This window comes from Pristiophorus japonicus, chromosome 11 (genome assembly GCF_044704955.1).
Source record: "Pristiophorus japonicus isolate sPriJap1 chromosome 11, sPriJap1.hap1, whole genome shotgun sequence".
Lineage (NCBI taxonomy): Eukaryota > Metazoa > Chordata > Chondrichthyes > Pristiophoridae > Pristiophorus > Pristiophorus japonicus.
In genome coordinates this window covers 191,523,376-191,667,554 of record NC_091987.1, presented here as the reverse complement: position 1 = coordinate 191,667,554, position 144,179 = coordinate 191,523,376, and the positions used below count along the sequence as shown (strand labels likewise).

The window sequence follows — 144,179 nt, the reverse complement described above, 5'->3', positions numbered from 1 at the left end:
AGTTTCAAGCATTTTCCCCACTACAGATGTTAAATTAATCGGCCTATAGTTACCTGCCTTTTGCCTGCCCCCTTTTTTAAACAGAGGCGTTACATTAGCTGCTTTCCAATCCGCTGGTACCTCCCCAGAGTCCAGAGAATTTTGGTAGATTATAACGAATGCATCTGCTATAACTTCCGCCATCTCTTTTAATACCCTGGGATGCATTTCATCAGGACCAGGGGACTTGTCGACCTTCAGTCCCATTAGCCTGTCCAGCACTACCCCCCTAGTGATAGTGATTGTCTCAAGGTCCTCCCTTCCCACATTCCTGCGGCAAACCTGTCCCACCCTCCCTCACCCTCAACGACTGTCTGCCCCACCTGTGGCAGGGACTGTGGCTCTTGTATTGGACTGTTCAGCCACCTAAGGACTCATTCTAAAAGTGGAAGCAAGTCTTCCTCGATTCAGAGGGACTGCCTATGATGATGATGACGAGAGCCACAGTCCCTGTCACAGGTGGGACAGATAGTCATTGAGGGTAAGGGTGGGTGGGACAGGTTTGCCGCACGCGCTTTCTGCTGCCTGTGCTTGATTTCTGCATGCTCTCGGCAATGAGACTCGAGGTGCTCAGCGCCCTCCCGGATGCACTTCTTCCACTTAGGGCAGTCTTTGCCCAGGGACTCCCAGGTGTCGGTGGGGATGTTGCACTTTATCAGGAAGGCTTTGAGGGTGTCCATGTAATGTTTCCTCTGTCCACCTTTGGCTCGTTTGCCGTGAAGGAGTTCCGAGTAGAGCGTTTGTTTTGGGAGTCTCGTGTCTGTCCACATGCCAACTTGGCCTGCCCAGCGGAGCTGATCAAGTGTGGTCAGTGTTTCAATGCTGGGGATGTTGGCCTAGTCGAGGACGCTAATGTTGGTGCATCTGTCCTCCCAGGGGACAACTTCTTTGCGGAAACGCAGCCTTCTGACACAGTCTGCATCACTCAGGTGCAGGTATGAACATCTGCCTCTTATTATATTCTACGTGCTCTGAGGTTCCTCATGCAATGACATCGAATCATTTGTCTCAGCCGCAGCACCATCATGCAGAAAGCTTGCACGAGCTATGGCATTGTCAGTATTGCCCCCGTGATTAAATTGTACCTCTCCAAGAAGCTCAAAACGGCAGGGACTGTGGCTCTTGTATTGGACTGTTCAGCCACCTAAGTACTCATTCTAAGAGTGGAAGCAAGTCTTCCTCGATTCCGAGGGACTGCCTATGATGATGATGATGAGAGCCACAGTCCCTGTCACAGGTGGGACAGATAGTCATTGAGGGTAAGGGTGGGTGGGACAGATTTGCCGCACACGCTTTCTGCTGCCTGTGCTTGATTTCTGCATGCTCTCGGCATGCTCTAAAGCATCATTAAACCAGAAAGACACCTCGGAGCTGAAATTCAAGGTCCAGATAAGGCCCGTTAACGCCATTTTGTGGCGGTCATGCGGCGGAATCGAGTGGTCGCCATGTTGCAGTTCACGGGCCGCCACGATCCAAATTCAGCTCAGGAATTTTTCGGGCGGTCCCCACTTCTGCCCCGCTGATGCCAACTTCTTTGTTGTCAGTGAGGTTTTTTTATGGGACAGAACCATACCAGGACTCCCAGATAATTCTGGTATGCTGCAGGCAGCTATGAGCTCTGATGCGATTATTCAACAGGGCACTATTTTATCAGTGTGTGTTGGAACTATCATTCATCCACAGAATAAGTAGACAACAATAGAAATGTGGGAATGATTGGCATAATATAACTGAAGGTTTCAAGTATCATGCGAGCACTGAGATTTATAACAGGTTGATAACCGTCATCTGAAGGTTGAGATTAGATTACTGCTTTGTTGCAGAGCACTCTAAGATATTTGTTATTTTTTCCACTCTACAAGCAGTGTTCGATATTTCCCACAGACCAATGGAAACTTGTATATCTGATTATTATTATCTGATTATAGGGTGGCAGCCTTGGCTTAGTGTTAACACTCTTGCCTCTGAGTCAGAAGTTCGTGCCCCAGTCCAGAGACTTGAGCACAGAATCTCGGCTGATACTTGAGTGCAGTCCTAAGGGAATACTGCACTATCAGAGGTGCCATCATCTGGATGAAATGTTAGATTGAGACCCTGCCTGCCCTCTTGGGTGGATCTAAAAGATCCCATGGCACTATTTGAAGACAACCAGGGAAGTTCTCCTGGTGTCTTGGCCAATATTTATCCCTCAACTAACAAAACATTATCCAGTCATGTATCTCATTGCTGCTTCTTCCATTTTATACAGTTTACCGAGTGAGAGCTACTACAAATACATCTACAACAAGCTGCAGATTTGAGTGCTAATTTGGAACATGCAAATGCAAGAACTTCCCTCGGATTGTTCCCTCAATTATATCATTAGTACTTAATGTACGAAAAAAAATAAGGGTAAACTTTTGCTGAAAGCGTTTCATAATGCACTTTGTTTTAAAAGTAGTGCTCCTGCTGATCATCCACAGTGGTGGTCTAATAGTCTAATAAAGTCTAATAACTCAATTGAAATGTGGGCAATCAACCTGTAAATTACTCAACTCTGCAGGTATTCTTAAAGTGCCCTGAGTTGGCAAGACTGGTTTTGCCACTAAAGACTCACCCGAGCAGTTTTCTCTACGTTGGCATTACAAATCCGCTATTTTCCTTTCTGCGTGTACAGCAGAGCTACCACAGAAGCTGAAAAAAATAGCAGAAAAAAGTATTTGATAGGGAAACATTTGCCATTTACAGGGCGGGAAAGATGAGAACACTATTTTCAATAAGTATTGAAGTTTCCTGCACTTTTTCTGCATCAAATGTAGATGTGGGAATGTGATTTAACTGAAATGCACTTTCAGTAGTTTTATTTAAACAGTCAACAGCATCAGGCGATGTCCTGAAATAGCAGTGACAGATTCCAGATATATGAGCTCTACATAGTGTATTACAAACTATGCAGAGGCTCCACTTTTAGCACAGCTGCATTTTGTAGCAGATAGTTGGCAAATGCTGGTGTTAAACTTTATATTAAGGACATCACTTTCAAGTTGCTGTTTTATTTCCGCTTCACATGTTGTTTGCTGTTGTGCCCAGGACTTTATTTAAAGGCACCATCAACATAAGGGACATTTAGGATATTTGAAAGCAGACAGACTGATATGATAGGTGGCACAGCAATGATGCAGAGTCACTGGTCACGAGTGCACTAAACAACATTTATTCAAAAGAAATTCATGTCAATCATTTATAGTTCACAGCTATATAAGGCCAGCTCACTGAGGGCCCAGATAATGATTGGATGATTGTCTTTGGTTTAATCTCTTTTTTTCCCCTTTCTTAATCAGAGAGTGCAGCAGTGTGAAGCCTAGTCAACTGGGACAGTTTGGGGAAGAAAATAATCAAAACAATTGATATGAAAATGGTATCACACCCATGCAGAGGTAATATGCCAGATATTAAGGGAAAGAGATAGGGTAAATAGAGAGAAACTATTTCTGCTAGTTGGCATTGAGCCAGGATTAAAATAAGGAAACATTTCTACACACAAAGGGTGGCCGAGCGCTCTTCCGCAAACGGCAATTGACGCGAGATCAATTGTTAATTTTAAATCAGTGATTGATAGATTTTGTTTAACCAAAGATATTCAGGGATATGGGGCAAAGGCATAAGGTATGTGGAGTTATGTCACAGATCAGCCCATCACCATCATAGGCAGTCCCTTGAAGCGAGGATGACTTGCTTCCACGCCAAAAAGGGATGAGTTCACAGGTGTTTCAATGAAGGACCTAATATTCCAGATATCGAACTACATCGTGAAGGGTGAAAGATACCTGTGCATGGATTTTTTTTAACGTGGGGTGGCCATTACACACCAGCCCACACGGGCTTGACTGAGCTCGGTCTTGGTCCAGCGGCAAGGATTAATCACTGAATGGCGGAACAGGCTCGAGGGGCTGAATGGCCTACTCCTATTCCTGTTTCTATGTTCCGAACAGCATTGTACAGACTGGAATATTCTGCCCGTGGATCAGAATTATGCTTGGATTGAGCACACCTTTATCTGTGGTAGACTCTATACAATCTTCAGTATAAAGAGGCTTTTGCTTACCTTATTTTCTTCTTTCACAGAAGCCCCAAATACAGCCACAGGGCACTCACCTCAAAGCATTTAGTTACAACCCAAGGACATCCAAGTACCTCAGAAGGAGTAGAGGAGAGGAAATCAGGAGGAAATTGAACTCCCACCAACAACAAGAACAAACCCCAGCAGCAGTTGCCCCCTCCGATCACACGGGGAGCTGACGAGGATGATCCTGGTCAACCAAGGGTTAAGGCACTGGTGGTAATATGGGTTCAGGGACCAGTAAAATGGATCACCGCCAGATCCTTTATCGGAATCCTGTTGATCGAAATCTTCATTGACGGGAAAATGCCCCACCCCCTTGATCCACGAGATTCAGTCTCAACTTTAGAGGGAACGGGTGATGACCATGTTCTCTCCAGTCCATGCAAGCCGCGAGTTGCCTTGTCCAGGCAAACGTCCCAGGGACGAGTCAAAGCAACGAGTGAGTCACAAATGGTCTGTGGGCCACGTTTCCCCAACATGTCATCCAGAGTGAGAGTGACTGTCCTCCAAGCAGCACAACGGCCAAGAGAATGATTTCCCTCCTTGTGCAAGCTTTACACCCACGGGAAGAGGCTGCTCTTGTAGACACTTAGAGACTTTGTCAGATTGACATGCAAGTCTAAAAGGGCAGAAAAAAGAAATGACAAACATTTTACACAGAGAAAAGGTTTTATTGTTCCCCATTCCCCCAAATCACACTCTTACCAGTTTGTAACAAAACAAATGCTTTTTTTTTTTATAAACCTAGAGATGAATGCTGAGCAATTCTTCTTTCTGGAAAATGAATCAATTTTCAATCCAGTATTGCTTTGGAGATCTGACATTAAATGAAAGGAATTTTGTGAAATGGTGATTTCAATTTGGATATTTGGACTTTTCATACTTGCAAGTAAGCAGGTGGACTGCAGTATAAATATAATACATTTGGGTTTAGCCTCCAGTTCCTTCAGTTTTTGAAGCCCGAAGGAATCACAGGACCATTGTGCCTGTGCCAGCTCTTTCAAAGAGTTATCCAATTAGTCAGACTGCCCTGCGATTTCCCCATAGTTCTGAAAATATTTCTGTAAAGCCCTGTCCCCTCAGTACAGATTCACATGAGGCATGTAGTGAAGTCAAGGTCACTCTGGACCTGCACCTTTATTTCACAGCTCTGGAATGCCGCACTTGCCTGAGACCTGCCCTTATATACCTGTCTCTTGCAAGTGCACTCCTGGTGGTAAGGTATGCTGGTGGTTACAGGTCATATCTTATTATAGTCATGTATAGCATGTTAGGATACAATTATATATAATAATGTAAGATACATGACATCACCCTCCCCCAAGGTCTTATTGTCTTTAGAGGTTCAGTCTCTCAGGTGGTCAACACTCTCGCGTGGAGCGTCTGAGTTGTGGTTCAGTTGTTTGCCTTGGTGTCTGTTTTTCTTTGGGTGTGGTTGCTGGTATCTCTCCTGGGCTGTCTGTTTCGATTGGTGTGATTGTTGTTGACTCGCCTGGGCTGTCTGTTGGGATTGCCCTTTCCTCAGGTTGTTCCCTCTGTCTGTCCACCAGGTGTGGTGCGAGTTCCACATTGTAGTCTGCCTCTGGTTCCGCAGTGTTGTTGGTAAATCTGCTTTTGACTTGGTCTACATGCCTCCGGCAGGTTTTGCCATTGTCCATTTGTACTACCAGTAGCCTGTTTCCTTCCTTGCCCGTTACTATCCCTGCAAGCCATTTTGGACCTTTGCCATAGTTTAGTACAAGCACTTTGTCCCCTATCTCATTCCATCTCCCCCTCGAATTTCTGTCATGGTACTCAGTCAGCTTACGGCGCTTTGCCTCAACGATTTCGTGCATGTCTGGGAGGATTAACGAGAGCCTTGTTTTTAAAGTCCTTTTCATCAACAGTTGCGCGGGGGGGGATCCCAATCAATGAGTGCGGACGAGATCTGTATGCCAGCAGCAGTAGCGACAGGCGACCCTGCAGCGTGGGACCTTGGATTTTAAGCATTCCTTGTTTAATGATTTGCATTGCTCTCTCCGCCTGGCCGTTGGAGGCCGGCTTGAACGGTGCCGTCTTGACGTGATTTATGCCGTGGTTAATTATAAAGTCTTGGAATTCTGCGCTGGTGAAGCACGGACCATTGTCACTGACCAATATGTCAGGGATTCCGTGCGTTGCAAACGTGGTTGCGAGGCTCTCCACAGTGGTGAGGTTGTGCTCGAGTTTAAAATGGTGCATTCGATCCACTTTGAAAATGCACCTACAACTCCGAGGAACATTTTGCCCATGAATGGGCCCGCATAGTCTACGTGCACCCGCGACCACGGTTTGGTAGGCCAGAGCCAGGGGCTCAGTGGAGCCTCCCTGGGGGCATTGAGTTGGGCACAAATGGTGCACCTTCGGACGCAGAGCTCCAGGTCCGCGTCAATACCAGGCCACCAGACGTGGGATCTGGCTATGGCCTTCATGAGAACGATCCCCGAGTGCTCGAGGTGGAGCTCCCGGACAAATGCCTCTTTGCCTCGCAGAGGCATGACTACTCGGCTGCCCCACATCAGGCAGTCTGCTTGTAGTGATAGCTCATGCATGCGCCTGTGAAAGGGTTTTAATTCCTCGGGGCGGGCATTGCGAGCCTCTGTCCAGTCACCGGTTAGGACACATTTTACTAAGGATAACGTGGGGTCGCTGGCCGTCCAGGCTCTGATTTGGCGAGCCGTCATGGGCGAACCTGTGGACTCAAAGACATTGATTGCCATGACTATCTCACAGTCCTGTTCGTCAGACCCTTCCGTGGTCGCCAGGGGTAGCCTGCTGAGCGCGTCGGCACAGTTGTCTGTGCCTTATGGTATAGTTGTAGGACGCCAGCATGAGTGCCCACCGTTGAATTCGTGCCCAGGCTTTGGCGTTTATTGCCTTGCTCTCGGATAGGAGGGATGTGAGGGGCTTGTGGTTGGTTTCTAACACGAACTTGGCCCCGAAAAGGTATTGGTGCATTTTTTTGACACCGTACACGCACGCGAGCGCCTTCTTCTCTACCATTCCGTACCCGCACTCTGCCCGCGAAAGTGACCTGGAGGCATAAGCTATGGGTTGTAATTTGCCCGCACTATTGACATGTTGCAAAACGCACCCGACCCCATACGCTGACGCATTGCATGTGAGAACTAGCTTTTTACCTGGGTCAAAGAAAGTCAAAACATTATTGGAACACAGAAGATTGCGTGCCTTATTGAAGGCGCGATCCTGGGCGTCCCCCCAAAACCAATCGCACCCCTTCCTGAGTAGCACGTGGAGAGGCTCCAGCAGCGTGCTTAAGTTCTGCATAAAGTTCCCAAAGTAATTGAGTAGCCCGAGAATGGCGCAGTTCTGAGACATTCGGGGGCCTGGGTGCCAGGCGAATTGCTTCTGTTTTGGACTCTGTTGGGCGGATTCCATCAGCGGCAATCCTTCTGCCCAAAAATTCAACCTCGGGTGCGAGAAACAGGCACTTGGATTTCTTGACTCGTAGGCCTACCCAATCCAACCGCTTTAGTACTTCCTCCAAATTACGGAGATGGGAGTCCCTGCCCGTGATAAGTATGTCGTCTTGAAATACAACAGTCCCCGGGATGGACTTGAGCAGACTCTCCATGTTGCGCTGGAGTATGGCAGCTGCCGACCTGATGCTGAACGGGCATCAATTGTACATGAAAAGACCCCGATGTGTGTTGATGGTGGTGAGTAGCTTGGATTCCTCGGTCAATTCTTGCGTCACATACGCAGATGTGAGGTCTAGTTTTGAGAAAAGTTTACCTCCAGCCAATGTGGCAAATAAGTCCTCTGCTCTGGGCAGTGGGTACTGGTCCTGTAGGGAGACTCTGTTTATGGTAGATTTGTAGTCCCCACAGATTCGTATGGATGCATCAGGCTTCATGACTGGGACGATGGGACTTGCCCAGTCGCTAAATTCCACAGGTGATATAATGCCTTCCCGCAGAAGCCTGCCTAGTTCATGTTCAATCTTTTCCCTCATCACATAGGGTACAGCTCTGGCCTTGTGATGGACCGGTCTAGCATCCTGTGTGATGTATATTTTGACTTTTGCCCCTTTGAAAGTGCCCACACCTGGCTGAAAGAGATGTTCAAATCGCTTTATAACTGTTGAGCAGGAGGTCCGTTCCTCTAATGACATGGCATGGACATCATCCCATTTCCAGTTTAGTTTTACCAGCCAGCTTCTCCCCAGCAGTGCTGGGGGGTCTCCGGGGACAATCCACAGGGGAAGTCGGTTCACTGTTCCTTTGTGTGTGACAGAGAGCATGGTGCTGCCGAGGACTGGTACGATTTCTTTGGTATTGGTCCTTAGTGTGGTGTCGACCCTTGTGAGTTTTGGTCTGTCTCTTTTATGCAGCCACAGTTGTTCAAATTGTTGAGCGCCCATGAGCGATTGACTCGCTCCCGTATCCAGCTCCATGTTGACAGATATCCCGTTGAGTAGGACCCTCATCATTATAGGAGGCGTCCTGTTGTAGGAGCAGCGGCCATTGATCGTGTTGACCCGCTGTACACCGGTGTCCCGGGTACTGTCCCCACCATCTTCTGGTCCGCTTTCCGACCCATCCGATTCGTATTCCAGCCGAGCTGCCGTTTTTTTGCACATGCGGGCCAAATGCCCTGTATATTCACAATTTCTGCAAACAGCCTGCTGAAATCGACATCCCCTTGCCGAGTGCCCACCCCCACACCTCCAGCACAGACCTGTTCCATTGTTCAAAGAGTTTCCAAAGAATGAGCTGCGTCTGGCTGATCTCTTTTGAGCTTCTCTCAGTTTGTAGTTGATTGCTCGCATTGTGGGTTGATGAGGTGTGAACGGCCATTCCTGTTGCCCTTGATGGCTTCTGCCTGCTGTCGAGAACCTGTTCTTCCGGTTTTGTCTGTGTGTGGGCGTAGCAGCTTGTTTAGTGCTGTGAACTTCTTGTTCCGATATTTCGTTAGTTGTCGTACCTGCATTGTAAATCAACCTCGTTTCTTCTTCCCCTACCAAGAATGTCTGTGCAACCAGTGCTGCTGCCTCTAAGATCAGGTTCTTGGTCTCTATGAGCTTTCGGAATATGCCTGCATGGCCTATTCCTTCAATGAAAAAGTCTCAGCATTTCTCTCCTCAGTTCATTGGAGAACTCACATAAACTAGCCAACCTCTGAAGTTTCGCCACGAAGTCGGGTATGCTCTGGCCCACACAGCGTCTGTAGTTGTAGAACCTGTGTCTGGCCATGTGTAGGCTGCTCGCTGGCTTCAGGTGGTCTCTTACCAGTGTGCTCAATTCTTCAAACGACTTGCTTGCTGGTTTCTCGGGTGCCAACAGATCCTTCATTAAAGCGTATGTTTTCGAGCCACAGCTGGTCAAGAGATGGGCTCTTCTCGTGTCTGCCTTATCGTCGCCTAACCAGTCTTTGGTTACAAAGCTTTGCTGGAGCCTTTCTATAAAGTCCTCCCAATTATCTCCCGCATTGTACTTTTCATCTGATCTGTTGTTCGCCATTCTGTGGATTCTGTAATCCCGTAACCCATCGCCACTGTAAAGTCCTGTCCCCTCAGTACAGATTCACACGAGGCCTGTAGTGAAGTCAAGGTCACTCTAGACCTGCACCTTTATTTCACAGCTCTGGAATGCCGCACTTGCCTGAGACCTGTCCTTATATACCTGTCTCTTGCAAGTGCACCCCTGGTGGTAAGGTATGCTGGTGGTTACAGGTCATATCTTATTACAGTCATGTATTGCATGTTAGGATACAGTTATATATAATAATGTAAGATACATGACAATTTCCTTTTCAAGTGTATCCAATTGTTTTTGAAAGTTCCCATTGGAACTTTCAGGCACTGCATTCCAGACGCCACTGGATTATGCTTACTTTGGCATTTATTTCGAATAACATTGTTTAGTTGTTGCTAAATGTGGTTCGCGGCCACGTGTTGAACCAGGAATGAGATTGGCATCTTTATAATGTGTGACTGATGTGAAGGAGAACTTTTCACATTGCGACAGGTCTCTGAAAGCTGCGTGCATCCTGCCTGACCTTTTATTTGTCACTGTAAGTCATTTTCCAAACCCGACCAGGAGTGTGCAGGAAATATGTACCACAATTTACTGACCATTTCATTCAATAAAAGGGAAAATATATCTGAATGAATTCAGTCGCTTTTTTTTAACCGAAAAGAGTGATTAATTCTGTTTGACTGAACATTTGGATTTCAGTTGACCACATAGCTGAAAAGTGTTGCGAGATAGGAATGTATTGATTTGCTACAAATAGGACTCAAGACTCGTAGAAAGTTGGCAAGTAGGTACAGCAGGCGGTGAAGAAAGCAAATGGCATGTTGGCTTTCATAGCTGGAGGATTTGAGTATAGGAGCAGGGAGGTCTTACTGTAGTTGTACAGGGCCTTGGTGAGGCCACATCTGGAATATTGTGTTCAGTTTTGTTCTCCTAATCTGAGGAAGGACGTTCTTGCTATTGAGAGAGTGCAGTGAAGGTTCACCAGACTGATGCCCGGGATGGCAGCACTGACATATGAGGCGAGACTGGATCGACTCGGCTTATATTGACTGGAGTTTAGAAGAATGAGAGAGGATCTCATAGAAACATTAAAAATCTGACGGGATTGGACAGGTTAGAGGCAGGAAGAATGTTCCCGATGCTAGGGAAGTCCAGAACCAGGGATCACAGTCTAAGGATAAGGGATAAGCCATTTAGGACCGAGATGAGGAGAAACTTCTTCACTCAGAGAGTTGTTAACCTGTGGAATTCTTTACCACAGAAAGTTGTTGAGGCCAGTTCATTAGATATATGCAAAAGGGAGTTAGATATGGCCCTTACTGCTAAAGGGATCAAGGGGTATGGAGAGAAAACAGGAAAGGGATACTGAGGTTGAATGATCAGCCATGATCTTATTGAATGGTGGTGCAGGCTCAAAGGGCCGAATGGCCTACTCCTGCACCTAATTTCTATGTTTCTATGTTTCTATGAAATGAAAATTGAATAAAAAAAGAGGAAGATTGACAATCTTTGATGCAAAGGTGTCCAGTGTTGGGAGTGGAAAGGTAGCCTATTCTAGAAAATTGTGGTTTCAATCTCTTTAAATTCAGATTCTTAGCTAGAATTAGCCTAGAATTAGCTCAGACATACAGCACCATTGTTTTTCAAGGTTTACCAGACTGATTCCCAGGATGGCAGGACTGACCTATGAGGAGAGACTGGATCGACTGGGCTTGTATTCACTGGAGTTTACAAACATTAAACACTTCACTTTTATAAATAAAGAGCCATCATCAATAATAAATGATAAATAAATCAACCAATAACTGAGTCTTTAGTATCTCACCTGCCTTTTTTATCCCGAGAAAATTGGTAGCAACAGAAAAGTTTAGAATAGAAAGATTTTCAAGAAGAAAAAATATTGTATTTCTTCAAAGTAAAATAAAAATCTATTAAACGTTTATTAATTTTGATAAAGGATAGTAATTCTTGCATCCTTAAAATAATGTTCTCACTAGAATTGGTAGTACTATTATAATTATCCAGGAAAAAGGAACACTGGATCCAAAAATCAGTTTACTTAGCCATGTATTTGTGTCTTTGTGACAGCGACGTGTACTTGTAAGAGGATGTGGCCTCAGTCAGAACAGACTCTCTGGTTCTATTCATTGCTAGTATCCTGACCGTCTGTAAAACAATCTGAAGTTTACAGATCTATATGGGAAAAACAATTCAGATTTCTTTATGATTTTTTTAGGAAGCCTGGGCTTAATTACAACGTTAGTATCATAGTGGTCAAGTTTCGGCCTGAGTTGCTCCTATTTTTTTGGAGCAACTAGTTTAGAATGGAGTATCTTAGAAATTGCAATTCTTGGCATTTAGTTTGCTCCAGTTCTAGTGAGTTAGAACAGTTTCATTTTAGGACAGGTTTTTTATTTTCAAAAGGGGGCATGTCCGGCCACTTAAGCCTGTTTTGCAAGTTTAGGCAGCGAAAACTTACTCCAAGCTAATTTAGAATGGAGTAAGTGTAGATTTTTGTACGCTCAGAAAAACCTTGCCTACACCTAGAAAATCAGGCGTAGGGAATGAGAGATGGGGCGCGGGGGGGATGGGGGGGGGTGGTTTACAAACATTAAACACTTCACTTTTACAAATAAAGAGCCATCATCAATAATAAATGATAAATAAATCAATAAATCAACCAATAACTCAATCAAAAAAATTAAAAAACCAATAAATAAATAAATAAGTTTCTACTCATCGACTGCAGCACCAGGAGCCCTCCAACAGCATGCTGGGACGGGCCCCTTCCAGTGTCTCTCTCTCTGTGTGTCAGTGTGTCTCTCTCAGTCTGTCAGTGTCTGTGTTTCTGACAGTGAGGGGGGGGGAAGGGAGAGGAGGGTGAGGGAGGGGGGGAGGAGAGGGAGGGAGGGGGAGAGGAGAGAGAGGGAGGGGCAGAGGAGAGGGAGGGAGGGAGGGGGAGAGGAGAAGAAGGGAGGGGGAGAGGAGAGGGAGGGAGGGAGGGAGGGGGAGAGGAGAGGGAGGGAGGAGGAGAGGGAGGGGGAGAGGGAGGAGAGGAGAGGGAGGGGTTAGAAGGAGGGAAGGGGGAGAGAGAGGAGAGGGAGGGAAGGGGGGAGAGAGAGGAGAGGGAGGGAAGGGGGAAGAGAGAGGAGGAGAGGGAGGGAAGGGGGGAGAGAGAGGAGAGGGAGGGAAGGGGAGAGAGAGAGGAGAGGGAGGGAGGGAAGGGGGGAGAGAGAGGAGAGGAAGGGAAGGGGGGAGAGAGAGGAGAGGGAGGGAAGGGGGGAGAGGGAGGGAAGGGGAGAGAGAGGAGAGAGAGGAGAGGGAGGTAAGGGGGGAGGGAGAGGGAGGGAAAGGGGGAGGGAGAGGGAGGGAAAGGGGGAGAGAGAGGAGAGGGAGGGAAGGGGGGAGAGAGAGGAGAGGGAGGGAAGGGGGGAGAGAATGGAGAGGGAGGGAAGGGGGGAGAGAGGGAGGGAAGGGGAAGGGGGGGAGAGAGGAAGGGAAGGGGAAGAGAGAGGAGAGGGACGGAAGGGGGGAGAGAGGGAGGGAACGGGAAGAGAGAAGAGAGGGAGGGAAGGGGGGAGAGAGAAGAGAGGGAGGGAAGGGGGGAGAGAGAAGAGAGGGAGGGAAGGGGGAAGAGAGAAGAGAGGGAGGGAAGGGGGAAGAGAGAGGAGAGGGAGGGAATGGGGTGGAGGGAGGGGGAGAGAGAGGGAGGGAGGGGGAGAGGGAGGGGGGAGAGGAAGGGGAGGGAGGGAAGGGGTGGAGAGAGGCGGAGAGAGAGGGATGGATGGGGAGAGGGGGGAGAGAGGGGGAGAGAGTGGGAGGGGGAGAGAGAGGAGAGGAGAGGGAGGGAAGGGGGGAGAGAGAGGAGAGGGAGGGATGGGGGGAGAGAGAGGAGAGGGAGGGAAGGGGGCAGAGGGGGGAGAGAGAGGGAGGGAAGGGGAGCGAGAGAGGGAGGGAAGGGGAGCGAGAGAGGGAAGGAAGGGGAGAGAGAGAGGGAGGGAGGGAAGGGGGTGGAGAGAGGCGGAGAGAGAGGGATGGATGGGGAGAGGGGGAGAGAGAGGGGGAGAGAGAGGGAGGGGGAGAGAGAGGAGAGGAGATGGAGGGAAGGGGGGAGAGAGAGGGAGGGAGGGAGGGGGGAGAGAGGAGAGGGAGGGAAGTTTTAAGTGCGATTTTGAGCATGGAAATCAGGCGTGGCTCGCGGGGCTGCGCCATTCTAGACGCGGCCCGAAACTTCACCCCATAGTTAGTTGGAGTGCAAATGTGGCCTACGCACGTTTAGAATGCATATCTGATGACTACTGTAAACAGAAAATGCGCTTTATTTACGCTACCATTGGGTGCCGTTTTTTTGGCATCCGCTGATTTTTTTGAGTAATCGTGAATTTGCAATTTTCCTCAAAATTGGTACGCGACTGACTGTCAGCACAGATTTTTTGGCGCCACTCTGGTTAAAAATTGGATTCTACACCGTTTTTGGCCATTTAAGTGATTTTTCCCAACATCGATTTTTTTTTTTTAAGGACGGCGCAGAGTGGCCTTAAGTACCAATCAGAAAAACCCGTTAACGTCAGAAAATCGCGTTCAGGTCTGTATCGGAGATGTTTCTTTGCAGTTTTGTCTTGCTCATAAAGATAGTTTATAGTGATCACAGATTATAGTGTTAAAATACTTTCATTTTTCATCTGTTTACATTAAAGATTACTTGTTTTGGTGCCCCCCCCCCCCCCCCCGCTCTTGGTCCTGCTGCAATCCCAGGCTGAATGGCCTCTTCCACCGCCACCCCCCCCCCTGCTCCTGGTCCCGCTGCAACCTGGGCCGAATGGCCTCCTCCTCCCCTGCTCCCCTGCCGCTGCAAGCCCTGGCCGTGGAACTTCAACTCACAGGGGGAGCTTCAGCCCTCAGTGTGTCTCTCATTACCCTGGCAACCTCAGCTTTTGGCGCAGACTTGAAGCTCCACCCCCAGATTTAACTTCGGGTACCGCAGCGCCAAAGTTAACTTTGGCGAAAGTTGCAACTTTCTTTTTGCCGCAATTGGGCACAAAAAAAAAATCAGTCGGTAATCCTCATGGGCGCCAAAAATCGGCAAAGAGGAAAATTGAGCCCAATGTCTTGAAGATCATTTGAGCTAGTTCAGCAGACCTGTACCTTTATGAGTCTGTGGTAAAGAACATTGCTTTATTCAATATTACATATTTTCACTTTCGAAGGATGGACCCTAATCAATGATATAAATCCTTGAGTCTTATAGCTTTCTAAAGTGACTAATATTACTAACTCTGATAATAAGATGTACTGAAAGTGTTTTGTGGATATTCTCTGTAACACAAATGAGGCAGTGCCAGAACAGAGTCCCAAAAGTAGCTTTTCCCCATTTTCACCGAAGGGAGAATGGAGCTAAGGACAAAGATAAGTGGCCCGAGCTGGGTGCCACTCCCACCTTGAAACAATGGCCGGAATTTGCGGGCCCCGAAGTACACTCCGCACAAAGATCTCGCAATTCCTGTGTCGAGAACTTCAATTCAATTCAATGAAACTTAATTGGCATCCCCTTGAGCAGCCAATCAAAAGGCAGCATTCTCACAGACAGCAAACAAGCAAGTGAGTAAGCTCTTAAAATTTGAACTTTTAAAAATAGAGAGAGCAAAAGAAAGATTGGGGCTCTCACATGGGGAAAAGGCAAACCTAAAATAAAGATGCATAACTTAAACAAAAAAATCTATTTTTTTTAAGTTTCTTAAAATGTTTACATTTTCATTGAAATGGACAAATTTCACAATGCACAAAATTAAAATTAGTTGTCCAGGCCCTTAACATTTGGTTAGCAGTCAATATACTGTTAAAACCCAGTTACACCTAATTCTTTTGGGTCTAACCTTTAGTGGGGAATTTAATTATGTACTTATTGCAGAAGATCCAAAGTTTTCGTCAGTTTTAACGGTTTACGAGATATCACAGATTGCCGCCTCTGTGGAGGTGGAGCCACAGCGCAGCATGTTTCAGAGCTGTCGATAACTGACCGTAACTTTGAGCGCATATGCCAAACCCTGACATTGCAGTCAGTATCAAAGGCGGAATGACGGAGAATTCTGCCAGTTCTCCGTCATTCCGACCGTAAATTCCAGCCATTGTGCTTTAGAAGGGAGAAAACAACTGGAAATAAAAAATATCTTGTTTTTCCTCTTTTAATAACCAGATGCCAAATCTCAGATCATTTATAAACATCAAAACCTAACTAGCACTGTAATCCTATCTTTTTGCCCCTAGATAGGAGATCTGAAATACTTTGAGGGGAATAACAATACATTAAAAATCCAACACTGAATATATTAGTCCTCATTCCCCTCCCTATAATGAGGTGAAAGAAGAGCGCACCTATACACCAATATACTCTAGTTCAACTAAGAGGCCTGTAAGACATTGCAATAGCTTCTCGCCTGCATAGCAAACATCTGTAAATACTGTAGCAGCATTCAGAGCGACAAATGGGGAGCAAAAAGGGAAACATTTAAGCTGAGTAGTCTATGACCTCCTGAACTATTAATCAATCCATTCATCGCAATTTTGCCACATCACCTAGACAGGCAAACAATGGGTTGCTAAGCAACCTCAATTGAACATGACTGTAATTAGGACCTTGTAGTTGACAGCAGCTAACAGGGGCTGTAAAACAAAGTCAAGTCATGGTGGCTCTGAGGAGGACAATTCCAAAAATGGAAGGCTCCTCTGTGGGCCTGCTGTGGTCCATGGGCTTAGACAAAAATCCAGTATGGACCACAAAGGGGTGAAACTGTTGACTGTGGACTTTATCCAGGAGTAATTCTTCTGTAGGAAAAAATGGACTATCAAGAGGCAATAGACATTCAACAGGTACGTAAAACCCTGGCCCAAGATCGCCATAAGTGGAGGAAGTGCATCCGGGAGGGCGCTGAGCACCTCGAATCTCAACACCGAGAGCATGCAGAAATCACGCGTAGGCAGCGGAAAGAGCGTGCGGCAAACCAGTCCCACCCACCCTTTCCCTCAATGACTAGCTGTCCCACCTGTGACAGAGATTGTGGCTCTCGTATTGGACTGTTCAGCCATCTAAGAACTCATGTTAAGAGTGGAAGCAAGTCTTCCTCGATTCCGAGGGACTGCCTATGATGATGATGATGAAAACTCTGGAGTTAAGAACTCAAACGGGTGTGCTGTAGAGAAAGATGTTAGAACCTTATTAAAATGGGGACTCAGCCTGGTGAATCACGCTATGCTTCATTAGCATGATCTTCATGGCAATGAACTTTTACCGCCTTCCATAAGATTTTGACCCTTCTAGATTGAAATGTATTTCCCTTTCCTTTGGAGACGCTACTGTTCTATGTTCACTTGTCAGTGGCGGCTCTCTGCAATGTTGTATTTTTGTTCAAGTTGCTGTAGGCACCAGCTTTGAAAGCGACAAGCTTTATGGTGATTACAGAAATGGAGATGCCAATGCTGAGGTAGGCCCGTATTGAGCCATCTTTATTCCATGCAAGCTCGCTAGTTTGCTGTTCAGCCACCAACCAGTGGTACTCTCAGCTGGGGAGCAGTTATTCTCAGGGAACATTACGACTAAAATACATTCACTCATGACGCACAGGGGAGCATGTGGCAACCAAACCCATTCAACATGAACGCAACAGGCACTGTACAAATAGTTAACATTAATTTATTTTTAATGTATATTGATTTTGTCCTTTCATTGTTCAGAAAATAAGGTATCAGTTGTCCTAAAGCCAAATAAACAAAGTGGATGACTCTTGTGATGTCATTTGGGGGTATAAGAGAGGCCACTGTAGAATAACAGCTGATGGAAGTGGTGACCTTTGCTACCCCTGGTTGTGTATGATAGTTTGCTGTTCCTGAAGGACTTTGTGGACCAGGTGACACAACTCATTTGTACCATCTTTGGTGAACCTGAGCCTCCTTGTGTACTGATCCTTCACCATGCCCAGGCTGTCCTTATTACAGTCGTCTAATTTGCATAATAATTGCTGTAAGTTAGTGGTTAGGATCTGGAATGCACTGCCTGAAAGGGAGTTAGAGGCAGACTCAATCACGGTTTTCAAAAGGGAGTTGAATGAGTAACTGAAGGAAAGGGTGACGGGGAAAGGGCAGGGGAGTGGGACTAGCTGAGGTGCTCTTATAGAGAGCAAACACAGACTCAAAGGGCCGAATGGCCTTATTACGTACTGAAACTGTTCTATGATTCTATAATTTGAAGTTATGCACCTCCTATTCCCTGTGCACTCTTCAAACACCCTTTTCTTCCTAATCCATTGCAATATACCCACCAATAGCTACTGTACCTATGTCCTTGAACAAAAAAACTTCTCTCTTATTCAATTCTCACTGTTTTGAAATTTCTCCTTTCTGTTATGCTCTTTAACTCTAGATCTGAGCATGGGGAATAGAAAACTCACTCCTGCATGTTCATCGTTAATGGACTTTAACAAGGTCATAGAGGAATCATAGAATCAAAGAATGGTTACAGCACAGAAAGAGGCCATTCGAGCAAGAGCACTTCAGCAAGTCCCACTCCCCCACCTTTGCCTCGTAGCCCTGCAAATATTTTTCCTTCAGGTACTTATCCAATTCCCTTTTGAAAGCCACGATTGAGTCTGCCTCCACCACCCTTTTAGGCAGATCCTAATCATTCGCTGTGTAAAAAAGTTTTTCCTCGTGTCGCCTTTGGTTCTTCTGCTAATCACCTTAAATCTCTGTGTCCTCTGGTTCTCGACCCGTCCACCACTGGGAACATTTTCTCTCTATCTCTCTACTCTGTGTAGACCCCTCATGATTTTGAACAACTTTATCAAATCTCCTCTCAACCTTCTCTGCTCTAAGGAGAACAACCTCAGCCTCTCCAGTCTATCCTCAAAATTGAAGTCTCTTATCCCTGGAACCATTCTTGTAAATCTTTTCTGAACACTCTCGAAGGCCTTTCATGTCGTTCCTAAAGTGTGGTACCCAGCATTGGACACAATACTCCAGTTGAGGTCGGACGAGTGTTTTATGAAGGCTCATCATAACTTCTTTGCTTTTGTACTCAATGGGCTGGATTTACGTGTCCTTTGTGCTCCGGGGGTCGCCAGGTTTTGACCCTCCGCAGCGAGAAATGGGGCGGTGAAGTCTTTTGCGTCCGGTCGCAATCCTCAGGTCGGGTTTTGTGGCAATGCTTAGAAGCACCACCAGGAAGAGCTGCGCCGGGTGTGTAACACCTCTCGTTGCGATATCGGCAGTAGTTTTGACTCGCACTTGACCCGTAAGCCGCGAAACGTGCCCCGCAATAACTGCCAGCCAAAACACAGCAGTCCAGCCCCGGCGGTGAAGTGGATAAACTGCAAAAAAGCTAAGTCCCAGTGTTCTTTTATTTTTTTTGTAGCGATTTGTGTTGTGGTGCAGGCAATCTTTTTGGAATGTTTTTGTGATTGTTTGGGGGGGATTTTTTTTTCCCTCCCGAGGCCTCTCTCGGAGCACTCCTGGCCCTGCATTTAGTTGGCGAGGTTCCAAGTTTTGCGCCCGAAAGTTGTACAACGGCTCCCTTGGTGCCCCTGGCGCAGGGCTCAGATGGCAAAAGTTTGTCCACACAGCGCAAATGTTACCCGGGCGGTAACTTTCCTGCCCCACCTCCATTTTCGCCCCGAAAACAACAAAACCGAAAATCCAGCCATATGCCTCTATTTATGAAGCCCAGGATCCCGTGTTCTATAAAGGTTCATCATTACAATTGTTACAATTTTTCTCAACATTTTTTATTAAACTGGTTTTACTCTCAAAAGTTTCACAGCAGTTCCCTTAATAAACCTATAATCTGGAAGCTATACTTTCACTGTAATTTGCCCTTAGTATGATCCGAGGAATTTATATAAAAGGTATTACATGGAAACAGACCACTTAGCCCAACCAGTCCATGCCATCATTTACAATCCACGTGAGCAAACATTTACCCACTCTATTCCCATATCCTTTCAAACCCCTTTCCATCATCATTAACAGTCACCATACTCACATTGACATGTAACTGAATGAAACTGATGCTTGGATTACCACACTGACTTTGGAATGGAAAAGTGACAAACTCGGATCAGATTTACTTATACTTACAAAATACTCCCTGAAAGAGTATTTTTGGATCTAAAAAAATATTTGAGGATGATTGGAAAAAATTGTGTCCCTGAATGGCAAATTGCTCTTGTTTTTATTCTCTCATATCACTTTTAGTATTGTATTGATTAGTATTGTATTGATTAGTATTGAATTGATTTGAAGTGTATTGATTAGTATTTTATTGATTAGTATTGTATTGATTTGAAGTGTAATCTGATTTTCATAATGTTATCCACACGCACGGAGCAGAACAGAGTACTTCATCTGACACGATTTGAGAACATGGAAGATGCTGCTAAACTAGGATTAGTAAAATGATCTTAGCAGTAGTCCTTCGGTCTTCAAGACTATGGATTACAGAAGTTTCTGATAATTTCTAAGCTTGTCACTTCTATTATAGAAATATTGGAAGACAGGAGAAGCGCAGTCTGGCCATCGTGAGCTATTCTATAACTTGAGAATAATTGTATTGCACTTTACACTGAGACTGATTCCAATCATCGGCAACTCTCAGTGTGTACATTTGTTGGCAAAATGCAGCTAAACAACGATTAGAAATCGACTCAGGAACATAGCCGTTCCTGTCACAAATAATGTTCAATTAATGGAGAAGTATTGGAAAACAGAATTGTAACTGAAATGTTGCTCAATAAAGTGTAAAAATCTCAATATTGGAAAAGGAAATGATGGAAGCTCCAGTTGTTGATATTTTGCATATTCCTTTTTTTCAGCAAGACCACAAACTTTCTGCTAAAGATCTGGTAAAAAAATATGAAACCAACCTTGTAAAAGTGAGTACACTTAGCTTCGCAACTCAATCTTTAGTCTTCACTGCAAGGCATTTCCACAAAGAAAATCATTACTTTTAAGACTAGCTGGTTAGATATGATTAACTAAGAACATATGTTTTCTTACAGTCCACTCTTAATAAATCAAAGGTGCATCTACGCAAAATTGAACTATCCAATAATTTGAATTAAGCAACTTAAATAATGAAATTTATGGCTAACAAATTGATCAGACATTGAATTAAGCAACTTTGAATTAAGGGTAGGCTATTGATTTTCTGGCTTCTGTGAAAGCAAAGGAATTATTTTGAGTCATATGAAATTTCAATTTTGCAACATTGAAGCCAATAGAATAAAAACAGTGAAGGTCTAGCCAGCATCGCAGAATGGTGTAGCTGTTCTGGACAAAAATTGTTCTCTTCAGATCAGTTCATTTAAATTCATATTTCTTTGTGTCAGATTTGTACAGACTTTGGTATTATATACGACCAGGCATAGGCCATTCAGCCCCTTAAGCCTGTTCTGCTATTTACTCAGATCATGGCTGACCTGTTAGCAGCAACCTCAAAAATATCAACCAAATCTCTCAGACATGATCTACCTTTGACTCTCTTTGATCAGCCCATATTTGTTCGAGATGCACTGCAGCAACTCGCCAAGGCTTCTTCGACAGCACCTCCCAAACTCGCAACCTCTACCACGTGGAACGACAAGGGCAGCAGGTGCATGGGAACACCACCACCTCCACGTTCCCCTCCAAGTCACACACCATCCTGACTTGGAAATATATCGCCGTTCCTTCATCGTCGCTGGGTCAAAAACCTGGAATTCCCTCCCGAACAGCACTGTGGGAGGACCTTCACCACACGGACTGCAGCGGTTCAAGACAGCGGCTCACCACCATCTTCTCAAGGACAATTAGGGATGGGCAATAAATGCTGGCCTTGCCAGAGATGCCCACATCTCAGGAAGGAATAAAAAAAATGTTCAGTTACTGTGTCTGATGCTAGATTTCACTAACCTCCCAAAAACTGATGATGAACTCACAGGTCTGTACTTTCCTGGTTGCTTCCTCGTTTATGGCTTAAGAAATCGCAATTTTCCAATCAAAAGGCAGAATTCCCGAATATAGAGAGCTTTGGAAAATTATGACTAAAGCATTTGCAATTTCCGCACTTATATTTGGTCATTAGTTAACCTGTTTAAGGTTTATAAAACATTTTCTAAACAACAGAAATGATTGAGATTATTTTGAAATGCGAAGTATGGAGCTAACTGACTTTATATCCACACTTCATTAAATTATTTGTGGGTCAGTGACCGAGTTACTGAGGCCGTTGCTAAATACAACAGTTTGCAGTGTGAATGTCAACCTAAGGAACAAGCTTTTTAACCTATTAGAAATGTGAGTTAATTGGTAATTTTACAGTTGTACGTACTTACCGTGGGAATACTAGTATGGCATTTAATGTCCCAGTTATTCAACATGCTCAGTGCTGACAAGAGCATAAGGAGTAGGAGTAGGTCATACAGCCCCTCGTGTCTGCTCTGCCATTCAATAAGTTTATGGCTGATCTTCAACCTCAACTCCACTTTCCTACCCGATCTTCATATAAATCTATCTATCTCAGTCTTGAATATACTCAATGATGCAGCAGCTACAGCCCTTTATGGTAGAGAATTCCAAAGATTCACAACCCTCTGAGTGAAGAAATTCCTCCTCATCTCTGTCTTAAATGGCCGACCCTTTATCCTGAGACTGTGCCCCCTAGTTCTAGACACTCCAGCCAGGGGAAACAGCCTCTGAGCATCTACCCTGTCAATCTCCCTCAGAATATTATATCTTTCAATGCGTTCATACCTCATTCTTCTTAAAGTCCAGAGCCTATAGGCCCAATCTACTCAATCTCTCCTCGTAGGACAACCCTCTCTTCCCAGGAATGAGGCTGTACAATCTTTCGAGTAATGTCTTTACTTTCTTTTCTTGCCATTCTTTCTCTGCCGGTTTTTTGCCTCTACTCCTCTCCTGAAGGCATCGACTTGTTTCTGAGGTACGTTTCCCTGGGTGCTCTCCCATGCACGAGCTCTGACAGTGAGTGGCAGCGGGCTGTTGGAATCATTACTGCCCAGGCTGATCTGACATCCACAAATGGATGCTTGCAGTGGAGATCCCTGGATTGCAACCAGAAGAGAAACCCTGGCTGATTTTCCCCATCTCAACTCCGCGGTTTTGAGGCCCATTTTAGCACTCAGTTCACCATCTGATATCAACTGACTCAGCATAGCTCTGCGATTGAACGGATCGATCTGGTTTGTGTAGCTCAGCTTCTTGATGGCTAGACTCACTGGGCTGGAGTTTCATGGGGAGGGTGGGGGGGCTCCGATGTGGACGGGTAGCGCGCGGGAGTAAGGCAGGGCCTGATTTGCATCTGAAGCCTGTTTCCCACTTTCAGCCTGCCAGATGGAGAGGCTGGCTGGATCTGTGCAGGTAGGCTTGCGGTACTAGGCCACACCAGAGGAGGCAGGGAAGGGATTGGGTGAGTGCCGTTGCCATCCTTCGGAGGATAGGGGATGTCATGTATGTAACACCACTGTATTATTGTACACACTTGACCTTGATGCACACCTTGACCACAAGAGGTGCACTTGTGGGAGACTGCCCCATACCTGGGCACCCAGGTATATAAAGGGAGGTCCCACGCAGGGTCAGGTTGTCTTAGTGTTGTAAATAAAGAGTGAAGGTCTGTGTGTGACCTTGTCCCCAGGATGTGCCTCATGTGGTTTCATACTATAGAGTAAGGACTTTACAGTGGCGACGAGAAACAGGAATTCACGACCCACAAGAATGGCCACTGGTAGCACAGAAGAACGGTACTGTTTTGTGGAAGATTGGGACGATTTTGTTGAGAAGTTTCAGCAGAGTTTTGTTACGAAGGAATGGCTGGGGGTTGCAGCGGCTGACAAGTGCAGGGCTCACCTCCTGACCAGCTGCGGACCAAAGACTTACACACTCATGAAGGACTTACTAGCACCCGAAAAGCCAGCGGACAAAATCTTTGAGGAGCTCAGCAAGTTAATTGGGAAGCACCTCAAACCGACGAGCAGTGTACACGTGGCCCGACACAGATTCTACACCCACAGACGCCATGAAGGACAGAGCATACCGGACTTCGTAGCGGACCTTCGGCATTTGGCCAGCCTCTGTAAGTTCACAGGCGCCTGTAGGGGGGAAATGCTAAGGGACGACTTTATCGAGGGCATCGGTCATGCGGGAATTTTCCGTAAATTAATTGAGACCAAGGATTTGACCTTGGAAGCGGCGGCGTTGATGGCTCAAACTTTCATGGCGGGGGAGGAAGAGACGAAAATGATATACGCGCGCAATTCTGCCCCCAGTACGGCGATGGATCAGGGCGTTAGTATTATTAATGCGACTCAGCGCTCTGCAAGCAGGCAGGGGCAGTCCGTCAACCCCCAGGCAGCCATAGACCCAAGAGTAGGTTTTCCACAGAGACAATGGCAGGCTGAATGGACATTTACGCCATCACACTGGATAATGCGGCCCGGGATGGGGCCATTGACACCCACTAATCGGGTACTTAAGAGCAGTCAAAGGGACATTCAGAGCAGAATACCTGGCCATAGTCCTTTCATTCTCAACAATGGAAACTTTAACTCCTGCTGGAGGTGTGGGGGTAAACACTCAGCCAGATCTTGCAGATTCCAACAGTTTGTCTGCAGAAACTGCAATCTCAGTGGCCATTTAGCTCAAATGTGCAGGAAGCCTGCAAGTAGACTAATATATGAGGCGGATGAACCAGAAGAGGGTTCTTTGAGGCAGGATGACTTTTGGGGCAAATCGATGGACGCCGAGGTTCAGCGGGTCCATGTGGCGAATAGTCACAGTGCATACACCAGAACGCCACCAATGATGATGAGGGTTTTATTAAACGGCATCCCAATATGCATGGAGCTGGACACGGGGGCCAGTCAGTCACTCATGGGCGTTGAGCAATTTGAGAAACTATGGCCCATCAAAGCCAGTAGACCCAAACTAGAACGCATTGAGACTTAATTACGGACGTACACTAAAGAGTATTCCGGTGCTAGGCAGCAATGTTGGCTGTCACACACAATGGACTAGTGAATTGGCTGCCGCTCTGGATTGTCCCAGGCAATGGTCCCGCACTGTTGGGGAGGAGCTGGTTAGCCGAGATGAACTGGAAATGGGGGGATGTCCACACAATGTCGTCTGTGGAGCGAAGTTCATGCTCACAAGTCCTACAACAATTTGATTCACTATTTCAACCTGGTGTCGGGACTTTCAAAGGCACTAAAGTAGCGATACACATCACCCCGGACGCCAGGCCAGTGCATCACAAAACCAGAGCAGTGCCGTATGTGATGCGTGAAAAAATCGAGAGCGAGTTGGACCGGCTGTTGAGAGAGGGCATCATCTCGCCCGTTGAATTCAGTGATGGGTGAGCCCCATCGTTCCCGTCCTAAAAGCGGATGGTTTTGTCAGGATCTGTGGCGACTACAAGGCCACCATCAATCGGGTGTCCCTACAAGATCAATACCCACTCCCGAGAGCGGAGGACCCTTTCACCACACTGGCAGGTGGCAAGCTGTTCACCAAGTTGGACCTCACTTCAGCCTATATGACTCAGGAATTGGCCGACGAATCTAAACTACTGACCACCATCACCACGCACAAGTGACTGTTCGTTTATAACAGGTGCCCGTTTGGCATTCGGTCAGCGGCCGCGATTTTTCAAAGAAACATGGAAAGCCTGGTTAAATCCATACCTGGAACAATCGTATTCCAGGACGACATCCTCATCACGGGTCGAGACACCGAGGAACACCTCCACAACCTGGAGGAGGTGCTACGCCGACTGGACCGGGTAGGCCTGCGACTCAAGAAGTCTAAATGTGTGTTCTTAGCTTCTGAGGTTGAATTTCTGGGCAGGAGGATTTCTGCAGATGGGATTCGGCCTACCGAATCCAAAACAGGCGATTCGACGAGCACCCAGGCACTGCAACACATCGGAGTTGCGTTCATTCCTGGGACTGTTGAACTATTTCGGGAACTTTCTGCCGAACTTGAGCACGTTGTTGGAGCCGCTACATGTGCTCCTGCAAATGGGTTGCGATTGGTTTTGGGGAGACTGTCAGGAACAGGCTTTCGATCGGGCGCGGAACTTACTTTGTTCTAACAAATTGTTGACTTTGTACGACCCCTGAAAAAAATTGGTTCTGACATGTGATGCATCGTTTTATGGGGTTGGGTGCGTGTTGCAGCAGGGCAATGCTGAGGGTCAATTGCAACCTGTGGCTTATGCCTCCAGGTTACTCTCTCAAGCTGAACGGGGATATGGCATGGTTGAGAAAGAAGCGCTTGCATGTGTCTATGGCGTGAGAAAAATGCATCAGTACCTCTTTGGTAGGAATTTTGAATTAGAGACAGCCCACAAGCCATTAACGTCCCTGTTGTCAGACAGCAAGGCTATCAACGCCAACGCATCAGCTCGCATACAGTGATGGGCCCTCACGCTGGCTGCTTATAACTACACAATTCGGCACTGGCCCGGCACCGAAAATTGCGCAGACGCGCTCAGCAGGCTTCCGCTAGCCACCACTGAGAGGGCAGCGGAGCAAAGCGCTGAGATGGTCATGGCTGTCGATACCTTTGACAGTGCAGGCTCCCCCGTCACAGCCCACCAGATCAAAATCTGGACAAACAGAGACCCCCTCCTATCCCTGATTAAGAAATCTGTTCTGACTGGGGATTGGACGCCCGCACACGGAGCATGCCCTGAGGAGGTCAGACCATTCCACAGACGGATGGATGAGCTCTCCATCCAGGCCGACTGCCTACTATGGGGCAGCTGGGTAGTTATGCCCCAGAAGGGGAGGAAGGCATTCATCAGGGAACTCCACAGCGAGCACCCAGGCATCGTGCTGATGAAGGCCATTGTCCGGTCACACGTTTGGTGGCCTGGAATTGATTCAGACCTGGAACACTGTGTTCGCAGGTGCACGATGTGTGCCCAGCTGGGTAATGCCCCCAGGGAGGCCCCGCTCAGCCCGTGGCCCTGGCCCACCAGGCCATGGTCACGCATTCATGTAGACTACGCGGACCCGTTCATGGGAAAGGTGTTTCTCATTGTGGTGGACGCTTACTCGAAATGGATCGAGTGCATCATTTTGAATTCATGCACGACATCCACCAACGTGGAAAGCCTACATGCGATCTTCACAAACCATGGCTTGCCGGACATCCTGGTTAGTGATAATGGCCCATGTTTCACAAGCTATGAATTCCGGGAGCTCATGTCGGGTAATGGCATCAACCACGTCAGGACAGCGCCGATCAAGCCGGCCTCCAATGGCCAGGTGGAATGTGCGGTTCAAATCATTAAGCAAGGCATGCTCAGGATCCAAGGACCCTCCCTACAATGCCGCCTATCGCGCCTCCTGCTGGCCTATAGATCCCGACCGCACTCGCTCACGGGGGTCCCGCCCTCTGGCTACTAATGAAACGGACACTCAAAACTCAGTTGTCTCTTATTCACCCAGTCCTGACCGACATTGTTGAGGGCAAGCGCCAGTCCCAAAACGAGTACCATGACTGCAATTTAAGGGGGAGGTGTATAGAAATAAATGATCCCATATTTGTCCTCAATCACGCCATGGGGCCCTAATAGCTTGAGGGTACTGTAATAGACAAAGAGGGGAATGGGGCCATTGTGGTAAAACTCAACAATGGTCAGATATGCTGCAAGCAATCTGGACCAAGTAAAAAAAAAAAGGTTCAGCACCGACACGAAGGAACCTGAAGAAGACCATGAGTTGGAACTCACACCACTGCCAGTGAACGAGCAACAAGAGCAATCAGCAGAATGCACAGTCCCTGCGGTCAGCCCGGACAGGCCAGAATCACCACAGGTGGAGCGTAGACCACCTGAAAAACGAAATCTATGATCCCAATAAGACTTTGGGGGGGAGGTGATGTCATGTATGTAACACCACTGTATTACTGTACACACTTGACCTTGATACATACCTTGACCACAAGAGGTGCACTTGTGGGAGACTGCCCCATACCTGGGCACCCAGGTATATAAAGGGAGGTCCCACGCAGGGTCAGGTTGTCTTAGTGCTGTAAATAAAGAGTGAAGGTCTGTGTGTGACTTTGTCCCCAGGATGTGCCTTGTGTGGTTTCATACTAAAGAGTAAGGACTTTACAGGGGAAGGGTGGAGAAGGAAGACCGGGGTCTCCGGAGGATCGGGGGGCAAAGGAAGATCGTGGGCATCTCATGATGATCCAGTCGGGTGGGGGGGGAAGGGGCGGGGTGAGGGGAAGGGTAGAGAGGATCAGAGCTGGCTACTGGAGGATCAGGGCCGGCCTCAGGATCATCAGCGGGTGGGTCCGAGAAGGTGATCAGAGGCCTTGTGTGGAGGTCTCCAATCGCAGGAGCGGGTGGGCTAGGCAGGGACCCTGGATCCAGGAGTATAAAGGCACTTCCCTCCTGAATGCAGCAGTCCTCGCCTTCCAGCCTCATTAACATATTGAAATTGATGTCCCGCCTCCTGGCAGTAGGTTGGCTTATCGCCCCTGGCCCGCTCCCCCGTTCCACCTCCGTTAAAACTGAAAGTGTGTTTGGGTTGGAGATGGGTTCAGGTTGGGAATCCAATTTTTAACAATTTGACGACCACCACACTCCAAATCCACCAGTTGTTTTAGGTTAAAATTCCTCACACTGAATCATAGAAACAACAGGAAAGCATTTTGTATAATTATCATCAGCAAGCAAAATTTTAAGCTTGAATTCTAAAGTTTAAAAGAGCTTGCACGGAATAATGATGGAAAAAATATGGCCAGTGAGCAGTGCATTGTACCTGAAGTTAAATATCTTTTGGACCTCTGCTAAAAAGCAGTATGATTGGGCAGTGTAAAGGTAGCACCTGGTTGTACTGCTCTTGGACATGCTATTGATGCTGCCCAGCTTGGGTTATGAAGTTAGTGTTCCTTACATTTACACCATAATCAATTTTTACAATGTGTTGATTCCTCATAAAGAACATTTCAAGTCCAAACATGCCTTTCTGGCACTGTTTGTGCAGAATATTTTTGAGAATTCACGTTCGAGCTATAGTTCAGGAGCTCATGGTCCTTCCATCTACAATTATCTCTAGGCTTCGCTGTTTAATCTTGGCTTCCTGCCAATGTCAACGTTCAAACTCAGGCTTTAGAACAGAGTTCTCATTGATCGTCAATTGAAGAAAATAACAATTGTTAATAGAAGGAAGTTACTGACCAACTTCCTTTTACCAATATATATTGTCAGTTGTGGCTCAGTGGGTCAGAAGGTTGTGGGTTCAAGTCTCACTCCAGGGACTTCAGCACAAAAATCCACTCGAGTTCAGTGCTAAGGGAGTGCTGCACTGTGGGAGGTGCAGTCTTTCAGATGACGTTAAACCGAGGCTCGGTCTGCTCAGGTGGACATAAAAGAGAGTGGTGAACCTGTGGAATTCTCTACCACAGAAAGTAGTTGAGGCCAATTCACTAAATATATTCAAAAGGGAGTTAGATGAAGTCCTTACTACTAGGGGGATCAAGGGGTATGGCGAGAAAGCAGGAAGGGGGTACTGAAGTTGCATGTTCAGTCATGAACTTATTGAATGGCGGTGCAGGCTAGAAGGGCTGAATGGCCTACTCCTGCACCTATTTTCTATGTTTCTATGTTTCTATGTTTCTATCCCATGACAGTATATCGAAGAAGAGCAGGGGAATTATCCCCCGTGTCCTGGCCAATATTTATCCCTCAATCAACATAACAAAAAAAAAGAAACACATTATCTGGTCATTATCACATTGTTTTTTGTGGGAGCTTGCTGTGTGTAAATTGGCTGCCGCGTTGCCCTTTCAACAGTGACTACACTTCAAAAGTACTTCATTGGCTGTAAAGCGCTTTGGGACGTCCGGTGGTTGTGAAAGGCACTATATAAATGAAGCTCTTTCTTTCTTAACTGTAAATACTTCTTTAAGGGCCATGTCAGACTAATCAAATGAGCTTATCCATGGTTCTTTAGATCCTTTTGACTACTGTCACTTGTGGTATGAGGTTGGTAGGACATTTAGTCGGGATTTGAGGGTAAATGTTTTCACTCAGAGTGTGGTGGGGGTCTCGAACTCACTGTCTGAAAGGGTGGTCGAGGCAGAAACCCTCACCACATTTAAAAAGTACTTGGATATTCACTTGAAGTGCCGAAACATACGGGGCTACGGACCAAGAGCTGGAAAGTGGGATTAGGCTGGATAGCTCTTTGTTGGCCGGCATGGACATGATGGGCCGAATGGCCTCCTTATGTACTGTAAATTTCTATGAACAAGTACTGTATTACTTTTGTAGCACTTTAACGGTTTTGTTACAGGGTCTGACCAGTAAAAGAGCGGCAGAGATCCTGGCTCGGGATGGTCCCAATGTGCTCACACCTCCCAAACGCACCCCGAAGATTGTCAAGTTCTTGAAGCATATGATTGGTGGTTTCTCCCTTCTGCTTTGGGTCGGGGCTGGACTTTGCTGGATTGCTTATGCTATTCAGTCAGCAGAAGGCAACCCCACGGCCAAAGACAATGTAAGTGATAACTACATACCAAGACTTTCTGTGTAAAACTGAGAAGTGACTCTGCACTGACTTCACCAGAAAGGTTAACGGCCTAGGAATTTGACCACCTAGCACTCATACTTTTGGTGCTAAACGGCCTCCAATATGGTGGGCAGGAAGTGTACACACATTCTGAGCCGAAAATCCGCCGCCCACCATATTGATAAAGGCCAAAAAATAGGTGTGCATTGCCCACGCCTGAAACAGGTGTTGTTAGGCCCTTTGCACATGTAAATAAGGGTCTTAAAGCCTGTGAGCCCCCCACTGCAAGATTGGTTTGCCCTGAAGCAGTCGGCTTGCCCCACTCCCGATTGCATCCCTCTCTCTCCTGATCGCTCCTAATATCCCATTTGTTCTCTGTCCCTTTCCCGGCTTCCCCCTTTCATCACTTACCTGATGGTCGCAGCGGCCTGATCATCACTCTCGCGTCACTGGCGAGTTACCTGTTATTGTCCGCAGTTCACCGGCTCGATGGAAATGAGGCCCAAGGCCTAATGTCCGGTGCGCCTCGGACCGCACCATTCAGGTACAGGGATCAATCCTTGGTAATGGGTAATGGTAGCATAGTGGTTATGTCATTGGTAATCCAGAGACCTAGACTAATGATCTGGAAACGTGAGTTCAAATCTCACCACAACAGCTGGGGAATTTAAATTCAGTTAATTGAATAAAAGCTGGAATAAAAAACCTAGTATCAGTAATGGGTTGTAACTATCTCATTCACTAATGTGCTTTAGGGAAGGAAATCTACTGTCCTTACCCGGTCTGACCTATACGTGACTTCGGACCCACAGCAATGCATTGACTCTTAACTGCCCTCTGAAATGGTGGTTCACAGCCACCTTCTGAAGGATAATTAGGGATGGGCAATAAATGCTGGCCTTGGCAGCGACACCCACATTTCGAGAATAAAGAAAAGAAATGGGTATGCCCAAATCTCTAGGCCAACCTGTCTTTTCAGATTCTGGTGGACTTATTGTACAGGTCCAGCATTAATCTGCATTTCAGTTTGTACTGTAATTTATTTTATGAGTTGACATGGGTGAATACTATCATCCATATAATATTACAAAGTATCATTCTTTTAGTTAAAAATGCAATATTCAAAAGTTAGCATGACAACAACCAGACCTTGTGGCTTTATTGAGAGGTGCTGCATTATCACAATTAGAAAGCATTGTGCAATGAGGGTCTGTATCAAGACCCTGACACTTTGTGCGCCCGTACACCTGAGGTTGCAGGGAACTGAACTATGGTCCAAGGAAGAGGAATACAGTTGGAGCATTGAGTCATGGCAGAAGGCAGTGAACTTGTAGCTCAATTGAATGAGATGTGAGTCGGAAGAAGTTCCAGAAATATGTAAGTGGGTTTGAATAGAGGACAAGTAGCTGAGTGGATCAAGATGGGGGCGGGGGGAATGGAAACATCAAAGCATTCGGACTTAAAATAAAAACCACAATTTGATTTAATTAAATTTCTAATATATTTAGCAGAGAAAGAACGAGTAAAATCAAACCTTTAGTTCCATGAAACTGGAATACTGTTGGGTAACAGTTTTGTGTTCTCAGTTGTATTTAGGTGTTGTACTTGCTGGAGTTGTCATCCTCACCGGCTGCTTTGCCTACTACCAAGAAGCGAAGAGTTCCAATATCATGGCGAGCTTCCAGAAGATGGTTGCCCAGGTGTGCGATGTCATTTATGAATTAGTTATTGATGGTATCTTTGGCAGTTTGAGAACAAGAACCTAGAAGTAAAAAGCTGACCACAGTAACAGTGACCACGAAGCTGTCGGACTGTCATTAAATACCCAACTGGTTCACAAATGCCCTTCCAGGGAAGGAAACCTGCCGACCTTTACTTGGTCTGGCCTATATGTGACTCCAGTCCCACAACAAGGTGGTTGACTCTTAATTCTCACTAAAGTTGCTGAGTAAGCTTCTCAGTTGTCGCACAACTGCTACTAGAAGTTCAAGGAGAAGGCCCCCACCACCTTCTCAGGACAACTCGGGATGGTCCATAAATGGCGGACATGCCAGCAATGCCCACATCCCATAGAACGAATGACAACTTTTTGAAAAAGGATAGTATGCGACTTGGAGGGGAACTTCGATACTCATCTCGGTCCTGTTTCGGTCCTGAACCAACATCTAACACAATGCATTTTAAATCTGCACAGAAGTGAAAAACGGTTACAGTTAGAACAATAAAATCTGGTGGAATTAACTTAGTTACAATGTTGAATGTTTTATTCCAGCAAGCCCTAGTTATTAGAGATGGTGAGAAGCAACTGATTACAGCAGATAAACTGGTTGTTGGTGACATTGTGGAGATTAAAGGTGGTGATCGAATTCCAGCAGACCTCCGACTCCTTTCTTCCCAGGGTTGCAAGGTAGAACATCTATTATTGTAGATTAACAGGTAGTCCGGCACTTAAAGAGAGTACAATACTATCTTTGAAACTAATTTATTTCAATATGGACACCTCCTACATTTCAGATGGCTGAAAAATACTTTTTTTGCTGACTTTTGCTACCTTTAATATAGAACATATGTTTACCTTTAACATACATTTTCAGTTGTATTTCTTTGTTCTTCAGTTTCCCCAATGCTATCAATCGTTCTCTGGTTGAGAAGATAATCAGCCAATCCGCACCCAGCTAGTTATCATCAGCTATCAAATGCTGTGCAAGAGTAGCCCAGATAGTTAGTCTTATTTTTCCCTAGCTTCCCATGTGGAATTTTCCCACCTTCCCTGCTATTTCAACAGTGACAATCAACACAAATTAATTCTGTTCAGCAGAAAATTCTTTGAAGGGAAAGAAAAGTCTAAATTTCAAGGCACACATTTCTTAACTACTGTACTATATCATTTTTAAGACCTGCACTGACATTTTATAGGATTACACAGCACAGAAGGTGGAGATTCATCACATCATGCCTGTGCTGGCTCTGTGAAAGAGCTACCAACTAGTCCCACTCCCTCGCTCATTCCCCCCATAGCCCTGCACATTTTTCGTATTTAAGTCACGATCAAATTCCCTTTTGAAAATTACTATTGAATCTGCTTCCACCACCCTTTCAGGCAGTGCATTCCAGGTCAATTTTATTTAAAATAATATTTAACATTAATTTTAAATAATCCAGATTATTTTACTAGAAAATACAAATTTGAATGTAATTCTGATTAAGATATCATTGATTTGTTGCCTCTTGGAAGGTGGATAACTCCAGCCTGACCGGTGAGTCTGAACCACAATCTCGCTCCGCTGAATATACACACGAGAACCCACTTGAAACAAAGAACATTGGGTTCTACTCCACCACCTGTCTTGAAGGTAGGCAACAGCTAGAAATAAATGCGCTTTGATGTTTGTTTCTTTCGTATACTTTTCCCAACTTTCCCCTGTGCAGCTGAAGTCGCTAATCACACTGGGATACGATTCCAATGGCCTTAACATTACTTTGCCCAAGTGGCATTCTTCTTGTGTGCGCCTGCAGAGTGAATGAATGTCGGCTGTTCATTGGAAAGTGACCCCACAGCTGAGATTGATCAAAATTATAATGGCCCGGATTTTCTGGAACTTATGACTGCATGAATGCCCTGCAAGTTCCGGGTTTCCGTATGCGATGCACATGCGCGGAAACCTGGAAGTTTCTGCTTGGCAGGTCGTACGAATCCACAGGAAAAGGACATTCGCTGGCACTGGGTTGGACTTTTTGCCCAACTACTGCCCACAAAACTCTGGTAAAAGCAGGCCGCCTTTTACCAATGTTGGGGTTTAAATATTAAAATAATTATTAAAACTTTTAAAATTAGTTTCAGTTATTTTTGGCCCCTTTGCAAATGTTTACATTTATTTTATAAAAATTTAATTTTTGTTTTAAATGTTTAATTAAATCGTATTTTAATAAATTTTGAACATGTGATGAATTCTTTTTATTTAAGCGGGGTGAAAATGTGTTTATTAGGGGATTCCTATTATGCTTATGGGGATTCCATAAGGAAACGGATTCCCCGTAAGCATGATGGGGATCCCCCTTTTTGATTGGTTGGGCTGACGCATGTGATCCCAGGGATGTTTGCGATCCACATGTGCCCCTGGGATACGTGGGCCTTTATTAAATTTAAGTCCCAGCGCCGAAGATATCAGCAGACCGTGACTTTAGTATGTTAATTAGGCCCCAGTCTGCCTTTTGTGGGAGCTGTGTCCATGGCTCAATTTTAATATTTAAAAGGGTGGGAATGGGGTCGGGTTGCCCGATCATGATATTTTCGCCCCCCCACTCACCCCCGACCCTCACCTATCACGGGGGGATTAAAATCGAGGCCAAATTGCAACCAAAGATATCGTCCCAAAAATGCACCTGATAGTAAAAAAAAAAAATGTTTTCTTTGATTTCCAAAGGCACCGCTACTGGCATGGTGATCAAAACAGGAGATCAAACTGCCATTGGAGGAATTGCATCTCTTGCTTTAGGCGTACAAAATGAGAAGACTCCCATTGCTATCGAGATCGAACACTTTGTCCATATTGTCACTGGATTAGCTGTGACTGTCGGAGTAATCTTTTTCATCATTGCGCTGTCTCTGGGGTACAAGTTACTGGATTCCATCATCTTCCTGATTGGCATCATTGTTGCTAACGTGCCTGAAGGCCTCCTGGCCACCCTGACCGTAAGTTCAACGCATCCATACACGGCCTCGCTCTTTGTCTCCCTCGGGCCTTTTGGAACTTTATTACCTATGGCACTTGAAGCTCTGGGGGGGGGGGGGGAAAAGATCACGGGATGGTAGTGAGGTGGTGGGGATTTTAACTTTGGCACAAAATGGGCGCCAGTTCAACGGTTTCCGATGGTGCGCTGGCATGTAGGGCTTGTAGGGAGAGGGGAAGGAAAGTGGATCCTGGGTGGGTGGGGTAAGACGGGCCGATGGTGGGACAAAACATTTTTGCGGGGGCCAGGAGAAGTGATGCCTCTGGCTCAACAAAAATCGGAAAAATCAAAACTATAACTTCCCTGAGTGGCCTCCAAATGGTCCCTTTGAAGACTGTTGATTCGGCCACTCAATGCCCTGTACAACTGACATGGGACGAGCACACTCGGAGCATGCTCTGCCCATTTGCACATTAAAATTGGGTTAGGGTCCTGCAGGCGATGTCGGACTCTGATTTGCATATTTAAACAGCTCCCCCTCCCATCCATTTTGAGCGCCCATTTAAAGATCTGCCTGCAAAGTGAATCAGCCCAGCAGATTTTCCTTTGCCAGTCAGCCATTTCTCGGTGAAGAATGGACGATAGCAGTTCGAAATCACCCCCTCCCCCAGCAGTATCATAACTGAACCAAATTAAGTGATTATTCTGAATTTATTATCAATAATTTAAAAAACCTCTGCTCGTGAGTAATAATCCATGTATCCTGCCACGTGCTTACCAACTTGCCCACATTTCCGTTATTTGTTTGTGGTTAGTGATTTACAGTTGCCTTGACAACCACAATAGGAGCTTTTGCCCGAGGCAGACGGATTGAATTAATGGGCAGGTATCACATACCAGTCCTAGAATCCTGATGAGGAAGCATGCACGTCCTTTGCCGACAAGCTGCAATATAGGGGCCTTGAATCTATCCCAGTGGTTACCATGCTGTCCAGCACTGACCCCACCAGAGTAGCCTCAGCCTCTCAGGCCTTGGCCACAGCCACGTCCTTGATAAAGGGGCCAATCCATCATTGGAGCCTCAATGCAGTGTGGGCTAACATTAGCTTTAGTCGGTCCTCTGAGAGGGTAATTTGTCCAGGAAATTTGAAGGAGATGGAGCATGAGGTGAAGAGCCTCATCCATGTCAAACGTTTTCAGAGTTGGTACATTTTGCAACTTTTGAAATGCTGGGCTCTGAAATGTAATTGTGGAATACAATGTGTTCGTCTCAGATTCTTATTGCTGCTAAAAGAGCATAGTGTGGAATTTCAGAGCCATGAATTAACTAACCCCAGCTGTAATTTCGGAATTCCTGGTATGTTTATTTCATCAATGTGATAATGCTTTCCCTGAAAATGTAATATTCTTCTTTAGTTATTACATTTCATCCAATTAGAATCAGTTGTTATTTGAAAGAAAGAAACTTGCATTTCTATAGCGACTTTCACAACCACCAGACGTCCCAAAGCGCTTTGCAGCCAATGAAGTACTTTTGCTGTATAGTCTCTGTAGTAATGTGAGTAATGCGGCAGCCAATTTGCACACAGTAAGCTCCCACAAACAGCAATGCGGTAATGACCAGATAATCTGTTTTAGTGATGTGGTTTGCGGGATAAATATTAGCCAGGACACTGGGGATAACTCCCCTACTCTTCTTCGAAATAGTGCCATTAGATTTTTTACATCCACTTGAGGGAGCACTCCCCTGCTCTTCTTTGAAATAGTGCCATGGGATCTTTTACGTCCACCTTGAGAGAGCAGACGAGGCCTTGATTCAACATCTTATCCGAAAGACGGCACCTGCGACAGTGCAGCACTTCCTTGGCACTGGAGTGTCAGCCAAGGTTTATGTGCTCAAGTCCCTGTGGGACTTGAGCCCACAACCTTCTGACCCAGAGGCAAGAGTGCTACCCACTGAGCCACGGCTGACAGTAAATATATTTAGAATGATTTAATGACATGGTTTCAAATCTCTATCACACATTGATATGACCTTGCAATCAAAAATATATGTTCACCTTTGTCCTTGTGTTCACAGGTTAGTCTCACCCTGACTGCCAAAAGAATGGCCAAGAAGAACTGCCTGGTAAAGAACTTGGAGGCTGTCGAGACTCTGGGCTCCACATCTGTAATCTGCTCTGATAAAACAGGAACACTTACCCAGAATCGAATGACTGTAGCACACTTGTGGTTTGATAATCGAAACTACACAGCAGATACCAGTGAGGAACAGTCAGGTACTGGAAACATGTGACTGAATCTGTGCCTATATTGTCCTAATGACACCGATTCTGATCCAACATCCTAACTTTAGATCAGAGAAGAGTTGCAGTTATTGGCCAGGAATTTGCCCCTTTGAAACCGACCACAGCTTCAGGATGTTGTGCTGCGCATCCTAATGCGGAAATCCTGAAGTTGTGGTCAGTCATTCACTAATCCGACACTGGCTGCATTGTGGCTCCTGCCCACAGCCGGCAATCTGTGTAATCTGTCAAATCAGTAAAACCGACGAAAACCATGGGCTCTTCCACGGTAAAATCGCTGTTAAATACCCCATTAAAAGCTAGACCATTTTGGATTAAGTGTAACTGGGATTTTAACAGTTAAACAAATCTTATAGCCCTGAAAAACTAATTTTAATTTTGTGGAGTGTCAAATTAATGAATTTTATTAAAAATTAACATTGTGAAAAATCTTTAAAAATATTTTTTTTCTATTTTTGTTAAAGTTTGTTCACTTTTATTTCAGATTTACCTTTTCTCCATGAGAGAGCCCCGATCTTTGTTTTGTTCTGTATAACATATTTAAAAAGTTAGAATCAAAGGCGTGTGTTCACTTCCTGGTTCTCGGCCTGTGAGAATTCTGCATTCTGATTGGCTGCTTAGTCAGCTTGTTGTTGTCACGGCAGCTCGCGTTAGGGATTCCCCATTAACTTACGCTGATCTCAGATGCACGTCGGAAAAGCTGAACTTCTCGCCACAGAAATCGCGAGACCTTTTATAGAAAGTTTACTTCGGGGCCAGTGGTTCACCGCTGACCACAAATTACGGGCCATTATGTATTTTTGGCTTACCATTCTTTTTGAGTAAATAGCTGACAAACAATTGGCCAAAGAATATGTGCAGTCATTTCGATCTCTTGTGTTGTCGCTTTTTACTAGGATAACTGTTTGAACTCTGATTTATTTCAAACATAAAGAGGATTTAATTTTCCAGCGTACACTATTTTTAGTGTACTGGGTAATGTGTTTGTGTTGTTATCTTAATGCAGTCATTAACTCGCTTATTTGCAACTGTTAAAGTAGCACAGACAAGGAGTTTAGTGCAAATGTGTTTATCAGTGTCACTAAAATTAACCGCCGCCTATCCCCAGAATTTATTCTATGGAATAACTTTTCATTTATTACATCACGAATAGTCTTTTCCTGCCTTTGCTGGTCATTCCCAGCCCCTGAAGAGCAAGTGGAGTACATAAGAACATAAGAACATAAGAATTAGGAACAGGAGTAGGCCATCTAGCCCCTCGAGCCTGCTCCGCCATTCAACAAGATCATGGCATCATGGCTGATCTGGCCGTGGACTCAGCTCCACTTACCCGCCCGCTCCCCGTAACCCTTCATTGCCTTATTGGTTAAAAATCTATCTATCTGTGACTTGAATACATTCAATGAGCTAGCCTCAACTGCTTCCTTGGGCAGAGAATTCCACAGATTCACAACCCTCTGTGAGAAGAAATTCCTACTCAACTCGGTTTTAAATTGGCTCCCCCGTATTTTGAGGTTGTGCCCCCTAGTTCTAGTCTCCCCGACCAGTGGAAACAACCTCTCTGCCTCTATCTTGTCTATCCCTTTCATTATTTTAAATGTTTCCATAAGAGCCCCCCTCATTCTTCTGAACTCCAACGAGTAAAGACCCAGTCTACTCAATCTATCATCATAAGGTAACCCCCTCATCTCCGGAATCAGCCTCGTGAATCGTCTCTGTACCCCCTCCAAAGCTAGTATATCCTTCCTGAAGTAAGGTGACCAAAACTGCACGCAGTACTCCAGGTGCGGCCTCACCAATACCCTATACAGTTGCAGAAGGACCTCCCTGCTTTTGTATTCCATCCCTCTCGCAATGAAGGCCAACATTCCATTCGCCTTCCTGATTACCTGCTGCACCTGCAAACTAACTTTTTGGGATTCATGCACAAGGACCCCCAGGTCTCTCTGCACCGCAGCATGTTGTAATTTCTCCCCATTCAAATAATATTCCCTTTTACTGTTTTTTATCCCAAGGTGGGTGACCTCACACTTTCCGACATTGTATGCCATCTGCCAAACATTAGCCCATTCGCTTAACCTATCTAAATCTCTTTGCAGCCTTTCTGTGTCCTCTACACAACCCGCTTTCCCACTAATTTGCAAATTTTGATACACTACACTCTGTCCCCTCTTCCAGGTCATCTATGTATATTGTAAACAGTTGTGGTCCCAGCACCGATCCCTGTGGCACACCACTAACCACCGATTTCCAACCCGAAAAGGACCCATTTATCCCGACTCTCTGCTTTCTGTTAGCCAGCCAATTCTCTATCCATGCTAATACATTTCCTCTGATTTCGCGTACGCTTATCTTCTGCAGTAACCTTTTGTGTGGCACCTTATCGAATGCCTTTTGAAAATCTAAATACACCACATCCATCGGTACACCTCTATCCACCATGCTCGTTATATCCTCAAAGAATTCCAGTAAATTAGTTAAACACGATTTCCCTTTCATGAATCCATGTTGCGTCTGCTTGATTGCACTATTCCTATCTAGATGTCCCGCTATTTCTTCCTTAATGATAGTTTCAAGCATTTTCCCCACTACAGATGTTAAACTAACTGGCCTATAGTTACCTTCCTTTTGTCTGCCCCCTTTTTTAAACAGAGGCGTTACATTAGCTGCTTTCCAATCCGCTGGTACCTCCCCAGAGTCCAGAGAATTTTGGTAGATTATAACGAATGCATCTGCTATAACTTCTGCCATCTCTTTTAATACCCTGGGATGCATTTCATCAGGACCAGGGGACTTGTCTAGCTTGAGTCCCATTAGCCTGCCCAGCACTACCCCCCTAGTGATAGCGATTGTCTCAAGTTCCTCCCTTCCCACATTCCTGTGACCAGCAATTTTTGGCATGGTTTTTGTGTCTTCCACTGTGAAGACCGAAGCAAAATAATTGTTTAAGGTCTCAGCCATTTCCATATTTCCCATTATTAAATCCCCCTTCTCATCTTCTAAGGGACCAACATTTACTTTAGTCACTCTTTTCCGTTTTATATATCTGTAAAAGCGTTTACTATCCGTTTTTAAGTTTTGCGCAAATTTACCTTCGTAATCTATCTTTCTTTTCTTTATTGCTTTCTTAGTCATTCTTTGCTGTCGTTTAAAATTTTCCCAATCTTCTATTTTCCCACTAACCTTGGCCACCTTATACGCATTGGTTTTTAATTTGATACTCTCCTTTATTTCCTTGGTTATCCACGGCTGGTTATCCCTTCTCTTACCGCCCTTCTTTTTCACTGGAATATATTTTTGTTGAGCACTATGAAAGAGCTCCTTAAAAGTCCTCCACTGTTCCTCAATTGTGCCACCGTTTAGTCTGTGTTTCCAGTCTACTTTAGCAACTCTGCCCTCATCCCACTATAGCCCCTTTGTTTAAGCATAGTACGCTCGTTTGAGACACTATTTCCTCATCCTCAATCTGTATTACAAATTCAACCATACTGTGATCACTCATTCCGAGAGGATCTTTTATTAGGAGATCGTTTATTATTCCTCCCTCATTACACAGGACCAGATCTAAGATAGCTTGCTCCCTTATCGGTTCTGTAACATACTGCTCTAAGAAACAATCCCGTATGCATTCTATGAATTCCTCCTCCAGGCTACCCCGTGCGATTTGATTTTATCAATCGATATGTAGGTTAAAATCCCCCATGATTACTGCCATTCCTTTTTCACATACCTCCATTATTCCCTTGATTATTGCCCTCCCCACCGTGAAGTTATTATTTGGGGGCCTATAAACTACACCCACCAGTGACTGTTTCCCCTTAATATCTCTAATCTCCACCCACAATGATTCAACATTTTGTTCATTGGAGCCAATATCGTCTCTCACAACTGCCCTGACATCATCCTTTATTAACAGAGCTACCCCACCTCCTTTCCCTTCTTGTCTATCTTTCCGAATCGTCAGATACCCCTGTATGTTTAATTCCCAGTCTTGGCCACCCTGAAATGGCCACCAAATCATACCCATTTGTAATGATTTGTGCCGTTAACTCATTTACTTTATTTCGAATGCTGCGTGCGTTTTGGTAGAGTATTTTAATACTAGTTTTTAAACCATGATTTTTAGTTTTGACCCCTCCTGCAGCCCCTTTATATTCAGTGGCCCTTTTTGTTTTTTGCCTTGGGTTTCTCTGCCCTCCACTTTTACTCATCTCCTTTCTGTCTTTTGCTTTTGTCTCCTTTTTGTTTCCCTCTGTCTCCCTGCATTGGTTCCCATCCCCCTGCCATATTAGTTTAACTCTTCCCCAACAGCACGAGCAAACACTCCCCCTAGGACATTGGTTCCGGTCCTGCCTAGGTGCAGACCGTCCGGTTTGTACTGGTCCCACCTCCCCCAGAACCGGTTCCAAAGCCCCAGGAATTTGAATCCCTCCCTGCTGCACCACTGCTCAAGCCACTTATTCATCTGCGCTATCCTGCGATTCCTACTCTGACTAGCACGTGGCTCTGGTAGCAATCCTGAGATTACTGCTTTTGAGGTCCTACGTTTTAATTTAGCTCCTAGCTCCTTAAATTCGTCTTGTAGGACCTCATCCCTTTTTTTAACCGATATCGTTGGTACCAATGTGCACCACGACAACTGGCTGTTCACCTTCCCTTTTCAGAATGTCCTGCACCCGCTCCGAGACATTCTTGACCCTTGCACCAGGGAGGCAACATACCATCCTGGGGTCTCGGTTGCGGCCGCAGAAACGCCTATCTATTCCCCTTACAATCGAATCCCCTATCACTATCGCTCTCCCACTCTTTTTCCTGCCCTCCTGTGCAGCAGAGCCAGTCACGGTGCCATGAACTTGGCTGCTCTGCCCTCCCCTGATGAGTCATCCCCCTCAACAGTACTCAAAACGGTGTATCTGTTTTGCAGGGGGATGACTGCAGGGGACCTCTGCACTACCTTCCTTGCACTGCTCTTCCTGCTGGTCTTCCATTCCGTAGCTGGCTGGGGACCCTTCATCTGTGGTAAGACCAGCTCGCTACATGTGCTACTCACGTCATTCTCAGCATCGTGGATGCTCCAGAGTGAATCCACCCTCAACTCCAATTCCGCAACGCGCACCGTCAGGAGCTGGAGGCGGACACACTTCCCGCACACGTAGTCGTCAGGGACACCGGAAGTGTCCCTGAGTTCCCACATGGTACAGGAGGAGCATATCATGTGACCGAGCTCTCCTGCCATGACTTAACCCTTAGATACACTTAAATTGGCAACAACAATGTTAAAGTTTACTCACTGTGATAGAAGAGAAAAAAGAAAAACTACTCACCAATCCAGCCAATCACTTACCCCCTTGGCTGTGACGTCACCTTTCTGTTTCTTTCTACTTCTTTTTTGCCTTCTCCCTGTAGCTGCACCGGCTCGCCTCTCCACGCACCTCCTCGACGCTGCTCCCGACTCAGCGACGCACCGCCCGACCTCGCAGCCTTTTATAGGCCTCTCCTCGCACCTCCTTGACGCTGCTCCTGACTGCCACCGACGCTGGGCCCCGGACTCCCTGCTGTGTCTTTTATAGGCCTCTCCACGCACCTCCTCTACACTGCTCCCGACTGCCGCCGTACTGACCAGTACAGTCCAGTACTGACACCAATATCCATTGTAGTGTAGCAGATTCACTGTCTGTGCAGCTGTCTCTCAGTCTCTCTACTCCACCACTCCAGTACCTTCAGTCATCCCAGACCCAGCTCCCCACCTTCAAAAGGCTCCTCAAAATCTATCTTTTCAACCTTGCCTTTGACTATCTCTGCCAACTTTCCTCCCAATTCTTAATCGGTTTCCAATTTCTCTCTCTCTCTTGCAAAGCATCGTGGGACATTTTGTCATGTTAAAGATGCTAAATAAATGGGGCTGCCACTTCAAGGTACAGCGCGTGCTGGAGAGCGACGGCTGTGAAGAAGGCGACTGGATTGGACGTCAGCAAGGTCCAGGTCGCTGATTGGAGCGTGGGCAGGTACAGCAGGAGCGGCGGGGTTGGGTGCAGGAGCGGCGAGTGATCGTGGAGCGACACGATTGGGGCCCAGGAGAGGCAAGAGTTTGGGGCCCAGAAGAGCCGAGGGCCCAGGGGCAGCACGGGCCAGCCCGCACTGCGATATGTGTGTGCACTAGGTGCGTGCAGCAGAGCTGGTTTCCAGTCGTCTTGGTTAACCCTTGCCACTGGATCAAGACCTAGCTCTATCAAGCCCGTGTGGTGGCTGGTGTGCAATGGCCACCACACGTTAAAAAAATCCATGCACAGGCATCTTCCACCCTTCAGTATATAGTTTGGGACCAAGAATGTCAGGTCCCTCATTGAAACACCTGTGAACTCATCCCTTTTTGGTGTGGAAGTGGGTCATCCTCGATACGAGGGACTGCCTAATACTACACTTAAAAAGTAAATTGCCTGAGGTCATGAAAGGCGCTATATAAATGCAAGATGTTTCTTTTTTTTAATACTCTAAAAAGCTGAGGCTGGCTGAATACATTCAGACTAGCAACTGTCATTTTTCTTAGTCTGTTTTCTTTCTTCTGATATTGGAGTCGTCTCCCAGTGTGAGCAACTCAGCATTGAGTGGGGTGTAAATGTGTAGCATGTACACCAAGGGCACATCTCTAGTTAGGGTTCCTCAGTAGTTTGGAATAGTTGCAGTTTGCGTAATTTGTTCTTCTGCTGTACCACCATAAGTGAATGTAAAACTCGAAAGAATCACTGATGTACAAGTAGCTTATTGTATTCATTCGCAGCTCAGAGCTTCGACCAAACATCACAAACGTGGACCGCTCTGGCTAAGGTTATAGCACTCTGTAATCGAGCAGAATTCAAAGCAGGGCAGCAGGATGTCCTAATCATGAAGGTACGGCTGAGTGAACTATTTTTTTCCAAGAAACTTTTTACCTAATTTATTAGCTGGCTTTTTTTTTAGCGTCAATCAGACATGAGGTGGTAACAACAAAGCTCCATTGCTGAAGCTATGGGAATGAATGGAGCTTGCTGATGAGAGGGAAATGTCAGAGATGTAGAGGGGAAATTGCAGGCACATGGAGAGGAAGGAAATCAAAAATGCAAGGAGCTGGGTGAGGTAAAGGATGCATTAAATGGCAAACATTTAGATCATTCCTAATGACTCAGAAACTTTGTGCTTGATGGACACTAAGCCCTTGGAAAGCACCCGACCGCCAGCAGTCATTTGACATTTAAATTGAAAATGTGATTTTTTTTTTTAAACTAATTCATTGAATAATATATTTTTTAGTATTAAGAATGTTTAATACATTAGGGTGGTCTTTTCTAATTTAAAATCACAGTTACAGGGTCTTCAAAATCTTCACTGCGGGGTAATGTTCTCCTGTTAGTAAAAATGTAGACATGCGATTAAAGCAGAGAACATCACTTTATCGTGGAAACATAGCACCGGCTTCTCTGTGGGCTGATAGATCCATCAAACATGGATATCTGGTTAATTCGAGTAGAGTGAAAGTCAAATGTGGGTGGAAGAGTAGAGGCGGGGGGGGGGGGGGCGTCACACAAAATTACAAGCTAAGTACAGGTAAAGGATGTCACACCGTTTACCTCACGAACGTAGGGAAACAACGTACAATCTCATAATCCAACTGCATCTCAGATTTTCAGCTCCGTTTCCCTACCTGGTAGAACATTCCCAAATGTTGATCATTTTTTTGTGTAATGTGCTTTTCAGACATAGATCCTAAATTAATTTCTCACTAATTATAGCCTACGTCCCCTTGTCCTACTGTTATACCTTATCTTCAGTAACTCACTCCGTTTACTGTTTTTGTATACAGTTTAATATCTTATATACTTTGACAAAGTTCTTTCTCAGTCACCTTCGTTCAAGGCTAAAGAGCCCCAATTTCTTCAGTCTTTCATCATAGCTCAATTCTTTGGTTGCTCAATGACTGCATCACTGCTGAGGCACAGATGTTTTATCTTGTGGCTTGGACACAGTACAATGGACTGGAAAGTTTCAGCATGACCTCTTCTGGCTTGCACTTTACTGATTTAGCAGTACAGTTCAGCATTCTAAGTGTGCTATTTGCCACATCTATCTCCCACTAAATGTGGCTTTATGACTCATTAGCAGTTTAAAGCTTCAAGAAAGCGTCTTCAATGCCAGCAATAAAAGCATAAGCCAGTGGTGGACAGGACTGAATTGTTGCCCCAGCACAATGATCTGTTAATGTATCTTTGCCATAAAATTTGATGACCTTTCTTTGAAGAAGCGTTGGTTTACTCAAAATGATATTTTGCTTTTTGTGTACACAGAGAGAGGTGGTTGGAGATGCCTCAGAAAATGCTCTTCTGAAGTTCTCTGAAACTGTTTTTGGTAATGTGATGGAATTCAGAAATGAGAATTTAAAAATATTTGAGATACCATTCAATTCTACCAATAAGTTTCAGGTACGGTACAATTTTAACAGGAGAGTATGATTTTGTTAAATTTCCAGGTCTCTGTCAGAATTGCTCATAAATACAGGGATGTCACAGATCAGTAATAGGATTGAAGTACATCTCTGACCCGTTTTTCTGACCACCGTTAGTTGTTAAGAACGAAAGAAAGAAGAAACTTTAATTTATATAGTGCCTTTCACAATCTGTGAATCAGAATTCTTCACAGCCAATGAAGTACTGGCATTCCCTCTGTGGACGCAACCCGAAATTGCATACAATATCGCGACCATTTTGGTGATGTCAACTTATGCCCAAGTAAACTCCCAATCTCATTAGAATACGCCAAATCTCAAAATAGGGTATAAATCAGTGTAATCAATCGGGGTCCAAGGAAAGCATTGAACCCATACCATATATTATTTTTTTATGTATGAAAATGTAAGTTTCAACTTATTTAACCATCATTCATGTACATCTGACACAACATGTATAAGAACCTGCTAGCATGTGACTTCTTCTGATGGTATGAAAATGCATTAAAAGAAACAGAAAATATAAAGTTGTTCTCAGTGAGGATAATTTTTTTTAAAAGCTGAAGAAATTGCAGAGGAACGACTTTCTTTCCTGCTGGTCCTGAAAATCTAGCTTCAATATGAAGCCACCCTCTGAACAAGTACAATGGGAAGGTAGTCACATTTGAGATTTGGGGACATGGCCAGTTTTGTGGGCGGAGATTTGTTCAGGTGGAGGGTTTTATGGATGGCCATAAAAGATCGAGGAGTCTTTTGGCGTGCTGTACTTACCCACGTAACTCACTTATGCCCAAAATTCTGAAGTCTTTTAATCTGATCTATATAAAGGCAGCTTTCTGGAGACATGTCATATTGAATCTCAAACTTGCCACAGAGATGACAGCAACCATGGGCGTCATGAAGAAGTAATTCTTGTCACCAGGGCGATGATCACAAGACATCAGGCACTAAAATATTCAGTGGCAAGCTTGGTGGCGTTTGAAAAATAAAATGCTTGGTTTCCAGGTTTAATAATATAAAAAAAAATGTAATTTACACTATAAAGGTAGAGATAATAAGGGTAGAGATTGGTTATGGCCTGTTTTCAAAAGCATAACCAATTGTGCTCGGTTGACCTGTGGTTCATCCTAAATTGGGCCTCGGGCATTATCTCAATACTTTCCGAAGAGATCAATTTATGGCCACTTTCCTCGCTAACAGCTGCCATCGGGTCAGTCTGCGGGTGTGGGGTGGGGGGGTGCATGGGGCGGTGGGGGTGGTTGCCAAAGGACAGTGTGAAGGGGAATCAGCCAATGGCTGGCAGTTGCTCCTCCTGGCTCTATATTAAACCTTCGATGAGGTGTTAAACCGAGGCCCCATCTGTTCTCACAGGTGCACATAAAAGATCCCATTGCATTATTTCGAAGAAGAGCAGGGGAGTTATCCCCGGTGTCCTGGACAGTAATTAATATAATAAAAAAAACACATTGCCTGGTCATTATCATATTGCTGTTTGTGGGAGCTAGCTGTTCACAGATTGGCTGCCGCCTTTCCTACATTATAACAGTGACTACACTTCAAAAAGTACTTCATTGGCTGCAAAGCACTTTGGGGCGACTGGTTGTTGTTATGTATGCAACCCTACACAACCTGTATCATGCCACCACCAGAGGGCATACCTGTTGGAGTCCCAAGGGATCCCAGCATCCCTTGGGAGCACTGTATATAAGCAGGCCTCCCATGCTGTACAAACACTCTGGAGTTTGAATAAAGGATCTAAGGTCAGACTTACTCATGTCTACAGTACTCCGTTGCATTGCTTTATTATGAACATAACAGTTGTCATGAAAGGCGCTATAGAAATGCAAGTCTTTCTTTTAAAAAAAATAAGTTTATTTACTTTTTTTGTTGCTGGCCACTGCCTCACCGCAGCGACTGCTGAAGAAACCAGAGTGGAGCAGGCCCAGCACCTCACTGAAGTCTAATTCAGGAGAGGGATCTTACAACTAGTTGTTAAGCCTCTCACTTATATAATGTAAGTGTCTTAATGCCTGTTTTAGGCAGCTACTGGGGACATTTGAAAAATCATCCATCCCAATTTGGGGGCAGACGTATTTCAGGCGCCCCCGGGGCATAGGAAACAGCACCATGAAATTGGGGCTTCTTGTCCCTTTCTCTGCGACCAAACAACAGGAGCAGCAGGGTCCAATTTCTCCCTCGTATTTTTTTTTGACTCTAACTAGAAGGATGAAGGTACATAAAATACTATCACTACATCTTTCCTCCTTTGATTAAAATAAAACCATTAATGTACATGTTTAACAAATGCGACTTTATTTTTAGCTGTCCATTCACAAGACCAACAATCCATATGATAAACGTCTCCTCTTGGTAATGAAGGGGGCACCAGAGCGCATCTTGGAGTCTTGTTCCACCATAATGCTCCAGGGCAGAGAGGTTCCATTGAGCGATGAAGAGATAGATATCATCCAATCCGCTTATATTGAACTTGGAATGCTGGGTGAGAGAGTTCTAGGTAAGAGGACTACAACGTGCACTGCTCTTTAGAGTATTTAATTTGAACAAAAAATGGGCCGGATTTTCGGTTTTGACTCTCCGCAACGAAAATCCGATCGCAAAGCCCGGGCGGGATCCTCAGCTCATTGCTTGCAGCGGCGATGAGTGTTACTGCTGGGGAGAGCTGCGCCGGACGTGTAACGATGCGGATTGGCGTTACCGTTCGAGTTTCGGCAATCTACCGACCCGTATGCCGCGCCCAGAACAGCGACAGGTAAAACCTGTCAGTGCAGCCCTGCCAGCAGCGGTAAGTTAGAAAACCTGCAAAAAAGGTAAATTAAAGTTCTTATTTTTAATTTTTTTCAGCGATTTGGTAGCTTATGGGTCTTGGTAATGTTGTTTGAATGTTTTTTTGAACTTTTTCTTCCCCCTCCCAAGGCTTCTCTCGCAGCACAAACGACCCCGCACTAAAGTTGGCGAGGTTCGCGTTTTGCCCCGCGAATGCTTGTGCAATGTCTCCCTTTCCGATGCACCCCTGCCGCAGACCCCAAAGGCCGAAAGTTTGGCCTAAAATCGTTAACGCAGCAAAAACGGTAATTTTCACTTATCACTAACGTTTTCACCGAAAACCAAAAATCCAGCCCAAGTATTTTAACTGGGATTTTATCACCAACCCTAGAAGACAATAATTATCTTAATGAATCTGTGTAACAATAGTCAGAATAAAACATTCAGCTCATCCAGGGCCTAGTCCGAGACTGTTTTAGTGTTTTTAATTTTTGTTCCTATCCCAGTGTTTCCATTTCATGCCAAGATTTAGAATTTATCCTCTTTCTTTTGAATGCATTAATTCAACTAAGACACAAGCTAAATACTGCGGATGCTGAAAATCTGAAAATTAAAAGCAGAAAATGCTGGAAATACCCAGCAGGTCAGGCAGCATCTGTGGAGAAAGAAAAACAGTTAAAGCTTCAGGTCGATGACCTATTGTCAGAACTAACACTTATTTCACTAGATGATAGCCTCTTCATAAGTAGTGTCAGTAATGGTGACCATGAAACTATCGGATTGTCATAAAAACCCATCTGGTTCACTAATGTCCTTTAGGGAAGGAAATCTGCCGCCCTTACTCGGTCTGGCCTATATGTGATTCCAGACCCACAGCAATGTGGTTGACTCTTAACTGCCCAGCAATCCGCTCAGTTGTAAAAAACTGCTACAAAAATAAGAATAAAACCGGACGGACCACCCAGCATCAACCACTGTGGGAGTACCTTCACCACACGGACTGCAGCGGTTCAAGAAGGTGGCTCACCACCACCCTCTCGAGGGCAATTAGGGATGGACAATAAATGCTGGCCTTGCCAGCGACGCTCACATTCCTTGAATGAATAAAAATAATGTAACTCTTAATATGAAAAATTATGTCTGAAACGGAGTCTTTTCCATTGGCTCTATATACCTTTATAGGTACAGCGACCACAACAGTAACCTAGATTTTCCGCTTTGGCATTCTCACAGCCAGACTAGCTATTGGTGGGTTTTAGACAGACTCAAGTGGAAATGAACACTTTACACCTCATTTTCCGAGGGATCTCATTAGCAGAACTCCCAGAGTAGATTTGGTCGGGTCTAACGAGCCGCCTTTGCTACTTTCAGCACAAATCTGGATTAATTTACGTTTTTCGTGCACTAAATTTAATTTGTGATTTTTTGACCTTGCTGCCAAATCTCAGCAAATTTCTTAATGTAGTTTTAAATATTTTGCAAACCGACCAAAGTGTTTTCTTTTCATTTTGTTCAGCTTCCCCGTTCGACCAGCTCGATTTTGATGTGAATTCTTTAATATCAATTGCATTTTGAGAGTTTTTGACTGTCGATTTTGAATTCTTTCAGGATTTTGTCATCAATATTTGTCAAAAGAGAAATATCCAGATTTGTACATATTTGACGCGGACAACAAGAACTTTCCGATCTCTGACTTATGCTTCATCGGCCTCCTGTCTATGATCGACCCTCCCCGCTCCAGTGTGCCAGATGCTGTGCTAAAATGCAGAAGTGCAGGAATCAAAGTATGTGTCTTCTGTTGTATACAATTTGCTTTTAATACTTGCAGCATTTCCACCAAAGGTTAGATTGGTGTACTCTGGTACATTTTCTCCTCTAAAATCGTTTGCTGTAACTCCATGAGAATAACAATGGCCCAGAATTTGCGGTCGGAGGCTTCCCGTGGGCAGATGCCTCCGACTGCAATTATTTCCACGAAAGTACCTGGTGGTCCCGGAGGTTTGGCGACTTGCGGTCCTGAGGCTGTACGCGAAGGCCAGCGTCGGGGCCCGCGTATCCCAGGATCGTACGGGTTTCATACGCATGACTGGGATCACGTGAGCCGGCCCAACCTATCAGAGTAGGGGATCCCCATTCATGCTTATAGTAATTCTGTATGTACGGAGGTGCAATAAGTATTAATGGGAATACTTACCAAAAACACACACACACACTGAAAATAAATTAAAAAAACACATGACATATTTAAAATGAATTAAAATGCAATTTAATTAAATATTTTATACAAAAATGCTTTAAAAATTGTTTTTATATATGTTTTAACAGGACTAAAAATAAACTTACCTAATGGACAGGGTTTTTAATATATAAATGAGAGATAACATTTTATTTTTCTATTTTTTAAAACTCTTACGCTACCAGCGTAAGAATTTGAAGGACAATTTGTTGGGCAGGAGTTGGGCTACTCTCCGCCCTGGAAGGCCCTTTTCCTTCACGTGTGTGATCTGTCAAAATAATTTTTTGGCAGATCGCAAGTGCCGGGTTTAGGGGCATGCATTTCTTACGAGGTCCCCACTAGCGCATGCGCACTTCGTACGCCCATGGGGTGCGCAGGTTCAGGCACAATGCAACTTCAGTTCTGCCAAACCTACTTTTCGCTACAATTTATTTGATTAAAATCACTATCAAAGGAATGTAGTAGCCAAACTAGTCAGCTCATATTTTAAAATGTTCCCAAAGCCTATTTTACTGTGTTCTCTTGGTTTTAGCCCTGGAATTCCCAACCATGGCAATCTCAGGAGAATGTGGGGTGGAATCTGTACTCTATTGCAATAAAATGGTTGTTATATTTGAATTGGCAGTAACTTTGATGCCCGGTTATACAGAAGCAGAAAACGAGAGGGTGACTGGAAAGGCAAATTACCAATCATTGAATTATTTACCTCATGTGCAGAAAATGATTATGGATGTATGAGTTTTGCAATAATCTACTAAATATTATGGGAAATGTTGTATTATATTTATTATCTACGAATATAAATCATTTAAAAAAAAAAAATCAGTATCTGTAATTTTTCACAATTTGGGATTTTCACCGATTTGGCCCAGAAAGGTGGTTTGATTTATTCTATAATGACCTGGATTTTGCTGTGAGCAGCAAAGGAATGGCTTTTGCCATTCACCTTGAGTACAGATGCCCACAGACTCTGAGCAGGCTTCTCAGCACCGATTTCCAGTGTAGGTTTGAATTCAGCACCCTCTACAGGATATCTGTGGTGCCTGTGAGCTGGCAAGCAACAGGGAGTCTGTTCAATCAGATTGAAGATTCCTCACAAACGGCAAAGCAGGAAGTAAAATTACATTTAAATTATTGCATAGTAAGTGAAACAAAGATTGGGGCATACACATGGGATTAAGGGAGAATCTTAAAAAAAAAGCACAAAAACAAATACATTTGAATGTTTTTAAACATCAGCAACATTAATTTTCTTGAGGGAATGAGGCTCCACACTTATAAAATTAAAATTCAGTCCCAGAGAAGTTGTTCAGCAGTAATTATCACTTATTACACCGTTAAAAATGGAGTTACTCCAAATTCTACAAGCTCTAACTTTTGAATGTGTCTTTAGTGTGGAACAAGTGGGCCATTAGCCCATGTTCATGCCATAACGTTGATTTCTCTGCAGATTCCATTGGCAAGGACTACAACAGCGCAGCCTGTGGAGGAGCAGGGTATCACTGACTGCAGCTTCCATGTTTAACTGCGTGTGCACGGTCGCTAGAAGCTGCTGTCAGTTTTACTCAGTAATAATGGTGAGAGCTGACCGCCTCACTGTTATTCGAACAGCAAAATCCAGGCCAATATGTTTTTAATAGGAGGTCAAATTCAACAACACCAACTTGTATTTATAAAGCATCTTTAACGTAGTGACACATCCCAAGGTGCTTCACAGGAGTATTAAAGGACAAAAATTTGCCACATAAGGAGAAATTAGGGCAGGTGACCAAAAGCTTGCTCAAAGCGAAAGGTTTTAAGGAATGTCTTGAAGGAGGAAAGAGAGGTAGAGAGGCGAAGAGGTTTAGGGAAGGAATGCCAGAGCTTGGGGCCTAGGCAACAGAAGGCACGGCCACCAATGGTTGAGCGATTAGAATCCGGGATGCTCAAGAGGACAGAATGAGAGGAGCGCAGACATAGCGGAGGCGTTGTGGGGCTGCAGGAGATTATAGGGATAGGGAGGCATGAGGTCGTGGAGGGATTTGAAAATAGGATGAGAATTCTGAAATCGAGGTGTTGCTTAACCGGAAGCCAAGGTAGGTCAGCGAGCACAGGGGTGATGGGTGAGCAGGTTCAGGATTCTAAAGGTTAATCTGCAAGGATTCCTTTTCTTTTCCTTGACAGAGGAAGGCAGGCTGGAGCCATTGGGACAGAAGGGATAGGAATGTTTATGAGCTCTCCCAAAAGCTAATAAGCTAACACTTGAAACGATTATTGTAATTAACTGGAATGTTGGTGGGTTATTATTACATTCCAACACTTCCCTAGGCATTCAAACATGAATGTGTTGGGGAAGTGCTAAATTCAGCATGAGGTTGTTTGGCCAGGAGGCAGTAGCTGATTTAAATGGCAGCCCTACTGGCCAATCTATGGACAATGTGAGCTTTGAGGGGGTCAGAGGTCATGCCTGTGGTTTCCTGTCCAGATAGGAACCAAAGCACAGAAGCATACAATCTACAGTTCAGGTCTAAGTAGGTCTGTTGAGGAAGAGATGGGTGCTACTCCACCTTAAGGTAGAGCCTGTCAGGATCGGGAGGGAGGGGGAGGATGACTAGAAAAGTGATATTTAATACGTTAAGAGTTGTGTAGCATTTTTTATTAGTTTCTTATGATGAGCAATGTTGAACTATGTCAAAGCATGGTGAAATTTGCTATTGATGTTACTCTACTCAGTCCATTTGCAATTGCAAAATAAAACCAGTTTGTTGATCTACATTGAACCTCATCTCTCTAAAGTGTTAATCAATCCGTCTTTCGGACGATTGGAGAAATGTATGTGGCTGCACGTGAGATTCAAATATCCAATTCATATAACAATGGGGTTTCCTTATTACGATTGCTGGATTCATATGGGATCCTTGGCTTATTAATAGAGGCATAGAGTACAAAAGCAAGGAAGTTAAGCTAAACCGTTAAAAATCACTGGTTAGGTGATCTTATTGAAATATATAAGAATCTGAGGGGGATTAACAGGGTAGATGCTGAGAGGTTGTTTCCCCTGGCTGGAGAATCTAGAACTAGGGGGCATAGATTCAGAATAAAGGATCGACTATTTAAGACTGAGATGAGGAGGAATTTCTTTACTCAGAGGGGGGTGAACACTCTATCCCATAGGGCTGTGGATGCTGAATCGTTGAGTCTATTTAAAGCTGAGATAGATAGATTTTAAGACTCGAGGGGAATCAAGGGATTATGGAGATTGGGAGGGAGGTGGAGTTGAGGTCGAAGATCTGCCATGATCTTATTGAATGACGGAGCAGGCTCGAAGGGCCGCATGGCCTGCTCCTGCTCCTAATCCTTATGTTCTTATTGGGCAGTAAGGGACGCAGGATATGATTATGGTGATGCTGATCGCAAGAGAATATCTAGAGCAGATCCAAAACTTACCAGAATTGGAAGATAGTGGCCCCGATTTTGCAGGGCCGATGACGGTGTGCACACAGCATACGCTGCCGTTAGTCCTCAGTATGCATGAAAACCCGGAACTTGCGATGTGCCAAGGTTTGACTTGACAGATCACCGCACGCACCGCAAAAAACTTTCTCTGGTGCGGAGTTGACCAACAAATGCTCACAAAATCCTTATGTCTGGTAAGAGCAGGCATAGGGCATGCTTTTACCAGCGCAAGGGTTAAAATAAATGTTAAATTAAAATTTTAAAAATGATTAAAACAAACAAAAACATTTAAAGTTCATTTATGTAAATTTTGGCCGGAATTAAAATGTTTAAAATTATTTTTCAAAAATTTTAATTTTAAATGTTTAATTAAAGGGAATTTTAATTCATTTTGAACATGGGAATATTTATTTGTGGATTTCTCATAAGCTTATGGGGATTCCGTTTGTAAATGAGGAATCTCCTTTTCTAATTGGTTGACCTGGCTCACGTGATCCCAGGGACGCTTCCGAACCGCCTGGGTCCCTGGGATCCATGGGCCTTTGCGCAGGCGTTCGTCTGCAGGTCCAGGACCAGAACAGTCCAAAGCCCGGGAGCCAGCAAATAGATTCGTACTTTTTTCGAGTTGGAGGCGTTTTCTGGAGGTACGCCTCTGACCGTGAATTTTGGCCCGGACTTTTAGCTGACGAATAATGAAATGATGCCTGGACCATTCCTGAGGCTACTTGCAATACTATCCTGAGATTGTCGGTCAGTTCACTGTTGTGTGCTGCACAATTTAGCCATCATGGAGCAGCAACAGCTGGTAGTAGAAGGCCCACCTGAGGTGAGAGTGGCTGATGATGAGGAGGAAGATGCAGATGATGAGGAGGAGGAGGATGAGGAAGCCATGCAACTACCTGAACCCGGAGCACGACAGTGGAGGAAGGCGGGCCGTCGTGCCCCTTTAATGATTGCGCCATCAGCTCATCCGTGAACGCTTTGCTGCCTGAAGGCTCAGTGGCAACTATTCTTGTTTACTGTTGGACCTGTTCCGTAATGTTGTGTTAATGGAACAAATAATGGAAATGATTCAATTTTAATTTAAAATATATTTTATTCAAAAGTTTAACACTTGTTTGTACTTAACTTCAGTAAAAATATTCTTGTATCAAAATTTTCAGTTAAGATCATTTAAAAATTTTAAGATCACTTACAAACTTTTAAACTTGTAAATTTTCATCACTTACAAAAAACTTTTAGTTTGATAACAGTTGCAGCAGTCACAATAATAATAACAACTACAACAACAGCAGCAAAGAAAGGCTGCATGCATCTCTCCTCCACCTTATTCTAAAACCGCCCGCTGTGCTTGGTCTTGGTGACTCCACCCCTGCCCGCAGGCGGCTTCTCGGGTTGGTACTATGCTTATTCTTTCGAGCATCTTGGGTAATGTGTACTTGATGGGGGGGCGTGGGCAGGCGGTAATGTGGAAGGGCCGGTTTAGGCCTCTTCAGAGGCTGTTCTGGGGATTTGAGTGGGAGTGGCAGTTGATACTGTCAATGGCCGCGGGGTCCAGGTATGTTCCCTTATTGCAGCAGCTAACTCTGACATTCCCTTCCTCATGTGCCCTGACAGTGTCTCAACTACCTGCAACATTCCCTCCTTCATGTTCCCGGACAGTGTTCCCATTTCTCGTGAGAGTGCTGTTACTTGTCCCGATACCTCATCACCCACTCCACTGATGGTGTCCAGGAGCGTCCAGGATGTATCTTTACACTGTATACAATATGCCTGTACCACCAGAGGGTGCAACAGGTGGAGACCTAGAGGTCACCTGTACACTGTAGGTAACAGATATAAAAGGAGGTCCACCTTACTGTAACCTCATTCAGGAGCTGCAATAAATGAACTAAGGTCACAACAGTTCAAGTGCAATACCTTACCTCGTGGAGTCATTACTAAAGTGCCTGCAAACACCACAATTGGCAACAAGAATATGAATTCCACGCGAAAAATGGCCAACCTGAGCAACTTTCAACAATTCGCCGACAGAGAAAATTGGGATGACTTTGTGAAAAGGCTAGAACACTACTTCATCTCGAACGACCGGACTGGAAACACACCGACCTCGCTGGCTTATAAGCGCTGAGCCATCCTGCTCAGCAGTTATGGGCCCACCGTTCATGGCTTTGTCAGGGACTTGCTAGTCCCAGAGAAGACGACAATGAAAACGTTCGTGGAGCTCGTAACCCTGATACAGGAACAGCTTAAGCCAAAAGAGAGCATCTTAACAGCCAGACACTGGTTCTATACACACTAGCGGCCCGAAGGCCAAGAAATCGCAAAATACGCTGCAGACCTGAGGCGATTGGCTGCACCATGTGATTTTGGCAACCACCTCAGCGACGCACTGAGGGACATCTTTGTTATCGGAATCGACCACGAAAACCTCCTCCACAGGCTGCTCTCTGCAGACACCACCGTCACCCTGCAGAAAGCAATCAGCGTGAGCCAAGCGTTCATGGCCTCGACCTGCGATTCCAGAAAGATAATGACTCAACCCCAGGATTCCAACACGGCAAGTACAGTGAACCGAATGGCGCCTTTCAGAGGCAAGACTGTGACCCCAAGCCCCGCAACCCTGATTCCACCGCAGGGGGCCAACCGGCCAGCCCCATGCAGGCGCTGTGGAGGAAATCACAGAGTCCACCAATGCAGATACAGAGACTATACTTGCAAGGGCTGAAACACTAAAGGCCATCTACAGCGAATGTATAAAATAAATTTTACTCACCGAGGTCGCTGAAGAGTTGACCGATCACCCGGGCTCCAGCACTGATGAAAACGAAGAGAGAGTCCAGGAGGCAGATCAGCCCCAGGAAGAGATGTACAGAGTGTTTATCTGCTCCACCGAGAGTTCCCAGTTGAAGATAGAAGTCGAAATCAACAGTGTTCCAGTCTCGATGGGGTCGACACAGGGGAAAGCCAATCGCTGATGAACCAGGCGTCCTTCGAGCAACTCTGGGACAACCCATCGAACAACCTAAAATACTACCAATCCTGGCGAAGCTGCTCACTTACACAAACGACACCAGCCCAGTCGTTGACAGCGTGGATGTCCAGGTGTCCTACGGCGGCGCGATGCACAAGCTACCTTTGTGGATCGTTGTTGGTGATGGTCCAACGCTGCTAGGAAGAAGTTGAATGAAGCAAATCCAAATCTGTTGGAGCGGGGAAAGCCTCCAGGCCTTGGTGATCGAATTTGGATCCATCGCAGCACCTGAAGATCCTACCGTCCAGCTCGACTGCGCAGCGACGATACAGACCGCACTACCCAACGGCGAGATGATCCAACCCGAACGGACAGAGCACACCTTCCGGGCTGTGGCAGGACTCAGCAGGGAGAAGATCGATGCAGAAGGTATTTCCCCAGCTTCAGTGGCAGACCCTGGGGAGAGAAGGATCACTGCAGCCTACCTCGTGGAGAGTGAAAAGATGGCGCCCGCACCACAAGGCGAAGTGCCTGAAATCAAGATGACCGTAACCAGAGCATGAGGGGCAACATTGAGGGAGCAACACGTGATGCCGAGCAGTGAACTGGATTAGGGTAAAGATTGCAAAGCCCTCTTAAAGGAGACCACCAACCCAGAACCATTAAAGGGACATTTCCACTTTTTGTACAGGGATGCCTGTGATACTAATCTGAGACATGTAATTAACAAATGCAAGTATTTAACTGTACCATTGAACAGCGATACCGGCAGGTTTACGTGGCTTGAGCAGTGGTGCAGCAGGGAGGGATTCAAATTCCTGGGGCATTGGAACCGGTTCTGGGGGAGGTGGGACCAGTACAAACCGGACGGTCTGCACCTGGGCAGGACCGGAACCAATGTCCTTGGGGGAGTGTTTGCTAGTGCTGTTGGGGAGGAGTTAAACTAATATGGCAGGGGGATGGGAACCAATGCAGGGAGACAGAGGGAAACAAAAAGGAGACAAAAGCAAAAGACAGAAAGGAGATGAGGAAAAGTGGAGGGCAGAGAAACCCAAGGCAAAGAACAAAAAGGGCCACTGTACAGCAAAATTCTAAAAAGACAAAGGGTGTTAAAAAAAACAAGCCTGAAGGCTTTGTGTCTTAATGCAAGGAGTATCCATAATAAGGTGGATGAATTAACTGTGCAAATAGATGTTAACAAATATGATGTGATTGGGATTACAGAGACGTGGCTCCAGGATGATCAGGGCTGGGAACTCAACATCCAGGGGTATTCAACATTCAGGAAGGATAGAATAAAAGGAAAAGGAGGTGGGGTAGCATTGCTGGTTAAGGAGGAGATTAATGCAATAGTTAGGAAGGACATTAGCTTGGATGATGTGGAATCTATATGGGTAGAGCTGCAGAACACCAAAGGGCAAAAAATGTTAGTGGGAGTTGTGTACAGACCTCCAAACAGTAGTAGTGATGTTGGGGGAGGGCATCAAACATGAAATTAGGAGTGCATGCAATAAAGGTGCAGCAGTTATAATGGGTGACTTTAATATGCACATAGATTGGGCTAACCAAACTGGAAGCAATACGGTGGAGGAGGATTTCCTGGAGTGCATAAGGGATGGTTTTCTAGACCAATATGTCGAGGAACCAACTAAGGGGGAGGCCATCTTAGACTGGGTGTTGTGTAATGAGAGAGGATTAATTAGCAATCTCGTTGTGCGAGGCCCCTTGGGGAAGAGTGACCATAATATGGTGGAATTCTACATTAGGATGGAGAATGAAACAGTTAATTCAGAGACCATGGTCCAGAACTTAAAGAAGGCTAACTTTGAAGGTATGAGGCGTGAATTGGCTAGGATAGATTGGCGAATGATACTTAAGGGGTTGACTGTGGATGGGCAATGGCAGACATTTAGAGACCGCATGGATGAACTACAACAATTGTACATCCCTGTCTGGCGTAAAAATAAAAAGGGAAGGTGGCTCAACCGTGGCTATCAAGGGACATCAGGGATAGTATTAAAGCCAAGGAAGTGGCATACAAATTGGCCAGAAAAAGCAGCGAACCCGGGGACTGGGAGAAATTTAGAACTCAGCAGAGGAGGACAAAGGGTTTGATTAGGGCAGGGAAAATGGAGTACGAGAAGAAGCTTGCAGGGAACATTAAGACGGATTGCAAAAGTTTCTATAGATATGTAAAGTGAAAAAGGTTAGTAAAGACAAACGTAGGTCCCCTGCAGTCAGAATCAGGGGAAGTCATAACGGGGAACAAAGAAATGGCGGACCAATTGAACAAGTACCTTGGTTCGGTATTCACTAAGGAGAATACAAACAACCTTCCGGATATAAAAGGGGTCAGAGGGTTTAGTAAGGAGGAGGAACTGAGGGAAATCCTTATTAGTCGGGAAATTGTGTTGGGGAAATTGATGGGATTGAAGGTCGATAAATCTCCAGGGCCAGATAGACTGCATCCCAGAGTACTTAATGAGGTGGCCTTGGAAATAGCGGATGCATTGACAGTCATTTTCCAACATTCCATTGACTCTGGATCAGTTCCTATGGAGTGGAGGGTAGCCAATGTAACCCCACTTTTAAAAAAAGGAGGGAGAGAGAAAACAGGGAATTATAGACTGGTCAGCCTGACCTCAGTAGTGGGTAAAATGATGGAATCAATTATTAAGGATGTCATAGCAGCGCATTTGGAAAGAGGTGACATGATAGGTCCAAGTCAGCATGGATTTGTGAAAGGGAAATCATGCATGATAAATCTTCTGGAATTTTTTGAGGATGTTTCCAGTAGAGTGGACAAGGGAGAACCAGTTGATGTGGTATATTTGGACTTTCAGAAGGCTTTCAACAAGGTCCCACACAAGAGATTAATGTGCAAAGTTAAAGTACATGGGATTGGGGGTAGTGTGCTGACATGGATTGAGAACTGGTTGTCAGACAGGAAGCAAAGAGTAGGAGTAAATGGGGACTTTTCAGAATGGCAGGCAGTGACTAGTGGGGTACCGCAAGGTTCTGTGCTGAGGCCCCAGCTGTTTACACTGTACATTAATGATTTAGACGAGGGGATTAAATGTAGTATCTCCAAATTTGCGGATGACACTAAGTTGGGTGGCAGTGTGAACTGCGAGGAGGATGCTATGAGGCTGCAGAGCGACTTGGATAGGTTAGGTGAGTGGGCAAATGCATGGCAGATGAAGTATAATGTGGATAAATGTGAGGTTATCCACTTTGGTGGTAAAAATAGAGAGACAGACTATTATCTGAATGGTGACAGATTAGGAAAATGGGAGGTGCAACGAGACCTGGGTGTCATGGTACATCAGTCATTGAAGGTTGGCATGCAGGTACAGCAGGTGGTTAAGAAAGCAAATGGCATGTTGGCCTTCATAGCGAGTGGATTTGAGTACAGGGGCAGGGAGGTGTTGCTACAGTTGTACAGGGCCTTGGTGAGGCCACACCTGGAGTATTGTGTACAGTTTTGGTCTCCTAACCTGAGGAAGGACATTCTTGCTATTGAGGGAGTGCAGCGAAGGTTCACCAGACTGATTCCCGGGATGGCGGGACTGACATATCAAGAAAGACTGGATCAACTGGGCTTGTATTCACTGGAGTTCAGAAGAATGAGAGGGTCCCTCATAGAAACGTTTAAAATTCTGATGGGTTTGGACAGGTTAGATGCAGGAAGAATGTCCCCAATGTTGGGGAAGTCCAGAACCAGGGGACACAGTCTAAGGATAAGGGGTAAGCCATTTAGGACCGAGATGAGGAGAAACTTCTTCACCCAGAGAGTGGTGAACCTGTGGAATTCTCTAGCACAGAAAGTTGTTGAGGCCAATTCACTAAATATATTCAAAAGGGAGTTAGATGAAGTCCTTACTACTCGGGGGATCAAGGGGTATGGCGAGAAAGCAGGAATGGGGTACTGAAGTTGTATGTTCAGCCATGAACTCATTGAATGGTGGTGCAGGCTAGAAGGGCCGAATGGCCTACTCCTGCACCTATTTTCTATGTTTCTATGTCTATATGCGGAAAAGGTGTAATTGATGAACACAAGTATCTAAATGTAACATTGTGTAGCAATGCTGGTAATATACAGGGAAAATATGTAATTGAACATAAAGAAGTAATTGACAAATGTGAACTCGTACCTGAAAGCGATCGGAGTCAATGTATCATGAATGTAAATGATGGAATAATGTGTGATACCAGGTTCAAGATGCTCGCCGACAAAACCAAGGGCAATCTCCCGTTTGGGTAGCCCGCTGGACCTGGGTGCTTCAAACATGTAGCCTGCGCCTCCGGGACCAATGTGATGCCCCAGGGAGTGTGGCCACACACAGTGGGAGCTTACCCACTGCAGGGCCAGCGATCAGCGGATGGCACAGGCATCACGACTGGCACCCTGCCCCAGATCGGCCCTACCCCTCTGGCCACCAGGGCCAGCACAGGGAGCAAGAGGCCAGCAACCTCCAGCCTTCCCGAGGGGACCTGGGATGACCAGGCTCCCACTACCGCTGAAGGGCAGCAGAGAGACCCTGCAGCCCTCAAAGAACAGGGAGGCTACCACTAGGCAATGGCAAAGACCGTGAGACTCAGCCAAGGGAGCGACTCGAGCTCACCTAACTGGCAGGGGGTGCAGCGCCACCATCAGACAACCTGGACACAGTCCGGTGACTCTGGAACTAGCGTCCTCACCCACCTGCACCTACACCCCAGGGGCAAGACTGTAGTACCATGTGTGTACCTTATCTGTAAAATGTACTTGTTCCACCATTGCTAAACCTAAACAGTCATGTAACCAACCTTATCTTATTTTTTGTACATGTATGTAAATGCACCTGTTGAGCCACACACATGGTCTATGTATGGGGGGGGGGGGCAACGGGAAATGGAGGTATAGCCATGGGCACATGGATCACACCCAGAACCCACACAATCTCCCACTTCAACCTCCAACCGTCCACTGCTGACCATTTCCCAATGTTGTGGCAATAAGGACTTGGGGGTCCACAGGGAGAGAGACATTCTCAAGCACAGACAAAGTGCAAGGGCTTTGGGCACTCAAGTCGAGGGCGAGAGCACCCAGTGCAAAGGCCAGTGGCACAAGACTTAGGGGGATGTGATGTTGTGTATGTATATATCCTGTACACTCAATGTACGTCACATAAGACTAATGAATGTATCTTTACACTGTATACAGTATGCCTGTACCATCAGAGGGTGCAACAGGTGGAGACCTAGAGGTCACCTGTACACTGCAGGTAACCAGCTATAAAAGGGAGCTCACCTTACTGTAACCTCATTCAGGAGCTGCAATAAATGGACTAAGGTCACAACAGTTCAAGTACAATACCTTACCTCGTGGAGTCATTCCTAAAGTGCCTGAAAACACCACAAACACCTCCTCCAGAGTGAGTACAACAGTAGGAGCTTTATCCTCCCCCTCCTCCTCACCCCCATGCTCTTGGTTTAGAGGGTGGGATTGGAAGATGGTCTCCTCTTCAGGCCCGTCTGCGTCTGAATCTTCTTTTGCATCAGTTTTATCCTCGTCAGGGTTGGCCTCAAGTTCTGAAAAATATAACAGAACAAACAAATGGTTAGCAGCAGAGGAAGGGGCAGGGTGGCATGAGAAGGCTCACACAGCGCAGGCAGCAGGCTCATTTAAAGGACCACGATGAATGATTTCACATTGCATCAACCAAAGTGCAGCTGACGGAGACATCCCCATGAACCAAAGCATGGCTAGCCTGCGCAGTATTTAACATTTAGCAAGACCAGGCTGTGGAATTTGCAGGACTTTCCCTCTCCCTCGAGTGTGGGCCCAGCTTGTGATTGGTGGTTGCTCTTCTCCAGGCAGGACCCATCAATGCAGCGACCCTCTCTTCCAAGAGTGTCAGTGGATGCAGATTTGCCGGGCCTCCTCCTGTTCGAGTTCTCTCTCTTTTGTTGTGTGCCACTTTCCTCTGCAACGATGAAAATATAACTTTTTCGAAAGGGTGTCTTTCTGCTGGGTGGGACATATACAGCTGGTCACATTTACAATTGCAGTTCCAGTGAATAAATGAAAATATTACTTACACTAACTACTTGACCAAAGTCCTGCCACTTCTTTTTGCACTGGACTCCAGACCTCGGGGTGGTCACCATTGCACAGTAATCTTCTGCAAGTTGGTTCCAGCGTTTCTTCATTTCTTTTGGTGAAACTTTTATGTGACCTCTGCTGGTGTCCAGCTCGTGCATCTTGCCTCAGTTACAGTAATTAGTGCCTCCACTTCCTCTTGTGAGAAATTCTTGGTCCTTGAGCCGCTTTGCATATTGCAGCTTCGATTTTTTTTCCACTGAGAATTAAAGTTTTCACACAGCACTCAAAATTCTCAAACACAACTGGCTCTTTAAAAATGGCTGAATTCAGACCGGGAGCTGTACTGGGCATGCATGCCCAAAGCAGTCACGTAAAAAACGTAATTTTTTTTTTGCTCATGCGCAGAAAGGGGGATTTTGTTTTTTTGGGCGCAGACATTAGACCCCCCGAAGCTAAAGGAAAGGCTGCGTGGCACCAATTAAAAAAATTAGAACGGGGAAACCTTCAAGTTATTTTTTTGGAGCAGTCTGAAATACGCAAAAAAAGGCATTGGGTAAAATTGAGCCCCATGCTCTGGCACTTGCTAATTGGGAAAAGAAAGTGGAAGGTCCTGAAATATATTTTCAAGTACATCAACAGCTTCAGGAATGTCTACGGAGGACATGTAAATGTCCTGATTGTCTAATCAAGGAGTGTGTTTCTAGTATCCAACAAATATCTCCTATAGTTTTTTGAAAATTTCACAAAATGCATGTGTGCACATACATATACACACACACACACACACACACACAGACACACACCACATACCCACCCACACACAACCCCCCCACACACTCACACACACACGCACACCACACACACACCACGCACACACTCACCCACTCACACACACCACACAACCACTCACACACCACACACCCACTCACCCACTCACACACACACCACACACACACACATTAAAAATACAATGGCAATAAATTGGCAGTTTCTGTGACACATGTACATCAGATAAAAAGCATACATTTTTTTTAATTTTAATATTCATCAAAACGTAGTGATTTTATGTATTTAACCTGACTGAGAATTTTGAGGAACCTATTAAATTGCATAAAATCACAAAACTAATAGTTTGAGATATTGGAAATCTTTGAATTTGGATGGATTTTTTTTAACCTGTTAACGTCAATAAATGTCTATTTCTTCCCCCAACAGGTCATTATGATCTCTGGTGATCACCCAATCACGGCAATGGCTATAGCAAAGAGTACTGGTATTATCTCGGCTAGTAATGAGTTAGTGGAAGGAATTGCAAAGAACCTTACTGACCCACTCAACCAAATAAATAAAAGGTAGATTGAGATAATCTGTGTTACACAAAAGACTTCTTTAATACTTATTAAGATTTAATTATTGCAGAAATTATACTGGGAAATTAAGAAGCAGGTCACTCATTTCTCACAGCCTAGTGCATGTTCTAGTACTCCTGGTTCAGCAAGCGTTGTTTAACTCTGTATTTAAAACTTTTGAGTACAAGAGACAGAAGGGATAATTCCAGCAAGGGTGGGGGGGGGGAGGGGGCATACTAGGTCAGAGATAGGTCTACAGTCTTGTAGTTGTTAAACCTGTGCTCCGTATCATCACAGCTTCCTGCTGGGAGTGCAGGATTGTGGAATTACATCGCGATTTCCAGATGATGTCAATGTGTGGAGAAGAAATCCACAGACAGCGGAAACAACAAGAGGCTGTTTCACAGCTGGTGTCCTATGTGGACTATTAAATGGTTGTTACAGAATGTTTGAGGTGCTGGTGTAGCTCTTGTATATAGGCTCGGAAAACTGACCAGCACAGGCAACATCTCTCTGATGTTGGAGAGGGAGGCACAGAGTAAGCTATCCTGATCAATGCACGGATGTGAACTGTGCTGACAGCAGGGGTAAACACATGGGGTTTAACATAGAAGTAGAACTAGAAGGCTGTTCACTGCCACACCTTATGATAACTGCCCATTCCCATAGATCCTGTGATATGAAAATATGTCAAATTATAAAATGCAACAAAATGTAACTCTGGTGTAAATGTTCTTTGCATTTTGAATACTGAAGGAAGTCCAAAGTTGCTGTTATAACTGGTTCAGAGATCAATGCCATGAACTCTGAGCTCTTGGATGAACTTTTGATAAGCCACACTGAAATTGTATTTGCCAGAACATCACCGCAGCAGAAGCTAATTATCGTTGAGGCCTGCCAAAGACAGGTAACGGTACCTACCTTAATTGACAAGTTAGCTTGGCCTAGTGGTAGAACTCTCACCTCTAAGTTAGAAGGATGTGGGTTTAAGTCCCATTGCAGGGAACTAAACACTAAATCTCAGCTGACGCTCCAGTACAGTACTGAGGGAATGCAGCATTGTTGAAGGTACCATTTTTCAGATGAAACATTTTACCATCTGCTTGTTTAGGTGGCACTATTTGAAGAAGAGTAAGGTACTCCTGGTACTCCAAAAAACAGATTAACTGGATAATTTATCTCAGTCCTGTTTGTGGAATTATCCTGTGAGGAAATTTTCTGCTAAATTTACCTACATAACAACATTTGGCTGTGAAGTGCTTTGAGATGTCCAGAAAATGTGAAAGAAGTGATATAAATCCTTCCCTCCTTCTCTCCTCAGCAGACTTTGCTAAATATCTTTCCTGCAATGGGTCAGCACAATTAAATCTACAACTCGAGTTTATTTCAAGCCCATTTAAAGTATTTTCTTCATTTTAGGTGATAAGTGACATTTTGAAACTGGTTAGAACAGTGGCTACCTGAGTTTTCATTTCACCGACCCCGGCCCCCCCCACACAAGACTCTGCCCCATGCAAGAACAATATCGGCTGAACTACTTGATACAGGCCCAGGAGCCTGTCTACTGCATTTATATTGCTCTCACACGGCAGGTTGGCAAGGGATGGAAGTCCAATCCTGTTTCTCCACCTGGGGATAGCAACCGTTCGTAGTGTTTTGATTTGAGATTTATACACCACTGAGGGAACAGCATTAAGAACATCCTTTTCAAAACCTCCAGGCCCACAAAACTAGAGCAAATGAGCAAATGAGAAATATAAGCTCAAATAGAATCATCATCATCATAATCATCATAGGCAGTCCCTCAGAATCGAGAAAGACTTGCTTCCACTCTTAGCATGAGTTCTTAGGTCCAATACGAGAACCACAGTCTCTGTCACAGGTGGGACAGACAGTGGTTGAGGGGAAGGGTGGGCAGGGAGCCTGGTTTGCTGCATACTCCTTCCGTTGCTTGCGCTTGATTTCTGCACGCTCTCGCCGATGATACTCGAGGAGCTCAGCGCCCTCCTGGATGCACTTCCTCCACTTAGGATGGTCTTTGGCCAGGAACTCCCAAGTGTCAGTGGGGATGTCGCACTTTATCAGGGAGGCTTTGAGAGTGTCCTTGTAACGTTTCCTCTGCCCTCCTTTGGCCGTTTGCCGTGGATGGGTTCCGAGTAGAGTGCTTGCTTTGGGAGTCTTGTGTCTGGCATGCGAACTAAGTGGCCTGCCCAGCAGAGCTGATCAAGTGTGGTCAGTGCTTCAATGCTGGGGATGTTGGTCTGGACGAGGATACTAATGTTTGTGCGTCTGTCCTCCCAGGGGACTTGTAGGATCTTGCGGAGACATCGCTGGTGGTATTTCTCCAGCGACTTGAGGTGTCTACTGTACATGGTCCATGTCTCTGAGCCATACAGGAGGGCGGGTATTACTACGGCCTTGTAGTAGAATCATAGAATCATTATAGCACAGTAGGAGGGCGTCGAACCCATGCCGGCTCTCTGCAAGAGCACTTCAGCTAGTCCCAATTTTCCACCCTTTCTCCATAGTCCAGCAAATTTTTTTCCTTCAGGTAATTATCCAATTCCCTTTTGAAAGCCATGATTAAAATGCCTCAGGCAGTGCAATCCAGATCCTAATCACTCGCTGCATAAAAAAGTTATTCCTCATGACGCCTTTGGATCTTATGCTAATCACCTTCATTCTGTGTCCTCTCGTTCTCGACCCTTCCACCAATGGGAACAGTTTCTCGCTATCCTGTTTAGATTCCTCATGATTTTGAACACCTCTATCAAATCTCCTCTCAATCTTCTCTGCTCTAAGGAGAACAAATTCCAGCCTCTCCAGTCTATCCACATAACTGAAGTCCCTTATCCCTGGAACCATTCTTGTAAATATTTTCTTTACCCTTTCTAAAGCCTTCACATCCTTCCTGAAGTGCAATATCTAGAATTGGACACAATACTCCAGTTGAGGCCAAACCAGTGTTTTATAAAGATTCATCTTGCTTTTGTACTATATGCCTCTATTTATAAAGCCCAGAATCCTGTAAGCTTTTTAACTGCTTTCTCAATCTGTCCAGGCACTTTCTACGTTTTGTTCACATATACCCCCAGGTCTCTATTCCTGCACCCCCCTTTTGAATTGTACCCTTAATTTATATTCCCCCTCCTCGTTCTTCCTACCGAGATGTATCACTTCACACTTTTCTGCGTTAAACTTCATTTGCCACATTAGCTTATCTATATCCTCTTGAAGTCCATCTATATCCTCCTCACTGTTCACTATACTTCCAAATTTCATGTAATCCACAAATTTTGAATAGGTCCCTGTATACCTAAGTTCAAATCATTAATATATATCAAGAAAAGCAGTGGTCCTAGTACCAATGCCTGGGGAACACCACTGTATTACCTTCCTCCAGTCCAAAAAAACAACAGTTCACCACTACTCTCTGATTCCTGTCACTTAGCCAATTTCATATCCATGCTGCCACTATCTCTCATATTCATGGGCTTCACCTTTGCTGGTAGCCTATTATGTGGCACTTTATCAAACGCCTTTTGGAAGTCCATGTACACCAATCACAACTGCATTGCCCTCATCAACCCTTCCTGTTAGCTCATCAAAAAATTCAATCAAGTTAGTTAAACATGATTTGCCTTTGATAAATCAATGATGGCTTCCCTTACTTAATCTATATTTGTCCAAGTGACTGTTAATTTTGTCCCATTTCTAAAAGTTTCACCACTACCGAGGTTAAGCTGACTGGCCTATAGTTGCTGGGTTTATCCTTGCACCCCTTTTTGAACAAGGATGTAAGATTTTCAGTTCTCCAGATCTCTGGCACACCCTGTGTATACAGGAGTATTGGAGGATTATGGCCAGTACCGCCACAATTTCCATCTGTACTTCCGTCAGCATCTTAGGATGCATCCCATCTGGTCCTGGTGACTTATCTACTTTAAGTAGAGCCAGCCTTTCTAGTAGCTCCGCTTTATCAATTTTTATCCCATTCAATATCTCAAATACCTCCTCTTTCATGATGACTTTGGGAGCATCTTCTTCCTTGGTAAAGACACATGCAAAATACCCATTTAGAAAACATAGAAACATAGAAACATAGAAAATAGGTGCAGGAGTACGCCATTCGGCCCTTCTAGCCTGCACCGCCATTCAATGAGTTCATGGCTGAACATGCAACTTCAGTACCCCATTCCTGCTTTCTCACCATACCCCTTGATTCCCCTAGTAGTAAGGACTTCATCTAACTCCTTTTTGAATATATTCAGTGAACTGGCCTCAACAACTTTCTGTGGTAGAGAATTCCACAGGTTCACCACTCTCTGGGTGAAGAAATTCCTCCTCATCTCGGTCCTAAATGGCTTACCCCTTATCCTTAGACTGTGACCCCTGGTTCTGGACTTCCCCAACATTGGGAACATTCTTCCTGCATCTAACCTGTCTAACCCCATCAGAATTTTAAACGTTTCTATGAGGTCCCCTCTCATTCTTCTGAACTCCAGTGAATACAAGCCCAGTTGATCCAGTCTTTCTTGATAGGTCAGTCCCGCCATCCCGGGAATCAGTCTGGTGAACCTTCGCTGCACTCCCTCAATAGCAAGAATGTCCTTCCTCAGGTTAGGAGACCAAAACTGTACACAATACTCCAGATGTGGCCTCACCAAGGCCCTGTACAACTGTAGCAACACCTCCCTGCCCCTGTACTCAAATCCCCTCGCTATGAAGGCCAACATGCCATTTGCTTTCTTAACCGCCTGCTGTACCTGCATGCCAACCTTCAATGAATGATGTACCATGACACCCAGGTCTCTTTGCACCTCCCCTTTTCCTAATCTGTCACCATTCAGATAATAGTCTGTTTCTCTGTTTTTACCACCAAAGTGGATAACCTCACATTTATCCACATTATACTTCATCTGCCATGCATTTGCCCACTCACCTAACCTATCCAAGTCACTCTGCAGCCTCATAGCATCCTCCTCGCAGCTCACACTGCCACCCAACTTAGTGCCATCCGCAAATTTGGAGATACTACATTTAATCCCCTCATCTAAATCATTAATGTACAGTGTAAACAGCTGGGGCCCCAGCACAGAACCTTGCGGTACCCCACTAGTCACTGCCTGCCATTCTGAAAAGTACCCATTTACTCCTACTCTTTGCTTCCTGTCTGACAACCAGTTCTCAATCCATGTCAGTACACTACCCCCAATCCCATGTGCTCTAACTTTGCACATCAATCTCTTGTGTGGGACCTTGTCGAACGCCTTCTGAAAGTCCAAATATACCACATCAACTGGTTCTCCCTTGTCCACTCTACTGGAAACATCCTCAAAAAATTCCAGAAGATTTGTCAAGCATGATTTCCCTTTCACAAATCCATGCTGACTTGGACCTATCATATCACCTGTTTCCAAATGCACTGCTATGACATCCTTAATAATTGATTCCATCATTTTACCCACTACCGATGTCAGGCTGACCGGTCTATAATTCCCTGTTTTCTCTCTCCCTCCTTTTTTAAAAAGTGGGGTTACATTGGCTACCCTCCACTCCATAGGAACTGATCCAGAGTCAATGGAATGTTGGAAAATGACTGTCAATGCATCCACTATTTCCAAGGCCACTTCCTTAAGTACTCTGGGATGCAGTCCATCAGGCCCTCAGCCAAGTCCTCTACCCCCATGCGTAGGTCTCCTAATTGGCCCCACCCCTCCTCTTACTACCCTTTTACTATTTATATGATAATAGAAGTCTTTTGGGTTCCTTTCTTTGTTAGCTGCCAGTCTATTCTCATACTCCCTCTTAAATAAAACATTTAGCTAACACTGAAACACATTGCTAGTCTCTGTGTTTTGAATTTATATAGGTGTTTTTGATCTCTCTGTAATTTGACCTAAAAAAATGCTCCTGGTGACTAACTGCTGTTGTACTAATAAGTTTGGCATTTATTGTAGAAGACTATTGACTATGGAGCTTTATCGCTATCTTCATGGGGTCTCTTGGGTCTTGGTATTCTCATCAGATGCTCCTCTTTGTATAACAGGGATCCATTGTGGCGGTTACAGGAGATGGTGTCAATGACTCACCAGCTCTGAAGAAAGCAGACATTGGAATAGCTATGGGGATCGCAGGCTCAGATGCAGCCAAAAATGCAGCAGACATGATTCTACTGGATGATAACTTTGCCTCAATAGTCACTGGAGTGGAAGAAGGTACAATGCATAGTACTAAGAGTTACAGGTGCAATGGAACGCAATGCAAATGATTATTGCACAGATTATAAAACAGCCTGTACAATTCAGAAATCAACGTTAGAAATATAGAAATGTAGAAATTTACAGCGCAGAAGGAGGCCATTTCGGCCCATCATGTCCACGCCGGCCAACAAGGAGCCGCACGAATCTTGGTCAGCAGCCTTAAAGGTTACATATAAACCTATGAACACCCAGCCCATCTCACACAACTGCGACACCCCTTATACTGAAAACAACTCCACTCCACCCCAACCAGAGCCATGTGATCTCCTGGGAGAGGCAAAAACCAGATAACAACCCAGGCCAATTTAGGGAGAAAAAAAATCGGAAAATTCCTCTCCGACCTATCCAGGCAATCGACACTAGTCCAGGAGATCACCCTGACTGTACTATATTCCCTGCAGTACTTACCATTATATCTGCGCCGTCCAACAAAAGGTCATCCAGTCTAATCCCAATTACCAGCTCCTGGACCGTAACCTTCCAGCTTACTGCACTTTAAGTGCCCATCCAACCATCTCTTAAAGTGGTGAGTTTCTGCATCCACCACTCTTCCAGGCAGCGAGTTCCAGATCCCCACAACCCTCTGCGTAAAGAAGCCCCCCCTCAAATCCCCTCTAAACCTTCCACCAACCACCTTAAAACTATGCCCCCTCATAATAGACCCATCAACCAATGGAAATAGACCCTTACTATCCACTCTGTCCAAGCCCCTCAATATTTTGTATACCTCGATGAGGTCTCCTCTCAACCTCCTCTGTTCCAATGAGAACAACCCCAGCCTATCCAATCTGTCCTCATAACTAAGATTCTCCATTCCAGGCAGCATCCTAGTAAATCTCCTCTGCACCCTCTCTAGTGCAATCACGTCCTTCCTAAAATATGGCGACCAGAACTGCACGCAGTACTCCAGCTGTGGCCTAACCAAAGTATTATACAATTTAAGCATAGCCTCCCTGCTCTTATATTCTATGCCTCGGCCAATAAAGGCAAGCATTCCGTTTGCCTTCTTAACCACCTTATCCAACTGGCCTGCTACTTTCAGGGATCTGTGAACAAGCACTCCAAGGTCCCTTTGTTCATCTACATTATTAAGTGGCCTACTGCTTAATGTGTATACCCTTTCCTATTAGCCCTCCCAAAGTGCATCACCTCACACTTCTCTGAATTAAATTCCATTTGCCACTGCTCTGCCCACCTGACCAGTAGATTGATATCCTCCTGCAGCCCATGACTTTCCCCTTCATTATCAACCACACAGCCAATTTTAGTGTAATCTGCAAACTTCTTAATCATACTCCCTATATTCAAATCTAAATCATTGATATATACCACAAAAAGCAAGGGACCCAGTACTGAGCCCTGCCGAACCTCACTAGAAACATCCTTCCAGTCACAAAAACATCCATCAATCATTATCCTTTTCTTCCTACCTCCAAGCCAATTTTGGATCCAACTTGCCACTTTGCCCTGTATCCCATGGGTTTTAACCTTCATGACCAGTCTACCATGTGGGACCTTATCAAAAGCCTTGCTAAAGTCCATATATACTACATCATACGCACTACCCTCATTGACACTCTTAGTTAACTCCTCAAAAAATTCAATCAGGTTAGTCAAACACGAACTTCCCTTAACAAATACGTGCTGACTGTCCCTAATTAATCCTTGCCTTTCCAAATGCAGATTTATCCTGTCTTTCAGGATTTTTTCCAATAATTTTCCCACCACTGAGGTTAGACTGACAGGCCTGTAAATACGCGGCCTATCCCTTTTTCCCTTCTTAAACAAGGGTTCTACATTAGCAGTCATCCAATCCTCCGGATCCAAAGAGTATTGGAAAATGATGGTCAAGGCCTCTGCTATTTCCTCCTTTACTTCGCTCAACAGCCAGGGATGCATTTCATCCGGGCCTGGGGACCTATCTACTTTCAAAGCTGCTAAACCCCTTAATACTTCCTCTCTCACTATATTTAGTTCATCCAGAATATCACACTCCACCTCGATAGCAGTCTGCATTATCCCTTTCCTTTGTGAAAATAGATACAAAGTATTCATTAAGAACCCTACCAATATCTTCCGTCTCCACACAAAGATTACCTTCATGGTCGCTATTAGGCCCTACCCTTTCTTTAGTTACTCTCTTATTCTTAATATATTTATAGAACATCTTAGGCTTTTCCTTAATTTTACTGGCCAAGAATTTCTCATGCTCTCTCTTAGCATTCCTAATATCCTTTTTAAGGTTGCCTCTTAACTTTCTATATTCCTCTAAAGATTCTAAAGTATTTAGCTGTTGGTATATGACATAAGCGTCCCTTTTTTTCTTAACCTACCCTGTAAGTCCCTCGACATCCAGGGGGCTCTAGAATTATTTTTCCCAGTCTTTTTCTTTAAAAGTTCTTTCCTTATCGACAAAACTTCCATATACAAGTAAAACATGCTGCCAACCAGCAGGTGGGGGAGGGGAGGGGAGGGGGAAGGAAACACTATGGACACGGTCCTTTTAACAACTTTGCTGCATGTGCAGCTACCTGGGTCTGGTGCTTTTCTTCACTTAGTTACATCGTTTCAGAGATCTTGCTGGATCTCACTTTCTCCTCGTCGGATTCCTGACTCTCATCCTGGCATCTAGAGAAAAGATTACTTTTGTTCTTTCACATTTTGCAGACTATTTTTTTTTACAAGTATTGTAAAAGTTCTGATTGATGTGTTTGTTGAGGGTGAAGTTTTGATTTCAAAAGTCATTGGCATCAGCATTGTTTTACTGATGGGCTTATCTAAGGCCGTGTTCCCATCGGAAACAAACAATTTCCTGGTTTGACACGGATTCTTACTTCGGCCGGCTCAGAGAGTTACAACTCTGTAAACATTAAAGTGGCATTTACTTTCATGAGACAGATATCGATGAGGAAGGGCATTCAGGCGATCTTGGCTCATCCATCCTCACCATCATCATCATAGGAGGTCCCTCGAATCACCAAAAAGGGATGAGTTCACAGGTGTTTCAATGAAAGACCTAATATTCCAGATCCTGAACTACATTGTGAAGGGTTGAAGATGCCTGAACTTGGGTTTTTTTAACATGTGGTGGCCGTTGCACACCAGCCACCACACGGGCTTGACGGAGCTAGGTATTGGTTCAGTGGCAAGGATTACTCAAGACTAACTGGAGACCAGCTCTGCTGCACGGACTGAGCGCGTACACATATCGCAGTGTGGGCTGGCCCGTGCTGCCCCTGGGCTCTCGCCTCTTCTGGGCCCCAGATTCACGTCTCTCCTGGGCCCCGGTCACTTCCCTCTACGGACTCTTACCGCTCCTTCGCCCCTCCTGCTGCGCCTGCCCGCACTGCAATCAGCGACCTGGCTTCGTGGCCGTCGCCCTCCTGCAGCAGCACGCGCTGCTCCCTGCAGTGGTATGTCGCCACACACTGCTCTCTCCAATGGCTCCGCCTGCTGATGGTCTTCCAGGCCGGGACTGCGCCGATTTCTGGGCTGGGCCATGCACTGAAAGAGCTACAGTCTCACATCACAGCACCCAACAAATGTTTCCAGAGTTTCACCTCTGCTATTCTATCCAGAAGGCTGTTCCATGTGTTGATTACTCTTTGTGTAAAGAACTTCCTAAATGTACTTTTTACCAGTTTATGTCCATAGTAGGATTCTGAATCTACCTTATGTTATACTGTTTTGCCAGCTTATATACCTCTATATTATACCCCTCACCCTAAGCTTCTTTGTCCTTTCTTGAAAACTCAGTCCTCTGAAATTTGGAATCAGTCTTCTGGCTCATCTCTGATCTGTTTCCAGGACTTGAAAATCTCCTTGATTTCTCAGTGACTAGATATTAGCATAGTATTCAATTTGACTAGATCGCTATATAGATGGAATATGATTTCTTCTAACTTATTAGCTATATAGCTTTGAATATTCTGTCTGGAGTGTTGATTGCTGTTCTGTAGTGGTCAATGTTGATTCTTCTAAAACCTCTGCATAGACATGAAGGGGCCGAAATGCATAGAAACATAGAAATTAGGTGCAGGAGCAGGCCATTCGGCCCTTCAAGCCTGCACCGCCATTCAGTAAGATCATGGCTGATCATTTAACCTCAGTACCCCTTTCCTGCTTTAACCCCATACCCCTTGATCCCTTTGGCCGTAAGGGCCATATCTAAATCCCTTTTGAATATATCTAACAAACTGGCCTCAACAACTTTCTGCGGTAGAGAATTCCACAGGTTAACCACTCGCTGAGTGAAGAAGTTTCTCCTCATCTCGGTCCTAAGTGGCTTACCCCTTATTCTTAGACTGTGACCCCTGGTTCTGGAACTCCCCAGCAATGGGAACATTCTTCCTGCCTCTAACCTGTGCAATCCTGTCAGAATTTTATATGTTTCTATGAGATCCACTCTCATTCTTCTGAACTCCAGTGAATAAAGGCCCAGTTGATTCAGTCTCTCCTCATGTGTCAGTCCTGCTATCCCGGGAATCAATCTGGTGAACCTTCGCTGTACTCCCTCAATAGCAAAAATGTCCTTCCTTAGATTAGGAGAACAAAACTGAACACAATATTCCAGGTGTGGCCTCACCAAGGCTCTGTACAACTGTAGTAAGACCTCCTTGCTCCTATACTCAAATCCTCTAGCTACGAAGGCCAACATGCCATTTGCCTTCTTCATTGCCTGCTGTACCTGCATGCCAAACTTCATTGCCTGCTGTACCTGCATGCCAAACTTCAATGACTGATGTGCCATGACACCGAGGTCTCGTTGCACCTCCCCTTTTCCTAATCTGTCACCATTCAGATAATATTTTGTCTTCCTGTTTTGCCATCAAAGTGGATAACCTCAAATTTACCCACATTATACTGCATCTGCCATGCATTTGCCCACACACCTAACCTGTCCAATTCACCCTGCAGCCTCTTAGCATCCTCCTCACAGCTCACACCACCACCCAGCTTAGTGTCATCTGCAAACTTGGAGATATTACATTCAATTCCTTCGCCTAAATCATTGATGTATATTGTAAATAGCTGGGGCACCCACTGGTTACTGCTTGCCATTCTGAAAAGGACCCGTTTATTCCGACTCTCTGCTTCCTGTCTGCCAACCAGTTCTCTATCCACGTCAGTACATTATCCCCAATACCATGTGCTTTAATTTTGCACACTAATCTCTTGTGTGGGACCTTGTCAAAAGCCTTTTGAAAGTCCAAATACACCACATCCACTGGTTCTCCCTTGTCCACTCTACTGGTTACATCCTCAAAAAATTCTAGAAGATTTGTCAAGCATGATTTCCCTTTCATAAATCCATGCTGACTTGGACCAATCCTGTCACCGCTTTCCAAATGCATTGCTATTTCATCTTTAATAATTGATTACAACATTTTCCCCACTACCGATGTCAGGCTGACCAGTCTATAATTACCCGTTTTCTTTCTCCCTCCTTTTTTAAAAAGTGGTGTTACATTAGCTACCCTCCAGTCCATAGGAACTGATCCAGAGTCAATAGAATGTTGGAAAATGATTACCAATGCATCCACTATTTCTAGGGCCACTTCCTTAAGTACTCTGGGATGCAGCCTATCAGGCCTTGGGGATTTATCGGCCTTCAATCCCATCAATTTCCCTAACACAGTTTCCTGACTAATAAGGATTTCCTTCAGTTCCTCCTTTTCGCTAGACCCTCGAACTCCTAGTATTTCCGGAAGGTTATTTGTGTCTTCCTTAGTGAAGACAGATCCAAAGTATTTGTTCAATTAGTCTGCCATTTTTTTGTTTCCCATTATAAATTCATCTAATTCTGACTGCAAAGGACCTACGTTAGTCTTTACTGATCTTTTTCTCTTCTCTAGAAGCTTTTGCAGTCAGTTTTTATGTTCCCTGCAAGCTTCCTCTCATACTCTATTTCCCCCCTCCTAATTAAACCCTTTGTCCTCCTCTGCTGAATTCTAAATGCCTCCCAGTCCTCAGGTTTGCTGCTTTTTCTGGCCAATTTATATGCCTCTTCCTTGGATTTAACACTATCCCTACCTTTCCTTGTTAGCCACGGTTGAGCTACCTTCCATGTTTTATTTTTACTCCAGACAGGAATGTACAATTGTTGAAGTTCATCCATGTAATCTATAAATGTCTGCCATTGCCTATCCACTGTCAACCCATTAAGTATCATTTTCCAGTCTATCCTAGCCAATTCAACCTCCTGAAATGGCCTCTTACCATCGGCAAGCAGTGGAGTCGAGCGGCCGCCAGCGAAATTCTCGGGGGTGATTTTTCCAGCGGTCCTCACTTTCACCCCGCCGCTGCTGACCCCTCCGAAGTGCGTCATCAAAGCGTGCACTGTCGATCTCCTGCACCAAACTACAAAAATCTTCGGGCCGCCAAGTGGTGCCCACGACAGCTTTTCTGTCGGTGCACTGTGTTGAAAGTGTGTGCGACATGGCTGTGCGGCGGTTATTCAAGGGGAGGGTGCGCTGCCGCAGCTGACAGGACCTCACTAAAATAATCGCAGAGCTCGCAGTGGCCCGCCCCTTTAAATGAAGGGGAGAGATGTGGTGACGCGCACACGCCGTGATGTCATCAGCGCCAGGCTGATGACTGACAGCGGTGGAGACTCCGTCCTGCCTCCTTCTGCCCCTCGAGAGTGCTCACCGCTGCACTTCTGCCCCCATTATGACAGACTTCCGGCCCACTCCAAAAAAAAAATGACAAAGAGCTGACTTTCGTGCAGGAGGTGACCTTATCCGCAGCAATGGAGAAACCACATCAAAAGCGGTGGATGCAACCCGTTTTGGGTGGCACTGAATTTCTATCCCAAAGTGTCAGGCAAACCAATTGTGATTGCCCAAGATAAATAAATGGAGATATAATTGTTTGCAATAATGGGAGATGTAGTCTAATGATTGCCAATTTAGCTCCAATTGTGGAGAATTTAATGCTGTGGGCTTGCATCTTCGAAGAGGTGTGTTGACACAACCTACATTAACTCCATGTTGGACTGAACTGATCAGAGATTTTGTCCCATCAGTGTAGGCTGGATTTGAATTCAGCTGCAAGAGATGAAAAAAGAATATTGCCATCAGGTATATGGAGGAGCAACTACAATTAAGGAAACTTCGTCTTCATACCTTAAATATTTCCAGACCAATTATTCAACTATTGTTAGGCTTTGTGGGGATTAAGTTAGGAATCTGGAACATGATAAGTGTCTATATTGCGCATTCAAGAATCCCTTTAGGTCTGTGCTTTTATGATTTGCAAATGAATACATAAACATCCTAGTAATGTATCAATTCAAGTCAGATTGTAGATGTTTTTTCATTACTAAATCAGTTTAATGTGTTCAAAAGGTCGTCTGATTTTTGACAATCTGAAGAAGGCAATCGCCTACACCCTGACCAAGAACATGGCTGAATTGAGTCCATTCCTTGTCTATATTATCGCCAGTATACCCCTTCCAATTGGTACTATTACCATCCTCCTCATTGATTTGGGTACAGATATTGTAAGTAATCACTAATGATCTAGAATCAGTTATACCAGTCTCTCTCTTTCCTTACCATCGTTGCTGTTTAATGATTGCTTTTTCCTTACTCGATTGAAAATTAATGGGCAGTTTAAGTTTAATTTCAATTACATTTTCCCTTTCACACATTGCATTATTCAGAGAATTGATTCATTGTTTTCAGCCTGCATATTAAAAGAGGGAAGGCTGACTCGAACTTTGGATAATTGAGAAATAGTGGATGCACTTTTACTGTTCAAGCAATATTACAAAAGGCTGTACAATAGGCAGCCTTCCAGGGTTGAAGAGGGAGGTTTGATGGTGCTGGCTGTTTGTGAGAATGACACGATGTGGCGAGGGATCTTAAAAGGGCAGAAGAACCCCAAGCGTGAAAGGAGCTCCTGCATTGTAGGCCTCGGCAGAGACTGAAGCCCACAAACGTAGATGCCTGGGAACCAGATTGGGTGGAAAAGGAGGCCTCTTTCCCTCCTTTTTTGGACATTGGGATCATTGCCCTTGCTACCTCAGAGCGACCACCATCTTCCACCAGACAGTTCCGGGAAGCGATGACAACGGGACGGATGGGAGGGAAATGGGATGGGAAGCTGGGCCCCACCCTTGCCCCCGTTAGCATTTACAATAAATGGGAGGGGAACGGATAGCCAGCAGCGATCCAGGGGAAGGGTGAGGGGACAGAAATTGAGGTTGGGATAAGGAGATGGTGGTCCTCCTCACTGTGCCATTTTCCTACTGATTCTGCTGCTATCCAATTAAAAACAAGGGCATACAATGTGGCCAAAGCTAGTGGGAGGACAGAAGATTGAGAAGTGTTTAACAGCCAACAAAGAATGACTTAAAAAATGATTAAGAAAGGGAAGATAGACTATGAGAGTAAAGTAGCATAAAATATAAAAACAGATAGCAAGAGTTTCTATAGGTATATAAAAAGGAAAAGAGTGGCTTGAGTAAATGTTGGTCCCTTAGAGGACGAGACCGGGAAGTTAGTAATGGGGAACATGGAGATGGCAGAAACTCTGAACAAATATTTTGTCCTGGATCAGTTGTCCTGACTCTGGATTAGTTCCTATCGAGTGGAGGGTAGCCAATGTAACCCCACTTTTTAAAAAAGGAGGGAGAGAGAAAACAGGGAATTATAGACCGGTCAGCCTGACATCAGTAGTGGGTAAAATGATGGAATCAATTATTAAGGATGTCATAGCAGTGCATTTGGAAAGGGGTGACATGATAGGTCCAAGTCAGCATGGATTTGTGAAAGGGAAATCATGCTTGACAAATCTTCTGGAATTTTTTGAGGATGTTTCCAGTAGAGTGGACAAGGAAGAACCAGTTGATGTGGTATATTTGGACTTTCAGAAGGCTTTCGACAAGGTCCCACACAAGAGATTAATGTGCAAAGTTAAAGCACATGGGATTGGGGGTAGTGTGCTGACATGGATTGAGAACTGGTTGTCAGACAGGAAGCAAAGAGTAGGAGTAAATGGGGACTTTTCAGAATGGCAGGCAGTGACTAGTGGGGTACTGCAAGGTTCTGTGCTGGGGCCCCAGCTGTTTACATTGTACATTAATGATTTAGACGAGGGGATTAAATGTAGTATCTCCAAATTTGCGGATGACACTAAGTTGGGTGGCAGTGTGAGCTGCGAGGAGGATGCTATGAGGCTACAGAGCGACTTGGATAGGTTAGGTGAATGGGAAAATGCATGGCAGATGAAGTATAATGTGGATAAATGTGAGGTTATCCACTTTGGTGGTAAAAACAGAGAGACAGACTATTATCTGAATGGTGACAGATTAGGAAAAGGGGAGGTGCAACGAGACCTGGGTGTCATGGTACATCAGTCATTGAAGGTTGGCATGCAGGTACAGCAGGCGGTTAAGAAAGCAAATGGCATGTTGGCCTTCATAGCGAGGGGATTTGAGTACAGGGGCAGGGAGATGTTGCTACAGTTGTACAGGGCCTTGGTGAGGCCACACCTGGAGTATTGTGTACAGTTTTGGTCTACTAACTTGAGGAAGGACATTCTTGCTATTGAGGGAGTGCAGCGAAGGTTCACCAGACTGATTCCCGGGATGGTGGGACTGACATATCAAAAAAGACTGGATCAACTGGGCTTGTATTCACTGGAGTTCAGAAGAATGAGAGGGGTCCTCATAGAAACGTTTAAAATTCTGATGGGTTTAGACAGGTTAGATGCAGGAAGAATGTTCCCAATGTTGGGGAAGTCCAGAATCAGGGGTCACAGTCTAAGGATAAGGGGTAAGCCATTTAGGACCGAGATGAGGAGAAACATCTTCACCCAGAGAGTGGTGAACCTGTGGAATTCTCTACCACAGAAAGTTGTTGAGGCCAATTCACTAAATATATTCAAAAAGGAGTTAGATGAAGTCCTTACTACTAGGGGGATCAAGGGGTATGGCGAGAAAGCAGGAATGGGGTACTGAAGTTGCATGTTCAGCCATGAACTCATTGAATGGCGGTGCAGGCTAGAAGGGCCAAATGGCCTACTCCTGCACCTATTTTCTATGTTTCTATGTTTCTATGTATCAGTCTTTACGGTAGAGGATAGTAACAATATTCCAACAGTGGATAGTCAAGGGGCTATAAGGTGGGAGGAACTTAACACAATCACAATCACTAAGGAGGTGGTACTCAGTAAGATAATGGGACTAAAGGCGGATAAATCCTCTGGACCTGATGGCTTGCATCTTAGCATCTTAAGAGAAGTAACGGCAGGGATGGTGGATGCATTGGTTGTAATTTACCAAAATTCCCTGGATTCTGGGGGAGTCCCAGCAGTTTGGAAAACTGCAAATGTAACTATTTAAAAAAGGAGGCAGACAAAAAGCAGGAAACTATAGACCAATTAGCCTAACATCTGTGGTTGGGAAAATGTTGGAGTACTTTATTAGGCCATTTGGAAAAGCAAAATTCGGTCAGGCAGAGTCAGCATGGATTTATGAAGGGGAAGTCATGTTTGACAAATTTGCTGGAATTCTTTGAGGATATAACGAACAGGGTGGTTAAAGGGGAAGCAGATTAAAGGGATGTGGTGTATTTGGACTTCTAGAAGCCATTTGACAAGGTGCCACATAAAAGGTTACTGCACAAGATAAAAGTTCATGGGGTTGGGGGTAATATATTAGCATGGATAGAGGATTAGCTAATGAACAGAAAACAGAGAAATGGGATAAATGGTTCATTCTCTGGTTGGCAATTAGTAACCTATGGGGTGCCTCAGGGATCAGTGCTGGGACCTCAACTATTTACAATCTATAGTAACAACTTGGAGGAAGGGACTGTGTAACGTAGCCAAGTTTGCTGACGATACAAAGATGGGAGGAAAAGCAATGTGTGAGGAGGACACAAAAAATCTGCAAAAGGACATCGCGAGTGGGCAAAAATTTGGTAAATAGAGTATAATGTTGGAAAGTGTGAGGTCATGCACTTAGGCAGAAAAAAATCAAAGAGCAAGTTATTATTTAAATGGAGAAAGATTGCAAAGTGCTGCAGTACAGCGGGACCTGGGGGTACTTGTGCATGAAACACAAAAGGTTAGTATGCAGGTACAGCAAGTGATCAGGAAGGCCAATGGTATCTTGGCCTTTATTGTAAAGGGGATGGAGTATAAAAGTAGGGAAGTCTTGCTACAGTTGTACAAGGTATTGGTGGGGCCACACCTGGAATACCGCGTGCTGTTTTGGTTTCCATATTTACGAAAGAATATACTTGCTGTGGAGGCAGTTCAGAGAAGGTTCACTAGGTTGATTCCAGAGATGAGGGGGTTGACTTATGAGGAAAGGTTGAGTAGGTTGGGCCTCTACTCATTGGAATTCAGAAGAATGAGAGGTGATCTTATCGAAACGTATAAGATTATGAGGAGACTTGACAAGATGGATGCAGAGAGGATGTTTCCACTGATAGGGGAGACTAGAACTAGAGGGCATAATCTTAGAATAAGGGGCCACCCATTTAAAACTGAGATGAGGAGAAATTTCTTCTCTGAGGGTTGTGGATCTGTGGAATTCACTGCCTCAGAGAACTGTGGAAGCTGGGACATTGAATAAATTTAAGACAGAAATAGACAGTTTCTTTAATGATAAGGTAATAAGGGGTTATGGAGAGCGGGCAGGGAAGTGAACCTGAGTCCATGATCGGATCAGCCATGATCGTATTAAATGGCGGAGCAGGCTCGAGGGGCCATATGGCCTACTCTTGTTCCTATTTCTTATGTTCTTATTTACAAGTTTTGAGTCAGAAAGATCTCTTCCTTTTTATTGCAAGAAACTTTGGCAACATACAAAGTCCTTCGTCTTATTGTGTGATGTACTGAACCCTGTGACATATAAATGCAGCGATTTTTGAATATTACTCAATTACTCAATTCTTATTAACGTTTTGCCTCATCAACAGATCCCGTCCATTTCATTGGCTTACGAGAAAGCTGAAAGAGATATAATGCATGTCCAACCTCGAAACCCCAACAAAGATCGACTGGTGAATTTTCAGCTTGCATCATATTCATATCTGCAAGTTGGTGAGTAGAGAACGTTGTGTCTATTTGTGACCTCCTATTCATTGTACACTGCTAGAATTTTAATGCTATCATCAATACTAAGGTGGTCAGTCCTAACTGTATAATAAGACCGGAAAGGTCATCAAAATATTTCCTGTAATTTTGCATTTCATATTCAATGCATTCTTCTCAAAGTACATATTATGATATTTGTCGGTCTTTTGAGCAATAACTTGATTTAAAGATTTTTATTTTAGCTGGTTTCCTTTTTCAACCGTGCTGGAAACTGTCTTGATATATTTTTTGGTTTGTAAGCTCCTCTCCCCAAGCATTCGAGTCCCTGTCAGACACGGAGAACCTGTAGAGTGGGAGCAGTGAACATTGGAGCTCTGCCTTTGAGTGGCGATTGGTAGGTTTGACATCCAGTCATCTGTCTTCTGGATCTTAAGTAGCTGCACAGGGAGATACTGAGTGGAGGCAGGCTTTAGAGGGGAGGTAAAATTGGATTAAGAGTTTCCAGGAGCTGTTATTGGCCTGCGACTAAGTGACCTGCACTGGCTTGTATTCAATTTTTTTGGTCTTATAGTACTTCTGTGAAGCGCCTTGGGACGTTTTACTATGTTAAAGGCACTGTGCAAATGTAAGTTATTGTTATTGTATTCCCTTAGCAGGTTGGGGGATGATTGAATTGAAGTCTTTAAAATGATAAAGTGATTTGATAGAGAAGATACAGAAAAACTATTTCCTTTGATGGGGGGATTCCAAAACAAGGGGGCACAATTAGAGCTAGGCTGTTCAGGAATGAAGTCGGGAAGCATATTTTCACACAAAGGGTAGTGGAAATCTGGAATTCTCTCTCCAAAATGCTATGGATGGTGGGTCAATTGAATTTTCAAGTCTGAGATTGACAAACTTTTATTACACAAGAATATCAAGGAATATGGATCATAGTCGGGTAAATGGAGTTGAGATAGTGTTCGGCCATGATCTAATTGAATGGCCTATTCATGGTCCTTAAACAAAATCCTCACTCACCACACTTTCACTATATCTGACTATAGCATATAGTAATATATAACAGTATTAATCAACAAAGAAACTAATCGTAGATTATTGGTAAGTATTTTGTCCTTGAACATGTAACCGCGAAGCTCAATAAACGAAATCATGTAGCACCTTCACCAAATACGACAAGCAATTCTTTTTAAATGTGACTATGTGCACAAATATACCATAGAGAATGTGCTTATCCTCACTGGAAAATGTATCTGTTAGCATTTCTGAAGTTTCACCTGGCAAATGAAGCAACTTACGAAAACAAAGAATTGTGAAGAGCAGTGAAATGCTGTTTTACTTTATGAAAACAACATTTGGGATCCTTGATTCTGCTCCTGGAACTAATAAACATCAGAAAAGTTACCTTAAAAAGTGAAAGAAAGTAATGTTTTAAACACATTTTGTATTAATGCAGTCCTTGTCCGGGTATCTGTTTTTGCATGTGGTCTTGTCTTCAATTATATCGTTTTTCTGAACCCAAACTGATTCTCTGATTCTACCTGTATGTACAGGAGTGACACAATCGTTAGGAGGATTTCTCTGTTACTTCACTGTCTTGGCAGACCAAGGCTGGCTTCCTTCAAGGATTCTTGGCATACGTGTAGCTTGGGAAGATACCACTAATAATGATGTTGAAGACAGCTATGGACAAGAATGGGTATGAATTTTGCTCTTTCAGACATCATTTTCAGAGAACTTGCATTTATATAGCAGGTTGTCATATCCTCAGAACATCCCAAAGTGTTTTACAACTAATAAATGACTTTTAGAAGTGCAGTCACTGTTATTTGGCAAGCTTGGCAGATAATTTATGCATGCTTCAGTGTTTATACTAGCCTAAGGCCACTTTGGTTGTTTGTATGTTGACATTAGCTTCCACATGTACACTGATGTCACTTGGCGTTACCTCTCTGGACCTCTCCACTGCCTATATGGGGGATTGCTTGTCCAACATCCAGTCTTGAATAAGCTGCAATTTTCTCCAGTTAAACGTTGGGACGATCAAAGCCATTGTCTTTAGACCCACCACAAATTTCATCTCTGCACTTGGCCACTGTCTCAGGCTGATCCAGTCTGTACGCAACTCCGGCATTCCTTTTGACCCGAGCTGCATTTTCAACCCCATAGCCTCTCCCTCATGAAGACTACTTCCACCTCTGTAACATTGCCCGCCTCCACCCCTACCTCAGTCCACCTGCCCCTGAAATCCTCATCCATGTCTTTGTCACTTCCAGACTCAGCTATTCCTAAACTTTGCTGCCTGGCCTCCCATCCATTACCCTGCATAAGCTTCAGCTCATCTAAAACAGTGCCGCCTGTCATATAGAACTCCACCTAGTAGACTACTGCTGCACCTAGTGGACTACTGTGGTAATGCAACTACTGATGTATAATCATAAATTGCTCATGTGACCAGATCACCTGCCAAGTTTTCAGTAGAGCCACCTTGTAGTCTATGTGTTTATGATGTTGTGAAAAAGATATCACATTGCCCATATCCTATCCTGCACCAAATCCCACTTACCTGCAACCCCTATCTTTGCTAACCTGCATTAGCGTCCAGTCTCCCGATGTTGCCAATATAAAATTGTCATTCTAGGGGGAGAGTTTCTGCTTTTGGAGCAATCGGCGATTCCCAAATTGCACCCAAAATTTCACACGTTTTGAAAAGTGTTCCCCTCCCTCCACCAGTTTTCTCTCAAACTCATTTGTATATCGGTGGCTGCAAAATCTGCCCTGAGCCAACACAATTGGGCAGCATTTTAAAATGTAACTTTAAAAAAAAATGTTTTCAAAAATATTCCTTGATAAATTTAAGAGTAGTAACTTGGTAAAGTTTGATTAAAGCAACTGAAAATGGGTTTATCATAAAAATAAGCATTTTAAAATCACAGCGTCTGTCCACCACCTGTGAGTAACCCGATTTTAAACTACCGAAAATGACTTTAAAAAGTATATATACAGAACTATTTTCTAGTTAACTTGGGGTGCAGTAGTCAATTCCTTAGGACATTTAAATCTCATTCAAAACTTTTCAAAATGGATTTATTAATGTCCTTTCACCCAAAATATCCAGCACAGCCTCTCTGAGCGAGATTGTGGGTTTACTTGCTGCATTTCTTCACAACCTAGTGTTAACAGAGGTAGTGGTAGTGGTGGGCGATGGTTTTTTGTTACGGTTGCTTTTTACACCATTTTTCCAGGGTTTTTGTGAACTTCGGCTAAAATTACGACAGGAGACCGGGGAACCCGTGAGGAAATTCTATCGCAAGTGTCCTCGAACCGAGTACAAAGATGCATTATTCAATATCATTGTCCTTGATCACAAATAATAATGGGGGAAGATTTCCTCTGCATGTTAGATGTAGCAAAAATTGTAAACATATTTGTTGCGAGTTTGGGGTCTGTATCGACTCCGACCCAGTGCTGTCACTCACACTCTGAAATGAGGCACTCTGGGAAAAGATCTCCTTCCCAGGCTGGCTTCTGCCCAAAACACACCTGTAAATGTTCAATTCTCTTTTCCGCAGACCTTTCAGCAGAGGCTGTACGTGGAGTGGACCTGTTACACGGCTTTCTTTGTTGGGATTGTCATTGAACAGCTCGCTGACTTAATCATTCGTAAAACCAGGCGGAACTCGATTTTCCAACAGGGTATATTCGGGTATGGCACTTGATTTTCTGCAGTACTTCTACAGCTTACTTTATTAACTTTATGAAGTGATATCGTGCTTTAAAGCTAACCCTGACTGCTAAACTGTAATTTTTTTCAGGAAGGTGAAAAAAAGAACTGTTGTTTCACATCAAAGAATAGCACAATTATCTGGTGCTTGTGCAGAATTTGTTTCTGAACTTCCCACAACACTCAACTAATTGTTTGACCATGGAGGGGCATTTAGGACATCTGATTGACAACAGTCCCACAATCCTTGACCAAAGGAGATAACATGGATACTAGGAATAGGGACATGGATGCTGGGAATAGAGTTGGGAAGCTAAATGTGGGAGTAATTTTGTCGTTTAAAGTTTCTGGGGAGCATTTGTGCCTCCCGTTAGCACTCCTGGGGGGCTAGAATGCCTTACCGCCCGGGTTCAACGCTGGCATTGACTCCCACCATATTGGGCGTGGTGGTGCTACGGCGTTGCACCCCGATCTCCTGCGCCCAGAGATCGTGACGTCTTCGCCGTGCACATCGCCCCATTAGCGCCCGGCGCTGAAGTTGGCTTTGGCGCATTGTAGCAGCTCCGGGCGATAACGGTGACAGCTTCAAGGAACGCCTACTGGGCGGCCGGCCGCTACCAGGTGAAAATCAAAGGGGAGGTGTGGCCAACCGATGGAAAAAAGCCTCACTTTTTCGTTGCCGCGCCGGATACAGTTTCTTCACGGGGTCGGGGCTGCGATCGCTCAGCCCGGCACTCTGCTCAAGTGCAGGGCAGATTGCGCGGCACCCCCCACTCCACGGGGGTCCAGGTAGGTGAGTTCTTCTTTGGCAGTGTATGCGGCTTGGGCCCTTCCCTTTAATTGAGCGAAGAGCCTCTCCGACGGGGCAGCGCCTGCCCACCAAGTACGTAGCGTGCCGAGGCGTGCGCCCCACTGCTGCCCCAGGAAGGAAGTGGAGCGCTTGATTTAGCTCTCCACATTTATCGAGTGGGACGGGACTAAAACGCCTGGTGCAAAGTTTCACGCCTCCCGGATGTTATCGCGCCACCAGAATTTTGAGACCTCTGTACCTATAATTTTCTGTTTGTATTTTCTAGAAATAATGTGCTGTGGATAGGTCTTCTCTCTCAGGTTGGAATTGCTTTTATCCTTTGCTATTGTCCTGGGATGCGAGATAGCCTTCACTTCATCGGGCTCAGGTGAGGAATTCACACTCGAAAATATTGTAGAATCACACTCAGTAATTATATTTAAACAATGTGTTTGCCGTATTGCTCAGGAAAGATATCTTGATAAGTGCGCAGGAAACGCTGAACCAGACGTTAGAATATTTTAGATTCGTGTTATCCACTTTGGGAGGAAAAATAAAAAAGCAAATTATTATTTAAATGGGGAGTGAATACAAAATGCTGCGGTACAGAGGGATCTGGGGGTCCTTGTACATGAAACTCAAAAAGTTAGCGTGCAGGTACAGCAAGTAATTAGGATATACTTGCATTGGTAGCTGTTCAGAGAAAGTTCACTAGGTTGATTCTGGAGATGAGGGGGTTGACTTATGAAGATAGGTTGGGCCTATACTCATTGGTGTTCAGAAGAATGAGAGGTGATCTTATCGAAACATATCAGATAATGAGGGGGCTCGACAAGGTGGATGCAGAGTGGAAACTAAAACTAGGGGGCATAGTCTCAGAATAAGGGGCCGCCCATTTAAAACTGAGATGAGGAGAAATTTATTCTCTGAGGGTTGTAAATCAATGAAATTCTCTGCCCCAGAGGGCTGTGGATGCTGGGTCATTGAATATATTTAAGATGGAGATAGACAAATTTTTGAGCGATAAGGGAATAAAGGGTTATGGGGAGCGGGTGGGGAAGAGGAGCTGAGTCCATGATCAGATCAGCCATGATCTTATAGAATAGCGGATCAGGCTCGAGGGGCCTGGTGGCCCACTCCTGCTCCTATTTCTTACGTTGTTATGTTCTTATGAAAGCAAATGGAATGTTGGCCTTTATTGCAAGGGGGATGGAGTGAAAAAGTAAGGAAGTCTTGCTACAACTGTACAGGGTGTTAGTGAGACCACATCCAGAGTACTGCGTCAGTATTGGTCTCCTTATTTAAGGAAGGATATACTTGCATTGGAGGCAGTTCAGAGAAGGTTCACAACGTTGATTCCTGAGATGAAGGGTTTGTCATATGAAGAAAGGTTGAGCAGGTTGGGCCTATACTCACTGAAGTTTAGAAGAATGAGAGGTGATCTTATTAAAATGTATAAGATTCTGAGGGGGCTTGACAGGGTAGATGCAGAGAGGATGTTTCCCCTCGTGGGGGAATTTAGAACTAGGGGGCATAGTTTCAGAATAACGGGTCGCCCATTTAAAACGGAAATGAGGAGGAATTTCTTCTGAGGGTCGTGAATCTTCAGAATTCTGTACCCCAGAGAACTGTGGAGGCTGGGTCATTGAATATATTTAAGGTGAAGATGGACAGATTTTTGAATGATAAGGGAGTCCAGGGTTATGGGGAGCGGGTGGGGAAGTGGAGTTGAGGCCAAGATCAGATCAGCCATGATCTTCTTGAATGGCAGAGCAGGCTCAAGGGACCAGATGGCCTACTCCTGCTCCTATTATGTTCTTATTTGGCAGTAATATTACCAGCTAGAAAACAATGTGGTGATAAGAACTGGATAAATTATCAAAGGAAATTCTCGATGAATTAATGGGCCCAAGTTTCGAGCCGCGCCTAGAATGGCGCAGTCCCGAACTGGACGCCCGTTTTTTGCGCCACAAAGTGCGCCTAAAAAAACCCTCCAGATTCTCCACCTCCCTGCAGGTCCTCTGGCCCTCGGCGCAGCGCAGCACGAGCTGTAGGGGGCGGAACCAGGTCCCTGCGCCGAAAACAGTGCCGGGACCGCTGCACATGCGCGCTACAGTGGGCGCGCAAGTGCAGTAGCTCCAGGCGCCCGAAACTGTGTGGGAGGGGCCCGAAGCACGCAGCCCCTAGCCCTGGCCGAATGGCCTCACTGGGGCTGCATGAATAAGGCTCCTCCCACGGCCAGCTCCTGCTTCCTACCGACCCGACTCGACTCCCGCTTCCTGCCTCCGGACCGGAATCGACACCCGCTCCACCCCCCACCCCCCCCGTCTCTGGACCGGACCCGACACTCGTTCCCCCCCCCCGCCCCTGGACCGGACCCGACACCTGCTTCCCCCCACCCCCCCGCCCCCGGACCGGACCCGAAACCCGCTCCCCCCATCTGCCCCCGGACTGGATCCAACATGACCTCCCTCCCCCCGACCTGACCTCCCTCTCCCTCCCTCCCTCCCCCCCGACCCGAACCGACCTCCTTCCCACCACCCCCCCGACCCGACCCAACCCAACGCCACCTACCTGTAAATCTGGTGCTGGGGCCCGGCCCGGCTCGTTCAGCCTCCTTCCCCCCCCCAATCTCCTCCCCCCCCCAATCTCCTCCCCCCCCCCAATCTCCTCCCCCCCCCCAAATCTCCCCCATCCCTCCCTCTGCTCCCCCCCTCTCTCCCTCTCTCCCTCTACCCCCTTCCCTCGCTGTCAGAAACACAGACACTGGCAAACAGAGAGTGAGAGACACACACAGACAGACAGAGAGATAGAGACACTGACAGAGACACACTTGGGGGGGGGGGGGGGGGCATCCCAGCACGCTGTTGGAGGGCTCCCGGTGCTACAGTCAGTAAGTAGAACATGTTTTATTTATTAATTTTTTTTGATTGATTTATTGGTTGATTTATTGATGTTTTTATCATTTATTATTGATGATGGCTCTTTATTTGTAAAACTGAAGTGTTTAATGTTTGTAAACTTCCCTTTAAACCCCCCTCCCATTCCCTACGCCTGATTTGTAACCTACGCCTGATTTTCTAAAGTGTAGACAAGGTTTTTTCGAGCGTACAAAAATCTTCACTTACTCCATTCTAAGTTAATTTGGAGTAAGTTTTCACTGCCGAAACTTTGAAAACAGGCGTAAGTGGCCGGACACGCCCCCTTTTGGAAAAAAAAATTCTGTTCCAAAGTAAAACTGTTCTAACTGACTAGAACTGGAGCAAACTTAATGCCGAGAATTTGAATTTCTAAGATACTCCGTTCTACACCAGTTGCTCCAAAAAATCAGGAGCAACTGAGGCCGAAACTTGGGCCCATAGTCACTGCTAACAGGGTGACATTTTAAGTAAATAAAGCTCTCAACCCGTTCTTTTCCAGCAGTATAGATTTCACCAGCTGCTGAGCTGAGGGATCTTTACTTCATGAAGATTTGAGAATGATCTCAGTGGGCCACTATTAGCACCAAAATTTGGTTTAACATCTTTCATATTGTGCCTTATAAATTCTGATATTTAAACAGACATTGTGGGCTGCAGATTTGCGATTTTTCAGTTCTCACTGATAATAAAGTTGTACAAAAAAAGCAAACTTCACATCTGTAATGGTTGGTGCTTTTCCATCGTAAAACTGCCAGAGCAATAGATGACAGGCCCTAAACTTAATATCGGAACAGGATTAGGCCATTCAGCCCCTCCCAACATTCAATTAAATCATGGCTGATCTGTATCTTAACAAAAATCTAACAATCTCCCTTTTGAAATTTTCAGTTGATCGAGCCTCAGTAGCTTTTTGAGGGAAGCAAGTTCCAGATTTCCACTACCCTTTAATAAGAAATAAATCGAGGGAATCAATCGATCGGAGTTGGAACAATTTTTAGAATTTTCTAATTTTACAATCATTGGCCCCAAGTTTCCACATGATTTGCTCCTGATTTTTAGGAGCAACTGGTGTAGAACGGAGTATCTTAGAAATCGGAATTCTCGTCATTTAGTTTGCTCCAGTTCTAGTCAGTTGGAACAGTTTCACTTTGGAACAGAATTTTTTTTCAAAAGGGGCGTGTCCGGCCACTTACGCCTGATTTCAAAGTTTCGTGAGTGAAAACTTACTCCAAACTAACTTAGAATGGAGTAAGTGAAGATTTTTGTACACTCGAAAAAATCTTGTCTACACTTTAGAAAATCAGGCATAGGTTACAAATCAGGCATAGGGAATGGTGGGGGAGGGGGGTTTAAAGGGAAGTTTACAAACATTAAACACTTCAGTTTTACAAATAAAGAGCCATCATCAATAATAAATGATAAATACATCAATAAATCAACCAATAAATCAATCAAAAAAAATTAATAAATAAAACATGTTCTACTTACCGACTGCAGCACCGGGAGCCCTCCAACAGCGTGCTGGGATGCCCCCCTCAGTGTGTCTCTGTCAGTGTCTCTATCTCTCTGTCTGTCTGTCTGTCTGTCTGTGTGTGTCTCTCACTCTCTGTTTGCCAGTGTCTGTGTTTCTGACAGCGAGGGGAGGGGGAGGAAGGGGGTAGAGGGAGAGAGGGGGGAGGCAGGCAGAGGGGAGCGAGGGGGGGACAGGGGGAGGGGAGGGAGGGAGGCAGAGGGGGAGGGAGGGAAGGGGGAGGGATGGGGGAAGAAGGGGGAGGGAAGGAGAAGGGGAAGGGGGGGAGGAGAAGGGGAAGAGGGGAAGGGGAGGAGGAGGGAAAGGGGAAGGAGGGAGGAGGAGAAGAAGAGGAAGGGGGGAGGAGGAGGAGAAGGGGAAGGGGGGGAGGAGGAGAAGGGGAAGGGGGGGAGGAGGAGAAGGGGAAGGGGGGAGGAGGAGAAGGGGAAGGGGGGAGGAGGAGAAGGGGAAGGGGGGAGGAGGAGAAGGGGAAGGGGGGAGGAGGAGAAGGGGAAGGGGGGGAGGAGGAGAAGGGGAGAGGGGAGAGGAGGAGGGAAGGGGAGGGGGGAGGAGGAAAAGGGAAGGGAAGGGGGAGGAGAAGGGGAAGGGGGGGAGGAGAAGGGGAGGGGGGGAGGTGGGCGAGGTGGGGAGGGGGGGAGAGGAGGGGAGGGGGGAGGGAAGGGGAAGGGGGAAGGAGAGGGGGGGAGGGAAAGGGAAGGGGGAGGAGAGGGGGGGAGGGAAAGGGAAGGGGGGGAGGAGAGGGGGGAGGGAAAGGGAAGGGGGGAGGGAAGGGGAAGAGGAGAAGGGGAGGGGGGAGAAGGGGGGGAGGAGAAGGGGAAGTGGGGGGAGAGGAGAAGGGGAAAGGGGGGGAAGAGGAGAAGGGGGGAGAAGGGTAAAGAGAAGGGGGGAGAAGGGGAAGGAGAGGGGGGGAAAGGAGAAGGGGGGGCAAAGGAGAAGGGGGGAAAGGAGAAGGGGGTGGGTGGGAAAGGAGAACGGGGGGTGGGAAGGAGAAGGGGGAGGGAGGTTGAACGGGCCGGGCCCAGCCGAGCTCAAGACTTCGGGCAGGGCCCGTCCCCAGCACCAGATTTACAGGTAGGTGGCGTTGGTTCGGGTCGGGGTCGGGGGGGGATCGGAGGGAGGTCAGTTCGGTTCGGGTGCTGGGGGGTGGGGAGGGAGAGAGAGGTCAGGTCCAGTCCGGGGGCGGCGGGAAGCGGGAGTCGGGCGGTGTCGGTGTCAGGGTCGGGAGGAAGCAGGAGCTGGGCGTGGGAGGCAGCCTTATACACGCAGCCCCAATGAGGCCATTCGGCCAGGGCTAGGGGCTGTGTGCTTCAGGCCCCTCCCACACAGTTTTGGGTGCCTGGAGCTACTGCACATGCGTGCCCACTGTAGCGCGCATGTGCAGAGGTCCCAGCACTGTTTTCAGCGCAGGGACCTGGCTCCGCCCCCTACAGCTCGTGCTGCGCCACGCCCGACTCCAGAGGACCTGCAGGGAGCCAGAGAATCTGTAAGTTCTTTTTAGGCGCACTTTGTGGCGTGAAAAACGGGTGTCCAGGAGTGGTGTACATAGGTCTTGTGCTCAATGCCTGACTGCACCTGTACATAGAGTTAGAAATGGTGCACCTCGAAGTTAAATAACACCATTACATTAAAGTTAAAAATGTACTTTTAATATTTTAAGTTGATCATGGACAGAGAATGAAGCAGATGACAAAAATTATGTTTTGAGTGATTCACTATTGTAGAAATGAGTCCAATATGTTTAGTTACTCGGAATGTTTTCTAATATTAAATCTTTTTACTCTTTTCAGGCCTCAGTACTGGTTTGTGGCCGTGCCTTTTGCAATTGTAATTTTTGTATACGATGAAATCCGTAAATTCTTCATTCGCAGGTACCCCGGAAGTAAGTCTTTACTAAAGCTAGCTCTCAATTTTTTACTTTTTGAGTGCAAATGACAAAGGAATTTGTGGCAAATACTCCTGGCACCATACAACAGGGAAAGAGTGGACAAATTGAAAAGCAACTGAGTTAGAATTTTACACTGAGTTGGTGCTGCTGAAGAGAGAGAGCCCCTTTGACCTTGCTCTCGCTGACCCCGAACAAAGGCCTGAGCTTCATCCCCTTACGCCCCCACCTCAATGAATTTTGAGCTCGGCACAATGCTGGGCTCTTTTTCCACCGCCATCGCCTCTGTACCCACTTCTTCAGCCAGGAGTCTTCCCCCTGCACAGCTGACCCGTTCTCCTGTTTCCGAATTCTCACTCTACCTGGACCCCTCCCTCTGGCCTCTTACCCTCTCTAGATCGTTTCATTGCGAACTGCTGGCGTGACATTCGCTGTCTCAATTTCTCTGCTTCCCTCACTCACTCCAACCTATCTCCCTCTGAACTTGCAGCACTCCGTCTCTCAGATCCAACCCCAGCATTGTAATTAAATCTACTGACAAGGGTGGCGCTGTTGTTGTTTGGCGAACTGATCTCTACCTTGTAGAGGCTGAACGCCAACTCCCTGTCACCTCCTCCTCCCTCCCCCTGGACCATGACCCCACTACCGAACATCAAGACATCATTTCTCAGACCATCACTGACCTCATCTCCTCTGGAGATCTTCCCTCCACAACCTCATAGTTCCCCAACTCCGCACAGCCCACTTCTACCTCCTTCCCAAGATCCACCAACTGGACTGCGCTGGTCGACCTAACATTTCAGCCTGTTCTTGCCCCACGGAACTGATTTCTTTCTATCTCGACTATTTTTTCTCCTCTTATCCAGTCTTTTCCCACTCACATCTGTCTCTCTTCCGATGCCCTCTGCCACTTTAACAGTTTCCAGTTTCCTGCCCCAAACTGTCTCCTTTTCGCTATGGATGTCCAATCCCTCTATACTTCCATCCCCCACCAGGCTGGCCTGAGGGCGTCCGCTACTTCCTGGAGCAGAGGTCCAACAGTCCACATCCACCACCACCCGTTTCCTGCTCTCGCCCTGAACTAGAAAATTTCATTCACCTTGCGTCCAATTTCCACCCTTCCCACCTTCACATGGTTCACCTTCGACTCTTCCCTTCCCTTCCTCAACTTCTCTGTCTCCATTTCTGGGGATAGGCTATTGACAAAAAGTCACTTTCAGCCCACTGACTCCCACAGCTACCTGGCTACCCATCCCGCTTCTTGTAAGGACCCCATTCTATTTTCCCACTTTCTCCATCTCCGTTGCATCTGTTCTGACGACGCCACCTTCTATACTAGTGCTGCTGATATGTCTTCCTTTTTCCTCAATCGAGGATTCCCATCTACCGTGGTTGACATGGCCCTCGACAATGTCTGTTCTATTTCCCGCACTTCTGCTCTCACCCCTTCCCCTCCCTCCCAGAATCACGATAGGGTTCCCCTTGTCCTCACCTTTCACCCCACCAGCCTTCACATTCAATGGATCATTCTCCGCCATTTCTGCCACCACCAGTATGATCCCAGTACCAAACACAACTTCCCCTCCCCTCCCCTTTCAGCATTGTGAAGGGACCGCTCCCTCCGCGACACCCTGGTCCATTCCTCAATCACCCCCAAAACCTCCTCCCTTTCCCATGGCACTTTCCCATGCAAACGCAGGAGATGCAATCACCCCCTTTTACCTCCTCCCTTCCCACTGTCCAGTGCTCCAAACACTCCTTCCAGGTGAAACAGTGATTTACTTGTACTTCTTTCAATTTAGTATGCTGTATTCGCTGCTCACGATGTGGTCTCCTCTACACTGGGGAGACCAAACGCAGATTGGGTGACCACTCTGCAGAACACCTCTGTTCAGTCCATAAGTGTGACCCTGAGCTTCCAGTCACCTGTCACTTTAATTCTCCGCTCCACTCCCACTCTGATCTCGCCATCCTCGGACTCCTACACTGCTCCAATGAAGCTCAATGTAAGCTCGACTCGAGGAATAACACCTCATCTTTTGTTTAGGCACTTTACAGCCTTATGGACTCAATATCGAGTTCAATAATTTCAGACAGTAACCCCTGTACCTATTTTTTTTTAGTACATATTTAAAAAAATATTTTTTTCTGTTTTTTTGTCTCTTTCCCATGACAGCTGTTGATGATTCTGCCATTTCCATTTACAGCCTATCTAGATTCATCATTTGTTTTTTTAGCATGCTCCATTACCACTCTATCTTGCCTTGCACCATCATCCCTTTTGTCTCTAATCTCTCCTGCCTTCCATCCTATCACAGACCTTCCCTTTGTTCTTTCCTCCCCTCCCCCCTTCCCCTGCTCCTATACTTGCTTAAAAACCTGTTACATCTCTAACCTTTCCCAGTTCTGACGAAGGGTCATCAACCTGACGTTAACTCTGTTTCTCTCCACAGCTGCTGCCTGACCAGCTGAGTATTTCCAGCATTTTCTGTTTTTATTTTAGAACTTTATACTAGTGACTTTTTGCTAAATTCTTGGTTTTTTAATTTTCATGGTAGGATATTCATCCTCAGCTGGAAATCATATAATCTGTGAATCGGATAAACTGACCTCTCTGCTCACGATTTCAATCCCGGCTCTTATTCAGCACTTCAAGTGGCTGTTCACAAAATTGACCCTGATATTTGATCCTAAAATCACATTGCAGTTCTTTCTTTAATGATTTCTTCATCACTTTTTATACGGGGAGATTTTGTGAAAGTTTGCCAATTAAATGATGTCCTGATTCTTCCTCGTCTATGATGTAGGAATGGATAGTCCATCATCCAAAAGGGGGGAGTTTGCAGCAGCCTCTCAAAGTGGCGTAATGAGCTACGTGATGCTCCATAGGCCCATAGTGATACAAGGCCTAATTCTGTAATCCCTCCTTAACCTTCTTTCTTCACAGTGCCCTTACTAACTCATGTTCCACACAGGAAATGTTTTTCAGGCTTGTTACTCTTATTCTAGTTTAGTCACGTAGAAGTGCATTTTCTGAGGCTCTGTCAACAGTTTAGAAGTTGGTAGGGTTTGGAAAATAAAGCCTGCGGCACGACCAGTTTCCAGGCTAGCATTATCTTTGGAGCAAGTATTATGCTGCGCTAAAAGCGGGTTGTCATTCCTGTTGTATAATCACGTGAAGGAAGGCCGATTCCTGAGGGTGTAGGGGCCTAAGGAGGGTGCCCGACAGTGCATGGGATCATGTAAACGTGGTCCCTTTTGCTGAATTTCCCAACTACGGACACGTGCTCGGCCAGGGTTTGCTACTTTCATAAGTTGAAATGGGCCCATCAGGGCTCTTAGGATCTGACTCGCTCAAGCAAGCTTCCTAAGAGTAGGTATTGTGTCCGACAGGTTTGACTGCAATTTTGCCACTTGTATCAGTTGCTTTTTTCAGACTTTGAGCATTGTTGGGGGACTTTTGCTTTTGGGGCATTTATTTCTTGCCGGAACATAAATCATGCCTTACAAAAGTGTCCACATTCCTGGACGTGCTAAGGTTTTATCTGTCAACAGACAAATCTTTTAATTCAGTTCGATTTATTGCATGTAATTAGGAAATCATGATAGTCTTGATATTTAAATTCTTGGATAATTCTCTTATTCGAACGTGATTGTTACAGGTTGGTGGGACAGGAACATGTACTATTGAAGATCTTCTTGTGATTCTACATGCAACCTCGTCACCATTGGACTGAAGATCTCGCGTGTGGCTATAAAACAGAGAAGACGAGGTCTAGCCAGCTATAACAAACAAACAAGCATGTGGAGGAAGGGAAGAATCACCACTCTGTTATACAAACATTAAAACCACGTAGAATTTTCTCTTTACTATATTTTGCTTCTACATAACTGTAAAGTTGGAGAGCAGCAATTTTGGTGTTTTACAGTTGGAGAGATTCCAGTTTAAATACCAAATAGTTGCTGGTTACTCAACTCTACCAGTTCTCTAGAAGCAACTCAGGTTTAGGTCTAGTGTAAAAAAAAATTCTCCTATTGAATCAATCGAAAATGAAAGCTTTGAATATATTCTATTGTGCTTTTACTTCACAATTTTATACTCGGCACAGTGTAGGATTATGGTGAAAATAAAGCACTCTACAATAAACTTGGGGGGGGGCAGAAGAAAGATAACCAAGAAGGTCTGAACCTGTGGGAGACGTGGGCCCGTGGGGGACATGGGGAAGTGGGCCTGTGGGGGCGAGGGCCCGTCCGTGGGGGATGAAGGGAAGTGGGCCTGTGGGGAACGTGGGCCTGTGGGCAATGTTCTTGTACAAACACTTAAGTGATTTTTAACATTTCTATTTTAATGGTTTAAGTAGACAGCTTTGAGTGTGCTTCCCTGATCGAGGTGTTGGGGTATTCTGGTACCTCCCATGGGGTGAAGTACTCTGTTTACCTGCCAAACAAAATATGGGGAGAAGCATTACCTTACAGGAAAGAAACATCATATTTATATCACAAAGCTTCAGTAAAACAATAGCGACTATTACAAATCAACATACACATGGCCATTCTTCATTCTCCAATGAAATTTCCCCTCACAGTTCCATGCATCATGTATCAGCCTTGGCTCAATGGTAGCACTCTCACCTCTTTCTGAGTCAGAAGGTTTTGGGTTTAAGCCCCACTCCAGAAACTAGAGCACATAATCTAGGCTCACACCTCAATGCAGTACTGTGGGAGTGCTGCATTGTCGCAAGTATTTTTGGATGAGAGTCTAAACTGAGGCCCAGTCAGCTGGACATAAAATATCCCATGGCACTATTCGAAGAAGAGCAGGGGAATTCTTTCAGTGACCAATATTTATTCTGAACCACCATCATTAAAACTACATCTGGTCATTTATCTTACTGCTGTATGTGGGACCTTGCTGTGCATAAGTTGGTAGCTGTGTTTCCGACATTGCAACAGTGACTTAACTTCAATTTGCTGTAAAGCACCGGGATGTACTGAGGTCATGAAAAGTACTTCAGAAATGCAAGTTCTGTCTTTCTATTATATACACTATTTCCTGGTTGAGAAGGTGGCCGTAATGTTTCTGACCTCTGCCAATGCTGTTTTATGCTGAATGAGTAGAAGCTGTTGGTGAGTGGCCTAGGTTGCCCAGCCCATCACTTCTGGCTTCTGTATATAGAAGTACGAAAGAACTTGCATTTATTTAGCAACTTTCACATCCTCGGACCTCTCAAAGCATTTAACAGCCAATGAATTAACTTTTTCAAAATGTGGCCATTGTTGTTGCATAGGCCAAAGTAGCAGCCATCTTGTACAGAGCAAGGTCCGCAAACAGCCAGAGATAACTGATCAATGACACTGTTTTTAGTGGAGTGGTTGATTATCGAAACAAACCTGTCTACAGGGTGGTCAGTGAGGACGATATTAGTTTATGTTTAATATATTAGTTTATGTTTAATATACTAGTTTCTGTTTAGTTTGACCTGAAGCCATTGTAGTAAATGAGATTCCTTACCATCTGTGGTGGATGAGAGAGAGGGTGATGGCGATGGAGACTTTTTGTGCAGGGTCTTTGCTTTTCCTCGGGACCGACTTCGAGAGTCCAGACGGGCTCCTAGTTTAGCTTTTGGAAAGGGGAAACAAAGGGAGATTTGAATTTCTCCCCAACCCAGGCTGGCTGTAACTGATCTAAGTGTCGGGATTTTACTTTCATTAATAAACCACCTACTATTCCAGCAGTGGTGAAACACAGACCTAAACAGGCAGGGGTATCTCAAACACTGACGTAAGGTGACAGTGGTTTAGGCTTTTCAGACAAAAGATGATTTATCACCTCTAATTATTGGAGAAATCAAACTGTTTGGAGACTATGATGGAAAAATAAGAGACATCCGAGCCTTTTCGGAGCTGATTTTTAGGCGGCTAGTCACCTTTTGATTGTTCCCATGGCACTTTTCGAATGAGAGATTCGAGAAGCTGGGATTGTTCTCCTTGGATTAGAGAAGGTTATGGAGAGATTTATTAGAGGTGTTCAAAATTATGAGGGGGTTTTGATAGCATAGGTAGGGAGAAATTATGTCCGCTGGCAGGCGGGTCCATTACCTGTGAACACAGATTTCAAATAATTGGCAAAAAAGCCAGAGGTGAGGAGAGAAAATTTTTTACTCAGCGAGTTACAACCTGGAATGTATTGCTGAAAGAGTGATGGAAGCAGATTCAATAGTAACTTTCAACAGGGATTTGGATCTCTACTTAAATCGAAAAAATTGCAGCATGGTGAACATCCCTGCTTAATGAACAAATATCCTAACACCAGATGTTTTCCGAATCTGCTGCTGCCCCAACAGGCTGGGTCCTTTAGTTGTTGCTTACATGGCAGTTTGTACATATTAGCTGTAAAATTGATTAGTGTGATATATTTATTGTTTTCATTCTCATTCTCTACGCTGATAAGCAGAGTTGCTTTTCTTAATCCCCATATGAGGAATCAAAACTGAGAGTCCTTTTTGACCTACCTAAAAATTTGGAATTGACAATATTATCATCGTTCAGTAATGGTATATAAACTGGCATGGAGTCGTTGGCAGGCTCTAGAAGATACAGAAATGCACACTTGGTGACGAACAATTTTCTAAGGCATGCAGTTAAATAATTGTAGTTCTTAAACATTCTTCCTTCTGTAGCTCATTGCTTTCCTTCTCCAGTTGGGAAGTCAGATGGTCTGGATCAGGGGTGGCCAGGGTGCCCATGTGCCACTCTGTCCCAGTCACCAGGGCTAAGTACATTACAGGATTAAAAAAAAGAAAGATAGACTTGGATTTATATAGCACCTTTTACGGCCACCGGAAGTCACAGCCAATGAAGTAGTTTTAGAGTGTAGTCACTGTTGTAATGTAGGAAACGCGGCAGTCAATTTGCGTACAAGCAAGCTCCCACAAACAGCATTGTGATAATGACTAGATAATCTGTTTTTGTTATGCTAATTGAGTAATAAATATTGGCCAGCACACTGGGGATAACTCCCCTACTCTTCTTCAAAATAGTGCTGTGGGATCTTTTGCGTCCACTTGAGAGAGCAGACAGGGTCTCATCCGAAAGTCAGTCCCTCCAACAATGCAGCACTCCCTCAGCACTGCACTAGAGTGCCAGCCTAGATTTTTGTGCTCTAGTCCCTGGAATGAGACTTGAACTCACAACCTTCTGACTCAGAGGTGAGAGTGCTACCCACTGAGCCACAGCTGACACCTGATAAGTGTAGGTTCCTCTTTCTTCCATCTCAGAAATAGATGCTACCTGAAATTCTACTAGCCCATATTATCTTTCAGCTTTACCTTGCTGTAAAACTGAAACATCAGTTTGCAAGTAACATTAGGTTGTTTTACCTCTGTAGCTCCCATACTTTACTGCTGCTTTTTCTGCTTTCATGTGCATCAGGTCCTTTGCGACTGATAGCTATTCCCTCAAACCCCTTTTTGAAAGTCCATATACACAACATCAACTGCATTTCTTTCAACAATATTATTTCCTCAAGGAGCACTATAAAATATTCAGATAGGAATGACTCCACCTCATTCTAAGTGAGTATTAACTTTACTCTTTATAATGGCCTCTAGAAGCTCACCCACTTGGGTTGACTGGTCCATATGCAGTTTCCGGTTTATTTTAGAGGAACCTACTTACTATTCACACCAAGAAGAATGTAAACCTCTCGTTCAGTCAGGATCTCAGAAGCGTAGCAATGTTTGTTTTGCAATAGATTCTTCACCTGCCCACTCTCATCCGCTAGATCAACCTCGGCTGAAATGCAGGCACAACAGACCCATGTCAATATAGAAATCACTAGCTTCTTCCCACAATTCCGCAGATTTCTTACATTCATTTATAAAGAAGTAGAATGAACTATTTCTCTAAAATCATGTGTTATTTAAGCTTTGGATAGCTGACATCACAATATTTTCTTTCCCATTCCATCTCCAAGCTCATATTTTACTTTCTTGTTACTTTAAAAAAATATTTGTTCGCTTACCTTCTTTCTCCAACCTCCATTTTGGAAGTGGAAGCTAGTTTTAGAAATGTGGTTTTCACTGGCTGGCTCCTGCCATTGGCTTTTCAGCTAATTGGAAGCCTGGAATATTTATACTTGTTATATTACTCTTTGGTGATTTGTTAACACACCACAACAGCAGGAAGATGATCTGCCAATAAGGATACTCATTAGCTAATGGGTGGGTTGATTACATAGAATTAACAGCACAGCAACAGCCCATTCAGCTGCACTGGTCTGTGCTGGTGGTTAAGCTTCGTGGGAGTCGCCTCCCAACCTACTTCAGCTAACCCTATCAACATGCCGTTCTAATCCTTTCTCCTTCGTGTACATATCTAGCTTCTCCTTAAATGCATCTATGCAATTCGCCTCTAGTACTCCATGTGGTACCAAGTTCCACATTCTAATCATTCTCTGGGTAAAGAAGTTTCTCTTGAATTACCAATTGGATTTATTAGTGACTATCGTATATTGATGACTCCTAGTTTTGGACTCCCCACAAGTGGAAACACCTCTACTGCTGGGGTTATCCCACTTGTCCATCGAACTTCGGCAGAAATGGCCAAGGAAGCCTCTGGAAAAACTCGGCTTATGCTATTTTCCAGAGTTTTTATGGCTGTTCCACCAAGGTTCAAACAAACAAGCGGGAGAACCCTATAGAAATTCAACCCTTATTTATCATCACATTACAAGCTGCACTGAAAGTTCTTACAATCGATTTTACATTGTAGTCTCTTGCGCACATAAGAACATAAGAAATAGGAGCCGGAGTAGGTCATTTGGACTCGAGCCTGCTCCGCCATTCAATAAGATCATGGCTGATCAGATTTTGGCTTCAACTCCATTTCCCTGTCCCCTTCCTACTCCAGCTCTCACTCAAGGAACTTTGATAATTACAATGAGAACAAATAAATAATACATTTAAACGAAAAGATTGGACAGAATGAACTTTTGTTTTGAGTGGATCTTTTCTGCCTAGCATTTCTTTTCTCCCATTCTATCTTCTGGATTTCCCCACGATCCCTGGCAAAGAAAGTAAGTGCAAACCCTACTTCTCGGCCTCTGTTCATCCTGCCCCAGAATCAGCTTCTAGGTGGTACACTAAAGTGGTAGAGAGCAACAGATTTTCCTGCTGATCTATATTTTCCGTCCCCAAAGAATAATATTTGACCTTTGCCCTGCCCATCCTTGACCACATGGCTGAGATTGAGAATTCATTATGTGGTGTTAGTGACATGAACCTTCACCCCTTCACTGATCATTTGTTGACCATTGTGTCAACCTATATTTTATTTCAATGTGGAAACCATGCAACGTATATCCCAGCACACTTGTATCAATTTTTAAAAACATGCGCCACTATCCATAAAGAGCCGCAACATTCATACACTGTAAATTTTTGACATGCAAATGTTATGTATATTGTGTCAATGTTGGGCCAAAGAGCAATAGTCAACATATGAGTGTATTAGTAGCGCAATCATTACAAATAGAGCCACTTGCTACCTATACTTAGGGGACCTTTTTTCTTTGGTGAAATGAGAGATGTGCAAAGTTGCAACTTTGGGTAGTTTCTCTTACCTTCAGTCTCATAGTGACAGTTCTGTTTGATGCAGTCCAGCAAAATCTGGGTCTTACAGTATGTATTGAAGAGAGCATGTTCATTATCTGCAGTGAACATGCACATGGTTACATCATTAAAACCATGGAAGAATTCTTACAGTTCCTACATGCCACAACGAATCAGTGAATAATAAGAGAATTTATGAGAGATTGAGTACATTAGGCCCATACTCTCTAGAGCTTAGAAGAATGAGAGGTGATCTCATTGAAACATGTAAGATTCTGAGGGGGATTGACAGGATAGATGCTGAGAGGTTGTTTCCCCTGGAGAGATTAGAACTTGGGGTCATAGTCTCAGGATAAGGGGGCCGGCCATTTAAGACTGACAGGAGGAAGAATTTCATCACTCAGAGAATTTCATCACTTAGAATTCTCTACCCCAAAGGGCTGTGGATGTATAGTCATTGAGTATATTCAAGACATTTGAGATAGATTTTTGGACTCTAGGGTAATCAAAGGATATGGGGATCAGGCAGGAAAGTGGAGTTGAGGTCAAAGATCAATCATGACCTCATGCCGGAACAGGCTCGAAGGGCCTTATAGCCTACTCCTGCTCCTAATTCTTAAGTTCTTAGCTTCTTGACTGTAATCAATATTTCATCTAATTATTACATATTTAACTTCTTCCCTAATTTATTCTACTTTTCCCAATGGTACTAACTCAGGCTAGAGTATAGTACCTTGATGACATAGACCAACTGGCCATTCCTCATGTATAAACCCAGACAGTGAAAAGCAGGCAAGATATTGAATCACTGGTATCTGCACAGCTGGACATTGACATCCACATGGGCACAAGACTATAAGGTTAGCATTTGGGAATGGAAACTTTGACTGACCCAAGGAGGTGTTGAGGTAAATTGTAATGGCCCTATCTCCTACTCACACTGAGATACGATAACTCCGCTCTGACCATGGATTGAACCTGGGACCTTCCTGGTCTCAATGGCAATTGGAGTACCAGCCTTCCCAGATTCTAGGAACATAGGGTTGGCCATTCAGCCCTTCGAGCCTAATCATGGCTGATCTGTATCTTAATTCCATTTACCCACCTTGGTTTCATATCCCTTCATATACTTACCTAACAAATATCTATCAATCTCATAGAAACATAGAAAATAGGTGCAGGAGTAGGCCATTCGGCCCTTCGAGCCTGCACCGCCATTCAATGAGTTCATGGCTGAACATGCAACTTCAGTACCCCATTCCTACTTTCTCGCCATACCCCTTGATCCCCCTAGTAGTAAGGACTACATCGAACTCCTTTTTGAATATATTTAGTGAATTGGCCTCAACAACTTTCTGTGGTTCACCACTCTCTGGGTGAAGAAGTTTCTCCTCATTTCGGTCCTAAATGGCTTACCCCTTATCCTTAGACTGTGACCCCTGGTTCTGGACTTCCCCAACATTGTGAACATTCTTCCTGCATCTAACCTGTCTAAACCCATCAGAATTTTAAACGTTTCTATGAGGACCCCTCTCATTCTTCTGAACTCCAGTGAAAGCCCAGTTGATCCAGTCTTTCTTGATATGTCAGTCCCGCCATCCCGGGAATCAGTCTGGTGAACCTTTGCTGCACTCCCTCAATAGCAAGAATGTCCTTCCTCAAGTTAGGAGACCAAAACTGTACACAATACTCCAGGTGTGGCCTCACCAAGGCCCTGTACAACTGTAGCAACACCTCCCTGCCCCTGTACTCAAATCCCCTTGCTATGAAGACCAACATGCCATTTGCTTTCTTAACTGCCTGCTGTACCTGCATGCCAACCTTCAATGACTGATGTACCATGACACCCAGATCTCGTTGCACCTCCCCTTTTCCTAATCTGTCACCATTCAGATAATAGTCTGTCTCTCTGTTTTTACCACCAAAGTGGATAACCTCACATTTATCCACATTATACTTCATCTGCCATACATTTGCCCACTCACCTAACCTATCCAAGTCACTCTGCAGCTTCATAGCATCCTCTTCGCAGCTCACACTGCCACCCAACTTAGTGTCATCCGCAAATTTGGAGATACTACATTTAATCCCCTCGTCTAAATCATTAATGTACAATGTAAACAGCTGGGGCCCCAGTTTTGTCATTTTCAATTGATCTAGCCTCAATAGATTTCCACTTCCCTTTGTGTGAACAATTTCTCCCTACCATCACCTCTGAATGGGCGAGCTCCAATTTTAAGGTTATACTCTCTGGTTCTGGACTCCCCCATTCGAAGAAATGGTTTCTTTCTATCTACCCTCTTCTGACTGGCACAACCCTACGCCAAGCCTGTATCATCTGTCATCTAATGTGTCCAGAAGGAAAAAGGGGGTGCAGGAGAAATGGACACTAAACTTCCCATTTGCATCTTTTTAACCCACTTTTGTGCCAATACAAAGACCATTTGTGCCTACCCACTGGTAGAAAATGGTCCCTTTATATTGGATACATTCAACAGTGCCCCAAGTGATACAAAATCTAATTAATTTCAAATAGAAACGGTTTCTTTCACAGACACCATGCAATTAACAGTTTAATTATTTGAGGACAGAAAGTGATTAATTTCTTTCTTTTAATCCACAACATATCAGTGTCCAACAGATGCAAACTATATATAAATAATCAGCTGTAATTCATAAAATACAATATACTGTGGAAATACATATAAGGCAAATTAGACGTTCTTCACAATTATCATCATTTGCATAATGTTGTGAATGAATGTGACAGAGGTTACGTTAGAACTATTTCTGTTACTGTAAACCTTCCATATCTTGCTCCTGGCTGAAGCTACATCGTAGTTAGAAGAGACGTTCAAATCCTAATTGGTTGAACCTTCAGTCCCAAGGAGTTTGCAATACTGAGGACTGACCATTAACGTTTTAACCACATACAGTCTGGTTTAGATTCTGCAGTTAAAACTAAAAATACTGATTCAAGGAGTGAGGCAATTATTTTAACTGTTTTAAAAAGGTCTCACACTTACCTCCATATAACACTGTAATAAACATGATGTGTTACAATCACTAAAGTAAAATTCTAACAAGATTCTGAAGCTTCGACACGTAAAGTCCATCGGATGATAATTGCTACAGTCATGTAACTACAAACAGCAATGCAAGACTGGGCATGCTGTTGTATACGCCCATCAATAAATCATGTAATTAAATGATTCAGCTGAGGCAACGTGCTCAATGGTAAGTAGGGTATACGATTATTTATTAACAAGCAGTGGCGCAACTATCTATTGGATACCTTTCAGAAGTAAGAAAGGTTACTGTTGAGTGGCTTTAACCTGCCAATCTAAGCTTCAGTTCATTTATCATCATGTTTTATTTATTTTTAAAGGCCATTTACAATGTATTACTAGCACTAAGGAACATACCGTTCTGCTCATTGGATTGGGTAGAACTTGACCTTATTTTACATATTAAATAAACATGATTTATTACCCAATCACTTTTCCTCTGCTTTTTCCACTGTGCCAGTCTTGGTAGCACCACTGAAGCAGCAGATTATGGCTTCAAGTCCCACTCCAGGACTTGAACATTGGGCATAATCTAGGCTGACACTTCAGTGTAGTACTAAGGGAATGCGACGTTGTTGAAGGTGGCATCTTTTGGATGAGCGATTAAACCAAGAACCAAGTCTAGCCTCTCAGGTAGACGCAAAACATTCCACGGAACTCTTGTGTACCCTCGGTTAATCTATGGGGGCACGCAGATATATACCTCTGGATGGCCGGAGAAAAATCGATACAATATCCTTTTCCATTGGATTGTTAGGGACTTGATCCCTCACTGTTGGATCACCGGGGATTTGATGTATAGCCACTATTGGAACTACCTGAAAATGGCAAACAATCCAATTTTCACAGGTTGAAGGAGTGCGCTTGTCGCTCAGCGCACGGCTCTCTCCAATTTCAAACCGTCAGCCCTCTGCACTACAATGGGTGGCCAACCCAATCTTACTCAGAAAAGCAGCCTCTCCAAACTACTCCAATAGGCTTTTAGGATTTGGCAAAATCAGACGATTCGTACAGCTGGAGTGCACTCTTAGGGCTGGATTTTCCGGTCTTGTCCGTCTCTATTTTTACCCCGGAGGGCGGTAATGGCGGCGGTGAGCTCTTCCGGGCAGGTGGCCAGCTTCCAGCGTCCCGCCGGGGTTTTCGGGGCGGGGCACGGAGCATTACCGCCGGGAAGAGAGCCGGTGTGCAACGCCCCTAGTTGCCACACCGGCTCGATTTTTGAATCCCGCCCGACCCGTAGCACCGCCATGTGCACCCCGCTGGGGCAGCCTGTGAAAACGGGCGGTCCACACTAAACCAGCCGCAGTGGGGTAATGTCCACCTTAGATAAGTGTGATTGTTTTTTGCGATTTATGTTGTGGTGACATAGTCTATGTATTGCGAATGTTTTTGGTGTTTTTTTTCAGGTTTTTATTTTTTCCCCAGGCCTCTCTCAGGGCGCTCCCGCCAGGTGTTTAGGTCAGGATTTTTGCATGCTTAGCTGGCCTAGTGCCTTAACAGAGGTGTGTAACGCCTCCCTTAGCGCTCCGCCCCACACTCAGGGCCCAGCTGCCCAATTTTGCTGACTGAGGCGCAAACTGTTCCCGGTCGTAAACTTTACCGCCCCGTCGCCATTATCGCCCCAAAATGAGCAGCCGAAAATCCAGCCCAAAGTTTGTGATCCATGCTATTTGGTGGACAAAAGTTAGACTGCTTGATTGTGTAGTATAAACCAAACTGCCAGTATTTATTTAAATGCAGTTTAGTATCTTTTTCTAGGAGCACTGTCATAACTATTTTACTGCCCACATTACAATCCAAAACATCAACAGGTTCAAAGTTTTCAGGTAGAATCCAAACACTTCAAAAACATCACATTAGTACACAATGTTTCACATTAAATGTAGCAGTTAGCTATTCAAGCTGATTGTGAATACTAGATCATCATTTTCCAAGTTTATAATTGAAATCTACGCAACACCATCTTTAACTCTTTCTCACTTGAGGCGGTCAGAAATGGCTTTGAGTTCCCACACACAAGGAGATAGGGCGGTCGCAGACCCTGAACGTTAAGTGGGAGGTGGAGGTAAGAGGAGACAACTGAAGGAACGATTGAAGAAGTCGGTTTGAGGAGGTTTTGTTTGAAGATGGGGAGAGCTGGAGCAAGGTGCATACATTTAGGGAGAGAACTCCGGAGTCGTGATGATTGAAGGATCTGCCAATGCTGGTGGAGCGAAAGGTGGAACTGCTTAGATGTACAAACTCCAAAGGGTGCAGAGTAGAAGCAGGGGCACTGCAGAGGAGGGAGGAGCAAGGCTGTGGAGGAAATTGTAACCGAGGACAATGATAGCCAATAGACACAGGCTTAAATTAGCCGTGCTTTGGAGTCAGTTGTCAGTTTACAGTGACAGAGGCAGAGGAGAAGCTTGTTTACATGGCTAACCTTTCTGTTATAGTTTGTCAGTGGCCCAAGTTGCCCAGGACAATAAAATCAGGAAGAAATACAGATAGCATTCATCCCAAAATAAATAGTCAACAATATAATAGGAAAAGCATGTTCTAAGATATCTCCACGAGAACCAGAACTTTATCCTGTACTGAAATCGGAACCGCAACAAAAATACAGACTTAGTTGTTTATAAAGCAGTAACCGCCGATTCTTCCAGTGTGTCATCAGAAGTGATTGAGCAGTGCGATATAATAATACCGTGAGACCACCACTGCAGGTCGGGGCTATAAATAGAGCTGGAGCGCTGGGCCCTGGAACATCGTGGGCGGAGGTGCGGCGAATGAAGGTACGGGGCCCAGAAGAGCCGAGGGCCCAGGGGCAGCACGGACCTGCCCACACTGCGATATATGTGCGCACTAGGTCCGTGCAGCAGAGCAGGTCTCCAGTCATCCTGGTTAATCCTTGCCGTTGGATAAAGACCTAGCTCTGTCAAGCCCTTGTGGTGGCTGATGTGCAACGGTCACCACACGTTAAAAAAATTCACACACAGGCATCTTCCACCCCCTCAATTGCAGTTCAGGACTGGAGCATCGGGTCCTTCATTGAAATATCTGTGAACTCTCGTGGAAGCAAGTCATCCTCGTTCGAGGGACCGCCTATGATGATGATGATGATAATACCAACCACACTTGAGCAGAAAGTTTCTAAAGTACAATGTCTAGATTATCTTTTAATGTCTCTTCTTATTTTACTCCACAGAATAAATGTTAACTCCTTTTGTATCCTGTTGTAAGGAATTAAAAGATGAGGACGCAAATTAAACACTATTTACAGTCTAATTTCTGAAAATTTAAAATAAAAATTTAAATAAGGTGATTTGAGTGGGGTAGTTACACTGGTCATTGAGCAGATGCTGGTGCATATTTCTAAGCAAAAGTGTGGCACTCTAGATGAAAGTAGCATTGCGTTGAAAGCCTCTGTTTCTAGGCCTTACATATATCACTAAGATAATTCTTCATTCCCGTACTCCCAGATGATCAGGGTTCCCTTTAAATGTGGCATTCCCACTAAGACCACAGAATCACGGAATTAACTCCAATTATACTCTTGACATTATAAAGCGGATGGTGATGTTGAACTTAGGTTGACCCCATCATATTGCACCAGCACCTGGGTACATTTTACTGGGGTTTCTACTGTAGCTAAAAAAAAAAGCTGGTGCAAGTATAACATGGAGAAACCAGATAAATTAGTGGAACCTGTTAAACAGTGCACAATGCATGCTACATTATAAATTGCATGATACTTGCACATACATACAATGTGGGGCTTACCCTGTGCTGTGCATTTGAATAGTATTACTAATTGGCAGGGCTATGGTTCAACCTTGGTAGATGACTTGGGTTGGATAGGAAGGGTGAGTCAGGGAGCCTCTTGAGCATTAGATGCCAGGCAGTGTCCAAGAATAATTAGGAGGGCAGAGGGGAAATCTATTTTCTCTGTTTACTCAATTTTTTTTTTTAAGAATCATTCAAGTTTCATGTTACAAGTTCGTCAGTTTAATCTTCCTTGACTTTCGCCTCACTTTCTGACTGTGCAATGGTTCCCATGTTTGAGGTGCTGGGTGGGTTGTTTTCCAGTGCTGTGCGAAGTTCTGCTAATTCAGATTCCAGTTCTGTCAGCCTGTTCAGTGCACAGCGTCTCTGTAGATGAAGCATCGACCGTATGTGTCGCGATTGTGAGAGATTTTTTAACAGATTGCTGAAATCTTCCAGTGGTGACTCACATCTGCCACCAGGCTCCTGAAACATGGAAACACACCATTGTGACCCAAACAAGACCAACACATGAGATTTCAGGGAAGATCAGTCATGTTATTTACAGAAAATCTACAGAACCCATGTTGCTTAGAACAGCACAATAGTTCTAGACGAGGAAACATTGTAAGCATTACCAATCAGGCAGGATAAGGTGTCTGTGAGAAGGTGGTACATGCATCTTAGGAAGGGCTCCTGACTTTTCCTTGTGCATCCCCTTCTCTTCGGCTCACTATTGGTAGTTAAGCCTTCAGGGCACCATGCTATGGAATTGCCTCACTAAATCCTTCCATCTCCATCTCATTCTTTAAGTCCCTCCTTAAAACTTTGATCATGCTTTTGGTCACCCCTCAGTGTCCATTTTCTTTCAATGATGCCTTTGATGAAGCATCTTGGAGCATGTTAAAGTTGCTGTAAAAACCGCTTTTCAGTAAGAGAATAAGTACCTCCTCCTCAAAGACAAACAGTTTTACATGGAGTGCCTTTATTTCACATGCAAATATATTGATACGAAACATGAGCAGGATGTTTTGTAAAAATATTAGCTTACTACACTGTTGTTCACAATTTATATTAACGATTTAGACTTTGGAATCAAAAACACAATTTCTAAATTTGAGGATGACACCAATTTGGGGGGGAATAGTCAATACTGAGGAGAACCATAGCAAATTACAGGAAAACATTAATAAACTTGCAGAATAGGCATATAATTGACAAATAAAATTCAACACAGATAAAAGTGAGGTATTACATTTTGGTAGGAAGAATAGGGAGGTCACTTATTACTTGGAGGGAGAGAGTGTCTGGGTGGGGTAGAGGAGCAAAGGGATCTTGGAGTACAAATACACACATCACTAAAAGTAGTGACACAGGTTAACAAGGCCATAAAACAAGCAAACCAGGCACTAGGGTTTATTTCTAGAGGGATAGAATTGAAAAGTAGAGAAGTTATGCTAAACGTATATCGAACCTTGGTTAGGCCAGACTTGGAGTACTGCGTACAGTTCTGGTCACCATATTATAAAAAGGATACAGCGACACCAGAGGAGGGTGCAGAGAATATTTACAAGAATGATACCAGAAATGCGAGGGTATACCTATCAGGAAAAGATGAACAGGATGGGTCTCCTATCGCTTGAAAAAAGAAGGCTGAGGGGTGACTTAATTGAGGTCTTTAAAATTATGAAAGGTTTTGATAGAGTAGAAACAGAGAGAGTGTTTCCACTTGTGGGGAAGAGCATAACTAGAGGCCATCAATATAAGATAGTCACCAGGAAATCAAATAGAGAATTCAGAAGAAACTTCTTTATCCAAAGAGTGGTGAGAATGTGGAAATTGCCACCACAGAGAGTGGTTGAGGCAAATCATATAGCTGTATTTAAGGGGAGGCTGGATAAGCATATGAGAGAGAAGGGAATAGAGGGTTATGCTGATAGAGTTAGACAAGGACTGTCACAGTTATTGTAATCCTGGAACCTGGTCTTATTGACTAGTGCGTAGACATTTTTAATTCAGAAGTGATACAGTGTGGGTTACACTTATGAACAACCAGAACGAGTGCGTTCACCACGTTTTCCTCAGCTCTCAGCCCCCTATTGCACCATGGATCTTGTTGGGCACTTTGTGCAGGGGCTCCAAAAAGAGCAAAAATACCAGGGCAGTAAAAAAATGACTATATTGTTTCGCACAAAAACGAATGCAAAGAAAAACCTATCTAGCAGCTATTTGCATCCATCATTATTATATAGTCTGTGTCCATACCGGTACAACGTTAGCCTGGATCCTTAGCTCCTGCTCCAACTGTTCAATTTCTTGGTTGTACTCTGCAATCGCGGTCGTGTGCAGAGAAAATTCTTCATTCATTTTATCCACTTCATCCTCCAGTTCTGCAATTCTGATCTACAACAAAAGTGTAAGTTAGCACTTAATTGACTTATCGGCCAGCCTGCCCCAATTTGCTGGTTCCTTCATCGCCGCTGGGTCAAAATCCTGGAACTCCCTCCCTAACAGCACTGTGGGAGTAGCTTCACCACACGGACTGCAGCGGTTCAAAGCGGCGGCTCACCAGCACTTTCTCAAGGACAGTTAGGGATGGGCAATAAATGCTGGTCTTGCCAGCGATTCCCACATCACAGGAACACATTTAAAAAAAAGAAATTGTACTGTGCAATGCATGGCATTGAAGAGAATCTAAAACACAAAGTTAGATGTTCATCTCGTCCTGTGTAAAGTTACAAAGATCTGTTTGTCTTTATACTATTTCCCAACAGTTACATTTTTCTCATTTTTGTTTTTGATATCGTGAAAGTATTTCCCACTGAAGGTATTTGGAGCGCAGTGGGATGCACGTTGCTTGGGAAGCGTTTAATTTCCAGCTTAGTAGCTTGGCACAGTCGGACAACGATCGACTTGGAATGTGATTTCCTTGTAAATGAACTTCCTCCTTCTGTCTGATGGCGATGAATCATGCTGCTGCATGATCCAATGGTGCCAGCAGCCCTCGGCACCTTCCCAAGGTGGCCACTTTCCAAGAGAGCTCACTGGGTCAAGTTCGGAAGCTGAATTTTTGGCTAAGTTTCCTCTCCCTTGGGCGGGGTGCCAGAGGGAATCTGGAATCCTGCTGAGGAACCCGAAACTATTCTGCAGCCAGTCATTCTAGACTCGGAGTCAAGTATTTATGCGAATCTACTAAAAAACGGGCTGACCTGCTTGGCAGAAGTCTATGCCTCGATAACATTGGTGATCTTGGTTTAAGTTGTATAAGGCTAGATGTCAGGAGGTGTTTTTTTTCCCAGAGAATAGTAGACCTCTGGAACAAGCTGCCATTTCATGTGGTGGATGCAGACTCACTGAATTCATTCAAGCAAAAGCTGGATTTGGTTCTGAGACACCAGTGAAATATTAGATTGAACACAAAGGCCAAACTGTATTTACACACTTATAGACGATAGGCACTGCCAGGGAATTTAATGGCCAGAGTGATCTCCTGGACTAGTTTTGATCGCCTAGATAGGTCAGAAAGGAATTTACCAGATTGTTTTTCTCAAATTGGCCTGGGTTTTTTTAATCTGTTTTTTGGCCTCTCCCAGGAGATCACATGGTTTCGGGTGGGGTGGAGTGTATATGTTGTGACACACAAGGTATCACAATTGTGTGGGACTGGCTCGATAGACCAGATGGTCTTTACCTGTCCGTCATTGTTCGTGTGTTTGTAAGGAAACAAGATGGTGTCGCTCCTAATCACATAAAGTGTATGTTTGTGAAAAGAAGAGTGGTCCGGGGGGGGTGAGGACGGGAGATTCTGACTGCAAGGGAGGGATCACGGATCATTAGAAGGAACATCTGACTTAATTCTATTTTTGTAGCCATTTTGAAAATTAATTTTAAACAGGGAATTTTTTTGTTTGTAAGCAAGACAAATCTTAAATGAGGGATTTTTATACTACCTGGGAATCCTTAGTATTATATATGATAGCAACACCAGCAGTGCTCCCATTAAGCTGTGTGCCATAACATGCGTTGATGATTCCATACAATAGTGATTGAAACCAGCTATAGTATATCACTGTATGTTAGGGAAATCTAAGTATCTCTCTCCTTAACTCCACACTTCCAATCTATCTTCTACATTATTAGATGGCCATTTATGCAAGTTTTCCACAGGGGTCATTTTGGAGAAAGATTTAATTGTTTCAGTACAATAATGTGACAATCATTTGAAGAAATGCAGTTCAATAGGAACGTCATCAAAACGATCTTCAGCCATTAAACAATACACAGCACCAATCCTGATAGATCCCTTTAGAAGAGCCAGATAACCTCACTTGTCAGTCAGCATCACTGGGTGTGGAAGAGGCAAGATAGTGTTTACGATCTGCACCATATTGATGGAGTACCTGTGTGTTGGATTTCGCAAGGCCTTCATCTTTATCTTCAGATTCTGATGTAAAAAAGTCAATTTTATGAAATTAATCAGAATTCAGATATGTTAGGTTAGCAGTGTACTTCAAATAGCAAAGACAAGTTTTCTTGTACAGAATTATCACAGTCTTTTTCCTCTTCTAAAACGACATACCCTGAACCTTACAGGATCAAAGTCATGTAATCAGTGACAAAAAGGTCTATGGTTGAGTTTCGGAAGAGATCTTTTAGAACAGGTCACTCTGATATTCAGTAAGTTACTTTCTGTTCATTTTTAACAAAATGTCATTCTAAATTCTTCACTAGAAATGTAAAAAGCATGCTTGAAACTCCAGCATCATTTCAATCTGATCTAAACACCAGTGCCTGAGGATGAAACGACAAAATAATCTGCAGAATTTGCGAGGAGTATAAGCGATCATTGAAAAGGACCAGAGTCACAAATTACCATCAAAAAATGTTAGCAAATGTGTTTCATTCTCTAACTCATGGGTATGGTGGCTAACTTTATCACGACTGTCAGCACCCACCAGTGAAAGAATGCTTTTTCTAGGCTAAATAAGAACACAGGTGACTTGGTAGCAGTAAATATGGTTGATGGTCTATAGAAGTCGGATTCAATGTTCCCATAGGTTACCTGTTTTCATATGGACGGTAGAAGTCATGTCATCAGCTGCCCTGCTTCCCTCCTCCACGGAGAATGTCCTGTACGTCCCGGGAGGCCTCAGGATTTCTGGCAGCACATTGTGCAGTTTAAATAATGTGTATTTCTTAAGTCTAGGAAGTTAGAAAGCAGCGTCAATGGTCTAAAGGTGAACAGAAACAAGCAATGCAGATTGAAATTAGGTTCAAAAAGATACTTGCTTTACAGAGAAGTTTGTAATAGGAAAAACGACAGAATTTTAAGTTGCTTCATTTTTCTACTTTGCTCTTACATTCTCATCTAAATTTACACATTGGATAATACAACAATAACTTGCATTTATATAGCGCCTTTAACATAGTACAACCTAGGTGCATCACAGGAGCGTTATCAGACTAAATTTGACACCAAGCCACATATGGGGCCCAAGTTTCGGGCCGCGCCTAGCAGCCGGCTCCCTGCTGGTCCTCTTGAGCCAGGCGCGGCGCAGCACGAGCTGTAGGGGGCGGAGCTAGGTCCCTGCGCTGAAAACAGTGCCGGGACCTCTGCACATGCGCGCTACAGTGAGCGCGCATGTGCAGTAGCTCCAGGTGCCCAAGACTGTGTGGGAGGGGCCCGAAGCATGCAGCCCCTGGCCGAATGGCCTCACTGGGGCTGCGTGCATAAGGCTGCCTCCCATGCCCAGCTCCTGCTTCCTCCCCACCCGACTCGACTCCCGCTTCCCTCCCCCCCAACCCCTCCCGCCGCCCCCGGACTGGACCCGACCCCGACCCAACTCCCACTTCCCCACCCCACCCGCCCCCGGACCGGACCCGACCCCCCGGACCCGACCCGCGCTCCCCCACCCCTGACCCGACCTCCCTCTCCCTCCCTCCACCCCCCCGACCCGAACCGACCTCCCTCCCACCAAAAATAAAAAAGGGAAGGTGGCTCAACCGTGGCTATCAAGGGAAATCAGGGATAGTATTAAAGCCAAGGAAGTGGCATACAAATTGGCCAGAAATAGCAGCGAACCCGGGGACTGGGAGAAATTTAGAACTCAGCAGAGGAGGACAAAGGGTTTGATTAGGGCAGGGAAAATGGAGTACGAGAAGAAGCTTGCAGGGAACATTAAGACGGATTGCAAAAGCTTCTATAGATAGGTAAAGAGAAAAAGGTTAGAAAAGACAAACGTAGGTCCCCTGCAGTCAGAATCAGGGGAAGTCATAACGGGGAACAAAGAAATGGCAGACCAATTGAACAAGTACTTTGGTTCGGTATTCACTAAGGAGGGCACAAACAACCTTCCGGATATAAAAGGGGTCAGAGGGTCGAGTAAGGAGGAGGAACTGAGGGAAATCCTTATTAGTCGGGAAATTGTGTTGCGGAAATTGATGGGATTGAAGGCCGATAAATCCCCAGGGCCTGATGGACTGCATCCCAGAGTACTTAAGGAGGTGGCCTTGGAAATAGCGGATGCACTGACAGTCATTTTCCAACATTCCATTGACTCTGGATCAGTTCCTATCGAGTGGAGGGTAGCCAATGTAACCCCACTTTTTAAAAAAGGAGGGAGAGAGAAAACAGTGAATTATAGACCGGTCAGCCTGACATCAGTAGTGGGTAAAATGATGGAATCAATTATTAAGGATCTCATAGCAGCGCATTTGGAAAGAGGTGACATGATAGGTCAAGTCAGCATGGATTTGTGAAAGGGAAATCATGCTTGACAAATCTGGAATTTTTTGAGGATGTTTCCGGTAGAGTGGACAAGGGGGAACCAGTTGATGTGGTATATTTGGACTTTCAGAAGGCTTTCGACAAGGACTCACACAAGAGATTAATGTGCAAAGTTAAAGCACATGGGATTGGGGGTAGTGTGCTGACGTGGATTGAGAACTGGTTGTCAGACAGGAAGCAAAGAGTAGGAGTAAATGGGTTAGGTGAGTGGGCAAATGCATGGCAGATGAAGTATAATGTGGATAAATGTGAGGTTATCCACTTTGGTGGTAAAAACAGAGACAGACTATTATCTGAATGGTGACAGATTAGGAAAAGGGGAGGTGCAACGAGACCTGGGTGTCATGGTACATCAGTCATTGAAGGTTGGCATGCAGGTACAGCAGGCGGTTAAGAAAGCAAATGGCATGTTGGCCTTCATAGCGAGGGGATTTGAGTACAGGGGCAGGGAGGTGTTGCTACAGTTGTACAGGGCCTTGGTGAGGCCACACCTGGAGTATTGTGTACAGTTTTGGTCTCCTAACTTGAGGAAGGACATTCTTGCTAATGAGGGAGTGCAGCGAAGGTTCACCAGACTGATTCCCGGGATGGCGGGACTGACATATCAAGAAAGACTGGATCAACTGGTCTTGTATTCACTAGAGTTCAGAAGAATGAGAGGGGACCTCATCGAAACATTTAAAATTCTGATGGGTTCAGACAGGTTAGATGCAGGAAGAATGTTCCCAATGTTGGGGAAGTCCAGAACCAGGGATTACAGTCTAAGGATAAGGGGTAAGCCATTTAGGACCGAGATGAGGAGAAACTTCTTCATCCAGAGAGTGGTGAACCTGTTGAATTCTCTACCACAGAAAGTTGTTGAGGCCAATTCACTAAATATATTCAAGAAGGAGTTAGATGAAGTCCTTACTACTAGGGGGATCAAGGGGTATGGTGAGAAAGCAGGAATGGGGTACTGAAGTTGCATGTTCAGCCATGAACTCATTGAATGGCGGTGCAGGCTAGAAGGGCCGAATGGCCTACTCCTGCACCTATTTTCTATGGCCCCAAGTTTCGTCCCACGGTGAAAACGGCGCACCTCCGAGCTGGGCGCCTGTTTTTCGCGCCGAAAACTGCGCCTAAAAAAAAGTCCGATATTCTGGGAGCTCGATGTCTGCTTGGCGCGGCGCGCTCTTCGCAGCAGTGGGCGGAGCCTAAGACTCGCGCCGATTTTCTAAGTAGCAGGGGGCGGGTACAATTTAAATTAGCCTTCGTGGTGCCGGAAACCCTGCACGTGCGCGTTGGAGCGTGCGCGCACGCGCAGTCTCACACAAACATTGGCACTCGGCCATTTTAAAAAATACTGCAGAAAAAGTGAAGATTTGTTTCTTGGACCCTGCAAAGGCTTGTAATTTAATTTTTTTTGATATTTCTGTGTGTGAGCGAGTGCTTTTAGCAGCACTGCTGAATAAATCACCTGCTGAAATCAGTGAGTTCAGCTTTTTACTGCTAAACTTGCAGAACCGGTGCTGCATTGGTGCATGCAAATTAAGGACTGTGTGTTTGGAGAAATAAGAGTGCCAATTCAACTTTGCAATAATACGTGGTGTTGACAATGCAGCACCCATTCTGCAAATTTAAATATAAAACTGTCGATGTGTCCAAATGGCCTCAGTCCCCCTCACAGCTCGAAGGCTGCTGCTGTATCTTCGGCTGCCGTTGAGCCACTGACGCCGCCCCTAAAGTGTGGCCGAATGGCCTCAAGCACCATAAAGAGCTGCGTGTGTCAGGTGTTGATTCTTCGGCTGCCGGCCAGCCACTGACGGCGCTGATATCCTATGGCCGAATGGCCTCACATCGGTCCGCTGATTCTTCGGCTGCCGGCCAGCCAATGACGCCGCTGATATCTCATGGCCAAATGGCCTCGGGTCCGTCCAGTGCTGCTTCTTCGCGGCCAGCCACGAAGAGAATGAAGGCCTGCCTCAAGCACTGCAGCTCAGCTTGAAGCTTGCTGCCGCTGCCGTCGAGACACTGACGCCACACCCCTGCCTGTCTCCAACATGAAAGGCCTGCCTGAAGCACAGCAGCTCGAAGGCTGCTGCTGTTTCACACAGGTAGGAACATGGTTTATTTAATCTTTTCTTTGCTTATAAATTTTTATTCAGGTTGGATTTATTTGTATAATATTTGTATAAGTATAACTAAGGATTGATTGTCGAATTTAATGACTTCCCTTCCCCCCTCCCCCCCCCACCTCGTTCCCTATGCCTGATTTGTAACCTATGCCTGATTTTCTAAAGTGTAGACAAGGTTTTTTCGAGCGTACAAAAATCTTCACTTACTCCATTCTAAGTTAGTTTGGAGTAAGTTTTCACTCACAAAACTTTGAAATCAGGCGTAAGTGGCCGGACACTCCCCCTTTTGAAAAAAAAATTCTGTTCCAAAGTGAAACTATTCTAACTGACTAGAACTGGAGCAAACTAAATGTCGAGAATTCCAATTTCTAAGATACTCCGTTCTACACCAGTTGCTCCTAAAAATCAGGAGCAAATCATGTGGAAACTTGGGGCCATATGTTTCTATGTTTCCCCTCGCTGTCAGAAACACAGACACTGACAGACAGAGAGTGAGAGACACACACATACAGACAGACAGAGAGATAGAGACACTGACAGAGACACACTGGGGGGGGGGGGGGGCATCCCAGCACGCTGTTGGAGGGTTCCCGGTGCTGCAGTCGGTAAGTAGAAAATGTTTTATTTATTGATTTAAAAAAAAAAAATATTTCTTATTAATTTTTTTTGATTGATTTATTGGTTGATTTATTGATGTTTTTATCATTTATTATTGATTATGGCTCTTTATTTGTAAAACTGAAGTGTTTAATGTTTGTAAACTTCCCTTTAAACCCCCCCCCCCCACCTCGTTCCCTACGCCTGATTTGTAACTTACGCCTGATTTTCAAAAGTTTAGACAAGGTTTTTTCGAGCGTACAAAAATTTTCACTTACTCCATTCTAAGTTAGTTTGGAGTAATTTTTCACTGCCGAAACTTTGAAAACAGGCGTAAGTGGCCGGACACGCCCCCTTTTGAAAAAAAAATTCTGTTCCAAAGTGAAACTGTTCTAACTGACTAGAACTGGAGCAAACTAAATGCCGAGAATTTGAATTTCTAAGATACTCCGTTCTACACCAGTTGCTCCAAAAAATCAGGAGCAACTGAGGCCAAAACTTGGGCCCAAGGAGATATTTGGACAAAAGCTTGGTCAAAGAAGTAGGTTTTAAGGAGCGTCTTAAAAGGGGTAGAGTGGGTAGAGAGACAGAGAGGTTTAGGGAGGGAATTTCAGAGCTTACGGCTGGTAAAAGTAAATATTTTTAGGTAAGTAGGCAAAGTTTCATATTGTGCTCGAGGTAAGACACGTACCATTGCTGGTCATCCCTCAATGGGAGACTCCAGCGTCACTTGTGAAGATCTTTATTTGATACAACTCCATGTCCTTTAACAAACTTCAATAAATCTCAGTGAAATGTTATTCACTACTTTGATTCATTTAGAAAAGTTAGGATTAAACTGTTCTCGAGTTAAATTTACACTCAGAATCGACTGTTTGCCATACTGGCACACAACAAGCAAAAGGCAAAGAAAGAAAGAAAGATTTGCATTTATATTGTGCATTTCATGACCACCGGACATCTCAAAGCGCTTTAAAGCCAATGAAGTACTTTTGAAGTGTAGTCACTGTTTAAATGCAGGAAACGCGGCAGCCAATTTGCATGCAGCAAGCTCCCACAAATAGCAATGTGATAATGAGTAGATAATCTGTTTTTGTTATGTTGATTGAGGGATAAATATTGGCCAGGACACCGGAAATAACTCCCCTGCTCTTCTTCGAAATAGTGTCACTGAAAGAAGCTGCCGTATATAAAGTGTTGGAGTGTAAAAGAAAAATAGATAGAAAATGGAATTAAAATAATTTCTTGCTAATTTTAAGCTGTGAAAGAAACGGGACAGGCAGGCTGGAGTGGGGCTGCTGTTTGCACAGTTTCAGCACAATGCCAATCGTACAGTTTGGAGAAAACATTAAAATTAAATGTCAGAATTTTATCAGCAGTGCCAAATGCTGTGGGACACCTGAGAGAGCAGGTTTAATGTCTCATCCAAAAGACGGCACCTCCGACAGTGCAGCACTCCCTCAGCACTGCACTGTAATGTCAGCCTAGATAAGTCCCTGGAGTGGGACTTGAACCCACAACCTTCTGACTCAGAGGCGAGACTGCTACCCACTGACCCACAGCATTTGGCACTGCTGATAAAATTCTGACATTTAATTTTAATATTTTCTCCAAACTGTACGATTGGCATTGTGCTGAAACTGTGCAAACAGCAGCCCCACTCCAGCCTGCCTGTCCCGTTTCTTTCACAGCTTAAAATTAGGGAGAATTTATTTTAATTCCATTTTCTATCTAATTTTATTTTACACTCCAACACTTTATATACGGCAGCTTCTTTCAGTGGATATAATTCACAGCCAATTTATTCTAATTTTTAAATTCGTCTAATTCATAAATGGCAAAAAATAGTTCCTTGCTGTTGAAAGCTTGTCGTCTGCATTGCAAACCATAAAATATAGAGAGCAGATTTTGCATCGTCACACCACCCGGTGGTGGAAAAGGAGCACTGCACCTGAAGTATGCTGCTCCTCCTTGGAGCCAAGAACACTGGGATTTCCTGTCCGAGGTCATTTATATTGATTGGGTGCACCCTGTACATGGACTAATTCTAATGGAAGGGGCAGAAAGAGCGGTGATTTGAAGAGAGACTTGAGACCTTCTGGCTGCCTATGGTATGATAAAGAAAAAATCCTACCTCCATTCTTTGGCCTATCCTTGCATGCCACAGACCTTGCAGTCAACAGTAGTCGGGAGCAGGCCATAGCTCCATGTTTTTTAGGCCGCCCAACCAACAGTCCAAAGGGAAAATGAGGTGGGAAGCTGGGAACGCCACAGTCTACCTTCATTTAAACGCTTCTGTCAGGCCTGTGCCAAACTCTGCCCCGCACCACCCCTCCGCTCCCCACCACCACCAAGAAAGGAAAGCGGCAGAAATCCCAGGACAACAAACTGGGTCTCTGGCCCTTTTTCTCAGCTTTTGCCCAGATTCCCTGTGTGGGGAGGCAATGATCAGGAAAATTGCCTCTTAGGAACTTTACAATATTGCATAGATAATAATAAATTGCCTTTGATAGCATTTCTTAACCAGGTGTGACGCCCTACTATTTAAAAAAAACTTTCAGGTAGAAATATTTCCAGTTGCCGGATTGAACTGGGCTTTTGACCAAACCAAGACACTGAGGCACAAGGGAAAGCTTGCTTGAATCTGTTGACAGCAGTTTGCCCTCCACTGGTTCCTGTGACAGTCACTGAATAACACTCAACGAAGATGAAAGTAATATTTGCAGATGCATTGCTGGGGCACATTCTGCTATATTTATATATTTTACACACACGAACCGATGTACCATGGTGTTGCTCATGGTGAGCCGATGAATACACTGTTTTATAATAACAAAGTGTGACAGGGAATGAGTTACACTTAATATAAAAATAGATATTATTGATTATGTATTATTTAAGCACCGGACCAGAGTTTGAGAGTGGGTCTGAATCACCTTCTGTACTTGGTGAGGGGAGAAAATGGTGACAACAGTCGCAATCACCATCTCCTCTGCCCAACAATCGCCCATTAATGACTAAAAGATGGCATTAGGTGTACGCACCTCTATTCAAACATTTCTTCTCATCATACTCATTTTGACGAACAAGTTCTCTACATGGGCCAATGTGTGGCAAAGAGGGAAGGGTGTCAAGGGCCAGGAGAGGTTATCCCCATGGTCATTATCTGGTAGTTGGAGCTTGCCCGCCTTGACAGGTCGTCCCTGTTAGAAAATTCAAACAAATGTGTTCCTCCAAAGTATTGGATTGTGTTTGTTCAGAATGGGCTAAACTTTCGATGTCAGTATTTGAAAAGCGAAGCCAAATTGCTCAATTTATTTTGGGGGAGTGGCCTTTGGAACTATCTCTTTGATGAATATGTTATTAATTTGAGACATGACATGACCAAAGTGCAGCGTCCTTGTCAGTGAAAGGTGAATTTGGCCATGAGGTTAAATGTGATTTGCAAAACAACCAGAGGCGTCAAATGTTTAACACAATAATGATGAGGAAGGGATTCAAAGCCACATGTGCAGAGCACAATGGATTAGCAGTCATCTTCTTATTGAATGGTGGTGCAGGCTCGAAAGGCCGAATGGCCTACTCCTGCACCTATTTTCTATGTTTCTATATGGCTTGTGAATATCATTCAGTGTTTTAAGGTAAATAAGAGCTTCGTGTGCTTACATTTAACATGTTGGTAGAAGATACCTACCTTTCATTTAGGATTTCCTCAGTAAACCTTGTTTCAGGCGGCACTTTGATACGGATAAGATCTTCGAAGATTGACTGAGCAGAAGGAATTGGTTCAGTTTTGTTCCGGTTTTCGAAGTCCTGCAAAATGTAAATGGCACCACAGTTCACACCCTAACAGGGCCCACAATTCACACCCAAAAATGGCACACAATTCACCCCCAAATAGGGCCAACTCTTCTCACCCAAACAGGGCTCACCCATCGCCCCAAATTGCGATTTATGAACAATAAAGATCAGGTTGGGTGACAAGCTGTGTGGAGGAAGCGCTTACCAAACATAAGGAAATGGAAACATGGATCATGTTAACAAATAGCTTCTCGGGCTCAATTTTGCCCAAAGCCGTTTTTTGGCGGATTGCCAGAGTTACACATGTTTGTCTAGGCCAGAAATATTTCCAAAATATTTGTGCCAAGTTTCCCCGCTGTATTTTTCAAATTTGTCGCCGCGCAGCCTGTCCAGTCGCCTCGGGGGTGGAGCCTGCTGTCTGCACCGGTAAAATGAAGCTGCACCTTCTGCGCATGCGCGAAAAAAAAGTCATTTTTGACGTGATCCCTATGGGCGCGCATGCGCAGTACAGCTCCCAGTCTGCAATCCGCCATTTTTAAAGAGCCAGTTGTGTGTGTGAGAGCATTGAGTGCTGTGTGAGAACTGTAATTATCATTGGAAAAATCGGAGCTGCAAGAATTTCTTACTGAATGAAGTGGAGGCACTAGTGACTGTGATTGAGGGCAGATGGCAGGAGCTAGACACCAGCAGAGGCCACACAAAAGTTCCACCCAAAGAAATGAAGAAACGCTGGAACCAACTTGCAGAAGATTACTGTGCAATGGTGACCACCCCGAGGTCTGGAGGCCAGTGCAAAAAGAAGTGGCAGGATCTTGGTCAATTAGTGTAAGTAATATTTTCATTTATTCAATGGAATTGCAATTGTAAATGTGACCATCTGTGTATATTGCACCCAGCTGAAAGACACCCTCTCCAAAAAGTTGTATTTTCTTCTTTGCAGAGGAAGGTGGCACATAACAAAAGGGAAAGAACTCGAACAGGAGGAGACCCGGCAAATTTGCACCCACTGACAAGCAGAGAGGGTCGCTGCTTTGATGGGTCCTGCCTGGAGAAAAGCAACCACCACTGCACAAGCTGGGCCCACACTCGAGGGAAAGAGTAAGTCCTGCACATTCCACAGTCTGGCCTTGCTAAAAGTTAAGTACTGCGAGCTAGCCATGCTTCAGTTCCTGGGGATGTCTCCATCAGCTATGCTTTTGTAATGTGCTAACATTCATCGTTGTCCTTCAAATCAGCCTGCTGCCGATCATGTCACCCACCTTGCCCCCTCCTCTGCTGCTAACCATTTGTCTGTTCTGTTACATTTTGCAGAACTTGAGGCCAACCCTGACAATGCAGAAGAAGATTCAGACGAGGATGAGCCTGAAGAGGCGAATATCTTCCAATCCCACCTTCCAGACCAAGAGCAGTGAGCGGGAGGGGGAGGGGATGGATAAAGCCCCAACTCTTGTACTCACTTTGGAGGAGGTCAAGGTGCCACCCATTGAGGTGCTAGCCCCTTCCCTTACTAGTGGTTTGAGTGTTGGTGGGACATTCCATGGTTTTCCACTGTCTGAGAATGGGGATTCCAGTGGGGTGCAGTGAGGCACACCCAGGGGCCCACCGTCCAAGGCAGCGGGTCCCAGTGGGGTGCAGCGAGGCACACCCAGGGCCCCACCGTCCAAGGCTGCGGTTCCCAGTGGGGTGCAGCGAGGCACACCCAGGGCCCCACCTTCTGAGGCTGCGGGTTCCAGTGATGGGGTGCAGCGAGGCACACCCAGGGCCCCACCGTCCGAGGCTGCGGTCCCAGGGATGGGATGCTGCGAGTCACACCCAGGGTGAGGAGGGGAAGGTGAGCTCGACCGCGTTCTCCTGAGGTGCAGGATCTAACAGATGTGGTTCAGTTGATGGCAATGAGTGCGGAGAGCATTGACCTTACATGATCACTCCTGGACACCATCAGTGGGGTGGGTGATGAGGTATCGGGACTGTCGGGAGAAGTAACAACACTCTCATGAGAAATGGGACAATGTCCGGGACTATGAGTGAGTGAATATCTCAGTCAGCTGAAACCATGTCAGTGAACATGAGGGAGGGAATGTCACAGATAGATCAAACACTCTCAGTGAACATGAGGGAGGGAATGTTGGAGGTCATTGAGAAGCTGTCAGGGCGTATGAGGGTCGGCATGTTGGAGTTAGCTGCTGCAATAAGGGAACACGCCCAGACCCCGTGCCCATTTCGGAATCAACTGCCACTCCCACGCCAATCCCCAGACCAGCCTCTGGAGAGCCCCAAGCCGAGCCTTCCACATCGCCACTGCAGCCCCCCCCCTCAACAGGTGTGCATTACCCGAGATGTTAGAAAGAATAAGCTCGGTACCAAGCCCAGAAACACTGCGCCACCGCCTGGGTGTGGAGTGTCCAATCCAAGCGCCGCAGGCGGTTTTAGAATAAAGTAGAGGAAAGATGGGTGCAGTCTTTCTTTGCTGCTGTTGTTGTTAATATTATTGTTGTTACAAAAAACTTTTAATTTGAAAACAATAGTAAGTTATGTAAATTTACAAGTTTAAAGTTAGTAAGTGATCTTAAAACTTTTAAGTGATCTTAAAGTTTGTAAGTGATCTTAACTGAAAACTTTAAAGTTTATTAAAGTTAAGTTTATTACAAACAAGTGTTAAACTTTTGAATAAAATATATTTTCAATTATAACTGAATCATTTCCATTATTTGTTCAATTATTAACAACTTTTGAAGTAAACAGGAATCATTTCCATTATTTGTTCCATTAACACAACACAACATTACAGAACGGGTCCAAACAGTAAACATGGTCCGTGTGGAATAGTTGCCACTGAGCCTTCAGGCAGCAAAGTGTTTACGGATGAGCTGCTGGTGCAAGGCTCGAGCAATCGTTAAAGGGGCACGACGGCCCGCCCTCCTCCGCTGTCGTGCTCCGGGTTCAGGTAGTTGTATGGCTTCCTCCTCCTCCTCCTCATCATCTTCATCTTCCTCATCATTATCATAGCCACTCTCACCTCAGGTAAGTCTTCTAATACCAGCTGCTGATGCCTCATGATGGCTAAGTTATGCAGCATGCAGCACACAACTGTGAACTGACTGACAATCTCAGGGGAGTAGTGCAAATAATCTCCGGAATGATCCAGGCATCGGAAACGCTGTTTCAAGATGCCAATGGTCCTCTCTATGATGCTGCACGTCGCAATGTGCGACATGTTATATTTCTGGTCAGCTTCCGTCCGGGTTATGCGTAGGGGCGCCATGAGCCAGTTGGTGAAGCCGTACCCTTTATCTCCCAATAGCCAGCTCTGCCCTTCTGGCTGCTGCTGAAACATGGCAGATATAGCGTAGGATGAACATATCATGGCTGCTCCCAGGGTATCTTGCATCGGCTGACATGATGCGATGCAAGTCGTCACACACGAGTTGCACATTAACGGAGCGGACGCCTTTTCTGTTCCTGTACATCTCGGAATCCTCCAAAGGTGCTCGCAATGCGATGTGGATACAATCAATGCAGCCCTTTAACTTTGGGAAGCCAGCAATCCTGGAGGAGCCCACAGCCCTGTCACGCATTGCCTGGGCAGTCATGGGGAACTTTATGAAGTCATTCCTCTGGGCATATAGTGCAGCAGTCACCTGCCGAATGCAGATATGTATTGCATGTTGAGAAACGGCGCACACATCCCCAGTTGTAGCTTGGAAGGATCCGGAGGCATAGAATGAAAGTGCAGCTGTAACCTTCAGTTCAAATGACAAAGCAGTGCTCCTGATGCTTCTAGGTTGCAGGTCTGCTTTCACCAACTCACAGATCTCAGTTACAACTTCTTTGCGGAAACGCAGCCTTCTGACACAATCTGCATCACTCAGGTGCAGGTATGAACGCCTGTCTCGATATAACCGCGTGGGGAAGGCCTCTTGCCCATCATCCTATGAGCTCTGAGGTTTCTCATGTGATGACGTTAAATCAATTGTCTTCTCTGCAGCACCATGATGTAGAAGGCTCGCACAAGGTATGGCAGTGTCAGTATTGCCCCCATGCTTAAATGTTACCTTTACAAGAAGCTCAAAATGGCAGGCAGGCAGGACTAGTTCTTTGTTCTCTCTCCCCAAGGTCTGTATAGACCATGACCAGGTCTGAGCAAGCACCCTCCCAACCCACCGGGCTCATCTGATGCCTAGTGCAGTCTTGCAATTTCTTCCAATTGCCTTCAACAGCACCTTCTCCTAACCCCCAGGCTCATTTGATTTCTTACGATCGCCACCTCCCCCCCCCCCCCCACCCCAGGCTTGTTTTGCAGCCAAGTCCCGAACCCGTGTCTGGCATGGGGCCGATTCTGCCAGCCGACGCGCTGACCCTCCAGTCCTGTTTCCAGACGTTCGGTGGTGGCGTGTGAGTTTAAAGAAAATGAAAACTTCAGAATTCCATCAAACTTCCATCTACTCCATTGTAAGTTTCAAAAAAAATGTAATATTTATTATGCATATTTAAAGTGTTCTTGACTTCCTCCAAAACTTCGATGAAAAACAATGGCGTATTTCTGCGCCAATTTTTCAATGAACGTTGCTTTCTCTTAACTCACTAGAAGATTTTTCGGGAGTGGCCAGACACGCCGACCTAGGAGACATTTTTTTAGGGCAAACTTCGAAAAATGCTAAAAACTGGCGCAGACATGAGGTAACATCCCCATGACGTAAAAAAAAACGAACCGAAAAAAATCGTAACTAACTCAGTTACGCTGGAACACATTCCTTGGGGAAACTTTAATTAAAAAACTTATGCCAAAAAAATGACGCAAATCACCGGGCAAATTGAGCCCCTAATGTTGGAAAAGGTAAGACAATGCACATTACTTTGTAGCATAAAGGGCAACACTCTAATATAAAGAACATAAAAAATAGGAGCAGGCGTGGATCATACGGCCCCTCGAGATTACTCTGCCATTCGATAAAAACACGGTTGATCTAATCATGGCCTCAAATCCACTTTCCTGCCTTTTCTTATTTAACAGATTAGAAATAAAAAGGCATGGAAGTATTAGAGTAAAGGACACAGAAATTAACCATCAATATAGTTAATGCAGAAATGGTAGATTCATTTTGAGAAAAATAAGATTTGTTTATTGCAGAGGGGTATGGAGAGAAAGCAGGAAAGGGGTATTGAGGGAGTGATCAGCCATGATCATATTGAATGGCGGTGCAGGCTCGAAGGGCCAAATGGCCTACTCCTGCACCTATTTTCTATGTTTCTATGTTTCTATGATGCATCAGATAAGGCAAACTTCAGGATTTAAATTGGAGATTGTTGAAATTGAAATGGTTGCACACCAGAGAAATAGGTTAGAAATATTGGTACAGATATGTGAAAATAATGCAATAAACCGAGTTACAGAGGAGCAGTCTAGACATTCTTTAATATCAGTCCTCTATCAATTACTGATTGTTCATAATTCACTTTTAACTCACAGCTTAAGGGAAAACTAATAAAAATATACTAAATCCTCATCATCATAGGCAGTCCCTCGAAATGAAGAAGACTTGCTTCCACTCTTAGCATGGGTTCTTAGGTGGCTCTACAGTCCAATACACAGGTGGGACAGACAGTGGTTGAGGGGAAGGGTGGGCAGGGAGCCTGGTTTGGCCGCACGCTCCTTCTGCTGCCTGCGCTTGATTTCTGCATGCTCTCGGCGACGATACTCGAGGTGCTCAGCGCCCTCCCGGATGCACTTCCTGCACTTCGGGCGGTCTGTGGCCAGGGACCCCCAGGTGTCAGTGGGGATGTCGCACTTTATCAGGGAGGCTTTGAGGGACCAGGCCCTCAAAACTGTCACCAAGCTCATGGTCTACAGGGCTGTAGTAATACCCACCCTCCTGCATGGCTCAGAGACGTGGGCCATGTACAGTAGACACCTCAAGTCGCTGGAGAAATACCACCAGCGATGTCTCCGCAAGATCCTACAAATCCCCTGGGAGGACAGACGCACATTAGCATCCTTGTCCAGGCCAACATCCCCAGCATTGAAGCACTGACCACACTTGATCAGCTCCCCTGGGCAGGCCACATAGTTCGCATGCCAGACACGAGACTCCCAAAGCAAGCGCTCTACTCGGAACTCGTCCATGGCAAACGAGCCAAAGGCGGGCAAAGGAAACATTAGAAGGACACCCTCAAAGCCTCCCTAATGAGATTGGAAGCTGTTTACAAACAACCCCTTGGAGGAAAAGTCCAATAAACACTGAAATCACACTCGACTATTTCGGTTGAGTCCCATTGTTAAAACTGTGAAAATTGGAACATCTGCTCTAAGGAGAAGCAGACGGTGACTATTTAGGTGGGCAATAAACAAATGATAGATAAGATAATAACCAAGCCTGCAGGTGTTTGTTTAAACTAGCTGAGATAAGCAGGCGAGCAAACTTTAAAAATGGTGACTTTTGGACTATAGCAGGACTTGCATCCTTTCTTGACAGCGAGTCTTCCGTTAGCAGAAGATGTTGTCCCAGGTCGAAATTGGTGACTGTGAATGTTATAACAGTAATATTCACGCTTACCAAAAAATTAAGTTTGATCAATAAATTTGTTGAGCCATACTAAATAAGTGTTTTATAAGTTACTGTGGCGTGGCGTGGTTGGGGTAGATTGTGAATATGCAATAGTGTAAAATAGCCGTTAGTGAATCGACAGCCCGTTTTGAAAATAAGATGCAAAACAGGTTGCTGATTCGCTATCACCCATTTTACATATCGCACAAAGTCACAATCTACCACATTGTTTCTGGGTCCGAACTCATCATAGGCAGTCCCTCGGAATCGAGGAAGACTTGCTTCCACTCTTAGAATGAGTCCTTAGGTGGCTGAACAGTCCAATACGAGAGCCACAGTCCCTGTCACAGGTGGGACAGTCAGCCGTTGAGGGTAAGGGTGGGTGGGACAGGTTTACCGCACGCTCTTTCTGCTGCCTACGTTTGTCTTCTGCATGCAGACGGCGATGAAACTCGAGGCGCTTAGCACTTCCTCTACTTAGGGCGGTCTTTGGCCAGGGACTCCCAGATGTCGGTGGGGATGTTGCACTTTATCAGGGAAGCTTTGAGGGCAATGTTTCCTTGTAACGTTTCCTCTGCCACCTTTGGCTCTATTGCCATGAAGGAGCTCCGAGTAGAGCTCTTGCTTTGGGAGTCTCGTGTCTGGCATGCGAACTATGTGGCCTGCCCAGCGGAGCTGATCAAGTGTGGTCAGTGCTTCATTGCTGGGGATGTTGGCCTGGTCGAGGACGCTAATGTTGGTGTGTCTGTCCTCCCAGGGGATTTGTAGGATCTTGTGGAGGCATCGTTGGTGGTATTTCTTCAGTGACTTGAGGTGTCTACTGTACATGGTCCATGTCTCTGAGCCATACAGGAGGGCAGGTATTACTACAGCCCTGTAGACCATGAGCTTAGTGGTAGATTTGAGGGCCTGGTCTTCAAACACTCTTTTCCTCAGGCGGCCGAAGGCTGCGCTGGGGCATTGGAGGATCCGAACACGGATCACAGCTGAGAGCGGGACTCTCAGGATCGACATTATGGTCTAGAGTTTCCGCTCAGTGCAATCTGGCTGAAATCGGCCAAACTAGTGCAATTGATCGCGGAATTGTAAATGCATGTTGCGTTACGTTTCCACAATCTTCCATGAGACCTTACTGAGGTGTATAAAATTAGGAGGGGCCTAGATAGAGTGAATGGGAAGGATCTATTTCCTTTAGCTGGGGGGTTGAAAACCAGGGGGCTTAGATTTAAAGTAATTGTTAGGAGATTTAGAGCGGATTTGAGGGGAAATTTCTTCACCCAGAAGGTGCTGGGGTTACTGCCTAAAAGGGTGGTAGAGGCAGAAACCCTCATAGCACTTAAAGTGCCGTAACTTGCAATGCTATGGACCAAGAGCTGGAAAGTGGGATTAGGTTGGATAGCTCTTTTTCGGCCGGCACGGACACGATGAGCCGAATGGCCTCCTTCTGTGCGGTAAATTTTGATGATTCTCTGATTCTATAACTCTAGTTTAAAAAACATTGCGCTGGAAGCTGGCTCCGCCCACAAAACTGGCCACCCCCCCCCCCCCAGATCGAAATAACAAGCATGGTGAGTTTCCGCCGATTGTGCCCGTTTGTGACTGTTTCCGCCGATTGTGCCCGTTTGTGACTGTGCAAGGAGACTTTTGAAATTACGCTCAGTTTTTTATTAGGCGCTAGGGCACTAATAGAAAGAAAGAAATACTTTTTAATAGAAATCTTTTAAAATAATAAAAAAATATTTAATTTATGACGAAATGGACACGACTGGAACCAGTAATTGGTTCAGTATAGTTTTTATGTTATTGTCAGTTATTTAAAATCAGGTACTCACAGTTGGTGGACGAGACACTCTTATTAAAAATGATAATTTTGTGTGATGAACCCATTTTCAGCTGTATTAATAAAACTGCACTCTTAAACTGCATTTTTGATTGTGACCAAAGCGGAAACTCTACCCCAGGAAATGTAACCATTTCAGACCCTTAACTGAACCAGCAGCAGTGCTGTTCTTTAATGGCTTGTCCTGCTGTTGTTTGATTATAGGATTCCAATGACCATACTACCACAGGCTAAACACTCCATTTGTTTTACCAATATTTCAGTATCTTTGCGTTCTTCTGTCACGTGAGCAGTAGTGTCACAGCACATTAAGAACAGCACGGTGCCCAAGGCAGCAACTGCACGATCAAACTCCTCGGTGAAGATGGGATGACCATCATTTATTTGGATTCCTGAAGACAGAGACAGAATTTAAGTACACTTCTGCCAGTTGCATGCAAAAATACCCCCTTGCCCCAGTTTAAAGCTAATGGAACGCAATTGTGTAGTCTAAACTGTAACCTTCCAATATAGGGCTTCCAATTACACAATGATAATAATGCAAGCATGATTAACACATCGAATGCCTTGTCCGACATGGTTTTCTTTATTCGTTCAGGGGATGTGGGCATTGCTGGCAAGGCCAGCATTTATTGCCCATCCCTAACTGTCCTTGAGATGGTGAGTTACCGCCTTGAACTGCTGCAGTCTGTGTGGTGAAGGTACTCCCACAGTGCAGTTAGGGAGGGAGTTCCAGGATGTTGATGTTAGTGGAACTGCTAACTACTTTTATAAATAGTGGTTAAAAATAGTTCATATGCATTGAGTGTTCATAACCTATAATCAGGCAGCATGAATTAGGCCTTACTGGTATAATCTTATATCACATAGAGAATAACTAAAACATGATAGATTTTTTCACATTGTTTACTTTCATGCAGTGCTATTTTCTAACGCCTTAGATCATGTGGCCCAGTTCAAGAGCTCGAATTTCTACTTCCTTACTGCCACTATGCTGCTTCCCCTCCATTTCACCATTGAGTTTTATCCCTGCCCCATCTGTCGGAACCTGAGGGCGCTGGTCTTAATCAGCTTCCTTCAGATGACACTCAATAATCATAAACTCTGCTTCTCTAACAATGGATGAATCACTACATCTTGACCAATGAAAGTCTTGTTTCTTCCAATCCTTCAAATACACAGTTTCTTTTGGTCACTCATAATATTGCTATCTCTTAGAATGTCTTCATCCAACATTGTTGGCCTTGCTATTTGTTCTGATCTCAAATGGAACTCCCACATCCTTTCCATTGCTAAAGATATGTCTCGGATGCCAAGCAGAGCTTTCCCCGTCAAGAGCTCTTAACTCTTTAAAAAAGAGAGAAATCTGTTCAAGACTTGAGTTTTGCTTCTTGATCTAGGGAGTATCTTCTAGCGCCTCTCTCACATTCCTGGATAGGATACAAGAAAAAGATTGCCAATTGACAGGTGATCGCGCTCTCTTCTCTAGCCTCCCAAATTTTTTACTCTCTCCATTGCAGATTTTTATTGAGCCAAAAATTGCGGTCGGAGGCTTACCGCGGGCGGATGTTCAAGACTTGAATTTTGCTCTCTTAAAGTGGGATTTTGCAAGGTATATGTTTTTACTTTAAAGAAAAGGTTTTATAACTATTGCTCAGTTTCTATGTAGCTAGCTTTTTAAAAAATTCATTCAGGAGAGGTGGGCGTCACTGACAAAGCCAGCATTTATTGCCCATCCCTAATTGCCCTTGAGAAGGTGGTGGTGAGACGCTCTCTTGAAACTGAGTGGCTTGCTAGGCCATTTCAGAGAGCAGTTAAGAGTCAGTCATATTGCTGTGGGTCTGGAGTCACATGTAGGCCAGACTGGGTAAGGACGGCAGATTTCCTTCCCTCAATTTAGCGAACCAGATGGGTTTTTACGATAGTTGCGTGGCCCATTACGGGCGCACGTACAATCAATGAACTTATGTGATGTAGCAGTTAGCCTGAGGTTACAGTATAGTCATTAACGATGAGATACTTTGAATAAGTCACCGTATGCTCTTCACATCTTGATGCTCAAGACCAGTTATACACTTTTACTGATATAGGTGTAACAACAAAATTCTGACAAATATAGTCGTTAGTTCATTTACCGGCTTGAATATGTGCCATTGTGTGGAGAATGATGACGATAAACCCTCCTATGTTGTCGAGCCAGGTTGACCTGATGTACAATATCCTGTTGTTAGCATCGTAGTAAAAGCCATCCCGGTAGGAACTATTCTGGCAGCGGGTGCCTACGTCAGTGGGGAGGCTGTCAGCCAGGAGGAGGGTTACAGGAGAGTGATCGCAATGACTGCACAGCAGGCTGGCGATGTAACACCCAAAACTGTAGACTACGAAGTGGTGGGGCGTCAGGCTGCCTAGATCAGCTGGAACGAGACCGCCATCAGTCAACGGGATGGGGTCCAATTGATTAACATCAGAGATTTCTATAAAGAAAAATAGATCAGTGAGGACAATTAAGAATTTTTAATGATCGCCGTGTGAGAGAATAGATCTGATAATCAAGTGAAACGATACATATCTTTCAATAATATCGGGGTAGAGATTGCGGTCGGAGGCTTCCGGCGGGCGGATGCCTAAATCCGGAACTTGCAGGGCACCGACGGGCACGTGCGCACCTCGTAAGCGCCCATAGTGGCTGGAAACACGATCATGTCTTTGCCCGTCCCAAGAGATTGCGCTGTTTGGGGATGGGTCAATAGTGTATGTGGTTACAGCGAGTCTGGATAGGGCAGTTTGATGGGTCTGATGGCCCTTTGTCATCCTTCTTTTCATACATTTGTTAATTCGCTGGGGAACGGTGCAATTCTGTCAAATGTCTGCGCTGATACTGATTTACAAACCATTCCAATGCCTAGTCCCACCTGAAATATTGATCCTTTTTCTTTCAGATGCTGACTGACTGTGTATTTTAACAATTTTTACTTAGAAAATACATACCGATAATTCATCGACTGAGGCAAATTTTAGGACTTGCGTGGAGTTTTTTTTAAATAGGTCTTGTTTATGTATGTAAACATGTAATTACCATGTCTACCCACCAGAGGGCTTATTCCCTGGAGTCCCAAGAGATCCCACAATCCCTTGGGAGCACCTGTATATAAGGAGGCCTCACAGGCTGGAGAGGCACTCTGAGATCTGTAATAAAGGACTACGGTCACACTTACTTTGACCTTGCAATATCTAGTCTGACTCCTTATCCAAGACATAACAGGTCTTATATTAGATTTTTGGAAAGTAAGGGAATCAAGGGATATGGGGGATAGGGCAGGAAAGTGGAGTTGAGGTCGAAGGTCAGCCATGATCTTATTGAATGGCTGCACTAGCAATCCAGAGATTGTGACTTCAGTTCCACGGCCAGACAGCTCCTGGATTGTTATAAAAAATCTTAGTGCCCTCTTCACCTGCTATGCTTGTACAGCCCAATCCCATTGTAATGATCACATTATGTATAAACGCAGGGAACACTCTGGAGGCATTTGGCTCCGCCCCCTGCCCACTTCACCTAAATATGGTGGGTGGAGAGTTCCCACTGAGCTGATCAGGGAGGGAAATTGTGGAACCCACTTTTGGGCTGGAGGGTCTCCTCATCCTATTTTACTTGCCAGACTGCCTACAAACAGGCAGCTTTGTTCAGGAAAATCCAGGCCCCAGGGCCAGATTTCTGTACATAGATACAGGCCTACCAAGAAGTTTGAACTAGATTTTTTTCCCCCAATTGGCCTGTTTTTTTTCCTGGTTTTTGCCTCTCCCAGGAGATCACATGGCTCCGGTTGGGGTGAAGTGTAGAATGTTTCAGTGCAAGGGGTGTCGCAGTTGTGTGGAGCGGACTTCTTGGGCTGGGTACTCTTTACCTTTCCGCCATTGTTCATAGGTTTATATGTAATCTTCAGGGCTGCTGACCGAGGGCTATGTGGCTCTTTGTCGGCCGGCGCGGACACAATGGGCCGAAATGGCCTCCTTCTGCGCTGTAAATTTCTATGTTTCTATGTTCTAATCCCATACAGCCACCACAACAAAAACACAATACATTCGACTGAATGAGCCACGAGAATTGAGCAGGCACTGACCAGAGATTCTGTGCAATTAAACTAAGCTAATTTGTAATTAATAATTAAATTACGTATGATATTAATCAAATGTTAAATTCTCAAATTGATATTTTAGAAGCAGAAACTATTGACTAGTTTGGTTTCATCAGTTCCTATTCCTACCTGCTTTGAGACCATGGTGATGTTTTATTAATGCTGGTTTAATCTCTTTCAGTCTTTTCAGAAGTGGAGGGGAAAGGAAGATCTCAGTTAACTCCTCATTACAAGGACGGGTTGTCACAGTGAATGAATCAGGCATTGACAGCTCTTCTACCAAAAGAGAACTTTTGTAAATATACTGACATTGGATTAACATGCATCCTACCCAAGCACAATGTACAATTCCCACTGCCTAACACTGGGACAAGCCTTCGCTTCATTGCTCGGCTGCACCCTCTGCTGGTTCACTCAAGGAACAGCATATAGCTTGTGGCAATTACTGCCCTTCCAACCAATGAGAGTGTGGATTCAGGAAGAATCTGGAATCGAAAAATAATAAGCCAAATATATTTTGTCCCCTTATTTTTTCACCTCGTATCAATAATTACAACATACCAAGACGGGATTGAAGACATACCCTGTTCCGCTCTGTGGAAGCGGTAAGTCTGTGCCCCACCTCTGCTATGATGGCAATTGGGAATTTGTTGTGTAGTTGACTGAAGGACATAAATCGATGTGCCACAACTTTATTGCGGAGCATATTGGAGTACAAACACTGCACCACAATTAGCAAGTTTCACCGAACCTATCTAATGTTTCATCAATCAAAAAGCAAAAGCAGATGAAAGTATTAAGAGTTTACAAAGTGTACAAATCTGGTTCAGGTTGCAAAGTGGAATTCATATTGGCCAACTTGTTGCTGAGGGTGAGTACCAATAAATGTTGCGGTCACGTATTGCGCTGTTTTTGGTATTGAGCGCCTTGGGACGTTTTACTATGTGAAAGGCACTATATAAATGCAAGTTGTTGTTGCTGTTGTTTGAAAAGGCATTATGGAAGACATTTCAAATGGAGGCAAAAATATGTTGTGTGTGTGAAAGGACCAATGTTCCTCCAGGGCTCCCGCACCTTTAGAGCTTAGGCGCAGGGCGATATTTCCACCCGTTCAATGCCAGTGCCCCTTGATCCATCAGGTATCCCAGGGCCAGGGCCATTTCAATATGTTGGGCAGGCTACTGATGGGTGCCTATCTGTAGTGCCCCCCACCCCCCCTCGCAGGGAACAAAGGGAAATCGCTATAGCACAAATGTTGGGGGATATACTGTATGACACACTCCCGTCAGTTGCAGCTCATTCTAGGACGTATGTATGAATTCTAAGTTCTTCCTTACACATTGCTCAGAGCATTGCATCGTACGCTTTGTTTAATTAGTGATGCATGTCGAGTGATTATGGTACTAGGCTAGCAATCCTTGAGGCTGTGTGTTCAAATGTTGACCATGGAAATTTGTGAAATGTGAATTCAGTAAATCTGATAATTTATGGGATGGCACCAGATAAAACGCTGCTGGATTGTCATCAAAACCTCAACTGGTTGACCAATGTCCTTCAGGGAGGGGACTTGCCACCACTACCTGGTCTGCCCTACACATGACAGTGTGGAGGCCCCGAGCTGCGAGGGAACAACAGTGGCAGGTCGGGGCCATAAATGGAGTGGCGTGTGGCTGCCATGAGCAGCGTGCAGGCCACTACAAGGTACAGTGCGAGCTGGTGCAGAAGGGCGAAAGCTGTGAAGAGTGACGTCATCAAGATCCAGGTGTGTGATTGGAGCGTGGGCAGATACGGCAGGAGCAGCAAGGTCGGGGCGAAGGAGCGGCGAGAGACTGTGGAGGGACGTGATCGGGGCCCAGGGGAGGCACAAGTTCGGGGCCAGGGGCAGCACGGGCCAGCCCACACTGCGATACGTGGGCGCACTAGGTCCGTGCAGCAGAGCTGGTCTCCAGTTGTCTTGGTTAACCCTTGCCACTGAACCAAGACCTAGCTCTGTCAAGCCCGTGTGGTGGCTGGTGTGCAACGGCCACCCCACATAAAAAAAAATTCACACACAGGCATCTTCCACCCTTCAGGATGTAGTTCGGGTCCTTCATTGAAACACCCGCGAACTCATCCTTTTTTTTGCCGTGGAAGCAAGTCATCCTCGTTCGAGGGACTGCCTATGATGATGATGATCTAGCCCCACACAATGGCCAGGACTTTCCTCGGAGCTGCTCCTGCTCTGCTGTTGTAACCTCACCAGACGTATGGCGATTACATAGTTTACGCGCATGGACAGAGTTTCCCCTGCACCTTGGGCAAAGTTGCGACGGTGGAGAAATTCCCGGTATTTTTGAATGACTCTACATGCACCCACAACAACTCGGGATGGGCAATAAATACAGCTTGGACGATGCCACCCGTATCCCGAAAATTAATTTTGAAAAAAATCTGTCAGCAATAAAAGGGCCAACCTCATTCTATTCACAAAATATATAATGCTCCCGCAATGGCTCAGTTGTTAAAGGGTTCAGTTGTGGAATCATTCAGATTAGAAGGCCACAGGTTTAATTTTTGGTCTGTGCTGTTAGATGATCTGTGCCAGGCTGACAGTAGGCGCGTTATCCTCAGAGTTCTAGGCCCCAGGAAGGAAAATCAAGGTTCCCTCAACTGACAGGTGCCCAGTGACCACTGCCATGTACATTCATGTGTGGACGTGAGGTAGGAACAGGCCTGAGCTTGGCCATGATGGTCCCAATGATCAAATCATCCCTTATTGAGGCTCACACATAAACAATGGCTGCCTCTGTGGCATACTGAAGGGCACCAAGTGCCCATGGAGCGGCCAACGCTGTTGGGAAGAAAAAGAAAATGAACAAATTTGATAGCGTTCAGAACAAAATTCATGGCATTCTAAAGATAATTTTAAAGCCATGTAAAAAATATTGCTATAATCAGAACAAAGCGGAATAAATGGCGAGTCTCTCAGCAAGGTATCGGTACAGCGAAGCTTCTGGAGAACCAGGGCAACTCAGACAGCAACTTCCTGATTTCCGCATTTAACTGCGGAAGTGCGGTGCAGGAAGTTGCTGTCCGATTTACTCTTTAATAATGGTGAGCGCTGGTTTCAGACTCACCTTTTGCCGGAGGTAAGATTGTTCTTTGTTTCTCAACATTGCTGGACATTTCTGCACTGTCAAAGGAAAATTGTTCAACAGGATGCATTTCCTACAGAAAAGACAATGAAACGAAAGGGGTTCAATTTGCACTGTGTGTTACAGTTAACATGGCCGACTTGTGCATAAAAGAGTAGTCATTTTATGCCTTAGCATTATTTGAGCAGTCTGTCCCTCTAAAGTGTCGAGCAAGAAGGGCGGGTGAGAGTTGATAGTTGCCCCATTGTATGGGATTTTTTTTACATTATGTTAATAAGCACCTACTCCATGCTTTAAATGCTCAAAAGTTGCGTTTAACGTGATGCACCATTATGCTGTCTCTGGGAACTAGTGCAGCTCATTCTTTCTATGCACTAGTGCCAAGTGTTGCCCTATAAGAGGGATATGTAGAGGGTCCCCGCGAAGTCTACTGGAGAATCCTGCTTGTGATTTTGCTGGCTGCTGACTGCAGAGAGATCCAATTAGATTATACATTAAACCATAAAATCGACTGTGCCATTGTTGTAGGGAGTTCTTGGGGCCGAAATTCACCCCCGCCGGAAATTGGTCACACCGAACGTTTTTCTTGTGCTTTGGCCGTAATGGATGCGACGGCCTATCTTGTAAAAATTCAGCTCTTTGTCGTTTCTTTTTCAAGCGGGGCAGAAGTCGGTCATAATGGGGACGGAAGCGAGGGCAGGAGTGGCGTGTTCGTCATAAGAGGAGTGGGCAGAGTGTCCGCCACTGGCAGTCATCAGCGCCAGGCTGATGATATCGTGCTGGCGTGTCAACACATCTCTCCCCTTCAGTTAAAGGGGAGGGCCGCTGCGAACTCTACAGGTATTTTAGTTAGGTCCACTGGGCTACCAGGGAGGGTTTCGGCTGGGTCAGCGGTCTGGCACCTAAGGGGTGCCTGTTGGTGGCCCGGCCAAACCCGGAGGGGCATAATTGTCGGAACGACCTGGCAGTCAGCCGACAAAAAAAAATAAGATGGCGGCCACGGCAGTGCGCCCTCCCCTTTAATGGCGGACGCACCACCATTTTACACACATTGCAAACAAAGTGTACCAACAGAAAAAGCTGTCGGGGACACCGAACGGTGGCTGGAAGATTTTCTAAGGTAAATATTGCTTGCGGGATGGGACATCAGTGCTTCGATGATGCACTTAGGCGGATTTGGCAGCAGTGGGACGCTCGAAAAATCACCAGGGAGAATTGCGCGAGCGACGGCTATTCGACTACAAATGGGCGGCCATTCGACACCATTGCGTGGCCGCCGTTTTCTGGCGGTAACAGGCCTTATCGTCAGGCTGAATTTTGGTCCCTTTGTTTAAATACACAACTGTGGTCCTTGTGTAACATTTTACCTCTGGTTCTGTCTTGTCCGGAGTGTGCATATTCAAACTGTCCGGAAACCCATACAGTCTTTGCGCCTTTGCAATCATTTCTTTGGAGATGGTGATCTGTCCAGAGTTAATTTTGCAAACCAAGACATGTAGATTATTAAAAAGTTCCTCAAGACGCTGACTAGATTGGTCTCCTGAATAGAAAAAAAAGGAAATTAAAAATGTTAACTTTCAGTTAGGGTATGAGCAACATTGCATAATGAGGTGGGTTACTGTGGGGCTGTACAGTTTTACTACACACAAAGGTTTGCCACTTCCCTAGTAAGAAAGAAAGACTTGGATTTATATAGCACCTTTCACAACCACCGGACGTCCCAGAGCGCTTTACAGCCAATGAAGTACTTTTTGAAGTGTAGTCCCTGTTGTAATGTAGGAAACGCGGCAGCCAATTTGCGCACAGCAAGCTCCCACAAACAGCGATATGGTAATGACCAGATAATCTGTTTTAGTGATGTTGATTGAGGGATAAATATTGGCCCAGGACACCGGGGATAACTCCCCTGCTTTCCTTCAAAATAGTGCCATGAGGTCTTCCACGTCCACCTGAGAGAGCAGACGGAGCCTTGGTTTAACATGTCATCTGAAAAACAGTGCCTCTGACAGTGCAGTGCTTCCTCACTACTGCACTGGAGTGTCAGCCTAGATTTTTCTGCTCAAGTCTCTGGACTGGGACTTGTAACCACATCACATCTCCCATCACTGTCTCCTTCATGTTATATGATGTCCAATTGCTAAAAGAGTTTCCATCAAATCCTTCCTATCTTATGATGTAAATATCACAACCCATTGGTAGATCGGTTGTGATTTTTCCCAGAGGGTTGTGGATGCTCAGTCCTCGAGTATATTCAAGGCAGAGATCGATATATTCTTGGATATAAGGGAATCAAGGGATATGGGAATCAGGCGGGAAGTTGGAGTTGAGGTCGGAGATCAGCCACGATTGAATGGTAGAGTCGGCTCAAGGGGCCGTATGGCCTACACCTGCTCCTATTTCTTATCTTACCATTAGATGATCATGACATATTGTGGTTAATCACCAAACCTGAACTCAGATCAACTATAACTCATATTGTTGATATTTCAATTGATGATGCCAAGCATTGTAAGATCCGTCACATTATCAGCATGGGATAATTATGCTTCATCAACCTTTGACAGCTGGCTCAAGCTTGGAATTTGGCAGCCTTTTTAAACTTGATGTCAGCCCCACACAAACTTAAAGATATGAAATTACGGGAAAATTTCACCAATAAAATAAAAATGGAAATTCTCAAATTGGTTTTAAGATAGCACAGAGAAAATAGCTTGATCAACAGGAAAATATTGGACTCTCAGTGCGATGGAGGTTGACTCATAGCACCTCAGTAGTCCCAAGGTGTGAAATAAGCAGCTAAATGCACACCGTTGGAAGTTCGGTTGTCATCTGTATAGAAGTCATGTGACACAGGAGATCCATCCTTTGATGGACTACTAAAATGAATCTATAAGGGGCACAACAGGTCTCTCAAACTAAACAAATACAAAATAGCCAGCTATTGTTCTGTTTGTCAGCTGCTCATTTACACCTTATTAATAGCAGCAAATTGGCTTACAGGAAATTGGACAATCAAATGTAATTTGGGCCGGATTTGCATGGAACGGTGTAACCGGCACGGTACACCAAAATCTACGCTGATCTTCCTGTCAGCAACTTTTACCAAAATTCTTATTAGCATACACTGGAAAACTGCCATAAAATAAGCAGAAACCAGTGAAAACAAACAAAGCCGGAGGAAAACGTGGATCTTTTGCGATATTCCTTCTTTAAATACCTGAATATGTTTGAAAATTAAAGGTTGGAGCCATCGAGCCATTATTTATACATCAGGCACAGCATGTTCAAGAAAATGTAACTGTGGAAACTTCTCAATTTTTAATGCAACTCATTATGATGACATAAAAATCCACTAAAAGATGCAGAAAACAGCATTGGGGATTGCCGTTGACATGGCAGTAAGGTGTCAGAAATCAGGGAAGCCTAAAAATGTATAAAACTAATATGAATGCTGTGTTTAAATCGTTGTTTTGAACTGCAGATGGAAAGGCTATTCGAATCAGAGAAATGCTTAGAAATGGAGGGTATAGTTCTTTGTACTACATACAATCTCCCTGTTGCTACGCAATTATCTGTTGTTTTTAAGTTAAGACTTGAACCTTGTTTATATATTTTATGTATAATGCGAAGGGTAGGGTTTGAAGTTACCTTCACAAAACTGCTGGCGAAGATAATGGATGGAAGTTGTAGGATTGAACATAAACATGTTGCTACATCGTAAAAGAGCTAACACTCTGGGGCGAGCGGTTTTCTGGTTTGGCTTCACGCGATCAAAGGAGACGAGAGGGATAAGAGAGATTTCCACAGGAAGAAACCCTGGGTTAGTGTACACAGATATGGTCAAAATCGTAAGACATCTTTAAGGCGGGTTCTTGAAACAAGAATTGAGACAAAGAACTAGAAGTCTTATTGGATAGTAAGTCTTTAGGGAAACCTCTATAGGTCAAAAGTTCTTGTCAATATCCAGGGTCAGGCCCACCCCTGAAATGAGAATAAAAATAACACCTAGTGATCTGATTAGCACAGACGGTGGAGGGGAGAACAGAATTGAAGTTAAGCTGGGCGAACACTTTGAGTGAACCCATGCTTTACCGACGGAAGCTCTAGACGAGAGAAAGAGACTGCAAAAAAGACAGAACTGCTCACATGCACCAGCCGTTTGTCCGATCGGGATGGGTATTAACTATCTGTTACGGTTGTATGTTTTTTCTACATAACTAATGTGTTATATTCCATCTTAAACTCTGATTAAGCACAATATATCCACCAGATTGGTTCACAGTTGATCCTGATTATTAAAGTGACCAGAGATAGCCTTAAACTGGCATATTTCTGACAAAGGGCCTAAAACTGGGGTCAGTAGCTGTATGTGCACCGTGAATCCCAATGATGGGCCTGATGTAACTTCCACAGCGGCCTAGTGCTGACCGGCCAAAGCGCTTGCCTGAAACAAGCAATTGGCCTCTTTCCTATTTAACGCGGGGTCCTAATGACGTAGTTAGGACCTCGATTAAGAGCCCCAATTGCAATTTTAAGGAACCCATAGGCGGAACTTACGACACGAATGCTCCGCCCAGGTCTACTGGCGTTCCCATCTGGATATGGCCAGAAAAAGAGCATACATCCGGGCTCTACAAAAATATTGCGGGCTACTTTCGGTCTGGGCTCCCCTCCCGCCTCGGCATCTACTCGCGGTGCCTCGGCCGGCATTCCCGAGGACAAGGAGTGGCTCGCTCTATCAGGGCCCCTGTGGGAAGTCCGCAGCTCGCCTGCCACATTCAAATGCAAGAATATTGCGGCTGCTTCTTTACTGATGAAATGGGAGCCTGGTCATCGAACTGTCGGACGCCCAAAAGACAAAAGCGACTCCCCAAGTCTGTGAGGAGAAATGTTTTAAATAGCGCCATATAAAAACATCAATATGACATTGGATCATGCTGTGCCTAAAATTCTCGATTTAAATATACAGGCAGTTCAGAACCGGCATAAATGCAGCGGCAGAGAGTTTTCGGCGGACAGTGTGGAATCGGCGTAAAAGATCGAGGAAACGCAGACGTAGCTAAGTTGCTGACATAAGAACTTCCTCAATCT

General features: G+C 44.9%; 2 protein-coding genes across 2 annotated transcripts; one reads left to right on the top strand and one right to left on the bottom strand.

Moving 5' to 3' along the window:
• Positions 1-31,852: 31,852 nt before the first annotated feature.
• LOC139276413 (potassium-transporting ATPase alpha chain 2-like) lies at positions 31,853-97,483 on the top strand. Its single transcript, XM_070894369.1, has 19 exons — positions 31,853-31,933; positions 32,506-32,640; positions 33,469-33,586; positions 34,658-34,926; positions 36,985-37,183; positions 43,989-44,098; positions 45,529-45,663; positions 48,009-48,201; positions 50,079-50,254; positions 64,419-64,555; positions 65,309-65,459; positions 70,602-70,770; positions 78,165-78,319; positions 82,752-82,875; positions 84,423-84,568; positions 86,442-86,575; positions 87,670-87,771; positions 93,623-93,714; positions 97,380-97,483. The coding sequence occupies exons 1-19, from the start codon at positions 31,904-31,906 to the stop codon at positions 97,406-97,408; spliced, it is 2,604 nt and encodes an 867-aa protein (XP_070750470.1). The 5' UTR covers positions 31,853-31,903; the 3' UTR covers positions 97,409-97,483.
• Positions 97,484-98,057: 574 nt separating this feature from the next.
• On the bottom strand, positions 98,058-106,379 carry LOC139275659 (uncharacterized protein CXorf65-like). The gene is made up of 6 exons (XM_070892826.1): positions 106,355-106,379; positions 103,340-103,426; positions 101,395-101,511; positions 100,230-100,304; positions 99,230-99,337; positions 98,058-98,155 (listed from the first exon to the last, which is right to left on the bottom strand). The coding sequence occupies exons 1-6, from the start codon at positions 106,377-106,379 to the stop codon at positions 98,058-98,060; spliced, it is 510 nt and encodes a 169-aa protein (XP_070748927.1).
• Positions 106,380-144,179: the final 37,800 nt, after the last annotated feature.

What these genes read in the sequence shown, in the direction of transcription:
- LOC139276413 (XM_070894369.1), top strand. Translation starts at nt 31,904, where the DNA reads ATGGCGAGCTTCCAGAAGATGGTTGCCCAG. An exon ending in TTTCTTCCCAGGGTTGCAAG is followed by an intron (nt 32,641 to 33,468) that starts GTAGAACATCTA and finishes GCCTCTTGGAAG; the next exon opens with GTGGATAACTCCAGCCTGAC. An exon ending in ACAGCTATGGACAAGAATGG is followed by an intron (nt 84,569 to 86,441) that starts GTATGAATTTTG and finishes TCTTTTCCGCAG; the next exon opens with ACCTTTCAGCAGAGGCTGTA.
- LOC139275659 (XM_070892826.1), bottom strand. Translation starts at nt 106,379, where the DNA reads ATGTTTATTACAGTGTTATATGGAG. An exon ending in CATTCTTCTTGGTGTGAATA is followed by an intron (nt 100,305 to 101,394) that starts GTAAGTAGGTTC and finishes TGTATCTTCTAG; the next exon opens with AGCCTGCCAACGACTCCATG. An exon ending in TCTCTCATCCACCACAGATG is followed by an intron (nt 98,156 to 99,229) that starts GTAAGGAATCTC and finishes TTTGTTTGGCAG; the next exon opens with GTAAACAGAGTACTTCACCC.